This window comes from Euprymna scolopes, chromosome 43 (genome assembly GCF_053919585.1).
Source record: "Euprymna scolopes isolate OS-2025 chromosome 43, ASM5391958v1, whole genome shotgun sequence".
Lineage (NCBI taxonomy): Eukaryota > Metazoa > Mollusca > Cephalopoda > Sepiida > Sepiolidae > Euprymna > Euprymna scolopes.
In genome coordinates this window covers 13,733,775-13,877,953 of record NC_136524.1, presented here as the reverse complement: position 1 = coordinate 13,877,953, position 144,179 = coordinate 13,733,775, and the positions used below count along the sequence as shown (strand labels likewise).

At 34.4% G+C, this 144,179-nt stretch overlaps 1 protein-coding gene across 5 annotated transcripts; it reads left to right on the top strand.

Annotated features, from left to right (window-relative positions):
• The first annotated feature begins 28,247 nt into the window (after window positions 1–28,247).
• Window positions 28,248–137,221, top strand: LOC145268199 (putative tRNA(His) guanylyltransferase). Of its 5 annotated transcripts, none has more exons than XM_080123457.1 (7): window positions 28,248–28,554; window positions 47,087–47,316; window positions 67,268–67,444; window positions 70,450–70,619; window positions 97,515–97,603; window positions 112,820–112,927; window positions 136,981–137,221. In XM_080123457.1, the coding sequence occupies exons 2-7, from the start codon at window positions 47,126–47,128 to the stop codon at window positions 137,134–137,136; spliced, it is 891 nt and encodes a 296-aa protein (XP_079979583.1). In that variant the 5' UTR covers window positions 28,248–28,554; window positions 47,087–47,125; the 3' UTR covers window positions 137,137–137,221. The 5 variants fall into 5 exon arrangements, with proteins under 5 accessions (XP_079979583.1, XP_079979582.1, XP_079979586.1 ...); XM_080123460.1 differs by having other exon boundaries at window positions 28,522–28,981; XM_080123458.1 differs by lacking the exon at window positions 28,248–28,554 and adding an exon at window positions 44,364–45,810.
• Window positions 137,222–144,179: the final 6,958 nt, after the last annotated feature.

Genomic DNA, 144,179 nt, shown 5'->3' with positions numbered 1-144,179 from the left:
GCAGCAGCAACAGCCAGAACAGCAGCAGCAGCAACAAAAACGGCTGCAGCAACCAGAAAAGCAACAGCACCAACCGGAGAAACAACAACTAGAGGAGCAGCAACAACCAACGGTCCCCACACCAATTGAGACGGGGATCAAGCGAAGAAAATACTGCTCCTCTGAGGATGAATCTGCTAGTGAGAGGGAGAGGAACTCAACCTCACCACTCCCCGGTTCATTCAAAAGAATAAAAAAGAAAAGGAAAGGGGAAGAAAAGGCAGCCCCCACTCCCTGTGAGCATACACCACCTCTAACAACAACACAACCCACTTCCACCCCCATACCACATACTGCACCAACACTAGACACCGCACTAACACCAACACCAACATCAGACACCGCACCAACACCAGACACTGCACCAACACCAGAAACTGCACCAACACCAACACCAGACACCGCACCAACACCAACACCAGACACCACACCAACACCAGACACCGCACCAACACCAACACCAACACCAGACACCACACCAACACCAGACACCGCACCAACACCAACACCAGACACCACACAGACACTCGTCCCCACACCAATGCAAATTGAGCCGCCATCCTAGAAAGAAAAGAATGAACCCGGGAGGGGGAGAGACCCTTCAGATTCTCCCACTTACGGACTCACTCCAACAGGGACTCTCGCCCTCGAAACGAGAGAGGAACTTTGTTTTGTAGACCCCCTGTCTGTGGCAATGGGCTTACCACACCGGCAGAGAAAAAATTTAAAACCTCTGCTGGACTTCCAACAGATAGGGGGAAAAGACGTTAATGTCCCCTCTAATTTCCCGGACGCCCCACGGCTAACAACTTTCGTCAGGCTTCCTGAGGCCTGCAAAACCAACGTGTGGACAATGCTGGAAGCCGCTGAAGGGCCTGGTCCGGGAATTGAACTGATTAGGAAAAATGACCCTTCCCTTGAGGAACTCGCAAAACAATGCAAGGGAAGGGTCCCAGTGTTGGTCCATCCGTCACTCTATAGGGCCCTTAAATTGACTTACCCTTTGGATGTCGGCGGCATTGTGAGAGAAGGTCAGGACATGAAAAACCTGACCACCTTGAGCATTGCACACAACGTCGGTGTCCTTTCCCCGGCTGACTTCGGAGCTGAGTGTGACACACCTTAAGGTAGGTACCATGGCTTTGAATTTGGCTAGTCTGAATGCGAGGGGCTTGAGATCATCGGGCCGGGCGGCTCGCCTCCGGCACGACCTCTTGTCCCTGGGAGTGGATGTTGCTGCGATTCAGGAGACGCATTTCGTTTCCTCTGTGGACTGTCAGGTGCTGGCCCGAGACTTTGAGGTTTTCTCAGCATATGGCAGCCCGCGGGGGAAGGGAGTTTCCGTGTTGGTTAAACGTACCCTGTCGGCGACGGTCGACGTTGTCCATAGAGATGCGGTGGGTAGGCTGGTTGTGGCCGATGTTGCCGTAAAAGATTCTGTGTTTCGGGTGATTGCGGTTCATGCGCCCAGCACCGCTCGTGAGAGGGTCTCATTCTTCAGTCAGCTTGACGCGTTTGTAGATTGTCGGAAGCGGGTAGTGCTAATGGGGGATTGGAATTCCATCTTAGACCCTGACATAGATAAGGTAGGAGGCGGAGCTAGAGGATCGGAGAGGTGCGAGTCCAGCCTGGCTGATCTGATGGCTAGATGCGGTCTGGTCGACAGGTTTCGGTTCGAGCATCCAGGGCGGGAGATGTGGACGTGGACCAATAGTGTTTCCTCCTATCCAAATACTTATTTGGACAGGATGTTAGTTAGGAGAGGCGAAGTAGACTTCTTATCTTGTCCCACGTTCACTTGGCTAGGCCAGACGGACCATAAATTAGTTATGGCCCGGCTGAAGCTAGGAAATAGGCCTAAGTTAGCGGGGTACTGGAAGTTAAACACCTCCCTTCTGGAGATACAAGACTTCCAAGATCAGTTAAGAGAATTCATTAAAAAGGCACTAGTGGGGGCGGTTACCGGGAGTAAGTGGTGGTTAGGTCTCAAAGCCAAGATCAGAAGTTTCTCCGTCAAGTATGCCCAGCGCCTCGCACTAGATAAGGCCGAGACGAAGAAGAAGCTAGAGCAGAAACTAGCCCAGGCTACGGGGGAGGGTGATAGGGTTAGTCAGGAACTAGCTAAGCAGGACCTTCTACGCGAGACTAGCGAGCGTTACGAAGGCCAAGTAGTTAGAGCTAGGCTTAGAAAGATAGGCAACAAAACAGTCAATTCTGATGCAGACGTGCGCCGTGAGGTTTCTAGGCGTGGCTCGGACAAATACATTGCAAAAATCAAACATCCGAATGGACGCACCCTGGAATCGACTCGGGAGATCTGCGAGGGGTTTCGAGAACATTTCGAGGAGCGTTTTACGCAGCAGCCCGATCTTCCGGTCCTTGAGTTTAGCGACTATTTGGCCGACTCTCCCCGCCTCGAGGCGGCTAGAGCGGCTGGTTGCGAGGGCCGGGTGACGGAGCAGGAGGTCTTTACTGCGCTGAAGCAGGTCAGCTGTGACAGATCGCCAGGACTTGATGGTCTGCCATACGAACTGTACTTGAGGCTGTCGCCCATGTTTCTGCCTCTTCTGACGGATATGTTCAACCATTGGTTTGCTCAGGGATCCATCCCAGGGCAGGTGACCAAGGGAGTGATCACATTGCTGAAGAAAGGTGACAGGCATGGAGGGGAAGAGTTAGACGACTACAGGCCCATAACTCTGCTAAACACAGAGTTGAAGATTTTGGCCAAGGTCCTGTCGAATCGGCTGCAGGTTGTTATCGACGAGTTGGTTGAACCGGAACAGAACTACGCTGTGAAGGGGAGATCGATTCAGAACAACTTGCACCTGATCCGCATGATCCTAGAGGGGGGAATAGATGACGACACGGAAGCCGCGCTGATAAACTTAGATCAGTCCAAAGCTTTCGATAGGGTCGACCATCGTTTCCTGGCATCTGTCTTAGAGGCCGCCGGTTTTAAACCGGACTTTTGCAAGTGAATCTCCATAATGTATCGACAGCCCATGGCTGTCGTGCAAGTGAACGGAAAGCGCTCGAAACCCTTTGTTATCTCTCGGTCGGTTCGTCAGGGTTGTCCGCTGTCGCCCCTGCTTTATGTCCTGGCTTTGGAGCCTCTTCTCCGCAAGCTGAGACATGGGGAGGCAAATTCGGCCCTGCGCGGAATGGCTCTGCCTGGCGGCTCAGCTGCCAAGGTATCCGCGTTCGCCGATGATGTCACGATCTTCGTGTCGGGCTTCAGAGACATTGAGGTCGTGTCGGAGGCACTCACACAGTACGAAAGAATTACAGGGGCCAAGATAAACCGCAACAAGTCAGTAGGACTGCGGTTGGGCGCATGGAGTGGCAACGCAAACCTCCCTGCGCCCTTCAGCTGGACAGATGGCCCGGTCCGGATCCTCGGCGTGTGGTTCGGACCGGGTCTCCAGCTTGACAAGAATTGGTTGGAGGTACGGTCAAAGGTGGAGGCTGCAGTCAATTCGTGGCTTCCTAGGAAACTTTCCTTAAAGGGTAGAGCTGAGGCGTGCGCCACTTACGTCTTTCCTCTCATCCTTTACTGACTGGCCGTACTTCCCCTGCCTGCACAACACCTAAAAGCTCTAGTCGAACTCTTTGCCTCGCTCCTTTGGGACAGAGGAAGACACTGGGTGAGCAGACAGGTCTGTATTCAATGTCCGTGTGAGGGAGGCTTGGGAATGCCGGACTTGAAGTGTCATCGAGATGCTGAGAGGCTGGCCTTCCTGAGCCACTATATGCAGGATGACCAACCGTGGCACCCCGTGGTTACTGCCGCCTTCCCCGACCTCATTCTCGACCCTTCCATCGAGAGCCGTCGCAGGCCGCGGGGAGAATCTGCCTACATGAAAGAGTGCCGAGCCGCGCTAAAACGACTACCAAGGTCCAGTGACCTTGTGACTGCTACCCGTAGGGAACTCCACAGGGATCTAGTGAAGGGGGCCGCTGACGACCCGCTATGCGCGCGTTTGGGGTGGCAGCAGAGTGAGATCCGCTCCGCGTGGAGCTGGGCGCCAGGTTCGAGTCATCTGAACAATTCGGAGTTCTCTCTGACCTGGCGATTGGCCCGAAATGCACTTCCACTCAACAACATACAATGCAGTTCTGGGTTTCTGGAGTCGCCTGATTGTCCCCGTTGTGGGACAACGGCCGTGGAAACTACGGATCACGCTTTCTTCGATTGCCGCGAACTCCGCCAGTACTGGTCGTATGTCAGTGGGGTGACGGCTCGCATCGATCCTGAGCATCCTCGCCCAATTACTGTATCCAATGTTGTGGACAACGTGAGGCCGCCGTGGGACCGGGAAAGACAAATGGTCTACGTTATGATCCTGGCCGTGGCGAGAATGGTGATTTGGACGTCGCGTCTGCAAGGTTGCCGGGGTGTGTTGTCTTTTTCTGATCAAGATCTGATCGCGTTCTTTAAACACCAACTACGGGTGAAGATCAGATGTGATAGAAGAAGGCTGCATCGCACGGCATTTGACAGAAGATGGATACATGTGGCAAGTCTGTGTGTACGAAGAGGAGCCAAATTTGAATACGTGTTCCCCGCCTAGGTGTGGAACGCGCAGTTCTGTAAAGTTAAATTAAACAAGTAGTCTCTCAGCTAGCTGAGTGTGTGTTCCATCCCTCCCCGATTAGGAAGCCTCCAAGATCCCCATCCCCTCTTACCTGCAATTTTTGTTTTCACCCCTTCCTCTAAATTTTACCCATCTTGGAGAAAAAGAAATACAAACTAACCTCCATCCCTTACCCACAAAAATTTTCTTTTCTCCATTCACCCCCATCTAGAGGGCATCTCCACCTAGAGACTGACCCGCAGAAGCGAGGTTCCTTTTACAAACCTAGTGGAACGGGCAGTCTATCAACTAGACGGGGTTGGGAGGGTCCTACTAATCACCTTTTGTTTTTTCTTCCCCCTCCCTCGACACAAATGAATTATTGTTACCATTTTATTGTTATCTTTTTTGTTTTTACACGTCAATAAAAAATGTTTTAAAAATTGGGAGTTACTAGGACGTCCCCCAATATGAAAGGGTGAATGTGGTATTATGGTGAAAGAAGATACTAGCTGGGAGAAACTTTTGACTTTGTTTAGTTCTGGAGTGACAAGGATGACCAACGACCCCCAAAATCCCCCCTTTTGAGTTGGCCATGTGCCTAAGTTTTTTTTTCATCGTTGATTTTTTTTCTGTATTTTTTTTAACATGAATAAAAGATTTAATATCTCAAAGTGTAGTATCTGTTCCGGCAGATACTGCAAGCTATGACTAGCTATGACTAGCAAAGACCAGATGTGGGAGCAACCCCACATGCCTAACCATTAACCAGCTCCCATTTCCCACCTCTCGGGAGCTGGTCCCCTTTTTCCCTTCCCCCTCCCTTCACTCCTCACATTAAAAATCGGCCTTGTGCCTAATTTGCTCGGTGGGGGAGCAAATAAATACCATCTGTTCCGGCAGATACTGCAAGCTATGACTAGCTATGACTAGCAAAGACCAGATGTGGGGGCAACCCCACATACCTGACCATTAACCAGCTCCCATTTCCCACCTCTCGGGAGCTGGTCCCCTTTTTCCCTTCCCCCTCCCTTCACTCCTCACATTAAAAATCGGCCTTGTGCCTAATTTGCTCGGTGAGGGAGCAAATAAATACCATCTGTTCCAACAGATACTGCAAGCAAAGACCATATATCTACCTTGGTCAATGTAGGGGCAACCCTTCATACCAACAGTTCCTATCAAACTCCCATTTCCCACTCATCGGGAGCTGATCCCCATTCCCCCCTCTCTCTCTCTCCACATTAAAAAACGGCCTTGTGCCTAATTTACTCAGTTGGGAAGCAAATAAATACAAACTGGGGGATATGTATAATATATCCACCAGTCCACTACACTTTACCGTAAAATTCGGCTAAAACAATTGTTGACGAATTACCTCCTTTGAATCGATATTGTCTCCTTGTGACAATTGAAGCGAAAACCTTATTAGGTATTAAATGCTAAAACATTTTAATACAGCTGGCTAATTGGCTATAAAGTAAGTTATTCCGAACTTTGATCTAACATTTTAATAATAAAAAAAAAAAGCTTAACATTTTCTTGCATCTTTTTTTTTATATTAAGAAAAATGTAAGCATCACGCTGAAATAATAAAAATGCCATTCTTAATAAGGGGAGAGGGTTTGACTATTCTAAACCTTCACCTAAATAACCATTTAATGAAAAAAATGTTTAAAATGTTTTTTTTTTTTTTTGTTTTTTTTTACAAAGGCATCACCACATTATCAAGGCCCAGAGGCCACTCAAGGATAAGGGTTAAAGAGTGTACAGTAGAAATTGGTCAATATAGTAATCATTAGTAATGAAAATTTGGTAAATTTAATAACTTATATGGGACGGCTCATCAAGAACTTATTTACTTTAGACTTGAACACAACCATATTGTAGTCAGCCGGAAAGCAGGAAAACGGAAGACAATTCCACAGGCGTGCAGTTCTAAGAAAGAAGCTTTGTTCATGGAATCTACGTTTAGGTTTAGGCACAGATAAAGAGTGGGGGAAATTATTGATAGTGTTTACAGCTAGACGAGTGTTTCTTGTGAAAGTTTGGCGAGGGGGGACCATAGATTGAAGCTCAGTTGAACACTTTCCATGAAAATAACGATACATCAGAGACAAACTCGCAACATCTCTTCTGTGAGATAGAGGTTGCAAGGAGGAGAAAAGGACATCTCCTACGAGGCTACGAAGTCTATTTTGAACTCTATCAAGGCAGGACAAGTCCTTTCTAGCAGCTCCTGCCCAGATGTGGCAACAGTATTCCATCCTTGGACGTACCTGGCTCTTATATAGGTAGAGAATAGCATCAGCAGTGAGATATCTACTGGATCGATAGAAAGATCCCACCATTTTTCCAGCGGCCTTGGCAACAGATTTGATATACGTGTTCCATTTAAGATCAGGAGTAATGGTCAAGCCCAGAAGCTTGTCAAAACTTGAGGCCTCCTGAAGACGAGAGCCATTCATTTCAATTGATGACAAATGTGAATTAGAATGTTGATGATGTAAAGAGAGAAGCTTGGTTTTAGATGCATTAAAAGTAACCAGCCACTCCTTTCCCCATTGTACTACGTGCTCAAGATCAGAGGAGAGAGAATTGGAGAGAACTTGGTCGTTTACTGTCTTAGATGTTCTTGTATCTTTTTTATAATTTTTGTTAAATAAGAAAAATCAATAAACTTTGATAACACTATTGTAAGAATCATGCTGAAAGCCATTCTTAATATGGGGAGGGGGTTAACTATTCTGAAACTTTACCTAACAATGTAAAAAAAAAATAAGGGAAAATATATGTATGAACAATAAATATTTCTTTAGTTAAATAAATTATACTGTAAATCTTTAAATAAGGAATAAATATTTATTTAAACCATAATTATTGAAACAGTATTTTTTTACTGCATAAAAAAAACGGTTATGGGGAGAAGGGTTAACTATTTTGAACCTTCACCTAAATAGCGATTTAATGAAAAAAAATTTAATGGTCTTGTATCTTTTTTTTTTTATAATTTGTTTTAAAATAAAAAACAAACAAACTTTGATACCGCTATTGTAAGAATCATGCTGAAAGCCATTCTTAATATGGAGAGGGGCGTTAACTAATCTGAAACTTTACCTAACAATGTAATAAAAATAATGGAAAAATATATGTATGAAGAATAAATATTTCTTCAGTTAAATAAATTATACTGAAAATCTTTAAATAGGAAATAAATATTTCTTTAAATAAATTAAATCGTAAGTAATGAAACTAAGTGTTTTATTTCATATTTAAAAAAAAAATTGTTGTGTCCATCAAAATAAAACAGACAAAACATAAATAATAACTATGTAAACAACGTGAAGATGTATAAATGTTACAAAATTACTCGATTCGGCATTAAATAACACAAAAAAGGATTGATATGCCGTAAAACAAAAACAAAACAGAACAAGACGTAAAATATGTTTTGAGTTGACTCTGTATTTGCGAATGGTGACTTTGGTGATTTATTTTAAAAAGTCATTCTTGACTTTTGTAACATTTATTTCGAAACATATTTTTTGTTATGTAAGGCTCACTCAAAAGTAAATAAAAAAAAAAAAACAGATAAAGTGGCACAGTAAAAAAAAAAAAAAAAAAAAAACGAACTCGTAACGTTAAATGTAAAAAATATATTTATTACTGAATAAAATAGAATAATCGTTCCGTATTCACTACAATAATAAACAGAAGACATCGTTAAAAATGTAAGTAAAATCTAAAAATAAGCTTACACCAGGCTTAGGGTCAAACAAATTCAACTTGCCTCCTCCCTTGAGGCTTGCATTCACAAATATCCGTGGGCTTAGAACTAATTTAGCTGATGTTGAAGCATTTCTCCTAACAAATACCCCGGATATCTTAGCACTAAGTGAGACTAACCTACACTCCTCCATCCCCTCTAACTACTTTAACATGCCTGGATATCTCCCACTCTGCCGTAAGGACTCTGACAGACATATGCACGGACTTGGAGTTTACATTCGTAATACCCTTCCCCTGACTAGAGAGACAAACCTAGAAACGGATGATCAAGCCTTTATGTGCTTTAGACTAATCATGCAACACAACATTAGCTACTTTTACTTTCTCTACCGCTCTCCTTCGACCCAAGACTGCACCATAATAAACAAAGTATCTGACAGCATAGACACAGCACTCTCCTTCGACACTAGCGCCCAAGTACATGTATTTGGTGACTTTAATGTCCATCACAAAAACTGGCTTGGATTCTCTACTTATACAGATGCAGCAGGCAGCGCAACTCATAGCTTCTCTGTATCTCACTCCCTATCGCAAATTGTTACTTTTCCAACCCGCTTCCCTGATCAGGAAGAACAACACGCATCACTATTAGATCTGTTTTTGACCACAATTCCTGATGATTGTGTAACGAAATCCGACAGCCCACTTGGGAACGCTGATCATGCGGTAATAATGGTTGAAATCGCCCTAAACTCTAGACCCAAAACTGAAGAGCCAGTGCTCAAAACAACCAGATATTATAAAAAGGCTGACTGGGAAGCTATCAGAGATCTTATCAGAGACGCCCCATGGGGAAATATTTTTTCTCTTCCTGCTGAACAGTGTGCAACTGAGACCACTGAATGGTTCAAAACTGCAATCGAAGCGCATGTTCCCATGCGGAAATTCTATAGCAAGCCCCACTCTCCCCAATGGTTTACTTCGACTTGCGCAACTGCCATTGCTCAAAGGCAGCATGCATTCCGAAGGTTTAACCGACATAAGTCCAGTTCAAACAGACAAAAGTACATAGAAGCTAGAAGTAACGTTAAGAAAGAAATAGCGACAGCTAAGAGGGAATTTACGGAAACCACTAAAAAACGCATCGAAGCACAAAAATTAGGAACTCGTGACTTCTGGAAAATCTACAACAGTGTAGTAAATAATGGGCAATCAACGATTCCCCCACTAACCAACAATCACGAGGTTCTTTGCTCAGCAACCGAGAAGGCTAACATGCTTGCCAGTCGGTTTGCCTCCAACTCTACACTGGACCCTTTAAACCACCCCCTACCTGACTTTCCTATGCGGACAGACGCCAAGCTAGACGATCTGGAAATCACCTCTGCTCAGGTGCATGCTATCATAAAAAACCTTGACACTTCCAAAGCATGTGGACCCGACCTCATCCCTGCTGTGCTATTAAAAAAGTGCTCAGCCGAAGTAGCTCCAGTTCTCTCCAAACTCTACAACAAATGCCTTAATGAATCTTGCTTTCCGAGCTGCTGGAAAACTGCTTCTGTGGTACCAGTATTCAAGAATTCTGGCGAAAGAACTGACCCATTAAATTATCGCCCTATTAGCCTCCTCCCACTTTTTGCCAAAATATTTGAGACCTTAATTAACCATGCTCTAGTCCAGCACCTTACAGATGCTAAACTTCTGACCGACCATCAATATGGATTTAGACAAGCCCGTTCCACGGCAGACATCCTCACTGTAATCTCTGAATGCATATACCATTCACTGGACAAAGCGGGAGAGGGCAGAGCGGTAGCTCTAGATATATCTAAGGCTTTTGACAGGGTATGGCATGAGGGTCTCCTCAGGAAGATTAGATCTTACGGTATCACTGGTAGAATACTTAACATAATTAAATCCTTCTTAGATAAGAGAAAAATCCAGGTTGTCCTCGACGGTCGTACGTCTAAACAATATAATATAAATGCCGGAGTGCCCCAGGGATCTATCCTTGGTCCTCTGCTGTTCCTGATATTCATAAATGACCTCCCCGATAAAATTGCCTCTGAGATGGGTATATATGCTGATGACACCACACTCTATAGCAGGCACGACAGGAAAACAAATGAACATATATCTAAAGTAATGGCAGAAACACTAGAGGATGACTTCAAATCAGTAGTGGAATGGGGACAAAAATGAATGGTAACGTTCAATGCCACCAAGACAAAACTGGTTTCATTCAATAATTACAGGAAACCTTCTCTACCACCTATAGCAATGGCCAACAACTCTTTAGCTGAGAGTACGTCTTTCAAGCTCCTTGGCCTAACGTTCACAGGAAACATGAGCTGGAACAATTACATCGAGGGCATTGCCAGGGCCGCTGCGAGGAAGGTGGGCTCTCTCTACCGTGCTAGAAAACTTCTAACACCCGAAAGTATCCTGTACCTCTATAAGGCCACTATTCGCCCATGTATGGAGTATTGCTGTCATATTTGGGCCGGTGCATCGGCTACTAGTCTCTCTCTCCTTGACAGGGTTCAAAAGAGAGTCGCAAATCTGATAGGCCCTAAACTGGCATCAAAACTTCAGCCTCTGTCCCATCGTCGAAACGTTGCATCCCTCTGCCTGTTCTACAAGTATTATAATGGTGAATGCTCTGAAGAACTGCAAGCACTTGTGCCCCCACGACGTGAACACCCTCGACAGACCCGACAAGCTGCAAAATCCCACCCCCACACTGTAGAGATCCCTAGATGTAAAAGATCGTTCTACTCCAGTAGTTTCTTCCCCAGAACTGTTAGACTTTGGAATTCCATTCCAGGTCACTGCTTCCCCAACTGTACTGACATGCATAAGTTCAAGTGCAACGTGAACCAACATCTCGCTGCCCTAATCCCTACATAGTGCCCCAGTAGATGTTTCCCCTGATAGTAGCCCCCTACACCAAAGTGGCAATGTGCCTTGTTTGGGGTGAAAATATAATAAAAAAAAAAAAAAAAAAAAAACTATTTAAACTGTGGAACGATACCTTCTATGCATAATCGTCTTTAAAATAATCCGGAACCATAAATAGACAGTTCACATATATATATATTTTGTTGTTGTTGTTGTTGTTCGGAAAGTTTTGGAAAATAAAAGGGTTTAATGATTTTTTAACTAATAAAGAGTGAACAATAAAGGGAGATAATTCACATTAATTAATGTTTGCGATGATGATGACGCGTTTCATTAATTAATGTTTGCGATGATGATGACGTGACACCGTACGTACAAGCAAATTAATATGATGATGATGATGATGATGATGATGATGATGATGATGATGATGATAAAAAATAAAATAAAAAAAAGAAAACAATAAGTTTTATCTATATTCACGCACATATAAAAAAATAGACATTTTATTCTCTTTATATTTTTATAATGAAGTGTATCTTTGAACAACAATGCCCGTTAAAATTTCGACGATACCAACGGACTACTATTTTCACGAACATTTCGATTTTTCTCGCAAATAATGCATATTTCTGTTATAATCCAATCAAGAAAATAATTTTTAATGACATCCTGAATATAACACGCTCCCTGAAATATTCTTAGACGTTCTTTTCGCGTCATTTAACTCAAACTTTTTTTTATTCTGTTCTCCGTCATAATCGAAGCAAAGTATGACCTCGAGAACCTGAAAGGTCAAATTTTCCTGTTGCCTTCATTCTTAATAATCAGTTTGTTCAACAAAACTATTTTCCGAGGACCAGTTCTTGTTTACCTCAGCCGAGAAACACTTCGCACGAAGAGACATGATTACATGCATGTAACGAGCACCTGCAACGAACGAACGTCACACTATAGCACAGACGTAACTCCAGCGACATGCATCCACTGCTACAACGAACGAAAATTACTTCCTTATTTGAACGAGGTTCCTAACAACTTCAATAGCAATTTCAACGTGTTTTCCACGTATCTTCAACGCCAGAAATTATGTATGAATTTTGCTGTGGACGACGAAGTCTCAAAATATTCCGTCACACACGCGTTTTACCTACATATCAAAACTTTAAACTTTCTTCACTTTATCGAAATATTTTTTTGCCATGTGCTAATATAAAAAAAAATATTTCAGCTTTCGATTTCATCATGGAGAACGTGTGGCAACAAGCCCACTGCAAAACTCAAATAGCAACTCTCACGCTATTTCAACTCCAGTTTTCCACAATTATAGAAAGGAAAAAGCGACAACAAGCCTCTCCACGGCATATCATCCCAGCAACACTTCACAAGATATCAACCTTTTTTAGCAACAAACGCGACAACCAACACAAAGATGTTCATCAAACACTGTACACTCCTGGATTTCACAACGATTCACCTCACCTCACCGAAGTTCTCCAGCTAACATGAGTAAGCTGCATCATGCACACTGATACACTCATCCTGGACGTTCAGACCATACCGACCCACTGAGTACGCCCGAGCACTTGAACAACGTTGACACTGCTCTTTATGGACGGACAAATTTCATCGCAGACCCACTTGTGACCGTAAGCGCATAGTTGACACATTCGCGACCAATGCGAACCAACTTCAACCCATCGTGCTGACCCTTGCGCACGCTTCATAGACTCCATGGCAATACAAACTATGACCACAACACTTGCACTCAAACTCATAACGTCATTCCTATGACCATTCTACAGTTGTACAAGTTTGCACACATTTTTTCCTGATATTCTTTAACGTCGCAACTCTATCCTAACACCCTGCTACTTAATAAATAAAAAAATTCTTCCTCGTTCTCTATACAGTGGACACACACGCAAACATATATATGCATGCTTTTTCTCTAATTTTCTTTTCTCTAGCTTCCAGGAAGGGAGTATTGTGGGAGTTGAAAACTCTTGGCCTTACTCGATTGTCGCCCTTTAACTCAGGAGTGCGACCTAGCTATGTCACTTCCTGTTTCTCATATTTCACCCTCTTTTCCGCTGAACGCTCGACCAGTCAAGATGTGACAAACACCGCTCCGGTGGAGCCATGAGCCACCACCGCGTCCTGACTAGCCAGTCAACCGCAAGTAACGTTACTCATCTTCCTATCACTTTCTATCACTGTATATTTATGCAAATAAATTGCATTTGTTTTGTTGATATATAACGGCATATTTTCGTCTTCATTATGCAACCTTTAGTCTTTTCAATTCCTCTACCATTAAATGCATTCGCCATTATATACACATGGGGACGGGGTCGTCTATCACACAACAGACCATTCCATCCTGTCCCCAACAAACTAAAACCAAGATTCTTCAAATCCCCCTCAGGTCGTTTAATCCATTCTCAATCCCCCTTTGAGCGTCTCTCAATAGATTTTATGGGTCCAAAACCATTTACGAATAATTGCAAATACCTACTCGTGATCGTAGAATAATATTCACATTGAACTTTTGTCTATCCATGCCAGGATATATCAACAAAAACTATCAAAAAATGTCTCCAGAATTGATTTACCTTCTTTGGTTGGCCAGATTCCATCCATAGTGATCGAGGGAGTCAGTTCACTTCAGGTGAACTAAAATAGTTTCTTTGGCAACATGGAGTTGTGATTACCAATTCAACTCAACACTATCCAATCGGCAACGGGCAAGGCGAGAGAGTAAATTGTACAATTTGGAAAATGATCAGACTCGCCCTCAAGACCAGGCAACTGGATGATCATCATTGGCAAGAAGTACTTGACATTCCTTTGCACTTTATTCGATCTCTCCTTTGTACAGCAACTAACACAACTCCACATCAGAGAATGTTGCAAGGAGGCCCAGCTCTCCTTAGAAAGTTTGTATGTCAACACAAATCTGACCTCTTAGTAGGAATAATATCTACAACTCCAAATTTTTCCAGAATTCTTTTCTTTGACAGCCATCAGTCAACAATCTCAACAGACGACCTAGCTCCCATTCCTGCCACTGACTCATCCTTTAAAAATGTGGGATCTCCTGTCTTCACTGATCATTGTAAACCACCAGAGTCTACCCCATCAAATAGCTCTGAACCAGAGGCGACTGATCAACAGGAACCTTCTAAGAATAATGCTACACCAAATGGCGACTCTTTCTCTTCAGTTGACAAAATGAAGTGTCCAGAAACAGAAGATCAGCAACAGTCAGACTCAAAGAAAGACACTTAGATATTTCTTCCAGAATCAACAAAATGGGGAAGGGAGATCATCTGTAACCCGAAATTTAAATAAAAATGTGACAATGAGTGTTATGATGTGATGTGCATGCGCTGTATAGACTTAAAAATAACCCTAGAAATTGGCATATTCATTTGTTCGTTTGTTCTGCTTGCTGTTCATGCATAACAATGCATCCCTATTTGTTGTATTTTATGTTGAATAAAACCTTTTTGCTCATTTAAAAAGGTCTTCATTTTTATTACACACAAAGACCAAAGATGTATGTAACATTAGTAAAATAGAAAGAAAAATAATGATCCATATCACCAAAAACAAGCAGATATTCATTGAAAGAGAAAACATAGCCAACACAATAGCCAAAAACTTTATCCAAGTCTTTTCTTCAAAAAAACAACCAGAAAGATCCCAAAAGATTAAAATAATTGAAGAGATGAAAAACCTGGATCTCAAACCTCAAAATATGGAAAATTATGGCCAAAACTTCACTTTAACGGAATTAGAAGAATCCCTCTTTAAAGACAAAAATGTAGCAGAAGGATCTGACAAAATTCCATATAATCTCCTGAAAAACCTACGAAAATTATAAATGAAATATTTACTCACACTGACACATTGGAAATACCAATCCCTAGTCTGGAAGCAGACCACAATAATTCCAATTGCCAAACACAATACTCCAAACCAAAACGATACTAAATTATCAAACTTTAGACAACTAGCATTAACAAACTGTGTTGAGACACATTAGAGAGTATGATAAATACCAGACTAATGATGAGGGGAGGTTCTGTCATGATTTCGTTATTGCCTATGACCTCACTCAGATTGTTCACGAACCCACCCGTGTGCCCGATACTTCCGGTCAGTACGCTCGCCTTCTAGACCTTTTTCTCACAACTTCCCCTGAGCTATGTTCATGTTCTGTTCTATCTCCTCTGGGATCTTCCGACCACTTGGTTGTATCAGTTAAGGTAAAAATGAAATGCAATAAGTCCTCAGACGTACCTCTCCACCGTACTGTATATCAATACTCTATGGCTGACTGGGATAGCTTCTGTACATTTATATCTGATCTACCTCTGCATTCCATGTTTAAAAAGGATGTGTCCTCCATAGTATCAGACCTGACCAAATGGTTAATTGTAGGCATAGACCGATTCATACCATCCAAAAAATTCGAACAAAAGCCTAACAGTCAGCCATGGTTCTCCCCAGAATGTGCTGCTGCCATCGCGCACAGAAATCACTTTTTCCATAGCTACCAACGTAATAGATGCACTGAGACTAAAGCTGCTTTCAGGACTGCCAGCAACCACTGTAAAAGAGTAATAAAAATTCAAAAGAGCTATATGCTCAGTCCATTAAATCCAAAGTAGCTGAGCAGCGGCTTGATTCCCACAAGTTATGGCAAATAACAAACAGGATCCTGAACAGAAGTGTATGTTCTATCCCAACCATCATCAATGGATCTGAGGTCATCTCGTCAGCATTAGACAAGGCCAAACTATTTGCCAAGAACTTTGCAGTTAATTCTACCCTATACGATGAAGGCCATCAACTCCCCGTATTTCCTCCTATAACAGTCAACATGCTATGCAACATACAAATATCTGTGCATGAGGTCACCAAGTTAATCAAAAACCTTGATTCTAGTAAAGCAACTGGCCCTGATGGCATTCCAATTATAGTGCTGAAAAAACTTGCCCCCATACTTACGAAACTGTTTAAGTGTTGCCTTAAGGAAAAGTGCTTTCCAACACCCTTGAAAATCTCATCAGTATGCCCTGTATTTAAGAATTCAGGTGATAAGTGTTATAAAATAACACGAGCGTATGGAAGCAAGGAGAACAAACGAAGTAATTTGGTTTCAACCTTTATTGAGGGTCAAAGTGAATAAGCATATATATCCTCAATCAAAGCTGGAACGGTCAGCCGGGTGTCAGGAAGGCCGGAATATGGATTAGAGAGGTAGGGATCCTGGCCTGATCAGGTTCGGGCAGGTACAGGGGCCTAGATGCTGGTACGGTCTAGGGATGACGTCCGGGACTGGAACAAGCGGTGATATGGTGACTAGGCGCTTTGAATCAAACTGCTGTCGCTGAGCTGCCGCTGCTACTGCTGGATGGAGCTGAAGGGAACGGCTATTGCTGCTGCCGCTGCTGCTGCTAGAAAGTTGAGGGGAACGGCTGTCGCTACTGCTGCTGCTGCTAGAAGGTTGAGGGGAACGGCTGTCGCTGCTGCTGCTGCTAGAAGGTTGAGGGGAACGGCTGTTGCTGAGCTGCTGCTGCTGGATGGGGCTGAAGGAAACGGCTATTGCTGCTGCCGCTGCTGCTGCTAGAAGTTGAGGGGAACGGCTGTCGCTGAGCTGCTGCTGCTGGATGGAGCTGAAGGAACGGCTGTCGCTGGTATGGTGCAAAGGGTTGAGGGGGACAGCTATATCTGCTTCTACTGGTAGCGAGGCGACCTGCTCTGGCCAACGATCTGCTGGAAGACTGACTTTCTCTCCGACGGCCGGCTTATTTATACAGCACGTGCGGACGTAGTAAAAGGCACATCGGCTCCAGCGTCAAAATGGCCGTCCTGTTTTTTATTTGTGTTTGTTTTTTGTGCTTTAATGAATTGTAGAGAATTATCTGTTTGGTGTGTGTATGCATGTGTTACATCGATTTGAAGCTGAGAAAGTTGTGAATGTAACCTAGTCGGTGTCGTATTGTTGGGGTGTTTTGTGGAATCATTATTTGCGTTTTTATGCTATCTGAGTTGCGTTTACGGTAGTGTCTGTGATTTTTTATTTAGGTTTTTTCTTTTGCTGTGCAACTTTCTCTGGAGGTTTTCTATGTTGAAGTAAGGTGCGAGTTATTTTAATGATGTGTGTATCTAAAGAGATGGGATTTGAAATTGTCCTGTGTGTTTATTGTGTTTGACTACGTTGTAACGGCGAACAGATTTGTCTTAGGGTCCCATTGTTGCTGCCGTCATTGCCTTGCTGATTTCCGGTTTATTCATGGAAATGTGGAGAGATATGCGAATATAACATAAGTCATCTCCCTCTCAGTAGAGACCTATAAGTCTCTTGTGTGTCATTACTGGAATCCATATTAAATAGAGAAGTAGTCAACCACCTCAGCAGAAATAACCTTCTCAGTGACATGCAAGGCTTCCTTTCTAGGGCAATTGCTCTTGACATATCAAAGGCCTTCGATAAGGTATGGCATAAGGGCCTACTTCACAAGATTTCCAGCTATGGTATAACTGGAAATGTTTTCTCAATCATTAAATCATTTCTCTCTGATAGGTTCATAAGAGTAGTGGTTGATGGGCAGCAATCAGAGGCCCACAGTATTAATGCTGGAGTCCCCCAGGGGTCCATCCTGGGCCCAACTCTCTTCCTGATCTACATCAATGATCTCCTAAAACACATACTTAAATCATTCGTTGACATCTATGCTGATGACACGACCATCAAAGGCCGTAAATGACAAAGCTCTCTCTGATTCCCTATCCTCTGATCTTGAGCATGTGGTTCAGTGGGCAAAGAGATGGCTGGTTACTTTTAATGCATCTAAAACCAAGCTCCTAACTTTACATCATCAACGCTCTGTTCCTCATCTAGCATCAATTGAAATGGATGGCTCTCGTCTTGGGGAGGCTTCATGTTTTGACAAGCTCCTGGGTTTGACCTTCACTCCTGATCTGAAATGGAACACATATATAAAATCTGTTGCCCAGCCGCTGGGAAAATGGTAGGATCCTTCTACCACTCCAGAAGATATCTCACTACTGATGCAATTCTCTGTCTCTATAAAAGCCAACTATGTCCAAAGATGGAGTACTGCTGCCACATCTGGGCTGGAGCTTCAAAAACCAGCCTATCCTGCCTTGACAAAGTACAAAATAGACTTTGTGGCTTAGTGGCGGATGCTCTCTTCTCTTCCCTGCAACCTCTCTCCCACAGAAGAGACGTTGCAAGCCTGTCTTTGTTTTATCCTTATTTCCATGGCAAGTGCTCATCCAAGCTCCAATCTCTGGTCTCCCCTCGCCAATCCTTCATGCTAAACACCCGTCTAGCTAAAACCACTTTCAGTAATTTCCCCCACTCTTTATCTGTGCCTAAATCAAAACGTAGATTCCATGAACATAGCTTTTTTTCTGAGAAGTGCACGCCTGTGAAATTCTCTCCTGTTTGCCTGTTTCCTACCTGATTACAACTTGGACGTCTTCAAGTCCAAGATAAACAAATTCCTGATTAATCGCCCCTTAAGTAAAACACTTTATCAAATCTCCAATACCAACTATTACTCCGATATTATCCCATTGATTATTGTACACAAAATAACCCTTAGCCCCGAGTGGCTTATGGGCCTTGATAAGTGGTGATCCCCATGTAAAAAAAAAACAAACAAAACACTCTGTAACTTTCAAGAACAAGAAAACTGTTTGACATAAAAATAATATTGTTCAAACTCTAAATACTAGAACACATTGTGCAATCTACGTGGACGATTTTTTAATGTACTGTTGATCCAAATACATTGAATAAAAATCAAATACACGTAGTTGATGAATATAAATCTTTCAGTGATTATATTTGACTGAAAACTAACTTTGATCCCCCATATCACTTACTTAATGAAAAAATGCGAAAAATTTATGAATTTATTAAAAATAATGGTCACACTGACTGGGAAGCAAATAAGTAAATGCTATCAAAACTACACCAAACAATAGTGTGATCTAAGCTGGACTGTGGAGCAGTAAGATCTACATACTTGAAAAAAACTTGAAACAATCCACCACCAAGGATTGGGAATCGCACTCAGCATTTTTAGCATATCTTCAATAGAAAGCCACTACATAGAGGATAATGAAGCCCCACTAGCAATAAGAAAGGAAAAACTATCTCTCTAATATTTTACCAAAATAGTTTCAAATGCACTTATGGCCTCGTTATTTATAAAAAGGATTAGGGTGGGAAAGGACGCCATAGAGGTCACAACCAAGAATACATGAAATGAATAACGTTGGAAGTGTGTAGATTCTGACTCCATATAATTAAAGACAGACAAATATTGAAGATTGAGAACCGATTTTATTTACTACTAACAACTTGTATTAGAAGAGGCAAAGTGTTCGTAGGATGGAATGTGATTTAACGAAGAATGGATTGTCTGATGGAGATATTTGACAGTTTGTATTACGGTGAAATGTTCGTAGAATGTTTGCAGGTATGTATGAATTGACAAGGAATGAATGTTCGTAAAACGTTTGTAGGTATGTATGAATTGACAAGGAATGGAGGTTCGTAAAATGTTTGTAGGTATGTATGAATTGACAAGGAATGAATGTTCGTAAACGTAACTTATCTTTTGGACGATGGATGTAGTAGGGGTGGGCCAGTCATCCTGCTGTCGGTGATGCGTGTCCTGGCTTATAGCTGGAAAGCGAGTGACTTCTTTCATCAGCAGCTGGCAGCCCGGCGTCTTCATCTTCTTTTTCCTCCTCTCTTCTTTGGTTTGTATGAATTAGGCAGTTTTTAGAATTGAAGGCATTTGGCCCATAACATGAGAGCGTAGTCGGCTTCAGTTCACTGGTGCCTTATTTCTTTTTCTTCTTCATTATGTCTCTTCAGGTTTGATGACAGAATCCGTCCATACGTTCACTGACACAGTGGGGCGAATTCTCTTCTCTCCATCTCTTTAGGTCGGGTGGGAGAATCTGTCCGTGCGTTCACTGACGCAGCAGGGCGAATCTCCTCTCCCTCTTTTTGGTTCTCTCAAATCCCTCGTTTTTATAGTGGCCAACTGGTTCCCAGCGACTGTGATATTTGAGGTGTTTATTTTAGGCACGGAGCTCTGCCATTGGTCGATAATTATTTTGTGGTTATCTTATTTTTTTCTTCCCAAGCAGAAGCGATGCGTGGAGCCATGTGCAAAAGATGATTTTTCATTTTGTCTCTCATGCTGGATGCGTTAACATCTGGTTCGTTGCTAATTCTCATCATGTTCCCACACACTACACCCAGCCTATCACTGTATCGTCAGCTCTGAATGCAAAACCTTATTTGGGAAACACAACAGAGCAATCAACCCATAGAAAGACTTAAGAATTGACCCAAAACATAAACATAAATTCTATCCACAAATCAATCATCTCCAAATGCCATGACAATTAATAGAATATAAAATTCTACGACGTATGATTAAATACACTAAGGATAAAATAAACCCAATATTTTACAAAGAATTCCAAAACATAAAAATCAAACACCCTAATCACCTCCCTATATGCACTGATGGCTCCAAGAGTCAAAATAAAGTAGAGAGTGAGGAAAACTAAGCAAAAGATTAATAAACACAGCATCAATATATAGCACCAAAATTACTGCTATTGATTTGGCTCTCGACCTAATCACTAAAAGTAAACAAAAAAAGAATTATCATATTCACAAAATCTCTGCCTTAAAAGCATTAAAAAAACAAAAAATGAACCTAAATCTCTTCCTGCTCACTGTTTTCCTTCAACCTACAACCTTAGTCTTTTCAAGACTAAGGTCAGTAGGCATCTTCTGTCATTTCAGCTCCTTACATCAAGTTGCTTCATGCCTTGTCTCAAGCGATTTCCATAAAAAGATATCTCCAAGGTGAAAAAAGGAAGTTTTTGTAAACGACAAAACTTTGAAATGACAAACACAAGAACATTTAAAAAACAAAAACATTTTACTTCATACATCTTGATACAAGAAAAGATTTTTTTTTTTTTTCGAAATTCCTTTTGTTTTGAAGACTCTCTATTTATATGCTTCCCCCCCCCCCGGGGGAAGAGCAATAGACAAGGTAGATTTTTAAATGTGAGGAAAATCTATTTCTTCAAAAAGGGGCACTCTGGATTGGGTCAAAAATTGCTAAAATTTCACTCTAAAAGGATTTCTTCTTCATCGACCCAGAATAGAAAAGATGAAATGTATATCAGCTAAAAGTACTACACTTTGCTCTTAATCAAACTTGGGAGTTGTAGCATCTTTACAAATGATTCCAGTCAGATGCGCCACCAATTTTAGTTACCATTTTGTCAATGGTTTTAATTGCGATAGGACACCAAACATTGTGAGGAAATAATACACACATTAGTAAGTATTTAGAAAGTGTGTTACTAAATATACCCACTAGACCATCTGCAAAAGCTGAGTGTTTTTTTTTAATGGCAAAAACTGATCAGTGAAGTGGGATCATTTTTCACCTATGGTGGCCCATATTTACTAACTTTTGTTTACAGCACGCAATAGAAAGAGACATTAATTCTGGCGCTTAAAGCTACCAAGATGTCAACTCGAAGAAAAGCAGACATTTGTCTCCCTTTATTTCAACTGTGAAAAACATCTGATGTCGCTTTTTTTAATCCTTGCTTAAAAAAGTATTTTATTTAAAAAGGACATAGAATATAAAATATGAATATGGATAAATTCTTAACAATGAAGAATGGAAGTACCCATTGATTAGTATTTTTTATAGGTAAGTGATTTTTTGGAATATATATATATATATATATATATATATATATATATATATATATATATATATATATATATATTATCGAATTAAGCTAAAATTTGTTGATTTTCTTTAAATCTTTTTTAAAGAAAACCGATTTTAAAAAAAACAAATATTGCATAATTTACTATTAAACCTGTATATATTTTTTTAAATTTGGTCTTTGCTCCTTTAATTGAAAAAAACATTAGGGCTTGAATTACATTTTTCAAGTAGTTATAAGCTTCAAAAGATAGGAGGTCGAATTATTCAAGTTTTTATCACGCATTTTTAATGGCGATTTCTAACACTGCTAGTGAATGGTTGGCATCCAGCAGGATACCCCATCCCCAGCAAGAACAAAGTGATATGAAAATTAAAAAAATTAGGGGCAGAGGATTGTGGAAAAACGCAACAAGTTATCTACCTCCTTTCTATAGTCACAAAGAAAAGTGTGGTTTCAGAAAAGCATGCAGACTAGGATTTGGCCTACAAAAAAATGCCTGAGTAAACCTGCCTGCATTTTTCGGTAGGGGTGCCTCAGGGTATTAGCAATGAACTATTCCCTTATTTTGTCCTTTAGTTCTTTTTTTTTTTACAAAGTAGTCACCATTTATCAAGGCCTGGAAGCCATTTGGGGATAAGGGTTATTGCATGTACAGTACATTAGTATTGGAGATTTGATAAAGTGTCTTACTTAAGGGGGCGGTTCATCAGGAATTTGTTTATATTGGACTTGAAGACATCCAGGTTGCAGTCAGGTGGGAAACAGGAAAACGGAACAGAGTTCCACAAGCGTGCACTTCTAAGAAAGAAGCTTTTTTCATGGAATCTACGTTTTGATTTAGGCACAGATAAAGAGTGGGGGAAATTACTGAAAGTGGTTTTAGCTAGACGGGTGTTTAGCATGAAGGATTGGCGAGGGGGGACCGGAGATTGGAGCTTAGACGAGCACTTGCCATAGAAGTAACGATAAAACAAAGACCGGCTCGCAACGTCTTTCCTGTAGGAGAAAGGTTGCAGGGAAGAGAAAAGGGCATCCCCCACTAAGCCACAAAGTCTATTTTGTATTCTGTCAAGGAAGGATAGGCTGTTTTAGCAGCTCCTGCCCAGATGTGGCAGCAGTACTCCATCCTTAGATGTACTTGGCTTTTATATAGATAGAGAATTGCATCAACAGTGAGATATCTTCTGGAGTGGTAGAAGGATCCTACCATTTTTCCAGCGACCTTGCCAACTGACGATGTATGTGTTCCATTTCAGGTCAAGAGTAAAGGTCAAGCCCAGAAGCTTGTCAAAACATGGCGCTTCCCCAAGACGAGAGCCATCCATTTCAATTGATGCCAGGTGGGGATCAGAGCGTTAATGATGTTAAAATAAGTGCTTGGTTTTAGATGCATTAAAAGTAACCAGCCATCTCTTTGCCCACTGTACCACACGCTCAAGATCAGAGGACGGAAAATCAAAGAGAACTTTGTCATTTACAGCCTTTGATGTGTTGTCATAGATGGTCGTGTCATCAGCATAAATGTCAACGAATGATTTAAGTATGTGTTTTGGGAGATCATTGATGTAGATCAGGAAGAGAGTTGGGCCCAGGATGAACCCCTGAGGGACTCCAGTATTAATACTGAGGGTCTCTGATTTCTGCATCAACCACTACTCTTATGAACCTATCAGAGAGAAAAGATTTAATGATTGAGAAAACATTTCCAGTTATACCATAGCTGGAAATCTTGTGAAGTAGGCCCTTATGCCATACCTTATCGAAGGCCTTTGATATGTCAAGAGCAATTGCCCTAGAAAGGAAGCCTTGCATGTCACTGAGAAAGTTATTTCTGCTGAGGTGGTTGACTACTTCTCTATTTAATATGGATTCCAGTAATGACACACAAGAGATTTATAGGTCTCTACTGAGAGGGAGATGACTTATCACCTGAATTCTTAAATACAGGGCATACTGATGAGATTTTCAAGGGTGTTGGAAAGCACTTTTCCTTAAGGCAACACTTAAACAGTTTCGTAAGTATGAGGGCAAGTTTTTTCAGCACTATAATTGGAATGCCATCAGGGCCAGTTGCTTTACTAGAATCAAGGTTTTTGATTAACTTGGTGACCTCATGCACAGATATTTGTATGTTGCATAGCATGTTGACTGTTATAGGAGGAAATACGGGGAGTTGATGGCCTTCATCGTATAGGGTAGAATTAACTGCAAAGTTCTTGGCAAATAGTTTGGCCTTGTCTAATGCTGACGAGATGACCTCAGATCCATTGATGATGGTTGGGATAGAACACACACTTCTGTTCAGGATCCTGTTTGTTATTTGCCATAACTTGTGGGAATCAAGCCGCTGCTCAGCTACTTTGGATTTAATGGACTGAGCATATAGCTCTTTTGAATTTTTATTACTCTTTTACAGTGGTTGCTGGCAGTCCTGAAAGCAGCTTTAGTCTCAGTGCATCTATTACGTTGGTAGCTATGGAAAAAGTGATTTCTGTGCGCGATGGCAGCAGCACATTCTGGGGAGAACCATGGCTGACTGTTAGGATTTTGTTCGAATTTTTTGGATGGTATGAATCGGTCTATGCCTACAATTAACCATTTGGTCAGGTCTGATACTATGGAGGACACATCCTTTTTAAACATGGAATGCAGAGGTAGATCAGATATAAATGTACAGAAGCTATCCCAGTCAGCCATAGAGTATTGATATACAGTACGGTGGAGAGGTACGTCTGAGGACTTATTGCATTTCATTTTTACCTTAACTGATACAACCAAGTGGTCGGAAGATCCCAGAGGAGATAGAACAGAACATGAACATAGCTCAGGGGAAGTTGTGAGAAAAAGGTCTAGAAGGCGAGCGTACTGACCGGAAGTATCGGGCACACGGGTGGGTTCGTGAACAATCTGAGTGAGGTCATAGGCAATAACGAAATCATGACAGAACCTCCCCTCATCATCTGTCTTGTTTGAGTGGGTCAGTCATTCAACATTGTGGACATTGAAATCACCACAAATGTGGATGTTAGCCAAAGGATGAGCAGACATGATGTGGTCAATTTTCTCAAATATAATCTTAAAGATAGTAACTCCACTGTTGTTGGGGAGATAGAGGGAAAATATAAATGCAGTGGTGTAAGCAAGTGCAACCTGGAAGCATATATAAGGTAAATTAGGGTCTTCACTGGAGATATCCCTACCACATGGGAAGCCATCTTTAATGTAGGTGCATATTCCATGTCCATCGCGATCTTGGGGGTCAGATTTAGATGTTAAGTTAGAGTATCCTTTAATTATGAACTCGTCTAGGGAAGTGGTCGGCCCTAAGCCAGTTTTGCTCAGGAAGAATATGTCCGGTTTTATCTCCTATAATTGTGTTTCAACCTCTGGAAGGTTGGAACATAGACCCCTGATGTTGAAGAAGGAGACATGGTAGTAGGGGTCTACATTGGAGGATGGGGTTCTAGGTTTATTCGTGTTTTTTTCTGGAGATATTTCATGTTGAGGATTTGAGATTTGTGGAACAGGTCGACAGATTTGGTTAGAGCAAGACAGAAACGGAAAGCAAAAGAGGAAAAGACAGGAAATTAAAAAAAAATTTTTTGTGTAGCACATGATAAGGTAAAGCCGTAACAATTACCCACTAGTATGGCATCCGAGAGGCACCACCAGAAACTACTGCATGGTCCAGAATCCATTAACCAGATGGCAATACAGCAACCCCAGTACTTTGCACCTGCTGATAGGACAGCCTCCTTAGTGGTTAATCCAAAGTTCGGGCCCCTGACTATCAGCCCACATGAAACGTTTACTTCCAGCACCCTTACTAGTGACATGGCCACAAGGATAGACATAGAAACAGAAAATTTCCAACATCTCCGGCTACTGTTCACAAAGTACTGTCGTCCTGTAGAGCAGCTTTTTCTTCACTCTTTGTCAGAAACATCATTCATTGGAAATGAGGACTGAAGGACAAATAAGAAGTGAGAGTAACGAGAGCTGCCACCAATGCATCTACAGTGCGTTGTCTACTCTCCATTAAAAAAAAAGAAATTAAAGATGTTTCAAAGATAAATTCCCCTCCCATATTTACGAATGAAATGAAAATGGAATGCATAACTGTAATTTCCGTTAAAGCTATCAAACCTTTTTCTTCTTCTCCAAGAGACACCTCCAACAAAAGAATTATAATAAGGACAATTTAGCACCAAAATAATTTTTAAAATACTGGTGGAGAGTTATCACGTGTTGAGATATTCATTGAAATTATTTCTTCTCATCCAAAAGACACCTCCAGCGCATTTAAAGGCTTCCATTTATTGTCTCTTGCTTTCAGGTTTCGGTGCTTATGGCAGACGTGGTAGGAAAGGGTCGCAGTGGGAGGGATGGTTTCGTTTATATTTATAGAGAGAGTAAAGCAGTAATCCTAAAACAATTTTTTTTTTTTCTAGATAATTTTGCATTTAACGTTCTCACATTCCTTGAGAAATGTTTCTGGCAAAGAGAGATCAATTGCTGTTTTCTACCCATCTAGCATTTATTGTTTGTTAGCTTTTAACTTTGAAGAATAGGTATCCCCAAAACAATGTGAAAAACGGAGCGCATGTTCCCGTGACGCCAGACTTGTGTTAACTATACGAACTATGGAAAAGCAGAAGCGACTTAATGCTTTTTTTAAAACCTTTGTTTATCTTCTTCAAACTGCAATTAATAATTAATCTTTGTTATAATTTTGTTAGGTTTTAAGATTTACAGTTTAATGATTATTATAAACATTTGTATATTAAATATAAAATACGGTTTAACTGAATGTTCTTTTGGTTAACTACCGGCTTCCATATTTTGGTCAGTAAAAAGAGACAAACAAAATATGAGAGGGGGGGGGGCTACAAAATGCTTAATATTTGTGCAATAATATTTTCAAATCTGTTTTAATCTGGCGATAAAATAGCTGACAAGAGCCATGTTTATGTAAAAGCTTAATATTAAAAATAATTTAAACACAATTAATTAAAAATGTATGTTGTACCTATTTACTATGCCTCCCCACGGGACAGAGTTAGACACCAGGGTCGTTTTTTAACGTGGAGAAAAGGTACAAAAATAAAAATTGTCTCAGTCGTGAAGGATTTCTCTTCCACCGAAAGAAAACAAGAAATAGAAGTGCAGCATCTGAAGAACAGATACTACACTTTGATCTTGTCCCGAAGGCCAAATTTTTTTTAAAAATGTATGTTGTAGCAGACATTTTGAAATAATGGAATTTTAATCGTTTTAGTCTTTTAAAAATCAGTTAATTTTTAACAAGTTACTTTTTCTTGATAATTCAACTGATTATTAATTAGAAAGAAAACGCAATTAAAAAAAACATAATATTAAGTTTATATCAATTTTTTAATTACATGGTAAATTTTTGTTCAATATGTGTATTTAAATTAAAAAAAAATTTTTTTTTACTTATTTGAACTATGTTTCATAATAAATAGAAATTTCGATAGATTTAAATATATTTTGTTCAAATTTCGAAAAAATAAATGGGTGGGGGCACGTATTAAAAACATATTTCCCCTCGTATATTTTACGGAAACTGCATTTTATATGTAATTTCATTCTAAAATGGATAAGTATCGAAAATTTCACGAAAATCTGACCATTAGTTGATTTTTGCTAGATTTATTAAACACGGGTATGTTTTCACGTTCGGAATGTCTACTACATGGGAACGTTATTTTAAAGTATTATTATTTTCGTTTGATGAAAAAGTTTTTTTTTTTTTTAATTATTACTGGTTTATTTTGTCCTTCTTCTTTTAAATGGTACAAAAGTTATACTGATAATATTTATAATAAAGTTACATCGTGTAATTCTGTGGTGAATTTTGGCAGTCCCTAGTGAAGAAGTATTTTTTTTAACAAACAAAAAAAAAAACAAATACTTTTTGCATCAAGTGACTTGTCTGGGACGATTTCCTTTAAAAAAAAAAAATAAATTAACCAGAGAAATAGTAAAGGTGGGAGGCCTCCTGAGATTGAACGGAACCATACTTCGGCCAAGCAACAGTAAAGCCATTGTCACAAGATGTATTTCCATGTAGTAGGAATAGTGTGGAAGAGTAGAGATATTGACGTTATAAGGGAAGTAATTCCGTTAATTTTTTTCTTTTCTAATATTAATATTAGAACAAAAAAATCACGGAGTTGCTGAAACAGAAGAAATGAAACGAAAATAAATAAAATGAAACAAATTGAACAACAAAAAAAAAAAGAAACAAAAGTGAAAAATATGAAACATAAGTGAAAACAAAAAATGAAACAAAAGTGAAAAGAAAAACAGATAAAAAAAAAAAAAAAATGAAAAGCAAAAAATCCGGCTGGCTCGGATCTTATTTTAGGGAGGACATTATTTACAATGACACTGAGTTACTTCCCCTTTGGCTTACGTTACGTGATCCAATATATATTCCATCCAGCGTGTAAGTCCTTATCGGAACTATTTTTCATAAATAATTATTTTTTTACTGTATCGTTTTCCGTAAATTTTAGATATGTTACTGTTTGCAACACGACAATCATGTAGATACCATTTGTTTTATTTGAAATTCAATATTTTTTTGTTATTATAACATAGAAGCACCGTGATTTGTAAAGAAAATATCAAAACTTAAAAACACGTGTAACTGTTGTGCAATTTTTTTTTCTTGTATTTAAATTAAGTTTGTTTTAAAAATTGACTTATTTGCCCAATCGAAGTGGCCATTTTGAAATCACTATAACTTTTTAGCCTCATTTTCATGGTTGCAGTGAATAACAAAACACAGAAAAGATTCCATCAATTGCTTCACAACGAACATTGCACAACAAAACAAATCGTGACTCTTTTCGTTTCAGACTACCCGAATTGTTCGTATATTGTTTCTTTTCATATTTTTAATTAATTTATATGTGTTAGTATTTCGCACTATTTCGCTAGGATTTTGCACAAATTTTGTATGAAATTGATAATATTGTTGACCTGATAAGTTTACTTTTTAACGTTTATAAATTTGGATTTTTCAACAATTGATAAGTTCCGAACATAATGCTATCCCGGACACCCTTATCATAATCAATATTTACCCCCCCCACACACACACACACCACTACTATATACAAACACGGCGAGATGATGCGATACAAGAGTCAGAAAGTGGGATTTAAAGAGCTAGTGCCCTAGAGCACTCTGCCCTGCAAGAAAATACCTGGGCATTTCCCGATACGGGCAATTAGTAATTAAGACCTTTTCATAGTGAGAAGGTAAGGTCTGGATGACTGGACCACCTAGAACTGCAGAAAACCAACGGCATTATTTTACTTTAAGGCCCGTCTCACGTCCGTATATAACAAAATGTTTTTTTTTGTAGATTTCGGTGTGCTAAAAACGAATCTGAAAACCGTTTCCGTCGCAAAAAAATATTTTTCATGATATGAAGAAATTACTTTTTCGAAAAGTGGGTGATCACATTTCCATCTAAATTTAACTTAAAATGAGCACCCACTTTCTGGCCAAATGAAAGAGGGAGCATTTTTTGTGTGGCTAAAAAGTTTTTTTGATTTCTTTTGCATCTCTGTGACTATTTTCCATTTAACCACAGCCTATCCTTTGTTTACGCTATGCGCGAGCATAAACGAAGGCTGTTAAATGTGCACTCGTGTACCAAATTGCCTTGTCACAGTGTAGTATTGGCGAAAAATTATATTAGACGAAAAACAAGTAGTTTTCCAAATATTAAACCATGTAATTCTATGTTATCACGGGTGGCCATTTTGTACGCGCAAGCGCGCACATGGCCTACACTGAACTGCAGGGTCCACGTTTCCCATGAAGTACTCAGTTTTTTTTGTTTTGTTTTTTAAATAGTCAACACCTTTTATTTATTTTAGACAATATACTGGACTTTTTTCTTTTTTTTTTTTTTAAATTTAAAACAGTATAATCACATCTTAATTATTAATAATTGAATTATAATTTACTTATTTATTTGAAGAATGATACTTAAAAAACAAAATGTATTCATTTATTAAATTAATATATTAAAAAAAAAAAGTCCTTGGAACGCTGATGTTCTAAAGCTAATTTCTCTGCAACAGTTTGCATTTTGGAGACGGAACTCTTTTCGAGATAAGTCGCTGTTATATTAATTTTAATTTTTATCTTTTTAGATTCAAATGTTAATAACTACATTTTATTTCAATATTTAATTTATATTTTTATTTTCTGATTGTTTTATTTAATAATAGCTTTTCTCATCCATAAATGTTGTTTATTTTAACTACCTAGTTGATTGCATAAATAGATTAGGCAATTGTATTCATTTTCAGTTTGTGAGAGGGGAATTTATCATCATACTTTCCCTTAAACACAATTGTATTATGGATGTATTATCGGCAGCTCCCATTACTCTTGCTTCTCTTTATTTGTCCCTCAGTCCTCATTTTTTAATGAGTGATTTTTCTGACAAAGGGAGAAGAAAAAGCTGTGTTCTAGGTTGGCAGTATTTTGTGCGCAAAATACTGCCAACCTAGAATATGGCTTACAGTCGCCAGAGCTGTCAGAAATTTTCTGTTTCTATGTCTATCCTTGTAGCCATGTCACTAGTAAGGGTGCTGGAGGTAAATGTTTTATCTGGGCTGACGTTATCCGCCTGATAGTCAGGGACCCGAATCTTAGATTAATCACTAAGGAGGCTGTCCTATCAGCAGCTGCAAAGTACTGGGGCTGCTGTATTGCCATTTGGTGAATGGATTCTAGACCATGCAGTAACGTCTGGTGGGGCCTCTTGATGCCATATTAGTGGGTAATTGTTATGGCTTTACCTTATCATGTGCTACAAAAATAAAAAATAAAATAAATTTCTTTGTTTCTTTTTCTCTCTTAGTTTCCCTCTCTGTCCTGCTCTAAGCAAGTCTGACAACCTAGTCCACAAATTCCAAAACTCTATCATTACAAGTTTCAAGAAAAAATACACGATTAAACCTAGATCTCCAACTTCCAACGTAGACCCCCACTACCATGTCTCCTTCTCCAACATTAGGGGTCTACGTTCTAACCTTCCAGAGGTTGAAACGCAATTACAAGAGACTAAACCAGACCTATTATTTCTAAGCCAAACTAGCATTGGACAGGCGATTTCCCTAGATGAGTTTGTAATTAAAGGATACTCTAATTTAACTTCCAAATCTGACCTCCAAGATCGCCATGGGCATGGAATATGTGCCTATATTAAAGATGGCTTTCCATGTAGTACGGACATCTCCAGAGAAGATCCTAACTTACCCTACATGTGCTTCCGGGTTGCACTTGCTCACACTACTGCGTTTATATTTACTCTCTATCGCCCCCACAACAACGGAGTTACTATCTTTAAAAGCATATCTAAGAAAATTGACCACGTCCTATCTGCTTATCTTTCAGCTAACATTCACGTATGTGGAGACTTCAATGTTCACAATGTGGAATGGTTAACCCACTCAAACAAGACTGATGATGAGGGGAGGTTCTGACATGATTTCTCCATTGCTTATGACCTCACTCAGATTGTTCATGAACCCACCTGTGTGCCCAACACTGACAGCCAGTATGCGAGTCTCCTAGACTTTGTTTTTTTTTTCACAACTTGCCCTGAACTATGTTCAGTTTCTGTTTTGTCTCCTCTTGAATCTTCCAACCACTCTGTTGTATCAATTAAGATAAAAATGAAATGTAATAAGTCCTCAGATGTATCTCTCCATTGTACAGTATATTGATACACTATGGCTGACTGGGATAGCTTCCATACATTTATATCAGATCTACATCTGCGTTTCATATTTAAAAAGGATGTGTCCTCTATAGTATCAGACCTGACCGAATGGTTAATACCCTCAAAAAGTTGCAACAAAAGCCTAACAGCCAGCCGTGGTTCTCCCTTGAATGTGCTGCTACCATTGCGCACAGAAATCACTTTTTCTATTACTTCCAACGTAATAGATGTATGGAAACTAAAGTTGCTTTCAGGACTGCCAGCAACCACTGTAAGAAAGTAATAAAGAACGCAAGAGAGTTATATGCTCAGTCCGTCAAGTCCAAAGTAGCTGAGCAGTGGCTTGGTTCCCACCAGTTTTGGAAAATAGCAAACAGAATCCTGAACAGAAGCGTGTGCTCTATCCCAACTATCATCAATGAACCTGAGGTAATCTCGTCAGCATCAGACAAAGCCAAACTCTTTGCCAAGAACTTTGCAGCTAATTCTACCCTTTGCGACCAAGGCCGCCAACCCCCAATATTTCCTCCTGTATCAGAAAACACGCTATGTGGTATACAAATATCTGTATCTGATGTTGCCAAGTTAATCAAGAACCTTGATTCCAGTAAAGCAACAGGCCCTGACGGTATTTCAATTATAGTACTCAAAAAACTTCAACCAGAACTAGCACCCATACTTACAAAACTGTTTAAACGTTGTCTTAAGAAGAATTGCTTCCCATCACCCTGGAAAATTTCATCAGTATGCCCTGTATTTAAGAATTCAGGTGATCGCTCATCCCCCTCTCAGTACAGGCCAATAAGTCACCTGTGGGTCATGAGTAAGTTGCTGGAATCTGTTAAATAGAAAAGTAATCAACCATCTCAGCAAAAATAACCTTAGTGACACGCAATATGGTTTCCATTCTGCTAGATCTACAGCAGATGTGCTTACAGTTATATCTCATAGGATTAACGAATCTCTCGACGGAGGCTACCTTTCTAGCGCAATTGCTTTTGACATATCAAAGGCCTTTGGTAGGGTATCGCATAAAGGTTTACTTCACAAGATCTCCAGTTATGGTATAGCTGGAAATGTCTTCTCAATTATTAAATCATTTCTCTCTGATAGGTTCATAAGAGTAGTAATTGATGGGCAAAAATCAGAAGCTCACAGTATTAATGCCGGTGTCCCTCAGGGATCCATCCTGGGCCCAACTCTTTTCCTGATCTACATTAATGATCTTCCAAATCACATCCTTACATCATTCGTAGATATTTATGCTGATGACACTACCAGTAGGATCCTTCTATCGATCCTGTAGATATCTCCCTGTTGATGCAATTCTCTATCTATATAAGAGCCAGGTACATCCAAGGATGGAGTACTGTTGCCACATCTGGGCAGGAGCTGCTAGAAAGGACGTCCTGCCTTGATAGAGTTAAAAATAAACTTTGTAGCCTCATAGGAGATGTCCTTTTCTCTTCCCTGCAACCTCTTTCTCACAGAATAGATGTTGCAAGTTTTTCTCGGCTTTATCATTATTTGCATGGCAAGTGCTCGACTGAGCTCCAATCTATGGTCCCCCCTTGCCAAACTTTCACAATAAACACTCGTCTAGCTGGTTCCCTTTATGTGATATGGGGTTAGAGATTATTTTGCCAATGTTGTATCTAGGAATATGCCAGGTTACCAAAGACACATGCAGTTAAACAATTCTGAATATGTGCTTTTCATTTTCTGTTTTTTATAATAATGTCCTTTTCATTTTCTGTTTTTTATAATAATGTCCTTTTCATTTTCTGTTTTTTTATAAGAATGTCCTTTTCATTTTCTGTTTTTTATAATAATGTCCTTTTCATTTTCTGTTTTTTATAAGAATGTCCTTTTCATTTTCTGTTTTTTATAAGAATGTCCTTTTCAGTTTCTGTTTTTTATAAGAATGTCCTTTTCAGTTTCTGTTTTTTATAATAATGTGCTTTTCAGTTTCTGTTTTTTATAAGAATGTCCTTTTCAGTTTCTGTTTTTAATAAGAATATATATACATGTTTTATTAAATTGAAACAATTACAGATGTTTTGGTACTTTTTAACGACCTGCCCCAGCTTAGTATAAACACCCCCAACCTCCCCATGTTAAGAATGGCTTTTGAAGTTGGGGGAAGGGGGTTATTCCGAAAGCCGTTCTTAACATGGGGGGGGGGATGTTCATAATAAGCTGGGGCATGTCATAAAAATTTAACATGTTTTCTAGGCACTAACATTTTTATGTGAACTTTTCCAAAATGTATACATGATCTGGTGACGTCATCAATTGATGTGCTTAATGCGAGCCATAGCGAATGATTTTTTTTTTTTTAACTATTATTTACTACTGTAATTTAATTTAATAGGAATTTATTTTACATTCAAATACTTTACTTAAAGATTAAATTATCGAAATGTAAAAAAAGATTATTATTGTTAAGAAATAATTAAGTAAAATTTTTTTTTTATTTTCAGTGGGGGTAGAAAACCTAACACAAAAATAAAATGTTACATGACTTTTTTAACATCTACGGAAGAGCAAAAGTGACAATAAAATAGTTTGTTAGTTCCCTACACATGTTATTTGTTTATTTAAGTTTTCGATACTTTGGAATGATTTAAATCATTCATATGAAAGCCCATTATTCCCCCCCCCCCCGAATGCTGCTTGGGAATAATTTTCCCTTTTACCAGTTTGGTGCCTCTGACCACTTCATTACTACTAAAATTAAAAACAAACGTTAACGAAAGAAGTTTTTAAAGTATCTAAAATTGAAAAAAAAAGTTTAATAAACTTTAAAATTAAATGTAAAACATAAGAAAAATATTTATAAAAATAATTTAACATATTTAATAGATAATTTGGTTACTTTTTAGTAAACACTAACAGAATAATCGAGTTAAGCTGTGACGTTGTAGAATGGCGAACGCAACTGCAGAAGTGAATGTTTTCAATCAACCAGTCCATTTTTCTTCAGTCTATGCTTCTGTATTTTATTTCATAAAACAAGACATACACGAATATCGCAGTGCATGTAAAAAAAATGGGTTTAACGCAATATTAATTTTGAATCGGTTTTAATCTGGCCATAAAATAGGTGGCAAGAGTCATGTTTATATTATAACTTTATATTTTAAAGATTCACACAATTAAAAATCTATGTTGTAGCGGACATTTTGAAATAATGGAATTTTAATCTTTTAAAAATCAGTTAATTTTTAAGAAGTTACTTTTTCTTGATAATTCAACTGATTATATTATATATTAATTAGAAAAAACGCTATTAAAAAAACATAATATTAACTTTATATCAATTTTTTAATTGCAACTTCAAGGTAAATTTTTTTTCAATACGTGTATTTAAATTTTTAGAAAATAAATATTTTTTACTTATTTGTACTCTTATGTTTCATAATAAATAGAAATTTCGATAGATCTAAATATATTTTGTTCAAATTTCGAAAAAATAAATAGGGGAGGGCACGCACTAAAAAAATATTTCCCTTCATATATTTTACAAAAACTGCATTTTATATGTAATTTCATTCTAAAATGGATAAGTATCGAAAATTTCACGAAAATCTGACCATTAGTTGATTTTTGCTAGATTTATTAAACACGGGTATGTTTTCATGTTCGGAATGTCTACTACATGGGAACGTTATTTTAAAGCATCAATTATGTAAACACGGTTTTCGTCTCACAATTTCATTATTTTCGTTCGATGAAAAACCTTTTAAAAAATTATTACTCGTTTATTTTGCCCTTCTTTTAAATGGTACAAAAGTTGTACTGATAATATTAATTTATAATAAAGTTACAGCATTTTACATATAGGGTGGGGTAATTCTGTGGTGAATTTTGGCAGTCCCTATTGTTTTCTTTCACTTTCTTTATTTACTTTTTTTCATAGTTCTTCCCGAAAGTTTAATTTTTTATTTCATACTTAAGTCATAGTTGCAAATACTGATATCTCCCTCTGATTCTAATGATAGTATGGCGTTTCCATTTACTGCAATAAACTGTAGTAGTACCAGTATTTTTATTTATTTATTTTATTTTATTTATTTATTTATTTATTTATTTTTTGGTGCTTCTACACTTTATCGCCGAAACTGGAGATGCCATTTTGTTTTGCACGCATGTCATTAAAATCCAAGGGAGAAATCAGTATTTTAAACTATGGCCAAAGTTAGAAATAAATAACAAAAACATTAAACTAGATAAACTTCCGGAAAGAACTATGAAAAAAGTAAATAAAGTGAAAGAAAACATATATCCATAATTGTTTAATTGGAAATGTTTCTATTTAATTAATGAAAACGGGAAAGTTTTTCATTTAATTTTAGGTTAATTCTTTCCGGAAGCAACCATTCTCCAGTTTAATTTTTTTGGTACTTATTTCATGCTTCGGCCATAGTTTAAAATAACTGATTTCTCTGTTGGATTTTAATGACAAGCGCGCAAAACAAAGTGGCGTCTCCAGTTTTGGCAGGCGCGCGGAATAAAGTGGCGTCTCCAGTTTCGGTGATAAAGTACCTTTTATTTTATTTATTTTATTTTTTTTTAACCTAAGTCCAACTCACCGTTGACATTGGAAATGTCGACTATTATAGGTTTTCGGGTATGCTTACACCCCAACCTTCTCATGTCAAGAACGGTTTTTGGAATAGACACCCCTAGCCTTGTCAACATACCCAAAAATCTATAAATGTTTACATATCAAATTTGAATGATGAGTTGGATGTAATGTAGAACTGTACCGAATTTAAAACGGAATGAAATTTACATTTCTGTTCCATTTTTACAACAACCATAAAACAGAGCGTTCTCCATAAGTTTTACCAAAAACATTTTTTCCCAAAAAAAGGGACGATTTTTCAGCATATGTTTTGATTAAATAATTTTAAAAAAATTTATTATAAAAGATCTATAAAATCTTTTTTTTATGTATGTAAAAGTTTGTTAAAAAGTTCTGCAGATGTACACAAGACCCCCGTTGCGAAATATGCACTGCCTACAATGTTGTACGCAGCGCATTGCTAGCAGTGTCAGATGTCGCCATTAAAAATGAGTGATAAAAATTTGAATAATTAGACTCACTGTCTTTCGAAACTTATAACTATTTGAAAAATGTAATTTAAAACCTAATTTTTTTTTTTTCAATAAAAGGAGCAAAGACCAGATTTTAAAATAATAAAAGGTTTAATAGCAAAATATGCAATTTTTGTTTTTTTAAATTGGTTTTCTTTAAAAAAGATTTCAAGAAAATCAACGAATTTTAACTTACTTCCAATATAAAAATATATATAAATTCCAAAAAACCACTTACCTATAAAAAATAATAATCAATGAGTGCTTCCATTCTTCATTGTTAAGAATTTATCCATATTTATATTTTATATTCCATGTACTTTTTAAATGAAAGAATTTTTTAAGCAAGGATTCAAAAATACTGCGAGTTTTACATGTCATGTGAGCGGTTCACAAACGGAGTTGTCTCTTTCTTCCAGTTGAGAAATACGGAGGTGGAAAAGTGCCATAATTATTTCAAAAACGTAAAAACAACACATTAGACCAAATATATTTCCCGGTAGTAACTATGTAAAGAAACAAACATTTGAAGTGCTGATATGTGACTTGGAATTTCTCACATGTGTTTGCTGTCAACGATCAAATTAGTCATATGGGTCACCGTATTTGAAAAATGATCACATTTCACTCATGGAAGTTTACTTTAAAAAAAAAAACGCTGACAAATTTTCCATTTTTTTTTTTGTTTTTTTAATTCTCTTAAAGAATTACATGAGTTTTTGATTTAAAATATTTTATTTCTTCCTTATGCAATGAATTTTTTTTTTTTTTCAAAAATCTAAAAAACAACAACATTGAATGAAAGAGAAAAAATTGGTGTACATGTCCAATTTTTACAAGACGATATTTTCAAAATGGGAGGTTTCACTTAAAAAAAAAATTGTGTTTTTTTTAAAAAAAAGGTTTTAAACTTTTGACTTTACAGGTAAATTTAAACATAACTATTCTTTTGTTTTTGTTTTAAATTAGATTATTTTATTTGTTGATCTTTTCTCTTCAATTTGTGATGTACAGGGTGGGCCATAAGTCACGCACCAAAGAATTAAGTGATGTGAAACTGTAAAATCTGCAGGGCAAAATATATTTTCTTTTCTTCAGGTATAAGATACATCTTTTATGATTGTATCAGCGTGTACAACATGTTTTTCAGTTTATTGGTTAAGTTTGGTTTTAATAAATAACGTTTATTACGATCAGAATTATTTAAAATACTTTGGTGCGCAACTTATGGCTCACCCTGCATAAACCTTAATGGGGTGGGGGTGAATTTAAAAAAAAAAGTTTGTCGAGAATATTATATTTGGTTTATTGGAAAGAGCATAAAATTAAACATTCAACCTGAAAATATCTTAAAAATCGAACCAATACAAAAATTTTGATTGATTTTTAAATTGAAAAAATTGAAAAAAATTTAACTCGTAAAATTCAATTCATTTCATTACGTAGAAGAAATAGCGGCATGAGCATGTGCATGCACTTTGTAAACAATTTTTTTTTAATATAAAAAATATTTCTATTATTTTTTAAACAACTTTAATAGTTTATTTTGGAAGTATATTCCATAAAGAAATTAAACAACCCACTTTAAAAAAAGAAATTACAAGTTTTGTATATTTTATTCGTAGTTTTGTGTTAAGGGTGTCAAAAATTCCCCAAAAAATTCTGACACACCTAGTGCCTTGCAGGGTGCTTTCCATTTTTCTCTGAAAAAAAAAAAAAAAAAATAGAAAAAAATTTTGGCCTGTGTGACTTTTTCTTTTTTTTAACTTTGGGCTTTTTGGATTATTTTGTTATGTTTTTTTTTTTTTTTTTGTTTCTTTTTTTTTTGGGGGGGGGGGCTGCTTTTTTTCTCATATCAAAAAACTGAAATTTTATTTTCTTGAATAAAAAAAAGCCTATTCGACGAGAACACAACTGTTTTTGTTTTAATAATCATTTTTTATTCAAAAATGAAAAAATAAAAATTTCAATTTGGCTTGAACTTCGCGATTTTCAAATTATTTATTTATTTTTTTGTTTTTTGCCGGATTTAACATACAAGTTAAAAAAAAAATGGTGCTTATGCACTTATGTTACTATGATTTTCTTTTTTTGTGGTTCAATATTTGAAGTGTTTCTTATTGTTTTTAAATGTTTGGAACTAATGCCCATAACCCCCCCCCCACACACACACACACACTCACCTGGTCACATACATATTAGGGATACTTTAAGTAGATACCCCCCACCCCCCGCGTGCTAATAAATACAGTAGATAATACGGGTTTCACATGTATTGTACATGTGAAATCACAGAACCAACGAGATGTGAGAAATTCTGCAGAAATAAGCAGGCTCCTCATTGGTTGGTTTGTCCACCAACGATTTTGTTTGAACTATTCAGATTGCTTATTATTACTAACTGCCAACAGTGTTCTTGGCGTCAAATTTATCCTTTCAGATCACCAGTTTCAACACACACGGGTTGAAAAAAACTCACTTGAGGCTTGCAGAGCCAAAATGTTACGATGTGTGTATGAATAGGTTTTAATACAACGTACATGTTGAATAGCTGGGTTTATATTTTATCTGTATATTTATGTATGTGTAAATGCGTGTATGTATATACGTCATATTATTTAGTTGATCGTCTAGTGTGTATATTTTAACATTTATGCAACAGTTCTAACAGGAAATGATTGACGTGGACGTATTGAAACAGTTGTAGACAAACAGCTTTTTTCAACATGTAAATTACACAACACATACCTGAATTATTTACGTACATTTATTTTCATGATCCGGCTGGCATTTTCAGAGATTACATCTCATCTTTACATCTTGGCTGCCTGAGATGACTCTGCTCCCTGCGTCATGGAGACCAATTCTTGAGTTGTCCGTTCCCTCTGATATCCAGCTAACGACTGCTAGAATCTCCCCAAATCTACATTTCATCACGTGTTTCATTATGTCTCAAACCAACAGCTGATGTAACCCCAATCTAGTTATTTGTTTATGCGAACCAAAAATCATGTTTACATCTATTTTCTATTTTCACATCCCTCTGTGAATCAATTGATATTCATCGTTACAATATAAGGTCTGTCAGAGACAGAATTAAGGTCTACAGTTTGACCTGTCATTTGTCCGTCATTTGGACAGTTATCTATAGTGGACTCCACGAGGCTACCGGGCTTGCAGTATCCATCTAGGAAAATGTCACTCAACTCTTCGACCTGTTGCAGCGTTCTTCGTCAGCAGAGTTTTGTACCCAGCATTTCTCAAAGATGAACTATTACTCCTTTGGGGTGTTACCGGCCTATTACATAGATAGCTGAAGATGATGCATCTTTGCAATATGGATCTTTTTGCTTTAATAAAATTTACGTTGAAGTTTAAAAGGTGAGCCTGTTGTAATTCTGTTTGGTTTTCTTTCATTCTGCCAGGGCAAAACCAATGTGAGAGAATTTCTCACAGACAATGGTTTGCACTTATTGACCATGCTGAAATAACATTATTTATAAAGCCATTCTTAACATGGAATGGAACCATGTTGTGTACCTATTCTGTACTTTCACCTAACAATTTAATAAAAACATATCATAAAACTTTAATTAAACTTTAAAATGCTATTTTAAAAATAGCGTGTGACGAACATGTGCAAAAGCGCACAAAAAGTATGAGTTGTGCGTGCCTGCGTCGGGGAGCGAACCTGGGACCGTTAGAGCTAGCAGTCCTGTTTGGCGGCGTATCGACTCAATGCCTGCAATGTGCATTTATTGTTGGTTTGCTGGAACATGCGGAAAACTTGTTGCGGGCATCATCCCAGATGGATAACTTGGATCCATCTCATGTGCTGGCGCGCGCTCTTGCTATTTTAATGACTAACCCGACAGTTCCAGAGCAAGCTGCATGATCGACACCAGTTAACCGCAAGGAGACAGATACTTCACGGAGGTGTTACAAGTGTAATGGACTGAATCATAGGGCAAGCAATTGCTTATTGGATAGTGCATAGGAGGAGATGTCGGGGTCAGACCTCAAAACCCTGTCATGTGTTATCAATGTCGGCAGAGAGGGCACATTGCTCGGTTTTGTCCGGGAAACGAGTGAGGGGGCGAGAAGTGAGTGCCAATTTCATCCTCCAAACTGGTGTAAATGGCGCCTTGCCAATTGTCATGGTTCTCATCAATGGACTACCACGCACAGTAGGGTAGGTCGATTTTCAACTTTTTTGGAAAAATGTAAAAGGTTGAAGCAGAGAAAGTTGCACAAACATATGGAGAGTACAAATATAAAACTAGGTTTCTAACATCAGGCATCGGATGCTAATTTGATTTTAAAGATTGTCTATTTTGAGACACGGAAAAACCCTTATCTGTGAAAGATTTGTATGAAATTATTTAGCATTTTGCAGTTTCAATCATAACAAGTTATTTTATATATTTAAATAAACTATATTATGACGGATGTGCTAAATATTAAACAAAATTATAATTGCCCCCCCCCCCCGCTTTGAGGTGGCGGCAATTACAAAATTATATAAATGCTGCATTTTACTTTGTTATATAACTGCAAAATTCAATTCTTTTTACTATCAATGAAAAAAAGAAGTTTTTATTCTGTCTGAAAAAAGTCTTAATAAAACCTAAAACAAATTATTTACCTATCTCTAGGCAGTTATCTATGCTTGTATAAAAACACAAAACAATTGGCAAGTAAAAAGCTATTTTTTTACCATGATATCAAAATTCTCCCTATAGGATCCTTTTGAAGCAAAAAATGGCCTCATTTCATGGCATAAAATCTTAGCAATTATATGTCTGTCTTGCTTCAAGTCCATAGACTGATTGGCAGGCTTCTGATGTCAATTTTACAGTCCTTTCCACACTTTGTGAATGTGCAGGCAAATCAGGTAACTCTGGCTTTCTGCCGCTCATCAATAATTCCTGAAGGTCATCATCTGATAATTCTTCAGTTAGTGCTGGCTCTGAAACTCCACTTTGAAAAAGGTCTATCAAATTTGACCAATGTAAAGCGTCAAAATTTATTGTTGATATTTTTTTAAACGCTTTTTCAATGGTTCCTCACTCCTGAAAAAGAAAAGAGAAGTCAAATAATTTTGACTTGAACAAATGACCACAACTTTTATTTCAATTAATTTTTTTTTTAATTTAATAATTGAAAATGAATGTATAAATCGAAATAAACAATTTGATCAGTTTTATACGAATGTTTACTTACCTAATGGTTAAAATTCTTCTTATAGCTTCTTCCCTCACTTCTATTTCATCTGATTTTAACATAGAGAACAGAATATTCTCTGGCAAAAGGGCAAAAGCATTAAACTGAAGATTGCTTAAAGCAATTTCCTGAATTTCTTGAGGCTGCTTTTTTATTTGCCCAATCATTTTAAAAATATACATTTGCTGGTTATGAAATTTATTATCCAGTTTAATTTCAAACCAGTTAACTGCATAAACTTCTACAATAAAACTAATCAGCTGGTGCATTTTTCTGGTCAATTCAGATGGATAAATTTTACGGGTCCACATACACATTAATCGGATTGCCAGAGTAAGCCATCTTGCCTGATTTAAAGGTCCGATCCTCCATGCTGCATACTGAGGGTCTACTTTACCCCTTGAAATACCAACAGCATACTCTAAAAGTAGTCTTTGGTCACCAGTGAGATCATTTTCTGTTAGTTCAGAATACCTGCCCTCTAGAGGACTACTCACAGGTAAAAAGTCAACTTGGGGTAAATGATGGTAATTGTTGGCACATAATTTTCCGAGTTGACCCGTAAATGATGTTGGGCTTCGTGCACTTCCATCAAGGGATTTAAATAATGGCCTAAAAGGAAGCTCATTCTGGTGTAGAGAACAGCCAATGGTATGTATTTTTCTATGAAGCTTGTTTTCTAGTGAGGAAACTAGTCCGGATTTGCATCCAGTATTGGTGCTTGTGTTGTCTAAAAGGACAGCCTTTAAAGTATTGACACTCTCATACTGTTCTAGAACTTTGTGAACTTCATCCGCCAGAACAGCACCAGTTGCTCCAACAGTAGGGATCACTCTATGTGTAAGATACTCCCCCTTACTTCCACATCCCATCTCCTTTGTAAATGTCAAGTGATGCTCTTGTCCTTTAGCTTTTCTTCGATTTTTGTTTCCTTTTTCATCGACAGTTTCCATGTAAAATAAAGTGTCTTTGTCGTGCTTCCCATCAACACCAATGCAGACAAGATTTCTAATTTTTTGATTATGTTTTTGATAGGCATTGTTTTTTGATCTTTCTTTTTCTCTGTCAATTTTGGACTTATCAAGAAAAAAAATTTTTAAATCAATATTTGATTTTAGAAGGTCTGCAGCCTGTAGATCCAAAAGAAAAGCATTTGCAAGACTTGCACCTAGGTTTGATGAGACATCACCTCTGATGAGTTCAATGGCAAACGAGGAATTTTTATCAGGCTTTAAATACTCTTACACTCTTCCTCTGGTTCAAAACTTTCATCTGTTCCATCACTATTTTCTGATGTCAGAATGATATTCTGGTCATGAGATGTTGAAGCAATAGGCTGGGGGGATAAATCAACTTGCTTTTCTCCTAACACAGTTAACTTTTTACATTTTGCTACTGCAGCTTTATCAACAGGTCCGAGTTGAAAATTGCCTTTGGGTCCTATTTTATTTCTTTGGTCCTTCAAATACTCTCTCTCCTTCACAGGAACCTGAATTAGAAAATTTGACAAACTTTTATTCTAATCTACGCTGATCTTAGAAATAAATTCTATTTCACGTCAAAATTTGTAATTTCTTATCTCATTGGTTTACATAAAATACAAGTATAGAAATTCATTTAATTTATGATGTCTATGATTTTCATTAAAAATATTTTTTTCAAACAAACAAGAGAAATTAAAAAAAAATAGAATAAACTTACCTTTTTTTTATAGGACAGGTACAGACTATATGCTTTGACTGACAATTTTCTTTTTTGCATTTAATATTTTTGTCATGACAACTTGCAATTGGCAGGTCACACGAACAAGATGAAATGTCAAATAATTTGTCAAGTTTATTGACCAGCAGACTTTTGGCATATGCGGATAAAACGTTTCTATTTATTTGCTTAGCTTTTTTGAAGCAGGTGTCCTGCAATTTATGCAGAATCCATTTGTCAGTTAATAGTGGCAAACTGGGATTTACTGCCTTCCAAATATTTTTAACATCAGTTGCCATTAATTTTGAAAGGGCAAATTTATTTAACTTTGGGTGAGAATTCTCCATGTAATAGCCATATTTAATAACCTGACGGAAAGTAGGGGGTTCTGTTGTATTTAATGGAGAAGGTGGGCCCGCAAATTTTGTAGAATCAGTACTACGTGTAGAAATAGTTCGTTTCCGACTCATGGTTAGAAAAATATCTGCAAAATAATATTTTATGATATTGTAAGAAATTAAACAATGGAAATCATGAATTAAAAATAAAATTTGGAAAAATTGGTAAATATCAAAAAATAAAGAATAATGGTTTTACTAACCGAATAGTATGAAAACAAGTCAAATCACACCGAAATAGCCTTGCGAAGAAAAATGTTTTGTTTGGTTTTTTTTTTTTAAATAAAGAATTATTAAATTAAATAACACAACGGTTTAAAATAAATTAATAAATAATTAAGGTTTGATAAGATATAAAATGCAAATGTAATAATTTCTAAATTTGAATTAAGCTCCGATTAACAAAGTAAACAAACGTGTGAACACGAAAATGAAACCGATTACTTGGCGGTGTAGACGTAAATATTAACCGGATGAAATAAAGCCCTGGTTTATTAGTTGTTTATTTCATTTTAAATGAAATATTTTGCAGGGTGTCTTTTTATATCGACACTCAATTAGTTTTCTAAAAATAAAATAGATATTACAAAAAAAAAAACAACGTATTGTTTATACTCCCTTCATATTTTTTCTTCAAAACCGGCATGAATATGACATGTTTATTCTTTGATTTAACACCGGCACCAGGCGACATAGACGCAACATATTGAGTTTTTCAATGTTTAAATTCATTTTAGCAAAAAACGATGGAGTTTTAGAAAAAAATATTTTGTGTTGTTATTCTCAATGTTATTTAACATCTTTCTCCGCATAGACCTAGTCATAATGCCAAAATCGACCTACCCTAACGCACAGCTCTGGTGGATGCCGGATGCACACAGTCACTGGTCTGCAAGTCATGTTGCAAGGAGTGGACGAAGAAAGTAACCCCAGTCCTCACAGCAGATGAAAGCACACTTAGCTGCTGTGGAGTAGGAATGGTTCAGGTTGACTTTGATGCAACACAGAGCATTTGCATAGAAGTCCTAGTTGTGGATGGATACTTACTGGGATTTGATTTATTGCTTGGACTGGACGCAATCAAGCGACTGGGAGGAGTAGCTGTGTCTAGCGCAGGAGAGGTGACCTTTCCACATTTTAGTAAGGCCAATTTTGCTGCTCTCGCTATTACCGAGCCTGACTTCTCTACCAAATATGACCAAGATGCTCAGAAGTGGACTACATCGTGGAAGTGGGCTGGCGACCAACCCTCACTTACATTGAGAAATAGACTTGCAGAGTATCCAGCGCCAACACCGATTCGTGATGAATACGATCGGGAATTGCAGGTATGTATTGATAATGGTTGGTTACTGCCATATCCCGAAGACGAACTTGGCCCTCCATGGCTGTTGTTCTGAGACCAAATCTCGAAGCGTGGAGAGGTGACGCCTGATTAACATTTCTGAGGTTGCTTTGGTGTGTACTCATCTGTCCAGTTATCCACCGATAGACACAGGCAGAAACCATCTTCATTCTGTGACAGGTAGGTACACAATAAAGGTTTTCCTTTATTTTGGCTTATTTTTTTTATCACTATAAGTGCTGACCTGACTGTTTTTGGTGCACTTAAACCATTAAAAAAATATCATGGTAACATAAGTGCATTAGCACCAAATTTGTTTTGTTTTTGTTTTAATATTGTTTGTTTGTAAAATCCAGCAAAAAAAAAAATACATAACAAAATAATCCGAACATCGCCAAGTTCAAGCCAAATTTTTATTTTTTATTTTGGAATATAAAAAAAAAATAATTAAAACAAAAGCAGTTGTGTTCTTGTCGAGTGGGTTCTTTTTTATTCAAAAAAATAAAATTTCACTTTTTTATTTCTATGAGAAAAACAGTGATGACAACGTAAGTAAAATGGGACTGTGTACACACGCATTTTCTGGTTAAAGGAATGCTCCCTGCAACGTGCTGCGTACAATATTGTAGTCGGTGCATATTTCGTAATGGGGGCCTCACTCGTGTACATCAGCCAAAATTCTTTTTGCTATAAATCTCCAAAGTTTACCAAATAAAACATTTTTTAAATAAGTCTTTTCTTATTAAGCAAAAAAAAAAAAAAAAAAGAATCTGCAAAGTGTGCATGTAATGTTTTTATAGTTTAAATGAAAGTAAATAAAAATAAAAACGGTGTCAAATGTGTTCCTTTTGATATTTGCTTATTTTGGGATGCCTGAAGTTTAATTGATCAAAAAATACATTATAATAATTGTAAAATAATAACATTGTTTTAATGTGGATTAAGTTCATGAAGGTAATTAAAAATGCAAATGTATTAACCAACCATGTAAAATGAAATGCATATTTTAAAAATTCATTTTTCACTATTTTATAGTCATTTTTATAATAATCTCATCTCTGCCAGACCAAGCCAACCAGCATCTGTTTATTGGAAAAGCTAAGGTCTCAGCACTGATTCACTAACGGAGTAGGATTTGGGTTCCTTACCTTAAAACAAATCCTAAACCTTTTTCATTGCTAGTGTTCTCCAGCCCACAAGTGATTAGTCATTGGCAGTTAGGGTGAACGTTAGGGTTAGTGAGTTGTGCATCTTCTTCTCCCAGGACAACCATAATTAAGAGATGTGCTGCACAATGCACACCAATTATGAAGCTATTTCAACACGACCGCAGTAAATGACACTACTTGCAAATAATCTACTAATTGAACAGCAGAATAGCACCCAGTTTGATGTTTCTATTAAGTTTTTTTTTTTTTTTATTAATTATGTGTAAATTTACATTTTTTTTTTCCAGGTTCCACTTAAATTTTGGTAAAAAAATGTTTACTATAAAATGCTTTTATTGAATCCTACTTCAATCCAAAAGGTTTTTCATCATCTTCTTCAATTAAAAACTTTGAATAATTTCTGTGCACGAACTATGGCGAAAAGTAGGTTTGAATATGTGAAATCGTTTGAACTTGATGACTCCTGTCTTCCCAACTGTTGGTTAGTTGTACGCATTGATGGAAAGGGATTCCACAGGTATTTATATCTTACTTATTTATATATTAGATTTTAGACATACCAGTGAATGTTGAAAATATGTGTTGCATGAAGAGAAACGATACGATGAATGCATAATGTGAGTCATAAAGATAGGCTTAGATTTGATGACCCCAAGAAGATTAAATCTGGAAAGTATAGACAAATTTATACAGAAGAGTATACTTGGTTAAGTTGAAAGAATAGATAAGATTTATTGGGTTAGATGGAGAACAGTTGAGGTAGTAGGTTCACTTCACAAGAGGGGGTTAATGAAAACATGGGAGGAAGTGATAAAGATAGACTTGAGAGGAAGATGGATAAATAAAGACCTGGTCAAAAATAGGTTAGATTCAAAGTTAGTTTTTTTTAAGCTACTCAAAATTTCTTTTGTTTCACCTTATGCTTTCAATTTATAAAAAATAATGTTTACTTGTTCGTTAGTTTTGTCTTTTTTAAACCCTCCGTTCTCCGTGTTCCTGGTCAATAACAGGTAGCTTTGTTATATATATAATATATATATATATATATATATATATATATTTACGACAAAGGAATACAAAAATTAAAAATTTGTTTTCCTTAATCCATGGATTTTCAATGAATGGCTCATCTCATAAAAGGAAATGTTTTTAGCAAAATAATGTTTATAGGCAGTCATAAATTTTGCTATAGATTAAATAAAAACTAAAAAAGCTTGCATGAAAAATCTAAAACAAGGGAAGATTAAAACGGATATCCCACTGTGAAGTTAGGTTCGATGAAGGGGAGAAAAAAAGGCACAATCATAAAATCCAGGACAATGAAGAAAAGTATTGTCATATTAGCACTGTTAGTTTGTGTAAAATCTTAGCAATTTTTCATTCTTCTATTTCAAAATGCAAACCTATGATTCTAGATAAATAAAGCCTTATTAACTGGTTATTATTCATTGTCAGTGTTCCGAATCAATAAAATTTATTCATCTCACATCTAATTCAAATTGGACCAATTTCTGAAGCCACAGTGTTTCAATCAGTGCCTGATTCCATAGACTATTGGACACATTGGCTGTGTGCATTAAACAACTTCCTGATGTCAATCGACTGCCCACCAACTAGCAAACTAGACTTTCTTACCAACTAATGGGGTTACCCGGCATTGCCCAGGTGTTGAGAAGTTTTATGGTAAGGTTATTGAAAACCGGAGCCCTGAAAAAAATTACACCATTAACCAACCCTCTAAAAAAAAAAAAAAAAAATGAAAATAGTGAGTACCTGTGCGAGCGCAAAAAAAAACAATTAGCTGCAGTAACCAAGCTCAAACCTGTAACGTGAAGAAGGAAAAGGTGAAAAAAAAAGCCAACCTTCATGCCCACTACGACAAATGATGTTGCCAGATTTTGAAATAAGACTAGTCAATGCAAGGCATGTGATGACTTTGCAAAAAATGGCGACGAAAAAAGTGACCTCCTCCTTGTGTAAAAACAACCCAGTTGATGGTGAAAGAATGATTGGCCAATTTTTGGATGTTTTTTGGCCGAGAGACTGAGTTTTTAAACAATACCAACTAATTCTGTCAGTGTTGGTCACATGTGTCGAAAGTTTTAGCGAGACATACAAACATACACACTAACAGACGTTTGAGATTTATATTACAGATTAGTGGGGGTGTCCCGCGTTGCCCGAGTGTTTGGAGGTGTGTAGGGTAGGGTAAACTAAAGAATAAGCGAAGTAATAACCCTATTTAAATATTATATATATATATATATATATATATATATAAAAAACAATGTTTTAATTAAAAAGTCAGAAAAACCAAAACAAAAAAGGGGGGAAGGAAACGAATATGTTCGGAAAAACAAAAACTCCCAAAAAAACAGCAAAAAAAAAAAAAAAAAAAAAACGGTATAAATAACCCTGTTTCAATATTAAAAGTTTAAAAATCGAAAAAGAAAATTATTTGATACCTTGGATCGAACCTGCAAACTTAAGATAACGACGCTGCCACTTTGACCATTGTGCTATGACTACGTTGTTGAATGTAGGTTGGTTTTTATAATGTTTAAACAAATTCAAGGGACAACATCTTTTGCGCGTGTTTACGCATGCGTGTAAGCTAGATTGTTATGAAGGAACAATTTTTTGCTACCCCTCCCTGTAGAAAAGTGTCAGGTTGAGTGTGAAGGAATTAATGTTTTTAGCCAATTTTTCGATATTTGTCGTCCGAAGGTTCAAGCTTCAAAATGATACCTATCTGGTGAAAATCTTTCGCCTGTGTGAAATTTTTGCGAGACATGCAAACACACACGCATACATTTTGCCTTTTATATATATAGATAGATTACATCTCCTATCCAGTGCACAAATTAAGAGCAAATTGTGACTCCTATGAATCGGCGATTGTTAACTCTGTTCTCTTTTCATAAAGCCTTCTAGCATTGTTCATTCTAGACATCTTTTGGCCACCTCTAGGCAAGAGCCTGGTGAATTGATGATTTGCAGAAGCTAGATTCACTTACTGTGGATGTGAATTGGTGCTTTGAGGCAGTAACGTCTGAAAAACATTGTGACTAAGTATAACAGGTATTTGCTCTCATACAATTTGACAACGACTCTTAGAAACGACACTCAATTTGAAAGACGCTTCCGACAGCTCGTTCTCTAGAAACAACCCAGGAACAAGCCAAATCACAACCTCACACCATGTGACACCATCGCTGAACAATCAGTGATTCCATGAGATTTCTTATACTTCCAATAATGTTTCTTCTGCGGTAATCGATGACATCAATGAATTAAATGCTCTGCCTGTGTTGCGGTCTGTAGAAGCTGCGGCTGATCAAATCGCTTCCCAAAAATCATCATTTGCACCCTTTATAACTGCTGCATCATCTGATTGTCTGTTGAAAGCCATAATTCAACTTTCAGTGAATGAAATAATCCTAAAGGCTCTGGTCGCTCAGAAAGCTATATATACCATCAAACATCATCCATTAGTACGATTGGCCGACACAAACTTCTCGCAGGAAGATATCAATGTAGCATTACAAATTGATTTTTTCTATTTAGATAATTGTATTTTTTCAACTTGCATGAAAGGAGCTATGTAAAAGATGCTTAAAACCGTTTGAATTATGCAAATACCATCAGTAGTTCAGAAGTTATGAGAATTTTAAGTGCTAAAATTTATGCTTTTCCGGGGACATTTTTCTTTAGAAAAAGTGGGTTAAATTACGAACCTCAACATTTCAAGAAATTCAGTAATTTCGCCACCTTTTATTTATTTTTCAAGCTATTCTCATGAAATTTGGCAGTCTTATGTAAAATTGTGTGCTCTTTCTGATTATGCAGTTAAATCTAATGTATCTCTTTACCATAAGCCATGAATTATAAATTAAAATGTACAAATTTCAATTTTTTTTAAACTGGCACATGGTATCATACAGTGGATGTCTATTCATGAACAAAACTAAGTATTATAGTGGTATTTAAATATAGCTTTATTGAGAATAGGCATTTTCCTGCCTCCTCGCCAAAGGAGAGCTTAATCTTGAATGTAGCCATTGAATGCCTAAAGAATATTCATGGCCGGTATTTACTACTCCCCTCAACAAAAAAAAATTGAGTAGATATGAATTAATCTCAGAAATAAACCGAAGAAAATTTTTCATATAGATTTTGTATTTCTGTAAAAGATGGAAATTCTCATAGTTGACCAGAACTTATGCATTTTGGGACTAATCCAATTTTCAATTTTGTAAATCCTCTCTATCTGGCCAAAAATATACTATTTTCTGAGATGCAACCATAAATTGTACTTTACATGAATCTTCGATGTAGCTTTCACAGTACCAGGATACCAGGAATCCTGATAAGCAATAACTATACATTCACCAGTTGATGGTAATTTTTTTTTCATTTCTATTCTGTTGTTTTACCGAAAATTCAACTATGTAAACAAAGAAATAAAACAGTATTTTTTACCTTGTTTCCACCTTAACATTTAAAATGATTACTTTTATAGGTTATAGGGTATGCTGAAAACGAATATCGCATTTAAATTTTCTGCAAATAAGTAGTTTTCCGGATATTAAGCAATGTTATATCTCATGTTATTGCTGGTGGCCATATTGGTATGCGCGAGCGTGCAAACGTAACCCCGAGAAACTATGTGCAAATGCACGTACCAAGATGGCCACCAGTAATAACATAAGAATTGACATTGTTTAATATCCGGAAAGCTACTTATTTGCAGAAAATTTAAATGCAATATTCGTTTTCAGCATACCCGAAAACCTTTAAACGGTAGTCATTTTAAAGAAAAATGTTAAGGTGGAAACAAGGTAAAAATTTACAAAATGCATCACAATGAAATTCTTTATCGAACCGCCTAATTATTATTATTTAGATATCCTCAAAATAAACGGGTTTGTTTTACAGATTCGAAAAAATGGTCTTGACAATAAATAAATTCAAGTTTCACAATATCTTTTTTAGTTAATTGTTAGGTGAAAGTACAGAATAGTTAACAAAACACTCTTCCTTCTCCATGTTAAGAATACGTTTCTAAATAATGTTATTATTTCAGCATGGTAGCATAAGCGCACAAGTACCTTATTTGTTATATACTTGTTTTTTTTTGTTGTTTTTTTACCACTAAAAAACACAATTTTACCTAAAGTACAAGTAAGACGTTATAAATACAATGATAACAGAAACGCATGTACTTCGTACATTTTGTTGTTTTTTAACGTTTTTAGTGCATGTGTACTAAAAGCGTTAAAAAACAACAAAATAGTATTGTTTGGAAATCAAATTTGAAAAGCTTGAAAATAATTTTTTTTAATTGACAAACTCAGAATAAAAAATGAAACTGATTTTTCTGCTTTCGTTTTGAAAGCAGAAAAAACAGGTTTTTTTATTTTTAAAAGAATACAAATGAAACTCGTTAATGTGCTGACTTTAGTCAGATGAGTGCTGGTCAGCGCATAGCGAGCCGTTTTCCCCGTTAAGTGGATTTGAATTTCTATAAACGATAACATTTTAAAGAAATTTCCACACAATTATAATTATCAAATATTTACGTATACATGAAAATAATTCTGAAACTATTATCTATATGAAAATGGATGAAATATACCGATTTATCTTATCAATTTTGAAATATTCTTTGTCAACTGTGCTCAGTCGTAACTTTGTTTCCTGTGGTCATAAAAATATAAATCAAAGTCCAGTAGAGATGGACTTCTATGTTGATATAGCCTGTAAAATTTCAGCCATATCCAATCAAATTTAACCCCATGCATATGTATCCAAACATAGCGTATTAAATGTAAACATTGAAAAAACAGTTTCCCTTTTTGCTGTCATTTTTTACTTTTTTTTCATTTTTAACTTGGAGCATAAAAGTATTGAATGCATAAAAGAAAAATAAATTAATATCATTGGAATGCTTATTTTAGTCTCTTTCCATCAATGTAATTCTTTTAAAAATTGACCCACCAATAAAAAAGATATGACTTGTTGAAGCACATTAGGTATGTAATATTGCCGATGTTCATGAAAATACAGCATACGATTGTAATGCTAATCAATGGCGTCTACAGTCTTATTAGGTCACTGCTATGCGACATTAGCATATAAAGGGTTTACCTACCTGCGTTTCAAACTTTCAGTTCTTTCTTCTCTTTGCTCATATGCTCAGATGTCTTACTTGGCCACGACTTTCTCAAACTACACTTAAAGGTAGAAATACCCTTTGGGGGTCACAAAGATACCTTCCCGTCTTGTTTCTCCACCACTATTCGAACATTTATTGCCTGGTTGCAAGCCTATTGCTGTAAAATCCAGAAGACATTCACTGATCCATCAGCAGTTTATGCAATTCAAAATTCATGACCTTCTAAAAGACAGTGTTATTGGACCCTCTTGCTCTCTCTGGAGAGCACAGATTCTAGTAACCACTAACAATAAACACAAGAAGCATCTTGTCATTGACTTTAGTCAGACCATCAACCGGTTCACATACCTTGATGCTTATCCTTTACCAAGAATTGATGAACTAGTCCAAAAAATCGCTTGTTATTCTGTTTTTACTACCCTTGACTTGCAGAATACGTATCAACTACCAATACAAGAAGAGAAGAAATTCACAGCTTTTGAAGCCTGCGGAAATCTATATCAATTCTGCCAGGTTCCATTTGGCAGTGTATCATGTTTCTGATGATCGATAGACACTAATAAAACGCGAGAAAGTTGCTGACACTTTCGCATATGTTGATAACATCACTATATGCGGCATAATATAATGAAACTTGATAAAAACCTTAATCGTTTTTTAGATGTCAGGAAGTACGGCATAAGTTTCAATGAGAACAAGAATATTATATGAACTGAAAAAGTTACACTTTTAGGGTGTGAATTGTCATTTAGAGTTGTAAAACCAGATCCTGAATGCTTCCATGCTTTGAGATATCTACCTCCACTACAAGATGCTGAATCACAACAGCGAGTTGTCAGAATGTTTTCATATTATGCTCAATGGATTCCTCATTTCACAGATTAAATTTAACAGCTAGCACAGAATAAAGTCTTCCCTTTACCTGAATCCTGCTTAGCGGATGTCATCAACCTCAAAGAACTTGAGCATGCTTCACTTACGAAAATTGATTCCGACATATCCCTTACTGGAGAAACTGACGCCTCGGACGTTGCCTTGGCTGCCACTCTCAATTAGAATGACTGCTCACTTGCTTTCTTTTCCCGATCTCTTTCAGTCAGCAAGCAACAGAACTAACAGATTTTTTGCATAGAAAGGGAATAGCAAGGAAATGGCCAGGTAGAAACGACTAAATTCCACGTTATGGAAAGCGATATTGCTAGCATTGAAGTCGCGAAAACTACCGATTTCTCATTGGGAATCAGTTTTGCATTCCATTCATTCATACTGCCATTAACGCTATACCTCACAAGCGAATATTCCAGTATAATCGAAAATTAACATCTGGTATCTCTTTACCCAGTTGGCTTTAGAATTCATGTCTGGTCCTGATGAAACGTAACGTGCGGTCATCTAAGTAAGAACCCTTTGTCAACAAAGTTGAATTACTAGAATGCAACCCTCACAAACCCACCCGTGTTCCCGACACTGAGGGTCAGTATGCAAATCTAGACCTTTTTCTCACAACTTGCCCTGAGCTATGTTCATCTTTTGTTCTGTCTCCACTGGAATCTTCCAACCACTCTGTTGTATCAGTTAAGATAAAAATGAAATGTAATAAGTTCTCTCCATCATACAGTATATCGATACTCTATAGCTGACTGGGATAGCTTCTGTACATTTATATCAGATCTACCTCTGCGTTCAATATTTAAAAAGAATGTGTCTTCTATAGTATCAGAACTGACGGAATGGTTAATTGTAAGTATAGACAGCTTCATATTCTCAAAAAAATTCCAGCAAAAACCTAACAGCCAGCCGTGGTTCTCTCCAGAATGTGCTGCTGCCATTGTGCACAGAAATCACTTTTCCCATTGCTTCCAAGCCACTTTTAGGACTGCCAACAACCACTGTAAAAGCGTAATAAAAAATGCAAGAGAGTTGTATGCTCAGTCCATTAAATCCAAAGTAGTTGAGCAGCGGCTTGGTTCTCACCAGTTTTGGCAAATAGCAAACCGGGTCCTGAACAGAAGCGTGTGTTCTATCCTAACCATCATCAATGGACCTGAGATCTCATCAGCATCAAACAAAGCCAAAGTCTTTGCCAAAAACTTTGCAACTAATTCTACCCTATATGATCAAGGCCATCAACCCTCATATTTCCTCCTGTAACAGAAAACACACTATGTGATGTACAAATATCTGTGCATGATGTTGCCAAGCTAATCAAGAACTTTGATTCCAGTAAAGCAACTGGCCCTGACGGCATTCCAATTATAGTGTTATAGCTTCAAGCAGAACTAGCTCCCATACTTACAAAGTTGTTTAAGCGTTGTCTTAAGGAGAATTGCTTCCCAACACCCTGGAAAACTTCATCAGTATGCCCTGTATTTAAGAATTCTGGTGATCAGTCCTCTCCCTCTCAGTACAGACCACTAAGTCTCCTGTGCATCATGAGTAAGTTGCTGGAATCTGTTAAATTGAGAAGTAGTCAACCACATCAGAAGAAATAACCTTCTTAGTGACCTGTGATATTGCTTCCGTTTTTCTAGATCTACAGCAGATGTGCTTCTGGTTATATCTCATAGGATTAGCAAATTTCTTGATGGAAGCTTCTTTTCTAAAGCAATTGCTCTTGACATATCAAAGGCCTTTGATAGGGTATGGCATAAAGGCCTACTTCACAAGATTTCCAGCTAAAGAAAGGGATTGATCATTGGACCTTTATTATTTCTGATATTCATAAATGACTTACCTGATAAAATTGTCTCTGAGATGAGTATATTCACTGACGACACCACACTATATAGCAGGCACATAGGGAAAACTAATGAGCACATATCTAAGGTAATGGCACAAACCCTAGAGGAAAACATTCAGCCTGTAGCGAAATGGGGTAAAAAAAAAAATGGATAGTAACTTTTAACGCTGCCAAGACAAAGCTCGTTTCCTTTAATTACATAAAACCTTACCAACCACCAATAGCTATGGCTTAATATACACTACCTGAAAGTACTTAGTTCAAACTCTTCAGCTTAACTTTCACAGGAAACATGAGTTGGAATAGATACATCGAGATCATTGCCAAGGCTGCTGCAAAGAAGGTGGGCTCTCTCTATCGTGCTAGAAAGTTGCTTATGCCTGAAAGTATCCTGTACCTCTACAAAGCCACTATTCGCCCATGTATGGAGTACTGCTGTCACATTTGGGCATCTGCATCTGCTACTAGTTTCTTGCTCCTGGACAGAGTCCGAAAGAGTCGCCAACTGTCATGTAAGCTTCAGCTCCTGTCCCATCAACAAAATGTTGCATCTCTCTGCTTGTTTTACAAGTATTTTAATGGTAAATGCTCTTTTACCCCCTCAACGAAAATGCCCCCAACAAACCTGACAAGCGGCGAAGTCCCACCCCTACACAGTAGATGTAGGAAGGCTTCTTCCCCAGAACTGTTAGAATTTGCAATTCTCTTCTGGTTTCCTGCTTCCCCAACTGTACTGACATGCAGAAGTTCAAGTGTAATGTGAACAGACATCTTGCTGCTGAACTCTCTACACAGTATCCCTGCAACTTGGGTCCCTGATAGTAACCCCTACATCAAAGTGGCTATATGCCTTGTTTTGGGTGAAAATGTAATTAAAAAATTTTTTTTTTAAATGGTATAGCTGGAAATGTCTGCTCAATTTATAAATTATTTCTCTCTGATAGGTTCATAAGAGTAGTGTGGTTGATGGGAAGAAATTGGAATCTCACAGTATTAATGCTGGAATCCCTCAAAAGTCCATCCTGGACTCGACTCTCTTCCTGATATACATCAATGATCTCCCAAAACACATCTTTAGATCATTTGTAGACATTTATACTCACAACACTACCATTTATGGCAACACATCAAAGGCCGTAAATGACCAAGTTGTCTCTGATCTTGAGCATGTGGTACAATGGGGAAACAGGTGGCTGGTTACTTGTAATGCATCTAAAACCAAGCTCCTATCTTTACATCATTTTTTTATTTATTTATTTTTTTTTTTTACATAGGCGTAACCACTTATCAAGGATAAGGGTTAAAGAGTGTAGAGTAGTCAAAAGGACAATATAGTAATCGATAGTAATGGAATTTCGGTAAATTCAATGCTCTGATCCCCATTTGGCATCAATTGAAATGAATGGCTCTTGTCTTTAGTAGGCTCCATGTTTTGACAAGCTTCTGGGCTTGACCTTTACTCCTGATCTGAAATGGAACACGTACATCATCTGTTGCCAAGATCACTGGGAAAATGGTGGGATCCTTTTACCACTCCAGAAGATATCTCACTGCTGATGCAATTCTTTATCTATATAAAAGCCAAGTATGCCCAAGGATGGCGTACTGTTGCTACATCTGGGGAGGAGCTGCTAGAAGCAGCTTATCCTGCCTTGACAGAGTTTAAAATAGACTTTGCAGCTTAGTAGCGGATGCCCTTTTCACTTTCCTGTAACCTCTTTCCCACAGAAGAAACATTGCGAGCTTGTCTCTGCTTTGTCGTTATTTTCATGGCAAGTGCTTGTCTGAGATCCAATCTATGTTCCCCCCTCACCAAACTGTCATGAAAAACACTCATCTAGCTGAAACCACTGTCAATAATTTCCCCCACTCTTTATCTGTGCTTAAGCCAAAACATAGATTCCAATACTAACAATTACTACAATACTATCCCATTGATTACTGTACACGCAGTAACCCTTATCCCCGAGTGGCTTCCGGGCCTTGATAAGTGGTGACTGTCATGTAAAAAAAAAAAAAAAAAAAAAAGTTGAGGAAATTAAAGACATACCCAAAAGAAAGAGCAGAGGCAGAAATTTTCTTGCTAAATTCACAAAAGACTAGAGAAAGAATAAATAAGAAATACTTCAATATAACAATTTGGGGATTATTACTTACTTTTTATAATTTTGTTACATACTATTTGTTCATTTCATAACCTGTTTATTTTCTTTAATGGTTCTTATGCGGAAAAAGGGCTTTTACACTATGTGAACTAAATGATATTTCTGATGCCACATAACATGCTCATCTCAAAATGACATCATTTTCTCTCATCTCTTGTGGCCATGTGTCATCAAACTGCTTGCATCTGTCAGCCTTTGCTCTGTAAACAAGTCTTTCATAACACCAATAAATGGATGCAACTCTCTTGTGCTTTTTTGGGATAAAGTGAGTTTATTTCTGCATTCCACCAGGCTAAACGTGTCACCAATTTCTTCCTAGTTGTTCATCTTGGTGGTGGTGGGGGGGGGGGGCCTGAGTTCCTGCTATATTTCAACCACCATGTGCATCTCCTTTCTCCTTGCTTTCAGGAAAAAAATGCCTGATCTGTTCTCATCACTACCCTGAGATTAGCTGTCTTACTCTCTTTCAAATCTCATTTTCTTTCGATTATACCTATTGCAGTTATAAAATGTACTAAAATCCACAGACTGCAAGGTATGGATTTATTAAAAATCAATGCTGCAAATTAATTCTATGGAGTCAGAAAAACAATAAATCGCATGACTAAAAAAGTTAACATTTAGTTGAAAGAAAACAATCATTCAAGCACGACAATTACTCCTACATACATTGTAGTGCCAAAACTAAATTTTAGAAAAGGTCATCCAGGAGAAGCAATTAGGTATCACTAATAGTTGCCATTAAAAAGCCACATGTGGGTGTAAGAATATGCTGTCAAAAATTGGCATCAAGCTTCAGATTTTTGTTTGGATTTGTTCCCCATAATTAGTATTGAAATAGCCAATCACAAATTAGCAGATATGAAACACTTTGCGGAAATTGATTTCAAGTTGGTCTACAATAAAATTGAAATAGATGGCAAATATTAAGAAATTACAACACTGAACTCCTTCATGGGATTATTGAGATAGTTTCCCTTGCTGTTCAGAATTAAAACTGCAAACCATTTTTTCTTTGTTTATGAAGAGCTGTTGAGAAAACATTAAGAAAAGTGGACACCATGATAATAATATGAAGACCTGGTATAAAAGAAATAAGTAGGCAGAGCCAGAGAGAGTAAAATTCATTGCACAAAATAGGACAGAACATGATTATATTAGAAAAAAAAATAGCAGCCAATATTAGGTCATGCTGACCAATTTAAAACCAAGGTTGAACCTGAACATATCAAAATGCCTGAGAAGGAACAAGAAGAAAACTGAGAAAGAGTAACACAAAATCGAACAAAACATGGGGGAAAGTGAGAATAATGTAATCGATGTAGAGGATGAAGATAGAGCAAGGTGTCCATTAAAAAGGAGAGAACAAATGTGAGAGTGGCACAGACCTTGCAGAATAATCAGGAGTTGAGGTCAAATTAGGGCATCAAATATTGCAGGCCCATGAAGGTGTTGTGTGGCATGCAAATTACATATCTGAATAAATAGAGAAAGCATTGAGCATTGTGGTATTGCTGTAATTCTGAGACTTGATACGAAATTAACGAATTTAGGAAAACTCGTCCCCTTTCGCTAGGTAGGAAAACTGGTCCCTTATTGAATAAATATCGATTGAAAACACATTTTATGATCGTTCTTGAAGGAGATATTGTTTTTTTAAAATAAACTATAGCCCCCCCCCTAATATTTTTTAAAAAATATTTTTACTTGTTTAATGTTTTTTTGTTTTTGTTTTTTTTTAAATAAAATCGATTTTCTAAGTGTCCGTTTTTTACCTAACTGGCTAAGTTCTTAGTGGGTTAACTTATTTTAAAGCGTTTATTATGTTCATACAAAGTTTATTACAAATTTTTTTTTTGTTCTTATTTTAACGATGTTTTTTGGAGTCATAAAAACAATAAAAAAAACAAAACAAAAAAATTAAAAAACAGGGAGCGATTCGATTCTTCGTTACGCTTTTGGTTTTGTTTTTTAATTATGATAGTTTTTTGTTATGTTTTTGTTTTCTGTCATACCAAATGCACTCATGCGTTATTTAAAATTATGATTTTATCAATTATCAACATTTATTGTCGTCCTGTCAAATTTTGCAAAAATTAACTAATAAATTAAAAGCGAAATATTTTTTTGGCGCGAGAGATGCCATGTGCTAACAATCTCTCGTTAACTCATTTTTAATTTTTTTAATTTTTACTTCAAAATTCTAAAATCAATAAGAAAGAGAGAAAGTAATCACTAAATAAATTTATTAATCAATTTTATTGAAAACTCCGCTATCGTTTATCAAGAATCTTTTTAATTTCATTTTTTGTTGGTTGCTTTTCGAAGGGCGATATAGGTTTTATCCCCCCCCTCTCTCTCTAAATTATATTTTAAAAAATATTAAAATTTATTATTTTCTTTTTAAAACCAAATCTCCCTCAGTAATTTCTATTTTTTAGCGATTATCAAGACCCCCTAAGATGTGATATACCGGGCATTATTTCTCGTTCTCACGTAACACTCGACATGTTTTTTGTTTGTTTTCTGTTTTTTTTTCTTTACCAAATAAACGATTCCAAATAAATTAAATAAACAACATAGTCGGCGAGGTAGAAAAATCGATTTTACCTTTTTATAAACAACAGTATATAAGTAAATTCTTTTTATATTAATATAAAAAAAATATGCGGTCTCGTTTATGAACATAATAAACGCTTTTATTAAAAACACAAAAAAAACATTAAACAAGTAAAAATATTTTTTTAAAAATATTAGGGGGGGGGCTATAGTTTATTTTAAAAAACAATATCTCCTTCAAGAACGATCATAAAATGTGTTTTCAATCGATATTTATTCAATAAGGGACCAGTTTTCCTACCTAGCGAAAGGGGACAAGTTTTCCCGAGAAGAGTTTTCCCGGGACGAGTTTTCCCGGCACCGAAATTAACATGGCATAACAATATATCAAATTTAAATTATTATAACAGTTTTTTCAATAGTGTAGGACTAGAGCTATAAATTTCTGTATCATACTAGCGGGAGTGCCTGGGTGGTGTAGTAAGGACCCCCCCCCCCCAGTGGTAGTAGTGGCAGGGGGGTCAAAACAGCAGTAGGCAGCCCGGGTGGAAAGAGGTGTTGTTAAAAAAAAAAAAAAAAAAAAAAAAAGTGGTAGTGGGCAGGCAGGCCCAAACCCGTAACACGAAGGAGGTGTCATGAAATTAAGCATAGTCAATTCAACCGAGACAATGACTTTGCAAAAATGTCAACACAAAAACCTTACCCTTCCTTGTAGAAAAGTGTCCAGTTGAGAGTGAAGGAATGAATGTTTTTGCCCAATTTTTCAATATTTGTCGTCCGAAAGATCAAGCTTGAAAACGATACCAATCTGGTCAGGATCTGTCACGTGTGTTGAAAGTTTTTAGCAGACATACAAACACACAAATTTTGTCTTTTATATATGAGACTAGCGGGGGTACCCGGCGTTGCCCCAGTGTTTGGAGGTGTGTGTGCTCTTAAATAAAAAAGAAACGAGGGGGGGGGTAGGATTGAACCTGAAGCCCTGAGGCGAAGTTTGAAAATAAAATGTGAAAAAAACATGAACCGTTAAGCCAGCCAGAATGAGTTACTGAAAGATGTTTGAATTTATTTAAGTAAAAACCAAACTGACAGATGCCCGCACAGAAGTCGTAGAGCATTACGACGACGACGTAAGCAATAGCAAATGAGGTCTGTTTGAATTGAAATAATCGGCCCAGACAATATATCAAAGTTATTGTTTTCGTAAAGGGAAGGGGGTGGGTTAAAATTTTGAAAATGATTGTCGAAATTAGTAACATATCCAAGAATTATAAAAAAATGATGAAAAGTGAATGAATTGATTGGTATGTTTTTAATAAAATAAACAACCTAGAGAATATATCAAAGTTATTATTTTCGTAAAGGAGGAGGGGTAATGTGGGTTAAAATTATGAAAAATGATTGTCGAAATTAGTAACATATCAAAGAATTATGAAACATGATTAAATATGAGTTAATTTATTGGTGTTTTTCAATGAAATCATCAAACCAAACAATATATCAAAGTTATTTTCGTAAGGGCAGTGGACAATAATGTGGGTTACAATTATGAAAAATGATTGTCGAAATTAGAAACATATCCAAAAATTATGAAAAATGATGAAATGTGAGTTAATTGATAGGTGCGTTTTAATGAAATAAACCCAGATAATATATCAAAATTATTATTTTTGGTAAGAGTAGGGGTGATAATGTGGGTTAAAATTATGAAAATTTGTTGTCGAAATGAGTAACATATCCAAGAATTATGAAAAATGATAAAATGTAAGTTAAATCATTGGTGCGTTTTTAATGTAATAATTAACCTAGACAATATATCAAAGTTATTATTTTAGTAAGGAAGTAGGCAATAACATGGGTTACAAATATCAAAAATGATTGTCGAAATTAGTAACATATCCAAGAATTATGAAAAATAATGAAAAGTGAATTAATTGATTACTGTGTTTGTAATCAAATAATTAACCCAGACAATATATCAAAGTTATTTTCGTAAGGTAGGGGTGAAAATGTAGGTACAAATTATGAAACATGATTGTTGGAATTAGTAACATATCCAGGAATTATGAAAAATGATGAAATGTGAATAAATCGATTGATGTATTTGTAATGAAATAAACAACCCAGACAATATACCAGAGTTATTACTTTTGTAAGGGGCGTGATAATGTGGGTTGAAATTATAAAAAATGGTTGTCGAAATTAGAGAATTATGAAAAATGATGATATGTGAGTTAATTGATTATTGTGTTTGTAATGAAATAATCGGCCCAGACAATATATCAAAGTTATTATTTTTGTAAGAGAGTAGGCGATAACGTGGGTTGCAAATATCAAAAATGATTGTCAAAATTAGTAACATATCCAAGAATTATGAAAAATGATGAAATGTGAATAAATCGATTAGTGTGTCTGTAACGAAATAAACAACCTAGACAATATGCCAAAGTTATTATTTTCATAATGGATCGGGCGTGATAATGTGGGTTAAAATTATGAAATGATAGTCGAAATTAGTAATATATTCAAGAATTATAAAAAATGATGAGATGTGAGTTAATAGATTGGTGTGTTGGTAATGAAAAAATTAACCCGGACAATATATCTATTATTATTTTCGTAAGGGGGCAGGGCGATAATGTGGGTTTAAATTATGAAAAATGATTGTCGAGATTAGTAACATAATCAAGAATTGTGAAAAATTATGAAATGTGAGTTAATTGATTTATGTGTTTAATGAAATAATAAACCCAGATAATATATCAAAGTTATTATTTTGGTAAGAGGGTGTGATAATGTAGATTAAAATTATAAAAAATGATTATTGAAATTAGTAACATATCCAAGAATTATGAAAAATGATGAAATGTGAGTTAATTTATTGGTGTTTTTTTTTTTTTTTTTTTTTAATTAAATCATCAAACCAAACGATATATCAAAGTTATTATTTTTGTAAGGGCAGCGTGGGTTACAATTATGAAAAATGATTGTCAAAATTAGTAACATATCCAAGTATTATGAAAAATAATGAAATGCAAGTTAATTGATTGGTGTGTTTTAATGAAATAAGCCCAGACAATTTATCAGTTTCTATCTTTACATCATCAACGTTCTGATCCCCATCTGGCATCAATTAAAATGAATGGGTCTCGTCTTGGGGAGGCCTCAAGTTTTGACAGGCTTCTGGGCTTGACCTTTACTCCTGATCTTAAATGGAATACGTACATCAAATCTGTTGCCAAGGCTGCTGGAAAAATGGTTGGATCCTTCTATCGATCCAATAGATATCTCACTGCTGATGCAATTCTCTATCTATATAAGAGCCAGATACGTCCAAGAATGGAATACTGTTGCCACATCTGGGCAGGAGCGGCTAGAAAAGACTTGTCCTGCCTTGATAGAGTTCAAAATAGACTTTGTGGCCTGGTGGGAGATGTCCTTTTCTCTTCGCTGCAACCTCTATCTCACAGAAGAGATGTTGCGAGTTTGTCTCTGCTTTATCGTTATTTTCATGGAAAGTGTTCGACTGAGCTTCAATCTATGGTCCCCCCTCGCCAAACTTTCACAAGAAACACTCGTCTAGCTGAAAACATTATCAATAATTTTCCCCACTCTTTATCTGTGCCTAAACCTAAACATAGATTCCATGATCAAAGCTTCTTTCTTAGAACTTAATGCCTGTGGAATTGTCTTCCGTTTTCCTGCTTTCCAGCTGTCTATAATATGGTTGTCTTCAAGTCCAACGTGAACAAGTTTCTGATGAGCCGTTCCACTTAAGTTAACAAATTTACCGAACTTCCATTACTATTGATGACTATATTGTCCTTTTGACTACTCTACACTCTTTAACACTTATCCTTGAGTGGCTGATCGGCCTTGATAAGTGGTGACGCTTATGTAAAAAAAAAAAAAAAAAGAAAAGGTGATTAACAATATTTTTCTCAATTTTCAATGTTAACTTTGGTGAATGACGTCACAGTTGTAGTGGTGAGTGGAAAGGCATGATTATGTTGCTTTTTAACTTGCTCTGGAATTCTCTATGAATTAACAAACCTTCACTTTTGGGGTGGGGCTGAAGAGAGTAATATCCATTTTGGGATCATTATGAAATCTCCCACAATGTCATATTCCAAAAATATGGAATAACTATGGAATCATATTCTGGAAATGACATCGTTTCTCTTACTAATATGTTGTTGTTGGTGGTTGTGGTAGTAAGAGGGGAGAACTATATTAATATTGAAAATTGTGGTAAAGTAAAAGTTGCCTAACCATCATTCACGTCAGTGCATTTATGTAATTATTTGGAAAACCTGCTCTGTTATGGTCAAAAAATTTTATCATTTCACTTAAAATGATGGTGTCAGTAGCAGGGAGGGAAAGGACACAGTAATGTGGAATTTTGTAGTGAAGCAAGGGTTGCCTAATCACAAATTTTCTCAAACTATTTGTTTATTTGTTTGTAAAGCCTGCTGAGTAATCTTCTGAAAATGATGGTAGTGGGGAAAAATAAAACAGAGTAATGTGGAATTTGATAATGAAGCAAGGGTTGACTAATCACTTAACTGTGTCAATGTATTTATGCATTAATTTTCAAATCCTGCTGAGACATCTTCCAAAAATGACATAATATTTCTTACAATAATAGTGGCATCAGTGAAGAAGGAAAGAAATGCAGTAATGTTGAAATTTATGGTGAAGCAGGGGTTGTGAACTCATAAACCAACACAATGTATTTATGTATTAATTTGGAAATCCTAATGATCCATCTTCTAAAAATGATCTAGTTTTCTAAAATTATGGTAGCCTTGGTGGGAATAGAAATTATTTCATATATGTTGTACAATACCTGGCGAGAGTATGTTAAATTGTTTCATATATGTATATAAATTACCCGCCCAAAAGTAGGTAAACATTTTAAATATGTGTTGTAAATTACCTGTCCAAGAAAGGTAAAATTATTTCATATACATTCTATAAAATACCTGTTCTAGGGAAGGTACAATTATTTCATCTGTATAATAGCCATCCTAGCGTAGGTAAAATATTCTTTTGCTCGAAATAGCAAATGATGCATAGACATTAAAAATTCCTCTCTCCAAAGAATAACAATTATATTCAAAATTAACTTCAATTTTCTCATTGTTTATACGGTCCCGAGCAACGCCAGGTAGCCCCGCTAGTAAATAAATGAAAAAAGTGGTAATAGGCAAGCAGACTGAAACCCGTACCATGAAGAAGGAAAAGAACGTGAAAAAAGTAAAAAGAAGAGAGAGAGAGGTGGGATTGAACTCAAAAACGTGAGGTGACTGGTCTTTCTCGCTAACCATTACACCATAGCAGATAGTTAAATGAATGAGTTGGTAATTAAGTTAAGAATCATGCAGGCGCAAAAATGAACGTTGCTTTTTAAATCTGGCTGATGGCCAGTTAAGCTTTCAGCTTTCTGCCGTATTTGTTTCCCCACAATGTTGGGGAAAAAAGAACTCTGGCAGCATCCAAATGAATAGCAATTGTCTGATATGAAGGGTTTCTCCCACATTAATCAAAACTAACTGCCTGCCTTCAAGACATCTCGGCCAGGAAGGCCAGTGAATGCCTCTACTTCGATCGGTTTGGTTTTATTTATGAGAAAGATAAACAAACACTGGAAACGAGGGATTTTTTTAAAAGTTGATCAAAATAAAGATAGAGACAATGTCCATCTGCAATATACATGCCAACATACACATACATAAATTCATACATACATACATATATGCATGTACACATACATGTAGAATATGCATGAAGGAGCGTTCATGACAACGATGATGATGGTTGGTACGAATAAGTGAATTTAACATGAATAAAAAAGAAACAGTCCAATACACACAGTGTAGAAGAGACAGTCATTTGCTGCACCACTTGTACAACTTTTTTTTTTCTTTTGCATACATACATACATTTAAACAGACACGTGAAATTTATATTATAGATAACTCTTGCAACTTGATAAATTATACGCTTTGCAATGTTTTTTTTTTTTCATGTATTCTTTTATCTTTTACATGCTAATCATATCACTTTAGTTCACTCCTCTGATCTTTCTATATTATTCCTTGTAGTATGTTACATTGATTCACTATTTGTTTATCTATAAATTACTATTGTATACTGTTTAACAATTTTTTGTAGTGATCAACTTGTGTTATTCATTTAGTTGTTCAAGGTTTAATTATAATTAATTCTTACTATTATATTTATTTTCGATGTTCAATGTTGCCCATAGTTATTTATTTGCTGTTCTTCAAATATTTATTATACTGTATGATGAATCATACTTCCACATCCTATTATCCTTTTATTTATGATTTTATTTTATGAATTTGTTTTTAGATATTAGACACATTATATGTATGCTAATTTTTATGGATTTCGATCAATGATTCTATTATATCATTGTGTTATGTAATTCTTTAATTTATTAATTTTCTCATTATTATATCTTTATCTTTATATCATCTTTATGTAAGCAATAGCCTATGATCTCATTTCACTTATAATATTTCATTTATATCTTAGTATTTCTACCAATTCAGTAATGCATAAATTGTATCTTTTTTTTAATGTGAATTGTCCATTCCATGGTAAACTTAATATTTTGGTCTTGCTTTTTTATATAATTTTGCTTGTACTGCCCTCCAGGATATTAAAATTGTTGACTTGTGCTATGGACTGATTTTAATTAACAGCTATTCTTTAACCTTTTCTTTCACATTTATGTATGTATATTTGAAAAATATTTTATTTTATTCAGTTTAATTTAAATAAAATCTTTTTGCAGATTCTGTAATGTTCATCATTTTGTAAAACCGAATGATGACCGAGCTTTGCAGCTGATGTCTCGTGCTGCACAGTGCGTCATGGAAGAATTCAAGGACATAATTTTGTGTTATGGTCAAAGTGATGAATATAGTTTTGTTTTTAAAAAGAATACACAACTTTATAACAGACGTGCAAGGTAAGTATTTCTTTATACACTCGTTTTATATAGTTTCTAGCAGAAAGATGCAGGATTGAATGAGTAAACCTATATTCTCCTGGTCTCAACTCATAACCCTATATATGTCCTATTCTATAACAATCAATTTTTCACATTCTATAACATTCAATTTTTCAAATAGAACTCAAGAATTATTGGATTTTTAAGGGGATGGAAGTATAGTGACATTTTTTTTTCTAATAATTTGCAGTAAATTTACAGTTTGAAGCACACTTGGCATTTTCCTAGAAATGAATAAGAACCCTAAATCCCTGTGTATCAATTCTCCTAGTTCTGAAACTCACATTACCATTAGAAATAATATTTCTAAAATTTCTAAATAAAATTAAAGAAAAACCGTCATATCTCCTTTTTAGTGTATGTCAAACTCAAACATAAAAAACATTCTAATGATTAGAATGAAATATATTTATCCAACTACCCTCAATAATTTAGTTTCAGAATATGTATATAGTTATAGGAGGTCTGTTTCTAAGACACTGACATATTTTTGTAAACAAACAGACAAAATGCCCAACTTTATACATAGACAAAAGTATTTATGTGATTTTGATAAAGTTGCTTGATTAAAAATTAAAAAAAATGGTAACTCTAATATATAAAATCAAAAAGACTTGATAGATGAGTAGAATTTTAATAAAAAATAAATTTAATTTAATATTTGTAGTCTACAAATTTTGTACATTTCAGCTTTAGAAGGGAGGTAATCTTCTACAACATGCTGGCTTGACTTGAGTGTCATTGGAAATTTGTAGATTCCAAAGAGTAAATTAATTTTATTTCTTATTTAAATTCTACTCAATGATTTTCCATAATTTTTGGTAAACTGATATTTTTACTAATAAGTATATTCATAATTTTTTCCTGTTATTTTATTTTGAACTGCCATATTTCATTTGAATGTCAATAAAAATAAATACCAAATCATTGTTAATCAATATTACTTGTCTACAATGTTATTTTTTCATATAATTTTTATTGTTTCTAGCTGTAGATATATAAAAACTACTATGACTGCTACATCAGGTTTATGTGTACTTTGAACACACAAAACAAGCCACACACATGTGTGCAGCACACAAACCATATTGCCATGTTTATCTGATATTTGACACAAAAAGGCATTAAGGTCATCTCAGAAAATAGGGGTATATTTTTGGCCAGATAGAGAGGATTTACAGAATTGAAAATTGGACTGGTCCCATAATGCTCTGGTCGACTATGGGAATTTCCATCTTTTACAGAAATACAAAATCTATATGAAAAATTTTCTTTGATTTATTTCTGAGATTAATTCATATCTACTCAATTTTTTTTTGTTGAGGGGAGTAGTAAATACCGGCCATGAATATTCTTTAGGCATTCAATGGCTACATTCAAGATTAAGCTCTCCTTTGGCGAGGAGGCAGGAAAATGCCTATTCTCAATAAAGCTATATTTAAATACCACTATAATACTTAGTTTTGTTCATGAATAGACATCCACTGTATGATACCATGCGCCAGTTTAAAAAAAAATTGAAATTTGTACATCTGAATTTATAATTAACACAAATGCGGTACAAGCGTTTACAAATCGGGGTGAGGGTGGGGGTTACAAAATCTTACCGAAAATGTTGTTTTATGATGCTCACATTTTTATCACTTTATTTACTTAAAACTCTAAAAATATATAAACCACCTTAAATCATTAAAAATTACTCATTAGTAAAAATAGATTTTTTTTTTTTTTTTTTTTTTTTTTTTAATAAATTAAGTTAAACCAATTACCGCCCTTAGACTCGTAAATCAAATAATAAATAAAGCCATGACAATTATCTCCCCTTAAAAACTTGCAAAAAAAAAAAAAAAAAAAAACTCTCTCTCTATAGATATTAACTGTAGCGTCTTTAAATCAAAATACGCTAACGGAAACAATTTACTGCACGAGCGTCGCCCTTTTAAAATTCATTATTCAATAAAATAAAAAGCTATAGCAAACATCTAAATGACTACTTTAAATAGTTCCTGATTTCAAAAAAGAAAAACCAAAAGGTAATTATATATCTATATATTTTTAAATCAAATTTATTATGTAAATTCAAAAAAAATATATATTTTTTCTACTCATTTCTATCTCTAACCTATACCAATTTTCTTATTAATTTTCTTATAAATTTTAAATCCAAACCTTTTACTTCAATTTTTCAGATTCATCTGCCTTACTTTTAATGCTAGGTTTATTTTTGGTGTCTTTTCAATTCAATAGAAATCCTCCTAAATTTGCTGATGAGGAGACCGTGCTTAACAAAAAAACTATGTATAATTGTTCTACGTGACTTCATGTATACCACAAATAAAAAGCACGGATTTCCGAAACGATCGTACAGATAATTGACTTTGTTGTTGTTCCTTCTTATGAAACTGATTTTTAATTTAATTAAATTTTGATTTTTAAATTTTAAAAATTTTTTAAATTATAAATCACATTACTTAATATTGAATTAGCTCTAGGACATTTAACTATCGAGCTTATTATATATCTAAATTACAACGAGCATTTCCTGTATTTTAATTAAACTAGTAATTTCACTATTACATTAAAATACACTTAGCTCTTTAGACTATTATTCTAATCTCCTTTAAATTATATATATATATATGTATATGGCAGTATCTTGTACATATTTCAATTCATGTTGCCTGTGAATGTTAGATACTCGGAAAGGATGTTCTCATCCATAATGATGTCTGGAAAGTGGGTTTGAGGTTTTGATAATAATTATGAAATTTTGACCCTTAGTTTAAAATGCTAATATATAATATATATATATATATATATATATATATAATCAAGGGAATCAGGAAATCCGTATTACACTTGTATTAAGAAAATTTACCTTTTTAAGACAAAATACCATTGTCCATTTTTAAATTGCATTGTCCATGTTTTTACTTTCTCTTTTTTTTTTTTTTTTTTTCCAGTAAACTGATGACAAATGTTGTAAGCCTATTTGCATCTTCATTTGTGTTTGTTTGGCCTCGGTATTTTAGTACCCAAGAACTTCAATACCCACCCTCTTTTGATGCACGCGTTATCAGCTATCCTTCAGACCAAAATCTTAAAGATTACCTCAGCTGGCGCCAAGCAGATTGTAAGTATAGCCTCCAAAATAAAAAAAATATATATTGTGATTAAGTAACACATTGGAATTAAGTACTTTTTTGGAGGAGGAGGGGTAAGGCAGAATTAAATGATAAAAGCAAAACACAATATCAGATTTATTAAATTGTTAATGTAACTTTACTGTGGAGAAAGTAATGCAAAATATGACTTACACCAGGAATCAAGAAAGGGAAGAGACAAGAAAATCTTTGGTCTATAGATGGCTTATTAATATAAATATAACATTGATGTGTCTATAGATGGCTTATTAATATAAATATAACATTGATGTGTCTATTGATGGCTTATTAATATAAATATAACATTGATGTGTCTATAGATGGCTTATTAATATACATATAACATTGATTTGTCTATAGATGGCTTATTAATATACATATAACATTGATTTGTCTATAGATGGCTTATTAATATACATATAACATTGATGTGTCTATAGATGGCTTATTAATATACATATAACATTGATGTGTCTATAGATGGCTTATTAATATACATATAACATTTATTTGTCTATAGATGGCTTATTAATATAAATATAACATTGATTTGTCTATAGATGGCTTATTAATATAAATATAACATTGATTTGTCTATAGATGGCTTATTAATATACATATAACATTGATGTGTCTATAGATGGCTTATTAATATAAATCAGAGAGGCGGTAGCACTCTCTATATAGGGATGGCCCGTACACGCCTATATACGCCTACAAAACAAAACTATCCAAATCTCAACTAAAATCAACTTATAAGTTTCAAAAGGCACATATTCTTACAGAGAAGCGTCTTACGAATTCAGCGAGTGTCAGAACGTCGGTTAAAATGTCAAAAGATAGCAAAAATGAAAAGGGTACAAAAATGGCCAATTGTTCTTTCTTTCTTTTGAGACGATGTATCTCTGTGTACGAACGGTCTCTGACAACAATTCAAGCATCAATCGACTGCTCTTTATACGGAGAAGTGCAGTGACCCATCGCTTTTTAGCTAACTCCATAATTAAATAAGATTACGTGTAATAACAAGTTTTAAACACTATATACCCAATGTAGACAGACCACTTCGAACATGGAACTTCTCTCAAAAGGGACAGCTCCAAATAATACACCGGATGCTCACAGACGTTCCAGTTTGCCAGTGGCCTATATTTCTTGGACGCTGAATATTTGAGGTGAACGTTAAGGTTTTTTCTTTAAACAGTAACCCACCAGCGTTAATGAAACCACGAAATCTTTATCTCAGTTGATCAAAATTGTTATAAGAATAACCTATCAGCAAGTACGACGTCAAAAAACAATGTTATAAAAACAAATAATTCTTCAGATTTTTTACTGTAAAATATGTACAAAATGTCAATGCTGTGACCAGGATTCGAACCTAGGTTAGCACGGCCACAACGTGGGGTCCTAACCTCTAGACGATCACGGCTAACACTGACGTCTGTCGCTCTTGGCAGAAAGACACATGACTACTGTCAAACTATTGAAAAATAAGGAGGAAACTTGAAATTCTCACGCATGCGCAAAAATACACTATAGCAACCATTGTTAAATGCAGCTGAATCTCTTCGCTCGCTAAGAAAAGTAGATCAGACCAGTTCTTCTAAGAACTCACCAAACGCCAAAGGAAATAAGTTAAATTAACCGCAAAAGAAACTGCAAGAAAGTCATCTTCTAAGAACTCACTGGAAGCTGACCAAAAAGAATCAAAATCCAAGCCCTAGCCACAAAAATAACTAGATATTGTGGCTACTATACACAATCTACTAATAAAAACAAGTAAGTTTTCTAAAATAAACTACAATAAATTAACCAAGTAACCTCACACTCTCACTGATTAGGACTTCATATAAAGATAACAACTACACTGTTGGTGTATATACCGTTCCACACTTTAACTATTGGTGACGGGGCAGTATCTAGCAATACACATGAAAAAATTGAAGTAGCTTGAAATATTTCAATATTGGTATGCTTGATAAGCTAAGAAAGAATCTTTTAAATTTTTTAAATCTGATTGAAATTAAGGAAGTTATGGCTATTTTTGTGCCTCACACGTTTGGATATTTTTCCCTCTTTACGACCATATGCGTTTCGTCACATTTTTTACACTACTTTTTCAGTAAAAATGTCATATCTTTGTTAAAACACAAGACTAAGAAATGAAATTTACCATATAAGTGTATTTTTGTACAAGGAATCAGAATATGCAACTAAAAATCTCCCAAAGTTTATGGTTTCCAAATAATCTGCAGTAAATGTGCATAAATATGCAGCAATTCCTTAAAAATGCCATGTATCCATAAACAGAAAAGAAGTTGAATTGTAATGTGCTTTATGTACAAAAAACTTAAATCTAAACATAAGACCATTTAAAAATGAATATATTGCAATATTTCTTTGGTATTATTGTAGATTAACACCTTCTGTTTAACCCCACTCAACTCCTTCTGACCACCCCTCCAAAATGTGATTCTACCTTTTTAGGGAATTATGTATAAAATGCCATGAAAAACTTTAATGAAAGATAAACAAATTATTTTAGAATTGAATGTAAAATAATTTCCTATTACAGGTCATTCTAGCATTTTAGGGCAGTTAACTGTTTTTTTTTTTTCTATGGGAAAATATGCATGCTTTTTTTTTTTTTAAGATGATTATGTGTAGTTTTAAGAGGGTTTCTATGCAATGAGAATATGGGGAGGGTTGCCATTCGGACTTTGAATTAATTGTAGGGCTAAGGAAAATTATGTGTGAACATACTGAAAACTTGACAGAGACAAAGCTAACAAAAACAATATTAGAGGGGGGAGCGGTTAGTTTCTCAAAAATTTAATGTAAAATAATTCACCATTTCCTGGCCATTCTAGCATTTTAGGACACTTAACCAATTTATTTTTATGTGTATTTTTCTTTAAGGAAAGATCTATTTTTTGTTTGTTTGTTTTAGATGCTTGTATGTGGCTTACAGAGGTATTTTGTTGGGGGGGGCTTGCCACTCGAACTTAGTGTTATTGTTAGGGTTAAAGAGTGTTTTAGGAGGAGACTTGCCACACATAATTTGGATTAGAGGTGAAGTTAAGAGAGCTTTTTTTCAAAGAGAGCGTTCAAAAATTTGTTGATTTCTATTTTCGAGGTTGAAGGTGTTAATTCCATAGGCCGTTTATACTACGCTGGAGCAGGTTGTAAAAATATCTTTCGCTTAATAAGTAGAATGAAAAAATAACGAAATAAAAAGCTTCCTAATTGTAGTTTGATGTGTCTCCTAACTGCTTTTAAAATTTCAAGAATATTGATATAGATTTTGAGGGTTTGTATTACTATACACATAGATTCGAAAAAGTTGTCAAAAAAACAAATATATAACAAATAAATGTTATCAAAAGCAAGTTACTTTTCTACCTAACTGGATAATTTTTTAGTGTTTTTATTTAATATAACATGTTTATTCAGCTTGAAAACAGTGTTTACCGATGTTTTGGAAAATTTAAAATGGCGCCCGACTCTCTTGAAACGGTAAGTTTGGGGAGAAGAGTTAAAAATAAAAAAGTAGACAACATACTGCTAGAAACTCGCTCAATATATGTTACCGTGACATAGACTGACATATATTCGGTGAGTTTTTAACAGTATTTTGTATAGTTTCTTTTTTTTTTAACTCCTTTTCTCAAACTTACCGTGTCAAAGAAAGTCGGGCCGGGCACCATTTTTAATTTTCCAATACATCGGTAAACACTGTACGTTTTTCGAGCTGAATAAACATGTTACATTAAATAAAAACACTAGAAAATTATCCAGTTAGGTAGAAAAGTAACTTATCTTGCCTTTGATAAAATTTATTTGTTATATATTTGTTTTTTGACAAATTTTTCGAATCTATGTATAAACGAGATTTTGATACTTATATTGATTTTGAAAAAAAACATTTGTGGCTGTTCGCAGTAAAACATTGTTTTAATTCGTTGTTCAAAACTAATTTAAAGAATAAAAGTGCATGCAAGCTATATATCTACAAAAGTTTATTTTGTTTTTTTAACCATGTTTTTAAATTTGACGAGCAATGTGAGAAATTGCAACAGATTCATAATGCTGAATTGGTTGGGATTGTTGTTATTATACATTCTGAAAACCGAATAGTTCTAAACTAATGTTATTCTGATAACAAAATAGCTCTCATTAAACATATAAGAACATTTATATTCATATTTTCATGTTTTTCTTAATTCGTTCTGGAATAAAAATTAAAGAACGCGTGTTTATACTGTGCTATCGCTGATTCTACAGGCTGGAGCTGCTGCTGCTTCTAGTAATACTAACTTCATTTGACCAAATTCGAGAAATAGAAACAATTTTTTTTCGGGTAGGTCCTTTTAAATTATCAATTACCGCGGTCCTACTCAACATAAAATAATACTTTTAATTGATAAAGATAGTAAAAAGATTGATTTACTTACTACTGGATGTCCGAAGAATTTTTTTTTCAAAATGTTCGATACTCGCCATATTAAAGTTTTATTTTTAACACGACAAAAAAAGAAATGGTCAAAAATATTTCGGACACTTGACAGTATTAAGATTAACACCTCTTCTAATTGGTTCCCAAATCTCATGACGAAATTCTTCATACAATCATGGTACGGACCTTTAGAAAACAGGGGGGGTCATTACAAAACGTTACCAAAAACACTATTTTATGATGTTCACATTTTTATCACTTTATTTTCTTAAAACTCTTAAAATATATAATGTACATTCATATTTATTAATTCATTTGAAAGTATATTCATTTCCGAACAAAACAGTAGTAATTTGAAGACTTGAAGTGCTTTGGTTTAAAAAATATGGCTATTTTAGTAGAACTACCTTGAAATCTGTGATTATCCAAAGCGTTTTTTCGTCCGTGTATATTACTACAGTATCTCAATTCTCCGAGAGTTGTCTTGCTATAAGATAAGTGATATTATAGTAAGATACACGTAAGTGTTATATGTTTACATTTAATAAAAAATGCCAAAGTCAGCACGTAGTAAAAAAGCTCAGAGAAATATAGACTATGAAAAAAACAAAGTCAAGGTATTATCTGAGCAAAAAGAATACTATCAGAAAAATGCTGAAATAATATAAATTAAGTATCATGCAAATCCTGAGGCAAAGAAGGCTGCCTCACGTGCTGACTCAAAAGCATGGTATAACAGGGATTCTGAGGAGAAAAAAGCTGCCTCACGTGCTCTTTATAACAAAGAACCAGAAAAAAAGAAGGCTGCCTCACGTGCTCTTTATAACAAAGAACCAGAAAAAAAGAAGGCTGCCTCATGTGCTGACTCAAAAGCACGGTATAACAGGGATTCTGAGGAGAAAAAAGCTGCCTCACGTGCTCTTTATAACAAAGAACCAGAAAAAAAGAAGGCTGCCTCACATGCTCTTTATAACAAAGAACCAGAAAAAAAGAAGGCTGCCTCACGTGCTCTTTATAACAAAGAACCAGAAAAAAAGAAGGCTGCCTCATGTGCTGACTCAAAAGCACGGTATAACAGGGATTCCGAGGGGGAAAAAAGCTGCCTCATGCACAAACTATTATAAAAAGACCTAAAACCCAGCAGGAAGCGACCTGCTACTAATGGAGGCGGCAATGAGCCGCCTCCTAAAAAAGACAATACTATCATGAATGTAAATTTAAAAATAAGACTGTAAGTAAAAATACTAATTAACAAGAATAAAAAAGCATTGGAAATGCAAAAGGATATAGGGATGGTATGCCAAAAAGTATACAAAAAAGATAGCTATGAATAGCTAGGCACATGGAAATAGAATTGAATCCAAAGTATAGCCCTATAGCTTTGTACAACCGTAATGATGGCACGGAATGAAGATTGGAGAAAAGCTGTAGGGCTATACTTTGGATGCAATTCTATTTCCATGTGCCTAGCCATTCATAGCTATCTTGTTTGTATACTTTTTGGCATACCATCCCTATATCCTTTTGCATTTCCAATGCTTTTTTATTCTTTATAACATTGATTTGTCTATAGATGGCTTATAAATATAACATATATATATAAATATAACATTGATGTGTCTATAGATGGCTTATTAATATACATATAACATTGATGTGTCTATAAATGGCTTATTAATATAAATATAACATTGATGTGTCTATAGATGGTTTATTAATATACATATAACATTGATGTGTCTATTGATGGCTTATTAATATACATATAACATTGATGTGTCTATAGATGGCTTATTAATATACATATAACATTGATTTGTCTATAGATGGCTTATTAATATACATATAACATTGATTTGTCTATAGATGGCTTATTAATATAAATATAACATTGATGTGTCTATAGATGGCTTATTAATATACATATAACATTGATGTGTCTATTGATGGCTTATTAATATACATATAACATTGATTTGTATATAGATGGCTTATTAATATACATATAACATTGATTTGTCTATAGATGGCTTATTAATATACATATAACATTGATTTGTCTATAGATGGCTTATTAATATACATATAACATTGATTTGTCTATAGATGGCTTATTAATATACATATAACATTGATTTGTCTATAGATGGCTTATTAATATACATATAACATTGATTTGTCTATAGATGGCTTATTAATATACATATAACATTGATTTGTCTATTGATGGCTTATTAATATACATATAACATTGATTTGTCTATAGATGACTTATTAATATACATATAACATTGATTTGTCTATAGATGGCTTATTAATATACATATAACATTGATTTGTCTATAGATGGCTTATTAATATACATATAACATTGATTTGTCTATAGATGGCTTATTAATATAAATATAACATTGATGTGTCTATAGATGGCTTATTAATATACATATAACATTGATGTGTCTATTGATGGCTTATTAATATACATATAACATTGATTTGTATATAGATGGCTTATTAATATACATATAACATTGATTTGTCTATAGATGGCTTATTAATATACATATAACATTGATTTGTCTATAGATGGCTTATTAATATACATATAACATTGATTTGTCTATAGATGGCTTATTAATATACATATAACATTGATTTGTCTATAGATGGCTTATTAATATACATATAACATTGATTTGTCTATAGATGGCTTATTAATATACATATAACATTGATTTGTCTATTGATGGCTTATTAATATACATATAACATTGATTTGTCTATAGATGACTTATTAATATACATATAACATTGATTTGTCTATAGATGGCTTATTAATATACATATAACATTGATTTGTCTATAGATGGCTTATTAATATACATATAACATTGATGTGTCTATAGATGGCTTATTAATATACATATAACATTGATGTGTCTATAGATGGCTTATTAATATACATATAACATTGATTTGTCTATAGATGGCTTATTAATATACATATAACATTGATTTGTCTATAGATGGCTTATTAATATACATATAACATTGATGTGTCTATAGATGGCTTATTAATATACATATAACATTGATGTGTCTATAGATGGCTTATTAATATACATATAACATTGATTTGTCTATAGATGGCTTATTAATATAAATATAACATTGATGTGTCTATAGATGGCTTATTAATATACATATAACATTGATGTGTCTATTGATGGCTTATTAATATACATATAACATTGATTTGTCTATAGATGGCTTATTAATATAAATATAACATTGATGTCTCTATGGATGGCTTATTAATATACATAAAACATTGATTTTCATATGAAGATAGTGATAGTTGTGAAAAGGTCGAATGGCCGAGATAGAGAATAAACAGCGAAGATTACGATTGAAGTCAGGAGGTTGAACAGATATTTTTAAAAATCTTATTTTCAGTCTTTTCATTTATCAAAATATAAGGAATGTTATATTCATAAGATTCCTTATAATTTGAACTTAAAAAAGGGGAACTCATTTTTAAACTTCTTTTAAAATAAATCTTTAATCCACTGAAATAATTTTGAAAACTTCTATTGTAGTAAGATCTTGGGAATGTGGTGTTGCATAATTTTGCAGACAATGTTATTTTAGCTTTTTCATTTTGTATGCAGTGTGACATCTAGAATTATAATGACTACGGATGAGATTATGTGATACTGTTTTCATGTAAACTAATTATATATATAGAACATAGTTTGTTTGTTTGTTTTTTTTACTTTTTTATGAAAATCATTCCAGATAAGGCATGGAGCCACATAATGTAAGGAGCTAAAAAAATTACTGCAAGATAAAAAAAACTAGTCAGCAGAAACTGTATTAGATAAATAGATTCTGACATAGAAAACCATAATTTACTAATAATCAACCCTTTATCACTCCAGGAATGTGAGGACTAAAGTACACAATAAGGAGAGAGAGTTACAAGACTGACAAAAGGAAACCTAAAACATGAAATAAATACAAAGAAATAAAATGCTAAACAATAATGTTTAAAATACAAATCAAACGTACAAATAATAAATATTGCTGAATTTATGAAAGTCCCATGCTAAAAAAAAAATCTAATTATATTGAAATAAAATAAATACTTAATAACACGTTCCAGGCCATTGGTTGTTGCGAGACTGTTAGTGTTTACAGAGGCACGTTTGAACCAAAATCAAACACATATCTGATGAAGAGCTCTTTCTTGAAGTATTATAGAACACAGATATTCCATTAGACCATCTGATGCAGATAATCACAATGCAAATATAAATGTGTGTATGAAATGTATAAATATATACACATGTATTTGTAGTTGTATTAATAAAACTATTCTTCATCTGCTTCAGTTTGTGTCTTTCGATTACCTTTGCATTCTATTGCCTTCTACATATTACATTTTTTTTTTTTCATTTTTTTGTTAATATTATTGGAAAGGAATTATCTTATCTGCTTAATGACAAAAAGATCTTATTTGAAGAAAACTTTTGTCTTGAAGTAGAAATGATAGCAGTATTGTTTGGGTTTTGATCGAAAATAGCCAGCCTACTGAGCGAAATAAGAGGTTTCTTAATTGGTTGGAGTTATTAATTCATTTTGTCAATGAGGATAATGAATTTGTGGGTTATTTGTTGATAGTTGATTCTCGATTGTTGAGTGCTGAAGAAATATTTCTTGATAGGTTGGGTTATACCTGCGGATTGTCTTTGATTGTTGAGAACCCTTGATGATAGATGATACATAATTTCTCAGGCATATTATTCTATGATGTGTTTGGTGTTTTGTGCAATGCGAAGTCATTGTCATAAAGGATCAGAGAGATCATGTGATATCCATTTACAAAACTATTCAACAAATTGTGTTATGTTTTATGCGAAACCTGTGATTAGTTGTCGGATTGTATTAGGCATGTTTGCATCAACAGCAGTTTCCGACACGCTAGAAACTAACCCTTTTCGTCATTTCTTTTTGTTTATCTTACGGACTGTAGTGTCCATTTCTGAATCATGAACGCCATCACTTGGTGCATGTGGCCCTGTCGGTGGGGCATTAGAATATACTGACTGCCTCCCTGCAGAGGGTAAAAGTCCATCAATAGAGCCACTTGTTGGCTGTGAGTGGCGACCCATGACACCTTGGAATGAAATCCTGGTGATTGAAGGTCTTGGAGGACGAGTTCATGAGCCTCCTCTCTCAACACATCACTTTGGCCCTTACCTTGGTTGGATAGGCAGTCAGAGAGCCCAATCCGATCAATCGGCTGGTCAGGACAAGCGCTATGTCTACTATTAATGGTTTAAACTAAATAAACTGAGGATTTTAAAACTATTAAAAGAAATCCTCTCACAAATAAAAACACAGAAACTAACAAACTTTCACCCCCAAAGCAGACGTTTGAAGGCGCTGGCTAGGGGTCAATCAGCAATTCTGACATGGCTGTGAACACAACTTTTTTCACTCTAGATTTGGGTAGTGAAACAAATTTAACGACAGATGCTCGGTATTTTCCACTTGACTGAGTATACTGCCTGTGTAGCTCTGACTCTGTCAAGGCAAATGGGTTTCCCCCTTGACAAGTCCCAATATGGGGCTCTAAGGTGGGTGGGGAATACAGGCAAAGATAGTCTTATCCATATTTATGTCAAAACAAAACAAACAAAAAAATGCTCCTTATCAGACTCTGAAAGCGAAGAAAATTCAGATTTCCCCAAGTACAGTCATTGGATGAAACTCCGGTCAAAATTGGTAAAAAAAAACAACATAGGATGGCAACCTATTAATGGAAATTGAAACAATAAGCCAAAGCCTAAACTTAGAAAATATGAAAACTTTTCATAACATTAGCATTAAAGTCACCCCACACAAAATCAATCCAAAGGAATCAACCGAAGCCGGGAACTATCACTTGCTTCACCAGAAGAAATCCAGAACGAACTGAGCAAACAAGGAGTCATTAACGATAAAAGAATCTATATAAAGAGAAACTCAGAGAAAATACCAACCAATACTTACATTATCACATTTAACACTCCCCAAAATTCCACCTAAAATTAAAATTGGTTATACCATAGAACCAGTTGAAATATACATCCCAGATCCTCCGAGATGTTTCAGCTGTCAAAAATTCGGTCACCATAGAGATGCCTGCAGAGGTCATCCCACGTGCGCTAAATGTGGCTCTAAAGAAGTAAGTCACAATGAACAAGAATGTCGCGAATCCAAATGTACAAACTTCCAAGGCGAGCATCCTGCCTATTCTAAAAACTGTGAATGATGGAAAATTGAAAAAGAAATCTTAGCCATAAAACATAACGAAATATATCTTACTTAGAAGCGAAGACAATAGTGGAAGGACTCATAAGAAATAAAACATATGTGAAAATGACAGAAAAAACAAATCCCACCAATCAGCCTGATAAATACAACAAACTTATTGAAAAATTGGTACATTTAGAACCAAATGAATTGCTTAACTTCCAAAAAAAAACTAAAAATACAACACTTTCAAAAACTAAAAAATCGAAACTAGTAAAGAACCCAATAAAGTATTTGTCTCCTCCCAAACCCAAATCTCACATCTTAAATGCCAATGTTCTCGAGAACAAATTTTCTTAATATTAAATAATAAACCAGCAAAGCAAAAAATAAAAATACTCCCTAAAAATTTAACAGAACCTGATGAAATGGAGACTGAATATCCAAGTCAACAAACAGAAACCCCAAAACAAGAAACTTATCGAACACCATCAAAACAAAAGAAAAAACAAAACAGATATAAGATCCCGTTCAAACTCCAGATCTCATACTAATTCCAGTTCCAGATCCACCCCCCCAAAAAACAAAAAAACAAAAGACCAAACAGAAGACAAGCCAAAAACAGAAGAAAAAAAACAAAGCTAATTGAAAACCCTCAACAACTTACACTTAATCCATAGCTTATATCAACATCAATACTATAATCCCATAATCTAATCGAATATCTAATAAAAAAATTTTTTTTAAATGACCACAAAGGATCATAACCTCACCACCAATGACCTATAAACCAGTATTTCTTCAGTGGAACATCAGGCAAATTTCAATGAATTGAACCTTCTCATTGCCTCTTTTCACCCAGCAGTCATATACCTACAAGAAACTTACAGGAAAATTCAGAACACATTATATATCAAACAATACACAACCTATGACTACATACACAAACAAGGAATCCATCCTAATTAACAATAATATTATTCAACGTGAAACCAAACTGAATACAACACTACAATCTGTTGCAGTAATCATCAGCCTAAGAAAACTGCTAACAATCTGCTCCCTATACCTGCCACCTAATGAAAACTTCAATAAAACAGACAAACTTATTGATTCAACAACTTCCTAAACCTTTTATTCTCATGAGTGACTAATAGCCACAATGAACTATGGGGAAACAAACAAACAAGCAAAAGAGGTAAAATTATCTAAAATTTTCTAGATGAAAACCAATTATGTCTATTTAACAACGGAACAAACATCTATCGTCACCCTAGCTCCTGAACACTCTCAGCTACTGACCTCACTATATCCGAACATAGCATCTTTACAGAATATGAATGGAAAGTATATCACAAGACCTGTGGAAGTGATCACTTCCCGATCATCCTAGAAGCTCAAGAACCAGAGAATGATACTAAAACACCCCGATGGAACTTGCATAAGGCCAACTGGGAAGATTTTTAAAAAATGTGCCAAACAAACCTAGTGCAAGAAGCTAATTCAAGAAAAGATGACATCATCCACTTCACCAACACTCTAAATATTATAACTGAGAAAACTATTCCTAAAAGCCTCCCATCAACAAGATACAACAAGCCTTGGTATAATAAAGATTGCAAAGAAGCGCTCAGAGCCAGACTCAAAAATTTAATAGCCAACCAACTAAAGAAAATTTAGAAAATTACAAAAAAAATAGAGCCAAAGCTCGCAGTACCATTAAGCAAGCTAAGCAATCAACATGGTGAACTTATGTCAGCCAACTAAATTGAAACGCCAAACCTCAGGAAATATGGGACAAAACAAAATTACTGGGAAATACACTAAACAAGCTAATAAACATCTCCATAACAATATCAAAATCACTAACAAAGAAAAAATAGCCGAACTCTTATCAGAAAACTTTGCCAAAAGTTCCTCACCAATTAATAGGAACAAAGAATTCAAAGTCATCAAAAACTAAGCAGAACAACAAAAAATCCGTTTTTACTCAGACAACACTGAATACTACAATCAAATCCTTACTATGTACAAATTAGAAGAATCTCTCAAAAACACCCATAATTCAACAGCCAGACTCTATGAACTCCCTCATGTTTTCCTAAAAGAATTGCCAATGAAATCAAAAGAATACCTACTCAAAATTTTCAATGATATATGGATCCATGAAAACCTCCCTGACACTTGGAGACACACCATTATAATTCCCATACCTAAACCTTCAAAAGACCCCTCAGATGTAATAAACTACCATCCCATTGCACTTACAAGCTGCATCTGCAAAGCCCTCGAGCGAATGATCAATAGGAGACTAACCTGGTATCTAGAAAGAAATCTCTGAACACCAAGAAGGCTTCCAAAAGGGCAGAAGCCCTATTGACCACATCATAAATCTGGAAACCTATATTAGAAAAGCCTTCATCCACCCTTAAAGAACATGTGGTAACAGTTTTCTTCAACATAGAAAAAGTCTTTGATACTACTTAGAAGTACGGAATATTAAAAGACCTGAATGAACTAGGTCTAAAAGTTTATCAAAAACTATTTGAGTGACAGAACTTTCCAAATAAGACTAGGAAACATTCTATTAAAGTCCCAAAAACAGGAATTTGGAGTTCCCCAAGGTGGAATTCTTTCAGTCACACTTTTTAATGTGAAAATAAACAATATAACTAATAACACTTCTGCCAACATAGAAAAATGCATCCTGACCCTGGGCTAAAAATTAACAACAATAAACTGAGTTACAAATCACTACAAATATCTTGGAATCACCTTTGACAAAAAATTCATCTTCATACTCCACATAAAATACTTAAGAAAAAAATGCAACTAGAGGATACAATTTGTGAGAACTATAGCTCATACAAACTGGGGAGCTGATCGCAAAACAATTCTAAAACTCTACCAAACACTGATAAGATCTAAGTTGGACTATGGCTGCTTTATCTACGGCTCAACAAGAAAATCCTATATCAGAACTCAACACAATTCACCACCAAGGACTCCAACTAGCACTTGGAACATTTTCCACTACACTAGTCGAGAGTCTCTATGCAGAAACGAATGAACCTGCACTTGAAATGAGACAGACAAAATTAGCCCTACAATACTATACAAAACTTGCATCTAACATCTCAAGCCCTATATACCAGAGTCTCTCACCCCCAACACCAAACCCTATACCCCAAAAAAAATCAAACCTTATGGTCTCCACATGAAAGAAATAAAAAAACAAAGCCAAAATTAACATCTCACAAATCCACAAAGCTTCTACACTCAAACATCCACCCTGGCTTTCCAACAATTCTGTAAACCCACCCGAACATCCAAACATACTACTATACTATTAAATCTGTCTAAACACCTCAAATCCAACACAATTAAACCCATCTTTATGGAAAAAATACACAACATCCTTCATGACTATCCAGATTATGAACACATTTATACTGACGGAGCTAAAACCAAAGAAAAAGTCAGAAGCTCTGCTATTTATCGACAAAGAAAAATCCAAAAACGCCTACCTGATAGGTCTTCTATCTTTAGTGCTGAAGCCTCAGGAATAAACCTGGCCCTTAATATTATAGGTGCTGATCAAGCAAACAAGTTTAGAATATTTTTGGACTCTTTATCAGTTCTAACTTCGTTAAAAGAAAAGAACACTTACAATCCGCTTATAACAAACTTATTAAACAAACTTGATTTTTTTAATACTCAAAAACAAATCATCCTATGCCATATTGGCATCCTAGGAAACACAAAAGCTGACCTAGCTGCTAAAAAGTCACTAAATCTGGAAATACTCAACATAAAAATCCCCTACACTGACTTAAAACCAACCCTAACCCTATACTTCTAAACAAAATGGCAACAACAATGGAACACGTATACAAAAAACAAGCTACAAGAAATCGAACCCACACTTGGAGAATGGAGTCCCAAACCAAACTAAACAGAAAAGAAGAGGTGATCATTACAACAGGGCACACAAATATCACCCATTCATTCCTATTAAAAGGAGAAAACCCACCTGAATGCTTACCTTGCCAAGAAAACTACACCATTAAACATTTTCTAGTAAACTGCATCGACCTAGCTCCCTTACACCAAAATCACTACAGCACTAACAACATTAAAGATCTCTTTGAGAATATAAATGAAAAAAAAATCTATATTACTTGAAAGCGGTAAATCTCTTCTCCAAAATATAAATCTACCTTATGAAAAAAAAAAAATTTTTTTTTCAACCCAAAATCCTTTACTAAACTTCCTAATATCACCTTGACATATTGGAAAATAAAGAATACCTACTCTACTAAGACAAACCCCAATAAAAAAAAAAAAAATAAATAAAAAAAAACATTTCTGTATGACCAATAAACCGAACAACCAACCAACCGGAATGATGTTGCAGCTATATTATTCTACTTTTCAAATTCTTAAAGAATAATATGATGCCTTCTTGTTGTTTTGGTTAGAAGAAAACTGATATCTGTTCTGATACTACACTTCATCTTTTTTGTCCTCAATTATTGACAAAGAGGTATTTCTAGACTGGATTGATTTTTATTTTATTTTTTTTCCCAACCCAGAATACATCTTTTTGAGAAACTAGATATTATTAAAATATATTAAAAAACAACAATTAGCTTACATTAAGATAACATATACCAAACCTGGAAGAAAATTTAGAGTTTATATCATTTATTTTAGCATATCTATATAAATAAACATGAGACAATTTTACATGTGTAATTCTCGCATCAATGTAATTTTGATAATTGTACATGGAATCATTTTTATTGTTAATTATTTATTATTGAAATAAAAGTGCAATATATAAAAAAATTTATTCTAATGTAAAAAATAATTTAATTACAAAATTCACAAAGTGTATTGCGATTTCTCCATAAACAAGTTAGGCATTTAAATAATTGAAAAAATTAAAAAAAAAAAAGAATGAATTAGCTCATAAGCCTTCAAAATTTCAAAGGAATTTGAAATCAATTCAAACTGTTCAACAGAAAGTCAGTTAAAGTAGCTTTAGATGTAGAACAGTTGAGGTAGCAAGGTCAGTTCAAGTAAAACATGAAAGGAAGTGATAAGGATGCACTTAAGGGATAAATAAATACCTGGCCAGAAGTAAGTTAGTTTAATTTCTCTAAAGTACATGCAACATGTAAAACCGAGTACTTAAGCGAGTATGCCCCCCCTCCCCCGCCGCTACTATTACAATAAAATTAACAAATCTATTCCACAACTGCATTTTCAATCTCAAATACCATAAACTATTTGATCAGAATTAAAAATCATAAAACCTTTTGGCCTCTGTATGAAACCACTAGTGGAAAACACAGGTATCCCAATTTTCAACACCCGTGATATCATTCAACTAAGTCTTCCACTTTAGCTACTGAAGCAGCTTGTGGTTATCCTTGAACTAAACCAGTTCCTAAAAAAACAAAACTCATCCATTAACTTATCAATAAAAACTCTTCAATATTCAGGAAAAATATCCAAACCATTTACACATTTGGCTCCAAAGACAGCAATAGAACTGGATGTGGAGCAGTATCCAATAATATTACTTTACAGAAACAACTATCAGACTAGGCTTCAAATTTTAGTGCCAAAGCTACAACCATAGACTTGTCTCTAGATTTCATTTCTAACATTACTCATGGAAAATATATATTTTCAGACTCTCTATTAGTACCTGAATCCTTAAAGAATTCAAACTTAAATGATGCATTACTCATCAATCTGTTACAAAGAATAAATACTCTCTCTCAAAACAAAAACTTCAGATTCTGCTGAAATTTGAATTTCAAGGAAATGAAACGGCTGACATAACCACCAAAAACTTGCTAAAACTTAATATAAGTAATATGAAAATTCTACACACCGACTACAAACCACTAATAAATAATATCATTATGAAAAAATGGCAAGATGATCGAAACACATATCAAAACAACAAACTGTAAAATTGAACCCATACTTAAAGAATAGATACCAAGGTTCAGAAAATCACACAAGAAGGAAATGGTTTTATCCTGTTTTTGCATAGGATACCCCCCCCCCACACACACACACACACGCGCGCGTAACCCATTCCCACCTTCTGGAAAATGAAGATTTTTAGAATGCTTTTACAAATTTCAACATGAAAGAATTATTTGAAAAAATGAACACTAACATAATTTTAGCTTTCCTGAATGAAAGTAAACCTGTACAAGAAACTATAACTTGATTCAATAAATGATCCAAAGAACATTTTTTTTTTTCTGGCATTACTCAAGAAGAACTGCTACACTCTGGAATTCCATTCCAGATTCCTGCTTCCCTAACAGTATTGACGTGCAGAAGTTCAAGTGCAACGTGAACCGACATCTTGCTGCCCAAATCCCTACATAGTGCCCCAGTAGTTGCTGTCCCTGATAGTAGCCCCTACACCAAAGTGGCAATGTGCCTTGTTTGGGGTGAAAATGTAATTAAAAAAAAAAGATAAGGCATGAAGCCACTTCATTTAAGGAGATACAAACATGAAAGCTGATTACTGCAAAAATAGGAGATGCCTATTAATCTTAATCTTAAAAAGACCAAGGTTGTAGGTAGAAAGAAAATAGTGAGTAGGAAGAGAGGTCCACAGCTTAGCAGTCCTTGGAAAGAAGTTACTGGAATAGGAAGCTGTATTACAATGAGGTATTAAAACAACAAATTGGTGGAAATCTTCAGACCAATAAGTCAAACGAGCTGGAACAAAGGAAGCAGGGAATAAACCAGACAATTCTAAGGAACACATTCCATGATAGTATTTGTAGAAAAGACTGAGACTAGCAACATCATGTCCGTCAAGAAAGAGGTTGTAATGAATAAGAAAGTGTCGGCCAATCAAATTACAGATACATTTCTGCAATTTATCAAGAACTTTCAAACACAGTTTCACTAATCGGAATATGACAACAGCACTCCATACATGGTCTGATAGCAGATTTAATGGATTTGATATATGAACTCCAAGAAAGATTTGATGAGAAAGAAAAACCAGAAAGTTTTAGTCAATTTTTCATCAAGAGTCATCAAGTCATTTATAAAAATCTCAGGAAGAAAAAGGACATGCCTGCAATTGAAGAACAATTGCTGAGTCTTAACAGGATTAAACAAAACAAGTCATTTCTTACCCCAATCTATAACTGAACCTAGATCAACTTGTAGATCAACTGCATATTTCAACTGATCTGAGAAAGATGATTGAGAAGCAATACCAGAATACAGGGTGGTGTTATCAGCATAAATATTAATTTTCTAAACAATATTCTCTGGAAAGTCATTTATATATACAGTGTTATAAAGAACCCTGAGGAACACCAGCATTGATTAGAAAAGAAAATAGAGACACAATCCAGTTCCACAAAAGCTTCAATCAGAAAGAAAATACTTAATAATGTCAAGAACTTCATCACAAATACCATAACCTTGGTGTTTATGAAGAAGACCAGAATGCCACATTCTGTCAAATGCTTTCAAAATGTCAAGCACAATGGCCTTATCCTCTCTTGAATTATTCATAAACTAACAGATGCTCAGTTACAACAGTTAATAGATCAGCTGTTGAATGAAAACCATACTGAACATCACAAAAGAGGCCCAGACTTTCCAGAAAATGATCAAGCCTACTGTTGACCAACTTCTTAAAAATATTCAGGATGATATTTAGTTGGCTCAGACCAATGATCAGTATTTTTAAAGATAGGGACAACAAGCAAGGAAAACAGGACTGAGACAGATTGAATAATTTCAAGAGGATAGAAGAAAGTTCAGGTGCACAAGGTTTGAGACAACAACAGGAATCAAATCAGGATGGAAGCCTTAGATTGGTCAAGATGTGCAAGATTTCTAGCAACCATCTTTGGAGTAATAATTACAGAATCAAGAATCTGATCAATTTTCAAATGAAAATCAGGAAGAACAACACCAGAATCATCAACATCAATTGTCAGCAAAAAAGACAAGCGAAAAGATCAGTCTTATCCTTAGAAGATGAAATGATTTGGAGACAATTAAAAAAAAAAAAAAGGAGGAATAGCAGACTTGGTATTATTAATAACACTATTATAGATTCTTGAAAAATTATGAGAACTGACCTTTTATGATAAGATATGAATCCTTTTAGAATAGCTAGACTTAGTCTCAGAAATTGCTCTTTTGCAGGTATTGCTAGCTCTTATATAGGATTGTCTAAAAGCCTTAGAACCACCCTGATGATATTGATTGATGCAATGATTATAATGGACAATGGCAGAAGCACAAACAGATGAAAATTTGGGAGGAGAATGAGGTTTGGATTAAAACTGACGATGAGGAAGGAAGGTGTCAATTCCAACAAGAAGCCAGTCAGTAACCTCCTTTGCAGCAGTATTTGAAGACATACAAAAATAGGATCCCATGGGACATCACATAGAACACTGTAAAGTTCATCCCAATTGAGCCTCATGTAGTTAAACACCTTTTCATGGAAAGGACAATCAATTGAAGACTCAACAACAGCATGATCAGAAGAACCCAATGGAGGAGAAGAGAAAATAGAACATGATTCAGGAATAGAAGTGAGAAAAAAATCAAGTAAAGATGGTTGATGAAGGTCATTATCAGGAAAATGTGTAGGGAAGGTGACAATTTGAACAAGTCATGAGACACAGAAAAGTTAAAACAGAACTCACCAGCAAGAGCTGTGTGATTAGAGTGGGGAAGTCAGTCAGAATGGTGAGCATTAAAGTCACAAAGACGAAGATATAGTTTGACAGATGAACATGTAATGCATTAATAATATTGTTGGATGTAATAGCATCAACAACAGAGCAGTCATTGTCAGAAGGGAAAAAGGACAAATAGGAAGTGAAGTGCAGTAAAAACAACCTCAAACAGATAAAAAGAAATCCATGAGATTCACGGGACACATACAATGAAATATAGTAAGACCATGCAAATGTGTGTGGAAAAGTTTAAATGGACAAAAGGCAAATAACTTGCTTTAACGAATAATTACAGAAAAGAAAACCTATTTCAGTAAATGATTTGGCATCAAATGATCCACAGTAATTAGTATGCGTCACCAACCAACCAGCATGTAAAACATGTTAAATTACTAATGCCCACCAAGCATAAAAATACTTTGGCTATATTGAGATTTCAAGGTAGTTCTACTGAAATATTTATAATAAAGTCTCCCCAGAATAATTCTGCTTCTTCTGATTGGATGATCTCTGGCTATTCCTATATTCCGGAATAACGTTATTAGCATGTTAAACGACTGGTAATGTACCATTCAAACATGGCGTCTCAATGATACCTACTTTTGCCCTATGAGTAAATTGCTCACTTGCTCAATTTGTACATTTGTTTCAGTAATTAATTATACTTTTTACACACATAGTTACTGAGTTTGTTTTTTTTTGTTTTGTTTTTTTTTTAGGTAATTAATTTGGAGAAAAATATATTAAATCAATTAAACATTTTTAAATCAAGAAAAAGGCTTCTCAATCCCACATAGTGTGCAGTAAACAAGTCCGTTTATTTTTCTCTGAATTAGAATAAAAAATAATCGCTTGAATAACTCATACATTGAAGAAGAAATTTATAATAAAAAGACCTTGCATGGAGACAATAATGAAAGGACAATAATAATAAGGGACATATTTAACACAAAAAAAAACTCAGTTTTGAGTTTTTTACAGAAAAAAATAATTCTGTATACAATCTTTATGATTGAAAATTAAAAATAGTCTTTGAAAGATCGAGAAAACTGACAGGGAAAAAAGCTTGCCAAATTCTATGCAGTGTCCTTTTTTCTTCTTAGGTGGCAAACCATATTGATTCTTCCATCATCTGAATGCAGGTTAAAAAATGAGTGCAATCATCCCAACCCCCTGTACTCCAACTCTTTCATCATTTACATCAAGTAATAATAAAATAATAACATGTGAGGAACAGAAAAAATTTTATTTTCTTATTTTTAAAATTGAAAAAGCACAAAAATACCTTAAATAATTGAAATTTGATATAAAATGACATCAACAAAAATCATACTTCATAAATACATATTATAACTAAAATAGTACATATTATAACTATTAAGTATATATTATAAGTAAATGTAAATGGATTCAGAAGATTTTAAATTGAAAAAATGCTACAAAAGAAAAGCAAAGGGAAAATTACTTCCAAAAAAAAAGAAGAGAACAAGTTAACATAAACAAAAGAAATCTCTTTAAGCAAAGCAACCATGAAAAATAAAATAAGCCATTTCTTTCAGTCAAATTCAATATGAATATGCATCTTTGTGTGATTGGAAGTGTCATCATTCTGTGTGAGTAAGATGATTGATGCTGTCAACAGGCATATTTGTCATTATAAATGTAAACTAAAAAATTTACCTTCTAGACAAATGGTAAGAATGTCTGAAGCACACTTTTTAATCAAAATCGTTTGAATTTTGATTTGAAGTAAAAAAATATGGAACTACATGAAAAAGGCGGAAAATACTGGAATACAGTATCACATACAGTATTCCAACAAGGCTTTACTCTTAGAATTCAGGTGTACAGCATGCATCTTTTATTATGAAAAACACTGTCAGAGAATTTGAGGAACTGGCTGCTTGTATTATCAATGATAGGCAAAACTATAATTAGAAACTGAACTATTCCATGAGTGACTGTGCAGCAAATGAAAAGAAATGTCAAGTCAACTTCAATAATGTGTAGAAAAAGAAAACACCAGCTGAAACTTTACCATTTACTGCATGGTTTATGTACTTTTAGGATTTCATCAGTATGGTCATGAAAGATCGTTTGAACTGTAGGAGGTACTTTTTTAAGATAGTGTTCCTCTTGGTCGAGATGCTCATCCCCTTTTCAAATTTTGGAAAAAAAGAAAATATGACAAGAATAGTAAGGATGACATCAAAGCTACTTGGACCAAATGTGGATGAAAGGAATAGCATTGACTACAGATCAAGAAATCGAATATCAGTTATTGGTGCCTATTGAGATAATCGCTTTAATGGAATATTGTTTGGTGCATGTTGAACAACAATAATCCAAATGTAAAAAGTATGCTTTCGACCTCAAGGATTCCAGAATTATTACCATATTTCAAGCTGTCTCATAAAAATCATGGAACTATATTGATGCCTTACAATAAGCCACAAAATAAATTATATGGAATTATTTTTATATATACAATCAATTTTTTTTTTATTACTGTGCCATTAAAATGCTTTGGATAATCACAGATTTCAAGGGATTTCTGCTAAAATAGTCATATTTTAAAAGCCAAAGCACTTTAATTCTTCAAAATACCACCATTTTGTTCAGAAATGAATATACTTTCAAATGAATTAGTAAATAACATACATTATATATTTTAAGAGTTTTAAGCAAATAAAGTGATAAAAATGTGAACATCATAAAACGGCATTTTCGGTAAGATTTTGTAACGACCCCCCCCCCCCCGATTTGTAAACACGCATACTGTGATTCTGTAAAGAACTTTTTAATGAAATTTGGAAATTATCCAAAAGAGATGTCATTTTTAATAATTTCGAGTGTCCGAAATTCATTTGACCACTCGTTTTTTGTTGTGTTAAAAAAAGATTTCAAAATGGTGAGTATTGAAAATTTTGAAAAAAATTTCTTCAGACACTCACTATTAAATAAAACAATCTTTTTACTATATTTATTCGTTAAAAAGATGATTGAACAGTGTTTTCTCTAGTGATACGTAGCAATTTAAAAACATACCATCCGAAAAAATTGTTATGAATTCTGTAGTATTAGTGATATCAGCAGCAGCGATAACATTGGCGTAAACAGATTTTTGTTTTTGTTGTTCATTTTTATTCCAGATCGATTTTTTTTCTTTTTAATTGAAAATCTGGTTATAAAAAAAATTTCTTACATGTTTAGTTAGAGCTATTTTGTTATCAACCATACAAATATTTTAAAAAATTGGGTAGTAGTAAATTTTAAAATATTTGAACAAGAATTATTATCGAATGGAAACTAATCTACCCGAAAAATAAAATTTAAAAAAAAAAAAATCAATATTTGAATATTTGTAGGAGTTGCTCAGTAAAAAAATAAAAACGGTAGAAAAAAACATGAAATGTAATTAAAAATCAAAATAACATTAATTCAAAATTTTTAACAATTTGTCAGCTTTAACAAAAACTTGTTTCTTTTTTTATATTTAAATAGAATTTAAATACTTGATAAGCAAGCATCATGTTTTCTGTTAGAGGGCATTACTTTTTTAAATAACATTTATTTTTGTCTGTTTGTCATAATTCTTGTAAAGTTTGACAATGGGTATCAAACACCCTCTTAAAAAAACAAAAAAAACTTGTTTAATTCTATGTCTAATCCTAGGTATGAGTGGCAAGCCTCCTCCTAAAATCTTTAGCCTTAACAATAATGCTAAGTACAAGTGGCAGAGCTCCCCACTAAACAAACTTCTTCTGTGAGCTCATATAAGTGTAAAAAAAAAAAATTAATTAATGATTAATCTCCCATAAAAAAATAAATTGGTCAACTGTCCTAAAATGCTAGGATGGTCTGGTGAATTATTTTACATTTATGTGAAACCAACCCCCACTCTAAATTCTAAAATTCTTTTTGTTTTGTTTCTATCAAGTCTTCAGGATATTCACACAATTTTCCTTAGCCCTATCATTAACCCAAAGTCAGAGTGGCAACCTCCCCACCTTCTCATAATTGCACAGACCCTCTTAAAACCACGCATAATTGCCTTTTAGAAAACAAACAAACAAACACCCAGGATCTATCTATCATAAGAAAAGGGGGGGGGGGTAACTCCCCTAAAACACTCAAATGATTCAAAATGGGAAATCATTTTACATTAAATTCTAAAATAATTTTTGCTTATCTTTTATTAAAGTTTTTCAAGTTGTTCACATGCAAATGTCTATAAAGGTAGAATCACATATTTTGGAGAGGTGGTCAGATGGGGAGGGGTAACAGAAGGTATTAATCTACAATAATACCAAAGAAATAGTGCAATATATTCATTTTTAACCAATCCTAGATTTCGATTTCAGTTTTTGGCACATGAAATGCATTACAATTCAAGTTCTCTAACTTCTTTTCTTTTAATGAATACATGGCATTTTTAAGCAATTGTAGCATATTTATGTGCATTTACTGCAGATTATTTGGAAACCATTAATTTCTAGAGATTTTCAGTAGCATATTCAGATTCCTTGCACAAAAATACACTTATATGGCAAATTTCATTGCTTAGTCTTGTGTTTTAACAAAGATATAACATTTTTACTGAAAAAGTAGTGTAAAAAATGTGACGAAACGCATATGGTCTTAAAGAGGGGAAAATATCCAAACATGCAGGGCATAAAAATAGTCATGACTTCCTTGATTTTAATTGGATTTTAAAAATTTAAATATATTCTTTCTTAGCTCATCAAGCTCTTTCTATATATACCAGTATTGAAATATTTTAAGCCATTTAACTTTTTTCATGTGTATTGCTAATTACTGTGTGTCAGTAAAATTGCTTTTGAAAGAAAATTGACCCTTTGAAATCCATCAATCAGATCATCACCTTCTCCAGGTAGTTTAGCCAATAATGAACCTGATTGAACAAGCAACAATAACAGTTCTTCATCCATTTGTTTCTCCAGGGTTTTTTTTATTTTTTTTTATTCAATTTTCACCCCAAACAAGGCACAGTGCCACTTTGAAGCAGGGGGCTACTATTAGGGAATTAATTAGCGGGGTCATTATGAAGGGAGATAAGTAGAAAGATGTTTGTTAACATTACACTTGAACTTCTGCATATCATTGCAGTTGGGAAAGCAGAATCCTGGAAGGGAGTTCCAAAGACCCGCAGTTCTGGGGAAGAAACTATTGGAGTAAAAGGCTTTCTTGCACCTAGGGATCTCTACTGTAAAGGGATGAGACTTAGTAGCTTGTCGGGTTTGTCGGGGGTAGTTACGTCGGGGAGGTACAAGTGTTTGCAGTTCGTCAGAGCATTCACCATTAAAGTATTTGTAGAACAGGCAGAGGGATGCAACATCTCGTCGATGGGACAGAGGTTGAAGCCTAGATGACAGTTCAGGACCTATCAGGTTGGCGACTCTTTTTTGAACCCTGTCCAGGAGCGAGAGACAAGCAGCAGATGCACCAGCCCAGATGTGACAACAGTACTCCATACATGGGCGAATGGTTGCCTTATAGAGGTATAGGATACTGGCAGGCGTAAGTAGTTTTCTAGCACGGTAGAGGGAGCCAACCTTCCTTGCAGCAGCCTTGGCAATGCTCTCAATGTATCTATTCCAGTTCATATTCCCTGTAAACGTTAGGCCGAGGAGTTTAAAAGAAGTACTTTCAGGCAATGTGTTCTTGGCCATTGCTATTGGTGGTAGAGAAGGTTTCTTGTAGTTATTGAAGGAAACAAGCTTAGTCTTAGCAGCATTGAATGAGACCAACCATTTTTGTCCCCATTCCACTACTAGTGTTTCTGCCATTTTCTTGGATATGTGTTCATTTGTTTTCCCCTCATATCTGTTATAGAGAGTGGTGTCATCGGCAAATATACCCATCTCCGAAACAATATTATCAGGGAGGTCGTTTATGAATATCAGGAACAATAGAGGTCCAAGGATAGACCCCTGAGGCACTCCCGCATTTATGTCATATTGTTTGGATGTACGTCCGTCAAGGACAACTTTGATTTTTCTATTACTTAAGAAGGATTTAATTATGTTATGAATTCTTCCAGTGATTCCATATGATCTAATTTTCCTTAGAAGACCATCATGCCATACCCTGTCAAAAGCCTTAGATATATCAAGGGCCACCGCTCTACCCTCCCCTGTTTTATCCAATGAACGGTATATACGTTCAGAAACTACAGTTAAGATATCTGCTGTTGAACGGGCTTGCCTGAATCCATATTGTTTGTCAGTCAGGAGTTTAGCAGCTGTTAGGTGCTGGACTAGGACTTGATTAACTAAGGACTCAAATATTTTGGCGAAAAGCGGGAGGAGGCTAATGGGGCGATAATTTAGTGGGTCAGTTCTTTCACCAGAATTCTTGAAGACTGGTACCACAGAGGCGGTTTTCCAGCAGTTTTAAATGGTTTTCTCAGTTGGATATTACAGAGATTGAAATAAAATTTATTTTATCTGTTGGTGATGCACCAACACCTGTGTTAGGTTGTACATTGTATATTTTAAAATAATATATGGAAGTTGAAGAAAAGTTTGTTAGCTTTGGCAATAAAGGTTTTTTCATATCAGTCGGGGGAAAATACTTGGTAAATGCAAAGGTTGCATTTTTTGTGAAAGTGATGTCACTTGTTTTAAATAAAATTTATTTTTGTCTGTTTGTCTTCTTGTAAAGTTTCATACCGTCATTTACTAATTTAAAAATAATTTGATGTTCAAAATTTAATCTATAATATTTTCACAAGCCAATAATTATTAAAATTAAGCCTATTTTTTTAAATCTTGAAATAAAAACAGCATTTTGCATTATGCAAAATATTTGGGAAATCTTGAACATCCTATTATTAGATTTCAGTTTCTTGTACATAAAACATGTTACAATTCCACTTTGAGTTCTCTAACTTTTTTTAAAGATGCACAGTATTTTTAAGATTTGCAGCTAATTTGTGTTTATTTATTGCAGATTACTTGTAAACAATTAATTTCAAGAGATTTTTGGTGTTATATGGGGAATTTTGTTTTTTTATCTTGTGTTTTAACAAAGATATAACATTTTTACTGAAAAAATAGTATAAAAAATGTGACAAAACGCATATGGTCTTAATGGTTAATGATAAAAAGTATCCAAATGTGTGAGCCACAAAAATAGACATAACTTGTTTAATTTTAGTCAGATTTAAGATTCTTTCTCATATCATCAAGTTTTTATATATGCTATTATTGAGATATTTTAAGCAATTTTAATTTTTTCATGTGTATTGCTAGTTAACTTGATGATGATGATTTTACTGTAATATTTCCTTTTGCTTTAGTTTCTTTTTCACATTCATTTAGGCCACATCAATAATTTGTATAATACTTGTTTCTGGAAATTGGTTCAAGAAAAAGGATTAACTCCCGCACAAGCCCAAGACAAACTCAAGGTAACAAAAATTGAAAACATGCATTTTATAAAAAAAATATGTAGATAGTAGGTACCAATAACAGCCTTAAAATTGAGTGGAATTCATAAAAATGGCCAACTCAGCATGTATCTCATTTGTTTGAATTTGCATTTGGATAAAAAGTATATTTTGCATAAAACAGTAAATCTTACTTTTTTGTGTTTGTTTTGTATTTGTCGAATAAAATTCTATTTTATTGATTTATTTTCATGACACCAACAAAGATGATAAAATTGTCACACAGAACGCTAGCTTCTAATTTTTATGTTGTCAAGAAAATCATACACCTTATTTAAAACTCTCATGCATTTCTGCCATTCAATCAATAAAAAAAACTAAAAATAGCACCAAATTAAGCAAAGAATAATCCTTATTTTTATATAAAAATTGTTACAAATATCCAAAAAGAAATGTGTGTAATTCGTTTTCAGAATTTATTTTTCATTTAATTTGCTACTGGTGAATTAACTATTCATAATAACCATGGCAAATGTGATTTCAAACTAAAGTTTATTCAATTTCCTATCAAATGGTGCTAAAAAATTGTATCTAGCTTTATTCGCGTAAATGCACAGAGCAAAAGAATATACGCATACCCACAGCGTTTTGAACAAAGCTACGTGAAACATGAATAAGGAGATTAGCAAGTCAATGGATGAAAGTTGTTTGGTGTTAGTTTTTCTGCCAAATAGCTAACTATAATGCTTCAGTTTCAATATAAGTGATAAGAAACCATTTTTTGTATATTGATTTGTGAAAGTTTAGTTCAAATATTCAGAAATATTGTGCAATATGTGATTAGCACATGTTCAGAGTGCGATTGTAAAGAAATGAGCAATGTTCTGAATTTTTTTTTTTTTGTTATAAAGTAAAAAAAAAATTCCTGAGAGTTTATAAATCAAACCACTTATTTATAAGATTTAAGTGCTGAAAATTTAACATTGCGAGTGGAGGGTGTTTTTATTTTAATATAGTCTGTACTTTCATCTAACAATTTAATAAACAATACAAAAAATAAATGTTAGAACAATAAAAAAAAAAATAGTACTTATGTAGCAAATGTTAGTATTTAGAAACCCATTCTTGACACATGGAAATGTTTTGTTTTTTTAATTGTTTCTGTACTTTCATCTAACAATTTAATAAATAATACAAAAACTAAATGCTAGAACAATAAAAATTAGTACTTATGTAGTGAACGTTAATATTTAGAAACGCATTCTTAACACATGGAGGAGAGTTTTTTTTGTTTTTGTTTTACTAGTCTGTAGTTTCATCTAACAATTTAAGGTCAGTATGCACTGGTTGTCCAACCTACAAAGGATGTTTATTCTGAAAGCCGTTCTTAACTTGGGGAGGTTGAAAATAAAATGCCTTTTGAAATTAACACCCCCCCCCAACTTCCTCATGTTAAGAATGGCTTTCAGAGTAAATGCCCTTTGCTAGTTGGACAATTAGTGCACATTGACCCAATTTAATGAACAATACAAAAATAAAGGTTAGAACAATAAAAAAAAAACAATAGTACTTATTTAGCGAATGTTAGTATTTCGAAAGCCATTCTTAACATGCAGAGGAGAGGGGGGGTTCTTTTTACTAGTCTGTACTTTCACCTAACAATTTAATAAACAATTCAAAAAATAAATGTTAGAACGAAAAAAACAAAGCAATACTTATGTAGTGAACGTTAGTATGTGGAGTTTTTTTTTTTTTTTTTTTTTTTTTAAACTAGTCTGTATTTTCACCTAACAATTTAATAAACAATACAAAGGTAAAATAATTGTTAATTTCCACTAGAGTGGCACTTGTGCACTTTTGATACCATGCTGAAATAATATTATTTTGAAAACCATTCTTAAGATGGGAAGGGGAGGTTGATTTGTAACTATTCTGTGCTTCACCTAGCAATTATAAAAAAGATATTGTGAAACTTAAATTTAATCTGAAAAAACGATTTAAAAATAGTATGGTATCAAAAATGAATTTAGGAAAACTCGTACCCAGAAAACTCAACCCCTTTTGCTAGACAGGAAAACTGGTCCCTTATTGAATAAATATCGATTGAAAACACATTTTATGACCGTTCTTCAAGAAGATATTGTCTTTAAAAGAGAATACACATCCCATAATATTTTTTTTTAAATATTCTTACTTGTTTTACTGTTGTTTAAAAAAAATTAAATTGATTTTTCTAAGTTTTAGTTTTCTACCTAGCTTTGAAAATTTTTTTTTTTTAATTTTAAAGAGTTTATTTATTAAAAAAAATTTTTTTAAAAGGTAATGTTGTGTGTTACTTTTGAACAAAAAATGTCCGACATGAGATAATCACGTCTTAGGAGTTTCGATAATCGCTCAAAAATAGAAAATTAAAGAAAATAATGAGGTAGATATAGTTTTAAAATGAGCCCTCCCCACCCCTCAAAAAGAAAATAAATTTGTATGTTTTTAGGTAATGTCCAAGATCACTGTTTGGAAAAAAAATCAAGGTATCAGAAGTGGATACGGTTGATTATTTTACGAAACCGAACGGGCAGAAAAAAACGAAACCATATATTCATAAAAAATATTTCAGTTTTTAACATTTCTTGTGTTATTATGAAACAAACAAAAAAAAACAGAAAGCACTTCTTGTATTATCAAATAATAAAACATTTTATTTAGAAAATTTGGTACTTCCTGGGAAACGTGGACCCTGCGTAAATGGTGTTTTTTATTTAATGATTGCTCCCTTAAAGCGCATGTACAAAAGGTTTTCTTTGGTTTATTTAATCACAAAAACTTTTTGAAGGTACTATTTGAGGCTAAAAAGGGGTGGGGCAAAAGCATTATTTGAATATGCATAAAAAAATAATTTAACCAAAAAAAATAATATTTAGTGGAGAAAATAATAAAAAAATAAAATAAAATAAAATGAAAACAAGCACAAAATAAAAGTATGAATCAAATTTACCCAAAGAAAAAAATTTGTTAAAAAATAAATAAATACACACGCGATTAAAAATAAAATCTGAGATATATCCAAAGAAAGTGAAAGAAAACCTTTTGAAGGAGCAATCATTAAATAAAAACACCGTTTACACAGGGTCCATGTTTTTTTTTTGTTTTTTGTTTTTTTACATGGTAGTCACCACTTATCAAGGCCCAGAAGCCACTTGGGGATAAGGGTTATTGTGTGTGCAGTAATCAATGGGACAATTTTGTTAAGGAACAGTCGCCTGTTCTTGTAAGTGAGCAAATATGAGATAGGATAGCTGAGGATTCAAACTTGGGAAGCTAGAGTGGAATTGAGAATTCCGATCATAAGTTAAAATAAATAATACAGAATGTTTAGTTCACATAAAATAGTTAGATATCTGTTTATTGAAAAAGGAATGTGATGATGAATTTTGTTTCTGTTAAAGAAATGAAATAAAAATGAACAATGGAAAATGTTATACTTATTTGTAAAGTGGGTTAAAGAAATCGGTCTTTGTAACAAGGCATGTTTTAGGGAACGTGAGGCATGTCAGGCCACAAGTTCGATATGCACGTTGTTTGGTCATGCAATGACGTCATAAGTTCTCAATATAGTTAGAGCTTGGCAGAGAGAAAGAAGTCAGTAAGTCAAGGGAGTCAGAGAGAGTCAGTCAGAGGCCAGGACAGGGTTGGATAGAGAGAGCTGACATCCGCCTTGGGAAGCGAAGGTAAGAAGAAGGAAATCATGTAGAAACTTTGAATTCCTTGATGTGAAGCCACTGACCGGTCAAATGGAATAAACGAACATCACCAAATTTTTGTAACTGTCGTCTTCGTGTTATGTCATTCAACAACAAAGGTATTGTGAATTTGTATTACAGACTTGTGTTCCACTCATCTGTATTTATAAGACCTTGTGTATAAACTCATCTAAGAATGTGTCTCTATCATTTTAAGAATACGTCTCCCCCTCAGCTATAATATAAATGTCTATCTCAATCTATCTCTTCTATAAATCCCCCTCTCAATGTCTATAACATGTTACCGACCCTGTATTAAAATGTACTCTGTCTCTCTTCATATATACGTGATATATCTCACACTAATATGGATACTCAAGAACACCTACAACATAACAATATCGTAGTAGTCGTTAATAATGGAGATTCGATAAAGTGTCTTACTTAAGGGGGCGGTTTATCACGAATTTGTTTATGTTGGACTTGAAGACATCCAAGTTGTAGTCAGGTGGGAAACAGGCAAACGGAAGAGAGTTCCATAGGCGTGCACTTCTAAGAAAGAAGCTTTGTTCATGGAATCTACGTTTTGATTTACGCACAGATAAAGAGTGGGGAAAATTACTGACAGTGGTTTCAGCTAGATGGGTGTTTATCGTGAAAGATTGGTGGGGGGGGCAGAGATTGGAGCTCAGACGAGCACTTGCCATGGAAGTAACGATAAAATAAAGACAGGCTCGCAACGTCTCTTCTGTGAGAGAGAGGTTGCAGGGAAGAGAAAAGGATATCCCCCACTAAGCCACAAAGTTTATTTTGTAGTCTGTCAAGGCAGGATAGGCTGTTTTTAGCAGCTCCTGCCCAGATGTGGTAGCAGTACTCCATCCTTGGATGTACTTGGCTTTTATATAGATAAAGAATTGCATCAGCAGTGAGATATCTTCTGAAGCGGTAGAAGGATCCTACCATTTTTCCAGCGACCTTGGCAACAGACGATGTACGTGTTCCATTTCAGATCAAGAGTAAAGGTCAATCCCAGAAGCTTATCAAAACATGGAGCCTCCCCTAGATGAGAGCCATCTATTGATGCCAGATGTGGATCAGAGCATTGATGATGTAAAGATAGGAGCTTGGTTTTAGATGCATTAAAAGTAACCAGTCACCTCTTCCCCCACTGTACCATGCACTCAAGATCAGAGGAGAGAGAATCAGAGAGAACTTTGTCATTTACGGCCTTTGATGTGTTGCCATAGATGTGAAGTACCAAAAAATTAATTTAGTTTTAATACTTTATGTTCACAAAACAACAAAAGTCAATGAGGAAGCTGCCATCTTTTTTTTGTCGCATTTCACTAAACTGTCGCTAGGTGGCGCTTCTCAGTCAAAAAACATTTAAATTATTAATTTGTTGTTGACCTTCAAAGTCGCTTTAACTAAAAAAATGTTTCATTTAAGTTATTTATTTGTTCAAAAAAAAAAAAAAGCTATTTTATTTTACAAAATCCAATGTTGTTTTTATTACAAAATTGTTTTAAAAATATATTTTCTTATGCAGACTTTTAAATAAATGTTTTTACAATTATATATTCATACATTTTTATACAATAAATGTTTTCAAATATTTTTCTGTTCAGAAAAAAATCTTCTTTGTTACTTATTTGCTGCGTTATTTGACCAAGAAGAAATTGGAGTTATCGCCCTCTAACAATAGCCGCCTCCTGCATACTGCAGAAGTGGCCCCAAAATGACTTTTAAACGATACCCTCCCCTCCCCATGTTAAGAATGGCTTTCGAAATAATGTTATTATTTCAGCGTAGTACCAAAAATACATAAGTACTGTGTTTTCTTTTTTGTTGTTATGTAATAGCACAAGAATTGTTTAGACTAAATTAATTCTTCTAAATAAAATAATTGGTTTCTTTGATAATACGTTTTCTTTCTTTATTTTTGTTTCGTAATGACACAAAAAGTGTTAAAACTAGAGTATTTTTTTAATAAATATTTGGTTTCGTTTTTCGTATCTTGACTCCGTGATCAAGTTTATTTTTTTTAAGCAAGAGTTAAAAATATTTTTTTTTAAATATTACGGGGGTGCATAGTCTCTTTTTAAAACAATATCTCCTTCAAGAAAGGTAATAAAATGTGTTTTCAATTGATATTTATTCAATAAGAGACCAGTTTTCCTACCTAGCAAAAAGGGACAAGTTTTCTGGGGATGAGTTTTCCGGGTATCTTTTAAACAGTTTTTCTATTAGATATTATACTTTGAAAAATGTTATTAAAGTTTTACATTTGAAATTTTCATTGGGGATTTTTTTTATTTTAGAAGATTGTAATTTCAAGAAATTAAAGGATATTTTTAATTTCACTGGAAAAGGCAGAAGACCATCACTTCCAAAAGTTGACATAAGCAAAAAATTCCTTCAACAACTTTTCTATAGATGAAATAAAAAAATTTGGTATGATGTCAAATTTGCATCCAATTTTATCACCATCAATCAGTCACTTAATTGACATTTAATTGAGAAAACTCATACTGATGCATATTTAAACTTACTCTAATAGATTCCAGTCATTTTTATTTGAAAATGTACAATTTGTTGGAGAGCATTTGTCATGTGCTGGTATTACAAGAGATGAACTGATTAATACAAGTTTGTTAAGGCGACTAGAAGTAATTGTGCTTACAAATGGCATCATTCTGGACATAGTTTCTTTACAAAAGAAAGAGGTACTTCCATCATCCTGGATATGTAAGGCTGCAGAGTATCTATCTAGATATTCCATTGATAAGCAATCATTTGGGAAACAAATAAAGAAAATTCAGACAACATCTAGAAATCTTTGTAAATCTCGGCATTATAATCAAAGTTATGAAAACTTTCTGAAAGCAGATTATTGATATCAACCAATCAGTGAGGATGTTACCATTGTAGAATCTAGTCCAGTTACACCCAAGACAGTTATGCCAGCTTGTAGAAAGAGATGAGTATTAAAAATATACGGCTAATGATGATGAAAGCAACCTAGAAAATTCACCATTGTTCTCAGGGTTAAAAGCCATTCAGATTAAAAAAATGAAGGGGAGAAATAGAAGATTATGTAGAAAAACTGGAAGAAAAAGATAAAGTCCACACCATGAGAAACATACTGACAGAAGATACAGTCGTTTCATGACCATTTGGATCAGAAAGTTGAAAAGCCGAGAAAGAATAAAGATTTGTTATCATCATTACAACAGCAATATGAGGAAAATAAAATTAAACTTGAAAGTATCTTTTGTCTGCTCTGCAGCAGAGAAATCAGAAGCTTTAAAAAATTAGACACTCAGCATTTCAAAAGCATTTGAAAAGATGGAAAAAACATCTGAATAAGAAAGAAAAGATAGAAAGAGGAGGCAATCAAATAATATTGTCAAAACAAATTTTGAAGTTGAAGCTGCAACTGAAAAAATCCAAACCCTCCTTTTGAATTCAAAAAAACTTCACAAGAAAAGCAAAGATGAAAAAAAAGAATGAGTTGAAAATCGAACAGATGAAAGTTAATTTTCTTAATCAGAGATGGAAGAAAAATGTTGCTATGAAGGAACATAATAGTAACCGATATACCAAAGATGTCATCAAGTGCGTCATTGAACTGATATGGCAAGCGGGAAGTATCTGGCAAGAATTATGGAAAGGTAATTGACATTGAAGCAAGATAGATATTTCACACAACTATAAATCCAAAAGACCATCAGAGATCATATCTTAGGTATGCTGACAAAGGGCATGTCCTGGCCAAACAACAAATATCTGAAGCATTACTACAGTCAAGCAATGTAGATTTGCATTCTGATGGCACAACTAGGAATCACCAAAAGATTGTAGGACACCAACTTTCAACAGATAGTGGTCAGTTGCTTTCATGTAGATTCACGTCTGTATTCAAAGACAAATTCAGATACTTTTGTTAATATGGCCTTTAATCTGCTCCAAGAGTTAGCTTATCTGTATACAAATAATGAAATGGACACTGTATTTCAGTCAACGTTATAGAATCTGACTGACCTTATGAGTGTCAGAGCAAGTGTCATAAAGTCATTTGACAAAGCCTTTAATTTACAGAGGATGAGTACACTTGGCACTGGTGAAAATATGGAGTTTTTTGCATTGTAATGCTCACTTTCTTCTTGGCCTCAGTTCTTAATCTGATAATGTCTTTGGAAAATGGGAACAACATCTGAATGAGAAAATGGGTAGAGATGATCTGGACAAATTCAAAAATTCTTTTAAATTCAAAAAATGCAGAAAGAGGGATGAAAAAAATAGATGCAGAGCCTCCTGGGAAGCCTGCTGTTACCTTCAATCACAAAATTCTACAATTAAAAGTTTTAGAGGAAAAAAGATTCAACAACTTTTTTCAGGCTGCTGCTTCAGTCCACTATCATCGAAATGATATTGTGAAGTTTTTGCAAGATTTCATGGGAACAAAATGCTGAAGAATTGACAGATGTCAACTTTCCACCACTGTCTGACATTGATTTTAACAACCCAGTCATTTCTGCCCTCTATGAAATAGATTCACAAAAGAAGATTATGGTTTGGTTTACTGCATAAACTTTGTTCAGCATACAAAGATGTTCTTCAACATCAGCTGATAGACTTCCTGCCAGGTGGGAGATACCATCACATTAAAGATGAAAAGAAATATCAGCGAATGCAGCACAAAAGGCTTTATTTCTCCAGAGGAGGAGGAGGTCTGGGACTTTCAGACATTAATCATCAACATAGGGCAACTATTGTGAGCACCGGTCAGTATCTGAGAAGCTCCTAGAATCACACCCTCTCAATAGTATGCGAACATCAAGAGACAAGAGCCAGCAGAACAACATCAGTCACCCAGCTGGCCAAGCATTTTGGCCAGGGCTGTCTCTCAGATGAGGACGAAACATCAAACAAGTGTGCCACAGAAATAGCATGAAAGAGCTGGCAGAAATATACCGAGACCTTCCAAAGGATGAACCTTAAAGAATGGGACCAACGTCAGCATGCAATGTATTTTTGTGGGGAAATTCTCTCAGGAATACATTGACAAAGAAGGTTCCTTAGACTGGCTCAAAAGGGGAGCCCTACACCACGATCAGGAAAGGGTCATAATGGCTGCACAAGACCAGGGATTGATGACCAATGCGTTTAAGAAGATGGCAGGGATCAGTAATGACAATAAATACAGGTTCTGCCATACAGAATTGGAAAGTGTTGGTCATCTGATATCAAGTTGCAAAGTTCTTCTAGGGGACAGCAACTATATAGCGAGTACTTCCACTGGACCATCTGTAAAAAATTAAACATCCAGTCTAGCAGCAAGTCCTGGGAATATCAACCTGAAAGAACAGTTGGAAATGACTTATATACCATACATTACGACGATGTAATCCCTACAGCCACCTACCTTGAAAATGCTGCTGTGAAACCTGACAGTTATATGGAATAAGTCAGAGAGAGTTGCAACCGTGATTGAAGTGAGTGTTCCTAATGATGGCGGTCTGAATAGCGCTGAAAGAGAGAAACAGACTAAATATCAAGGTCTCATGTATGATATGAAAAGAAACTGGAATATCAATCATACCAGTTATTATAGGTGCCACAGGGCTTATGAAGAAGAACCTGAAGTCCTACCTAACTAATATTCCTGGTGAACCAAGTGCAAAAGAGATTCAGACAATTGCACTTAAGGGAATAGCGAGGATACTAAAAAGAGCTCTCGGTTGGTTTCAATAAAAAGCCGGGCAATTTTGGCAGCTGGTTTGGCTGCCCCATACCCAGCGTTACAATATTTAAAGGAAGAAAAATAAAAATAAAAAAACAAATAACTAATATGATAGAGGAATGCTTTGGTGACTTGGATTTTAGCATTTTCAAGAGACGGCATCTTTACACCATCATAGCATCATTAATATGCTGAAGAAAGAAACTTCAATTTGATTTTATAGTAAAGAATAGTAAAGGATTTTTATAGAAAAGGAACAAGTCAAGTTGCTTAGATTGTGGGAGTCCAAATTCAACAAAATCAGAATGAAATACCGGGCATTACAGAAGGCAAAAGGGAAAAGAAAGCAACAACTGGAAATGAGAAAATGAATAAAATGCCAGAAAACTAACCAAGAGAAAAAATCTCATTATTAAGAGGGTGAAGAAACATAGTGGGTTGTATTTCAGTGAGGAGAATGTCACACAAATGCTACATGTGCTACAAAGCAGGAATAGTAAACTTGAAGCCCTGAAAGATGAAATTAGGTTTCAGAAAATAGTTTTTGACAATAAATGGGAACCTTTAAAACTTAACCACCTCTTAGAGTCATTGGCAAACCACTTGAAAACATTTTTGAATGTAACAGACCTAATAAATGCCCATGAAACCTTGTCAGACAATGAATCAGAAAACAGTGAAACAGATGAAGAAAGTACTTTAGTTGATCAAGCACTATTTGGAAATTACAGCTTCAGTAAACAAGGACAGTTTGTGGCAGTATATTATGATGATAACTTTTATTTAAGCCAAGTGATTTGTGCTACAAGCAGTGAAGAAAAATAGGTGAAATTTTTAGATAAGTGTAAGGTAAAAGTAAATGACTTTAGATTGGCTAGTTCGGAAGTAGAAAAAGTTTTTTCTCTGTATGTGTTTGACTGGGGCTTTGAGGTAACCACCTCAAATGAATGAATGTGGTCAGTTCCCAGCAAAGAATTTAACAGAATTACAGAGAAATAATAATTGTATAAAAAACTATATTGTTGATCACATGCAGCTTTTTTTCTATTAAAGTTAAATTGTTCTTGAACATGTATGCTTACTTATATACGTTGATAAACAAAGTGAAAAATACTACATAAAATTATTACATTTTCTTGAGGATATTATTTAAGAACTACATAATGTAAAAAGCTGACATTTGGATATAGCATTCTATAATATGTATTGATTAGACATGCAAAATTCTAGATCTGTATCTTGAATAGTTTTTGTGATGTGTGATTTTTAAATTAGTATATGTTTATGACATTTGGGACTTTATTTCCACCACCAAAATTGAACATATCAGCATTTTTATCAACTTATAAGTGGCAGCTGGAATTGTTTTTAAAAAATGGGTATAATAATCATTATGTATACAATTATATTGAATGTTCATATTTACTATTATTTTATTCAGTTTTATTTGATGATACTTTAAAAATTGTCCATCAGCGCAATTTTGCTATTATAAATGATGCAATGTTCACTTTTCACACCTCACAAATGAAGACCGAAATTGAATTAGAAATAATTGGATTTTTACTTCCTAATATTTTCTTATACTAGGAGTGATGAAAGCATCTTTTGTGACATTTTTACTCGTTACTTTTTTGTCAGTTGCTTTCAAAGTTGTCATATTGTATTAGGTTGGTGCAAAAATAATGTTGTTTTATGACGTTCAACTTCAAAAGATCATTCATTTCGCCTGGATTCAAGAAATTGTGATAGATGAGACCGGCTGCAGACCACCAAGCAACCGCCATAACCTTATGTTGGTGCAATTTCAGCTTCAGGAAGTGTTGTGGAGCTTCTCCAGCATTCAATCACACTGCTGAATGTCGCTGGTTATCATAGAAGATCCACATTCTCATCTGCTCGCCGAGAAATAGGTTGTTTTTGTTGTGCAAAAAGAGTGTAGAAGACACCTCAAAACAATCTTTTTTTTTTTTGATTATCGTTCAATTTATGTGGCACCCATTTTCCAACTGTTTTGACTTCTATATTTGCTTGGAATTGCAAACGACTGTTGAGTGGTTGACTTTGAGTTCAAGAGCAACTTCTCATGTGATTTTGCGCAAATCAGCTTCAATTAAGGCTTTCAAATGTTTGTTATCAACCGTAGTCAGCCAACAACGACTGTCTTCATCTTCGAGGCTCTCATCAGCATTGCGAAATTTCTTGAATCACTGCTGTGCCACACATTTGTTAGTGGTTCCTGGGCCAAACGCATCATTAGTATCACAAGCTGTCTTGGCATTTTTTTTTTTTGCCTATTTTGAACTGGAACAAGAAAATCGTGTGGATTTGAATTTTGTCCATTCTGTTGAAAAGCCTGCAAAAAAAATAAATGAAGGGATTGAGCACGGTAACAAATAATACAATTCGATAAAACGAAAAACGGGCTTCAAAATGATATATAACATGGCTATATATATATCAATGAATTCAGAAATCATATATAAAAGTACATATGTGAGAAAATATTGTTTTTGCACCAACCTAATAATTTAAATATGTTTGTGCCATGTTTGCGACTATTAAAATGGTTGTAACTAGAAAACTAAACAAGATATCTTCATGATTTTTGTTTTGTTTTTCTTATATTGTTGTGTACTCTTGTATAAGATGATTGAATTTAGTCATAATTGTTTGTAAAATTTTGGCTGTCGGTACCTATAGATACACTTGTGAGATGTTTGTGGAGGTGGAGGGATGGTCCATAATATCACACACATGTGCACATATATATATATATGCACACACTCTTTAGTTGTTTTTACATAAGCAGTAATATGTTGCTACACAGTCATGAACATGTTTCGGTCAGCTAGTTATCAAGAACTAGAGACCTCTTCAGACGATACAGCTTATACGAAAGCATAATTTGCAATGAAAATATCAGGTCTTCCTCGTCAGGAGGCTCCGTCAAATGTTGTGAAAAATAAGATTTGGTTGTATGTAAATAAGGCGTGGATTGGCTTCAACTAAGGCTGTTAATTGATCCTTGTCAACATCCGATGGCTGACCACTTGCTCATCATCTTTTAGACTCTCATCACCGCAAAAAAAATTTTTAAACCACCATTGTGCTGTGTGTTCAGTAGTGATTCCTGGGCCAAACTTTCTTTAAAATGATATATAAAGTAAAAATATTATAACAAAAACTTATTTGAAAATACATCATTTGAAATCAAAATGAAAAATTTTGCAGAACTTTTTTTCCAACCTATATTTACCTGTCTTATGTCCACATATGCTTCTAAAATAGTAATTTCATGTTATGAGGATTTTTTTGAAGCACAAAAACAATGTTTTTTATATAATATTTTATTTTTTATTTCAAGTGGTCCTCCATTCTTGATCGCAAAAAAGTAGTGAAATAAAAATGAAAGACCTTGAAAAAAAATTGCAAATTTGTATTTTGGGCTGCATTCATTCCTAGCAACAATGTTAAGAGTTCATGTGAACTATTTTAACATTTGTGGAAGAAGAATGTTGTACTTTTTTATTTTTTAAAATTTGCATTCATTTCAGCTGGCAATAAACAAGACGCAATTGATTTTAATATGTATAATAAATGTTTAGAAAATGAAAAAATGTGTTGAACAGTAAAAATTATATTAATAGTTCTTGATAATGATAATAATAGTTGAAACAAAAATAATAGTAAATAAATATAGTAAAGTAATAATAACAATGGTGATGGTTATAATAATAATAATAATAATAATAATAATAATGATAAGATAAGATTAATGATAATAATGTTAATGTGTATTTTAACCACAGTCAAGTAATATACTAACATGCATATACATACATACATATATACACATACGCATACATATATGCACATAAATACATATATAATAATTGAAACGAATGTGTTGAACAGTAAAAAAAAAAATATTTTTAATAGTTATCATAATAATAGTAGCAGTTGAAACAAAAATAATAAATCAATATAGTAAAATAATATTGATGATGGCTATAATAGTAATAAGATTAATAATAATAATAATAATAATAATAATAATAATAAACCCTTTTATGCACTGTACTCAGCTACACATTGTTGTGGCTCAGTTTGGTTCAATAGAAAAAAAAAAAAAAGGATATATGTTTCAAATAAACTCACATTCCTAATGCTTGTAGATACACACTATTTTTAGTTGTTACAGATATAGGGATTGTCTCACTCTAGAACATGAAATATATAGTTGTCCATGTGAGAAAAGGTCACTATGTAGATGTAAGCCACACAATTCTAAAGATTGTCTCAGAGCTTTGTTGATGGTGGTTGCAAGTGCCAATTGAATTAGGAATTGAAATCCTTAAATTGAAATGGCATATCTGTGGAAGTCATAGGAATGTGTGGAATGATGACATCTTCACCTTTGAAAAACCCTGTCAAGATTGGAACTCAACATTGTTATTCATTAATTTTTTTTACTGCAAGCCATGTGCAAAGCTTAGGTTGGTTGATGATATTAATTGAATGCCTGCCAAAATCAATTTAATGGCGCATTTAAGAAAAAGTTTGCTTCAACCCCGTTATTGCCATGTGTGCATTATTTGTAAATGTCTTTTTACTCTAGTGTTAGCTTATCTATATTTGATAGCATGTACAACAAAAGATCACCTGCAGTTTTGTTCATGACCCAATTCTACATAAAATAAAGTAGCAGCAGATTGATTCGATGATGTCATTCCAAATTGATTGAGAACTTTACTTACAATTTCTAAGCACATATTTATTTTTAAATAAAAATATTAAATTTTATAGCCAAACAAGAAGCGACTGACTCATAACAGCATTTTGAAAATAGTTTCCAGTAACACGGGATATAAATTCCAAATAATTCAAACTTGCAAGGTTTTTATTACGTTTTTTTTTTCTTCCCAGCCTTGTTATGCTAACAAATTTTTATTAATTGCTAAAAAATTATTTCCTTTAAAAAAATATTTAAAAAAATACTTGATCAATTTATGTAATTTTTGGAGTATAATATATATTGTTTTTCCATCAGGTACATCATATAGATTAAATTCTTTTGTCTTTTAATATAGGGGAAAATCTATGCAAGCACCTGTATATGTATTTTATCATATAGATTTTTATATATTTTATCATATAGATTTTTATATATTTTATCATATAGATTTTTATATATTTTATCATGTCTAACACATACCAACAAGTAAAGCAGATGTTAAACCAAATTTATATGTACTAATGTACAATATAAATTTGGTAAAACATCTGCTTTTATTTTTATTTTTTTTTTAAGGAAACAATTATATAAGCAAACACAATAGAATTTTTCTGGTTAACTATACTTTTTTTTTAAATTTTACTTCTAAGCTTTTTAGTTTTAAAAATCAAACAGATTAATAAATGTCTCATGTGTATCTTTTTTTACACAGAAATCACCACTTATCAAGGCCTGGGCCACTCGAGGATAGGGGGTTAATGAGTATACAGTAGTCAATGGGACAATATTGTAGTAATCGTTAGTAGTGAAAATTTGGTTAATCACAAGTACTTTTGATTTTGCATAAAAAACTTTGAATAACAGATGAAACTGATTGCAGTTAAATTAGTTAAATTTTAATATTTAATCTATAAAATTTTGTTTATAAATAATTTTTGTTTGCCGTTATTTATTGTTTTGTATTTCTATTTTTGTTTACAGATTTTTTAAAATAATTCTTTCTTTTTTTTATTTAGGGTACACTTTCCAGTGATAAAAATGAAATCCTATACCAAGAATTCAATATCAATTATAACAATTTACCAGAAATTCATAGAAAAGGGACAATTTTAATGAGACAAAAGGTAAATATTTTTTTTAATTAATATTAATTATTAAATTACATTAAATTAATTATTGTTTGTTGTAATAAAATTATATTTATTGTTCTATTTAGAAATGTCATTTAAATTTGATTTATTTAATTTATTTTCAATTATTTTTAACCTACAATAGTTGCATTTAAAAATGGAAGTAACTAGAGACCTTTTCGACCGATATTGCTTATATAAAAGTTCAGTCAGTAGTGAAAATTTTACAAGAGTTTCAAGCACAAAATCTGTTGGTACCTTACATCACAGGGTATTCAAAATAAAAAGTAATGGTATTTAATATATGAAAAAGAAAGAAAAAAATGTGAGCGAATAAAAAGTGTATCTCAAAATAAAGAAAAGACAGGAAAAAGAAGAAAAAGAGTACAAATAATAATAATAATAATATCATTAATAAAATATATGGATCTAATCCATGTTGTTAAAAATGTGAACTAATAAGGAGGATTGCTATTCATGCCTGGCAATTGTTTTTGGTGTTCATTAGAGTCGAAGTTATATATACATATGTAATGATGAGTTAAATAATTTTTTTAAAGCAAATGTGTTTACAGAATGAAACATTGCCTGTATTTGTATAAAGTTATTGTATACGCAATAGTTGATGTTTTAGCTTCTGCTGCTAATATATATATATATATATATATATATATTGTCTGTAACATATGTATGACCATCATCCATGAAACTACCCATGAGTAAAGCAAGGGGAAGCTAAGCTGAGATCAACCACTGCTAAGGATAGTTCTTTGGACTTGTGTATTGTCGTGAACTCGAAAATCTGCACAGAATTTTGGTCGGAGGTTACATCGATCGAAACGTTAACAAAATGTAGTATTTGTTCTGGTGTTATACTTCACCTATTCTTTCCTTGTCCAATGAAGGAGAAATCCTTCTAGACTGAAGCTATTTTTATTCTGACCCAGAGTGCCTTTTTTTTGGCGGGGGGGAGCTGGATATTCCCCACATTACAAAAGAACAACCTGGAGCCTAGCCTTACTCTCTAGGGGAGGCAAGTAAATAGGAACACTCAACATGAGAACAATAGTCCGAAACTTGTTTCAAAATCGATTTTATTTGGTTTTAAAGAACCTTAACATTTTAAGATATTTTTTAAAATATAATTTTTGGGGAAAGGGTAGCCGCCTTTTAATAAGACTCTTGAACAACAATCTATTTTCAATCGATATTTATTCAATAATTGCCCTAAATTTATATGCGCTACTAACCATCCATCCTAAATGCTAAAATAATTTTGTTTTTTATGAATTTACAAATATCACCCCAAAAGTAGATTATCAATGGGGGGGGGGGGTTAAATGTAGATATAATTCATTTTTTAATTTGACAAACTTGTAAATGTTTTCCCTTTATATATTTTAACTGTTAACTCTCTGAGAAGTGTCATCTAGACATTTGGTAAATAGATTCCAAAAAATACTTGAACATTTGATCAGGCTTCAGACGGCATCTGGTGCCTAGAAATCCCTAAGTCCAAGCATAAGTAAATGATAACTGCAGTATCAAAGAAAATTTGATGCTAAAAGTTTTTCACACGGAACTATGAAAATTCACAAATTCATTTCAAATTCAATTCAAAGCTAAGCTTTTTTCACAACCTTTTTTTCCCCATTCCTTGTCATATTTGTCAATGCTGAGTGAGGGAGCAGACAAAAACCTACCGGACAAAACCAAACTGGACAAAAGCATAAACTCATAAAATAAATAAATTAAATATTACAAACACAACACGTTTTTTATTCTATTTTTATTTTATTAGCAATAATGACAAAATATTTCTTTAATTTTAAACAATTTTTTCGATACCTTGTAAATAAACTACATTCTTGTAGAGTGAAGTTTAGCAAAGTTTCAAGTTTTGTTTTGTTTATTTTATGAAAATAAAGAAATTACATTTTATTTGGATGTTTTTTGATCTATAGAGTTTAGTTTTACTAAAAGTTTAAAAACAATAAAGATTTATTATCAGTGAAAGCAATGAAAAATTAAGTTTGAAAAATATTAAAAGAATCGATTTTGGAATCGGGAATTAGGCACACATTTTTCTTATTCTGATGCCCCCAAAGTTCTGATTTTTCCGATCCCCGATTCCGATTAATCGTCCCAACACTAGTATAAACCTTATGACACATCTTGGCCATAAAAAATTCACAAAACTATCAGGAAATCAACCAATGTTATTAATTAAATAATGATCACAGAATATAATGGACTCATGCTATATTTATGGGAAAACGCACTGTAGATGTTAACAGTAAAAATAAAAATAATTTATTCAGGAACAATTAATATCTTAAAGTAACTATATTATTGATTCAAGCAACGTATATGCATAATTTCTAACCCCCCTCCCCCAATATAAATGCCAAAAGTCATGGTATTTCAAAAGTAACATTTTTCGACTAAACATTAAATTAAGATTCTAATATTTTCTTTGTACACGTGAATGCTTAAGCACCAGCATAAGAAGTGTTTTATATAATGCTAGAAAAAAAGTTTGTAAAATGCAAGAAACACTGAATTCTAATAGTTATGGATGCACAGTGTTGCAATAAAAAAATAAAACAACAGCTTTAGTTTTTCTTGCTTTGGTTAAGTTCTATGTTATCTTTTAGGATTTTATTATTGTGTTTTTTATTATTTTTTTTCTAAGTCATTAATTTAATAGTATTTTTATTAAAAAAATGTTGTAGAGAATATTGCTGGGGGAAATGTAACTTAATAAGATTTAGAATTTTTTTACTTAGATTAGTTTTAACCATTTGGTTGAATAATTTTTCTTTTACATTCTTTTCTAGATCTTAATGTAGGTTCAATGTATTCTACTTGAACCTTTTTATAGACGCTGTTTTTAAGGTCCATATAAAAGTTCTTATGGTTATTAGAAATTTCTTCGGTTGAAAAGTTAAAACTAATTCTTCTGCAGATAGATTTGGGAATGTGTTTGATGATCAATTTTGGCTGGTTTGAGAGTGGGTGGACATAGATAGGGTTCATATTCTCGTTTTTATGTTTTTATAAGGTTCATATGTGCCTTTTAATATTAAGGTTACATAAAAAAAGTTAATTATTTTAATGTTTGAGGTTATATCTACCTTAAGACTAATTCTTTTCATTTCCTTTATATTACTTTTTTATTTTATTACATTTAGGGCCATACAGCGTTTTTGACTACAAGGAGTCTATCATCCCAATACAGACTGGTAGTTTCTACTATATCATTAGTGAGATTATATAGTACTAGCATTTCAGCCCGGCGTTGCCTGGGTGTTTGGATGTTTATGCTTTTTTTTACAAGATAGTCACCACTTATCAAGGCCCGGAAGCGACTCGGGGATAAGGGTTAGTGTGTGTAGAGTACGTTAATGTTGGAGATTTGATAAAGTGTCTTACTTAAGGAGGCGGTTCATCAGGAATTTGTTCAAATTGGACTTTAAGATATCCAGTTGTAGTCAGGTGGGAAACAGGCAACCGGAACAGAGTTCCACAGGTGTGCACTTCTAAGAAAGAAGCTTTGTTCATGGAATCTACGTTTTGATTTTGGCACAGATAAGGAGTGGGGAAAATGTTTGACAGTGGTTTCAGCTAGGCGGGTGTTTATCGTGAAAGATTGGCGAGGGGGGACCAGAGATTGGAGTTCAGACGAGCACCTGCCATGGTAGTAACAATAAAACAGAGACAGGCTCACAACGTCTCTCTTGTGGAAGAGAGGTTGCAGGGAAGAGAAAAGAGCATCACCCACTAGGCCACAAAGCCTACTTTGCACTCTGTCAAGGCAGGATAGGCTGTTTTTAGCAGCTCCTGCCCAGATGTGGCAGCAGTACTCCATCCTTGGACGTATTTGGCTTTTATATAGATAGAGAATTGCATCAATAGTGAGATATCTTCTGGAGTGGTAGAAGGATCCCACCATCTTTCCAGCGACCTTGGAAACTGACTTGATGTACATATTCCATTTCAGATCAGGAGTAAAGGTCAATCCCAGAAGCTTATTAAAACATGGAGCTTCCCCTAGACGAAAGCCACCCATATCAATTGATGCCAGATGAGGATCAGAGCGTTGATGATGTAAAGATAGGAGCTTGATTTTAGATGCATTAAAAGTAACCAGCCATCTCTTCCCCCACTGTACCACGCGCTCAAAATCAGAGGAGAGAGAATCAGAGAGAACTTTGTCATTTACGGCCTTTGATGTGTTGCCGTAGAGAGTCGTGTCATCAGCATAGATATCAACAAATGGTTTAAGTATGTGTTTTGGGAGATCATTGATGTATATCAGGAAGAGAGTTGGTCTCAGGATGGACCCCTGAGGGATTCCAGCATTAATATTGATGGCCTCTGATTTCTACCCATCAACTACTACTTTTATGGGCCTATCGGAGGGAAATGATTTTATGATCGAGAAAACATTTCCAGTTATACCGTAGTTGGAAATCTTGTGAAGTAGGACCTTATGCCATACTTTATCAAAGGCCTTTGATATGTCAAGAGCAATTGCCCTATAGAGGAAGCCTTTATCAAGAGATTCGCTAATCCTATGAGATATAACAGCACATCTGCTGTAGATCTGGCAGAACAGAAACCATATTGCATGTCACTTATTGGTCTGTACTGAGAGGGAGAGGACTTATCACCTGAATTCTTAAATACAGGGCATACTGATGAGGTTTTCCAGCGTGTTGGGAAGCACTTCTCTTTAAGGCAACACTTAAACAGTTTTGTAAGTATGGGGTCAAGTTCTAGTTAAAGCTTTTTCAGCACAATGATTGGAATGCCGTCAGGGCCAGTTGCTTTACTGAAATCAAGGTTCTTGATTAGCTTGGCGACCTCATGCACAGATATTTGTATGTTACAGAGCGTGTTGTCCATTATAGGAGGAAATACGGGGAGTTAATGGCCTTCGTCGCATAGGGTAGAATTAGCTGCAGTTCTTTGCAAATAGTTTGGCCTTGTCTGATGCTGATGAGATGACCTCTGGTCCATTGATGATGGTTGGGATAGAACGCACGCTTCTGTTCAGGATCCTGTTTGCTATTTGCCAAAACTGGTCGGAACCAAGCCGCTGCTCAGCTACTTTGGATTGAACGGACTGAGCATATAGCTCTCTTGCATTTTTTATTACTCTTTTGCAGTGGTTGCTGGCATCTATTACGTTGGTAGCTATAGAAAAAGTGATTTCTGTGCGCAATGGTAGCAGCACATTCTGGGGAGAACCATGGCTGGCTGTTAGGTTTTTGTTGGAATTTTTTGGATGTTATGAATTGGTCTATGCCTACAATTAGCCATTCGGTCAAGTCTGATACTATGGAGGACATATCTTTTTTAAACATGGAATGCAGTGGTAGATCAGATATAAGTGTACGGAAGCTATCCCAGTCAGCGGTAGAGTATCGATATGCAGTACGGTGGAGAGGTACATCTCCAAACTTATTGCATTTCGTTTTTATCTTAACTGATACAACTGCGTAGTCGGAAGATCCCAGAGGAGACAGAACGGAACTTGAACATAGCTCAGGAGAAGTTGTGAGAAAAAGGTATTGAAGGCTAGCATACTGACCGGAAGTATCGGCCACTCGGGTGGGTTCATGGACAATCTGGGTGAGGTCATAGGCAATGGCAAAATCATGACAGAACCTCCCCTCATCATCTGTCTTGTTCGAGTGGGTCAGCCATTCTGCATTGTGGACATTGAAGTCACCACAAATGGGGATGTTAGCTGAAGGGTGAGCAAACAAGATGTGGTCAATTTTTTCAGATATGTTCTTAAGGATAGTAACCCTTTCAGATATGCTCTTAAGGATAGTAACTCCGCTGTTGAGCAAAAAAAAAAGTAGGAAGGTAGGAGGAAAAGAACGAGAAAAAAACCTGATGTCTTTACTGTTACGACCACTGCCAAACTGGAAGTGACATAGGTTTAAATTAAGGCTAGACAAACCGATTAAAAAGCTTGCCCTATCTCTGAATATTCTTTATGTAAAATTTCAAATGTTTAGAGCAGAAATTGTCAAATTTATGACCCCTTAACATTTATTGTTTGGGGTTCAAATCAAGTTATTAAGTTAGGTCCATGTCCAAGGAACCTATATCTAAAATTTCAGGTGTTTAGACCCAAAATTGTCGGAGGAGTTTGGTAGAGTTCTCAAAGGTCAAATTGTTGAACTTTGACCCCTTAACAGCCAAATTTCTGGTCGAAAACCGATCAAAGATTTTTCCCAAATCTCAGTATCCTGTATATCAAATTTTGAGTCTGTAGACTTAAAATTGAGAGAGTTAATGCGTAGGAAAATATACAGAAACACACAGACACACAAACACATTCACTTTTATAGATATATAGATATACAGGACTGCTAAATCAGTAATTTCTACTGAATCAAGAGAGCCCATGGAAACATGAAATGATTCAGTTTGATTATTTTTTTAATCCATTGTTCATTTTTACTAATTAGTACAGTATTTCTACATTTTCGGATAATATCTATTTCATCATTAGAGACATCAGAAAGAAAAGAGGCAGTCAATGACGTCATTGTTCCTTGATAATAAAGCGATAGTAATTTATAATGTCAAATTGAATGGAAGAACATTCATCCTTATTTTTTATACTAGAAAATCAGCTTTGTTGATCCATTGTTTATATGTGTTCTTAATCCTGGGCCCAACTCTCTTCCTGATCTACATCAATGACCTCCCTAAACACATACTTAAATCATTCGTTGACATCTATGCTGATGACACGACCATCTACGGCAACACATCAAAGGCCGTAAATGACAAAGTTCTCTCTGATTCTCTTTCCTCTGATCTCGAGCGCGTGGTTCAGTGGGGGAAGACGTGGCTGGTTACCTTTAATGCATCCAAAACCAAACTCCTATCCTTACATCATCAACGCTCTGATCCCCATCTGGCATCAATTGGGATGGATGGCTCTCGTCTGGGAGAGGCCCCGTGTTTTGACAAGCTTCTGGGTTTGACCTTTACTCCTAATCTGAAATGGAACATATACATCAAGTCTGTTGCCAAGGTCGCTGGAAAGATGGTGGGATCCTTCTACTGCTCCAGAAGATATCTCACTATTGATGCAATTCTCTATCTATATAAAAGCCAAGTACGTCCAAGGATGGAGTACTGCTGCCATATCTGGGCAGGAGCTGCTAAAAACAGCCTATCCTGTCTTGACAGAGTACAAAATAGACTTCGTGGCTTAGTGGGTGATGCCCTTTTCTCTACTCTGCAACCTCTCTCCCACAGAAGAGACATTGCGAGCCTATCCTTGTTTTATCGTTATTTCCATGGCAAGTGCACGTCTGAATTCCAATCTCTGGTCCCCCTTCGCCAATCTTTCATGAAAAACACCCGTCTAGCTGAATCCACTGTGAAAAATTTCCCCCCACTCTATATCTGTGCCTAAATCAAAACATGGATTCCATGAACAAAGCTTCTTTCTTAGAACTGCACGCCTGTAGAACTCTGTTCTGTCTGCCTGCTTCCCACCTGACTACAACTTGGATGTCTTCAAGTCCAACGTTAACAAATTCCTAATGAACCGCCCCCTTAAGTAAACACTTCATCAAATCTCCACACTAACGTACTGTACTTGCAATAACCCTTATCCCTGAGTGGCTTCCGGCCTTGATAAGTGGTGACCACCGTGTAAAAAAAAAAAAATAATCTGAGAATTAATTCTTTCTAAAAAATTTTTACTAATTTTTCCAATTTCTGATCAATTTTAGGATTAGTAGCCTGTTTATTGGTGAAATACAATTTGTGGTCCTTTAAGAGAATATAAGTTTCCTTATTTTCTAATTTGTTAATCCTATTACTGATGTCAAGCTTTTCAGTTGTAGCCTTACTAACAAGGTTAGTTTTTTCCACTAAGTCAACATTTGATTTTTTTGTAATAACTTTTAACATTTTGTTCTAATAGTTTAAAATGTTCCAGCATAGTTAATTTATAAAACCTTTATGAACCTTACAAAAATGTTTGTATTTTGTATTTCTTTGACAATTCTGTCTAATCCTTTTTAGAAATTATTTTTTTCTGTGATAGAAGAAACATATTCATTAAATCCGTTTCAAAGTAATTCAATTGCTTGACACATGGTGTAGATTTCTGGCATTTAAAACTGTAATAATCCTTCTCTTCATCCTTTGAGTTATCCAAGGAAAAGTGTGCCTTCCATTTCATTCTCCTGTGGAGATCTTCCATGAAGACTAGGAGATAATTCCACTTGCTTGTAATTGGAATGTTTTTTAGGGAAGTTTTGAAGTTGATTTTTTCCATTTCTTATAAGTGAAAATCCTGCATTTTATAATGCTCAACAGAAGAAGAGGAGCTAAAATAATTCCAGGTTGATATTTTTCAGAGGTGAAGCAACTAATAAAGTTGTAATGAGGTTCATGTAAGAGTGCTCAATACCAAAGTAGGGCAAGATATACTTTTTATTTGTTTTACAGAAGCATTAATATAACAATACCAGACACCATAACGTTCAGCACTGGACAAAGCACACTGCTACTTAATTTGACACTCATAGTCTTTAAATCAGTAATAAGTACATTTCTTCTACCTCCATCAAAATATAATTTATATAACTGGATTTACAACAAAATTTACTTTAAAATGATATTTTACTATTTTTTTTGTGATTTGTTTATTCGATGAAATTGCTATTTAAATCTGACTATTAATGATGAAACATGTCAGCATAGCATGCTTGCTGGCGGTAGATCACTTTTTCCAAATCAGCGGTTGAAGCGTGTTCGCATAAATACTTGAAGCGGAAGTTGTACCCGTCGACAACATTTCAAGTTGTTTTAGCTAATCAAGGAAAAGAATTGTCTTTGCTATGGAATTTGGACACAACACTTACGCATTTCCAATCAAAAGTTTGAGTACCTCAAAATTGATGCTTTGTAGTACGAAGATAAGTAAACTGGTAGAAACTGTGTTCAAACGCTATTTAATATTGAATATATTAATTTTTTTTGTCCTAAAATTAGAAAAGAATTGGATAAAAACTTTTTGTGCACGCATCAATAAAAATGGTGACAAATGCATGTTACATGAGAATTTTTGTGTGTCGTGACGTGCACAAAAAATCTCATGCAAACAAAACGTTTGTCAACTAACTAAAGTATTCATTTTTTTATTTTTGTTATTTTAGAAAACATTTTTTGTTTTACGAGTTCTTGACTGTTAACTATTCTGAACTTCATCCCATGTTTTCCATAGTTAAATTCAAATTTTACAATAACTTTTTGTTTTATTAAATTGTTAAGTGAAAATACAGAATGATTACAAAACACCATCCTCTCCCATTTTATGAATGGATTTCTAAACATTATTTCAGCATGGTAACATAAGTACATAAGTACCAAAAGTTTCTCTTTATAAAAATAAATGAAAAACCTGTTTAAACAGGATAAGAATGTTTAATACAACAAATAAGACGTTCAAAAATGTTATAATATAAATATGTATAAAAATTATATTCTGTTACTGTTAATTAATAAATACTGAAAATTTTATTAAAATTGGCTGATTTCCTGATTTGTGGTAAATTTTTAAGTAGTGGTGATGGAGCAGTTTCGATTCTAAAACAGCCCCCCAAACTTCTGAAACAATTTATTTAGAAACCCATCCTTAGCATTGGGATAAAGTGTTTTGTAACTATTCTGTACTTTCACCTAACATTTTAATAAAAAATTATAATTATATTGTACTAATGTTACTTTAGAAATCTATTTTTAACATGGGAAGGGGAGAGGGTTTTGTAACTATTCTGTACTTTCACCTAACAATGTAATATAAAAAAGATATAAAACTTGAACTGAACTTGAAAATAGTATTGCAAAAATAGTGCTGTAATTTTGTTTTATTTCGTTAAAAATTGTTTTTGGTTAATTTTAATTCAAACGGCTTCACTCAACACCATTTTTTTATCAAAGTAAAAAATGCTTTTAAATAAATTAAAAAAAAACATAAACTACTTATCCAGTAAAGTAAAAAAATAACTTTTATTGGATTTGTTTTACAATCTACAGAGGTACGAAAAATGCTCAAAAAAATAAATATATAACAAATAAATATTACCAAAGGAAAGATAAGTAACTCTTCTACCTACTGTCCTAAATTTTTGGTGTTGTAAATGTTCGAAAAACAAGTAGTGTCAAGCGTTACATGAGAACAAAAAAAAATGGCCACTATGTCTCTTGAAATCTGTCCCACACAGAATTCTAACTACTGAATACCTATCGCCGTCACGTCAATCAAAAACGCGCACCTGTTTTATTTTTTCACACTTTACTATTTTCCAACTGCGCGTCGTAAAAGCTTTGTTTTTTTTTTTCACTGTGTTTTTTTTCACACACACCTGCAAACACCCGGGCAACGCCGGGTACCCCTCGCTAGTCTATATAAATAAAAGCGAAAATGTATGTATGTATGTATGTATGTACGCTTTTCCTCGATGTCCACAAAAGGCTTCTTTCAGAGAAGCGCTTGCTTGGTTCACAACTTCTTAAAACTTTTTATATCATCTATAAGTTGTAATATCTCGCCCTTAACCACGGAGCTCGCCTGTCTATTTAATTTTATTGACTTTCAAACGTTAATTATTCCACATTTCCCGCATCGGCACGCGTTACATTCGGTTTTCGGTATAAACAAAAAGCGAAACTCGATTCTAATCACAGGCCGAAAGCCAGTTGTCTCAAGAGAGCTAAGTAACGTTTGTTCAATGTCAACTTCATCATATCAGACTGTAGCTTTCATTTCGCTCTTCCTAATAAACAGGGAGCGGGTTTTTAAAAACAAACAAACCGATTTATTCACCTCATTCAAAACTGTCCCGCACAAAATGCTGACTGCTGAATACCTATCGCCGTCACGTCAATCAAAAACGCACACCTGTTTTTTTTTTAACACTTTACTATTTTCCAACTGCGTGTCGTGAAGGCTTCGTTTTTTTTTCACGGCACCTGTTTTTTTTTCACATTTTCGGGGTCTTTTCACATACCCCGAAAAACACCCGGGCAACGCCGGGTACCCCTCGCTAGTCTATATATATAAAAGCGAAAATGTATGTATGTTTGTTTGTGTGTATGTATGTGTGCATGTTTGTGTGTCTGCTAAAAACTTTCGACACACGCGACGAAAATTCACAAACTCGGTATTTATATATCTTTTTTTTTTTCGATTTTTTAAATTTAAATATTGAAGCAGTGTTATTTAAGCCATCCTTCGCTTGAAAAATATTGAAAAATTGGCCAAAAACGTTAACTTTTTCACCCCGAAATCAACAATTTTCCACGGGGGGGGGGGGGGGGGGGGGTCAACAAAAACGGGTTTCTTGTAACGATGCCCGATTCTACGCATGCCTCAGATGACGTCATGAGGTCGTGACCTGATTTACTTTAAATAGTTGAAAAACCGAGTAAATTTCATCTCCGTCGCTTTAGCGCAGTTGGTTAACGCGTTTGTTCATTATCTAAACGTTTTGGGTTCGAATCGTGGTGTGAGATGTTTTTTGTTTTTTTTTCGATTTTTTAAATTTAAATATTGAACCCTGTATTATTTAAGCCATTTTTCACGTAAGGTTCGTTTTCCTGGTCTTTTCTTTTTTTTTTTTTTTTTGCTTAGCGACACCCGGGTATTCACCGATTTTTTAAATTTTAATATCGAAACAGGCTCATTTAAGCCATTTTTCATGTGTTCGTTTTTCTGTTTTCAACGTTCGTTTGCCTTACGTTAGATTTTTTTGTGTTTTTTTTTTATGTTTTGATTTCGTTCTTTAAGCCTTGATGCAAGAAGTTCACTTTTGTCTTTGGTTAAATAAAGATCTCTGCATAAGTCATTTAGAGCATCTTGAGAAAATAGTATTGGTTTATTATTGCTTTCTGAATTAGAAAATTCTACTGTTTCATCCCCACTGCTTGAACTCCACATTTCCTGATCAGGGGGTTTTGGTACAGGTAATTCTTTTGAGTGCTCAACTGGGCGCATTGCTGATTGCAAATTTGGGTAAACAATGTGTTTCTTTTTTTTTTTGCTGTTGTACAGCCTGTATAGTCTTGCTGACAAAAATAGCAATCATTAGAATGATCTTTCTGCTCTCACCAAATCATTGGCACACCAAACTTCATGTGAACATTCTTTTTTGCATATCATGCGCTCAATGTTTTCACACATGTAAGGCAACAGGCATGAGGAGCCCATGACTTGTCTTGGTCTCCTATATCAAAATGAAAGTACGCCTTGTACAATTTCTTGATATGGCTGGTAATGCTGCGCCTTTCTTTAGCAAATGTTAATTCGCCACATATGTAGCAGAATTTGCTTGGATCATTTTTGCACTGTCTTGAAGTCATCGTCAAAGCCTATACTGCATCTAAAGAATAAAGACAAGAAAAAAAGTAAATTTTTTTATAAAGAAAAATAAGTATTCCATAATGTGAACATGTTAAGCCATTATAAACGCCCACTAGCAAGTTATTAGATTCTTTCGTACATAAAGTAAGGGGTTGATAAAATTTCATTTCTATTTTTTGCATTTAATTTAGTAAATTTTCAGAAAAGAATGTATAAAATGCCCCTTTATGTTTAAAACATTAAAATACACAATAATCCGGTCTTTATTGTAGTTTTTAGTTAAAAAATACCTTATTAAATGGATATCTATTTTTAACCCTCAGATTTTTTCCCGTGCCCTACAAATAAGGTTCTGAGGCAGGTTTTAGCTTCTTTTCCTTGATTTTTTTTAGCCTACATTAAAAAATGCCTTTCTTGACGAATACCATGGCTTTTTGGAAGGTGGTGAACACCAAACCATGTGCTACAGCATTATGTTTTTACTTTTGAAAAAATTAGCCCTTGGTCTAGAAAATATTATGCTAACCAAGCTAGCTCTGTCATCTAGCTCTCTTAAATCTGGAAAAATAGCTCATTTCGGCTGACTTTAGCAAATAAATGATTTAAATAATGTACATAATATGTGTATATTAAACTGTGTTTTTCTCTTAAGATTTATAATTTAATACACATAATATGCGACTGCAAAGTCGTCAGTAACCCATTTTTGACGTTTTTACTGAAATTTACGACTGTGGCAATTTTGCACAAATTATACCTAATTCAACAAAAAGAAAGCCAGAAATAAAATTTCCACGTTACTAGGTATACAAAAATTGCTGCAGATATCCTGTACTTTTTTTAGTGTTGCACAGTGTTATTAGAACAAAAACAGTAGTTTCTCGTCGAGTAGTTTTTATTTTATTCAAGAAAATAAAAGGTACTCATGCACTTATTGAACCATGCTAAAATAATGACATTATTTAGAAAGCCAGTCTTAACATGGGGATGAGAGAGTGTTGTGTACCTATTCTGTACTTTCTGTACAATTTAATAAAAACAGGTATCGTAAAACTTTAATTAAACTTGAAAATACTTTTTAAAAATAGCGCGGATCAATAAGTGCACTAGCACCAAATAAAATTTCACTGTGTTTCGATCTACGACATTCCATGAGAAGTACGTACACGCTAAAGCTTTTTGTTTATTTTTGTTTATCGCCACAAGTGCTTATTTTAACTTTCACCAATTTTCCTTTAAAAAACAATTAGAAACTCTTCAAACATTGGACGAGACACTTAAACCATTAAAAAAAAAATAACAATAACATAAGTGCATAAGCACCAAATTTTTTTTTTTTGTTTTGTTTTGCTTTGCTTTCATTTTGTTTGTTTGTTAAAGCTGGAAAAAGAAATAAAAATAACAAAAGAACACAAAAACAATAAGAAATTAATTAAACTTGAAAATAATATTTAAAAATAGTGCGGATTCCATTTTGACTTTCACCAACTTTCCTGTTAATAATTACATTTTCGGCGAAAAAAAACAAAAAAGAAATAGATAAAATCATAACAACAAAATTTGGTGAAGCTTAGATAAGTAGGTCCGGCAGACGAGCCTCGTTCGGACATTCGGAAAATTTAGGTTAACAACCGGTGGAGCTACCGAAAAGTAACCCTTTTGAACAAAAAAGCGTGTTTTTACTATTTTAAAGGTTTTTTTTTTTAAAGTTTGAAACACAAGTAGTGCGCTAGTTACTACCACTGGGCAATGCCGGTTAATGGGTCCTGCTAGTGTTATATATGTATACATCATATATGTGTTATATATATGTCTACATTATATATGTGTGTGTTATATGTATATGTATACCTTATATATATAAATATATTTTACATGGGCGTCACCACTTGAAGGCCACTCGAGGACAATGATTAATGAGTATATGGTGGTCACTGGGATAACAGCGCATTAAAAGTTAATGGTGGAAATGGGGAGAAATGGATTATTAGGTGGGTCAATCAGAATTTGTTTACATTGGACTTGAAAACGACCATATAGTAGTCAGCTGGAAAGCATGCCAGTGGAACAATTTCACAGGTGAACAGATTCAAGGAAAGAATCTTTGTTCATGAAATTTGCATTTAAATTTAGACACAGATAATTTAATTATTTGAGAAATTTGCATTTAAATTTAGACACAGATAATTTAATTATTTGAGAAATTTGCATTTAAATTTAGACACAGATAATTTAATTATTTGAGAAATTTGCATTTAAATTTAGACACAGATAATTTAATTATCTGAGAAATTTGCATTTAAATTTAGACACAGATAATTTAATTATTTGAGAAATTTGCATTTAAATTTAGACACAGATAATTTAATTATTTGAGAAATTTGCATTTAAATTTAGACACAGATAATTTAATTATTTGAGAAATTTGCATTTAAATTTAGACACAGATAATTTAATTATTTGAGAAATGTGCATTTAAATTTAGACACAGATAATTTGATTATTTGAGAAATTTGCATTTAAATTTAGACACAGATAATTTAATTATTTGAGAAATTTGCATTTAAATTTAGACACAGATAGAGATTGAGGGAAATTGTTGACAGATGTTGTAGCTAGACGAGTGTTTTTTGTGAAAGTTTTGCAGAGGGGGAGGGGCATAGATTGAAGCACAGATGAGCACTTGCTATTAAAATAATGGTAGGGAAGAGAAAGGCTTGTTCTGCTCTGTTCTGTGGGAAAGAGACCGCAGGGAAGGGAGAAAAGGGTACCACTTACTGCTGTTCAAAGTCGGTTTTGAACTTTGTTAAGACAATATAGGGTGCTCAGAGCATGCACTGCCCAGATATGGCAACAGTACTCCGTTTTTGGACATATCTGGATCTTATACAGGTATTGAGGATTGCATTGGGAGTTAGATACCTTCTGAAGCGGTAAAATGATGCAACCATTTTTCCGACAACCTTGGCAATTGATTTAATGGAAATCTTCCATTTCAGGTCAGAAGTAAAGATAGACCCAAAAGTTTATCAAAACAAGGAGCCTCTTTTAATGGTAGCCATTCATATGAATTAGGACAAGTGAGGATCAGAGCGTTTATGGTGAAAAGATAAAAACTTTGTTTTGGATGCATTAAAATAGAATGGAAAGAGAATTCAGTAATCTCTAGCTACTGCTCGCACAAACCTTCCAACCGAGTATTATATTAGGTTGGTGCAAAAAATGTCATTTTTTACATTCAACTCCAGTTTTATGGTGAAAAGATAAAAACTTGGTTTTGGATGGATTAAAATTAACCAGCCACTTTTTACCCCATTGCACCACATACTCAAGGTCTGAAGAGAGAAATAGAGATCTTGGTCATTGTTCACCTTTGAAGTGTTGCCATAAATTGTAATGTCATTTGCGTATATGTTACCAGATGAACTGAAAATGTGATTAGGAAGATCATTGATGAAGATAAGGAAGAGTTTGGCCCAGGATGCATCCCTAAATCATGCCAGCATTGATAATTTGAGCGTCAGACTTTTGCCCATTGACAACTACTTGTACAAACCTATCAGAAAGAGAAGATTCGATGGTTGACAAGATATTTGTAGATATTCCATAGCTGGAAGTCTTGTGGAGTAGACTTTTATGCCAAAACCTATCAAATGCCTTTGATATGTCAACGACATTTGATAGAGTTTGGTATACTGTTTGTTTTAAGAGCAAACCCCTGTTGATAGATTCACTGATCCTATGTGAAATTACAATCAGTACATCAGCTGTAGATCTTGCTGGAAAGAAACCATATTTTTTGTTGTTGAGTAGTTGACAATTTCCCCATTTAACAGAGATTCAAGCAATTTACTCATCTATTAAATCTCTGGCACAATACAGGTCTGGAACTGGGAGCATGCTTTTTTCACAAGTGCTGGCGGGAGCTCACCAAATACTCACCAGATAGCGGCGATCAGACTGGCTTTGGTGTTATGGAGGTCATGTTGGTGATGTTCTCGACGTATGATCAAACCAATTAGTTCAACGGGTTCAGGTCAGTGAGAGAAGGGTAGAAAGTCATAGCACTCCTTGTGAAGCCAAGCCTGGGTCTCTTTGGACTTGTGGGCCAATGCTGAGTACTGCGCCCAGAGTCTGCCAGCAGCCACCTGATTGTAACAGGAGATCAGCACACTTTTCAGCAGATCCAGGTACACTTTGGTGTTGACTTTCAAGCCAATTTCGAAGATGTGACCCTCACTTGAAATCACACCAAAGACTATAACAGTGGAAACTTGTCCTCAAGCATTGAACTGTCCAGATTTGCATTTGCATTCAGTGGTCCTGTTGTCATAACTTGGATCAGTAGAGAGCATGAGTTGTACAGTGGCACATCTCTGATCTCACTTATTGAACATTGTGTCACTTTCAAACATGATAGAAGGCTCCTATTGCTCTTGGGATTTGTACATATATGGCCTGCAGCAAAAAAAAAAACTGTTTTTTATGAAACGGAAATGGAATCATATATTTTTAGAGTGACAATTTTATCGTTCCACCCTGTAGAAGAGAAGGGTAATAAGAGATGAAGGAGAAAGTGAACAAAGACTATGCAAAGAGGAAAAGCCATAACATTTATCACTAATATAGTATCGAAGGGGCCCACCAGAACTTACTGCATAGTCTAAACCATTCACCAAATGGCAATAAAGCAGCCTTATTATTTTGCACCTGCTGATAGGATTGGAAGTAAATCTATCAGATAAATAATGTGAGCCCATCAGCCTTCCAAAGCCTTATTAGTGACATTCTAACAAAAATAGAATAGAAATAGAATTTAGTTATTTCTAGCTAATTCTCATATACACCTTCCAAAGCCTTATTAGTGACATCAATTTAGTTATTTCTAGCTACTGCTCATATACACCTTCCAAAGCCTTATTAGTGACATCCTAATAAAAATAGAATAGAAATAGAATTTAGTTATTTCTAGCTAATTCTCATATACACCTTCCAAAGCCTTATTAGTGACATCAATTTAGTTATTTCTAGCTACTGCTCATATACACCTTCCAAAGCCTTATTAGTGACATCCTAATAAAAATAGAATAGAAATAGAATTTAGTTATTTCTAGCTAATTCTCATATACACCTTCCAAAGCCTTATTAGTGACATCAATTTAGTTATTTCTAGCTACTGCTCATATACACCTTCCAAAGCCTTATTAGTGACATCCTAATAAAAATAGAATAGAAATAGAATTTAGTTATTTCTAGCTAATTCTCATATACACCTTCCAAAGCCTTATTAGTGACATCAATTTAGTTATTTCTAGCTACTGCTCATATACACCTTCCAAAGCCTTATTAGTGACATCCTAATAAAAATAGAATAGAAATAGAATTTAGTTATTTCTAGCTAATTCTCATATACACCTTCCAAAGCCTTATTAGTGACATTCTAACAAAAATAGAATAGAAATAGAATTTAGTTATTTCTAGCTAATTCTCATATACACCTTCCAAAGCCTTATTAGTGACATCAATTTAGTTATTTCTAGCTACTGCTCATATACACCTTCCAAAGCCTTATTAGTGACATCCTAATAAAAATAGAATAGAAATAGAATTTAGTTATTTCTAGCTAATTCTCATATACACCTTCCAAAGCCTTATTAGTGACATTCTAACAAAAATAGAATAGAAATAGAATTTAGTTATTTCTAGCTAATTCTCATATACACCTTCCAAAGCCTTATTAGTGACATTTTAACAAAAATAGAATAGAAATAGAATTTAGTTATTTCTAGCTACTGCTCATATACACCTTCCAAAGCCTTATTAGTGATATCCTAACAAAAATAGAATAGAAATAGAATTTAGTTATTTCTAGCTACTGCTCATATACACCTTCCAAAGCCTTATTAGTGATATCCTAACAAAAATACAATAGAAATAGAATTTAGTTATTTCTAGCTACTGCTCATATACACCTTCCAAAGCCTTATTAGTGACATCCTAATAAAAATAGAATAGAAATAGAATTTAGTTATTTCTAGCTAATTCGCATATACACCTTCCAAAGCCTTATTAGTGACATCAATTTAGTTATTTCTAGCTACTGCTCATATACACCTTCCAAAGCCTTATTAGTGATATCCTAACAAAAATAGAATAGAAATAGAATTTAGTTATTTCTAGCTACTGCTCACATACACCTTCCAAAGCCTTATTAGTGACATTCTAACAAAAATACAATAGAAATAGAATTTAGTTATTTCTAGCTACTGCTCATATACACCTTCCAAAGCCTTATTAGTGACATCAATTTAGTTATTTCTAGCTACTGCTCATATACACCTTCCAAAGCCTTATTAGTGACATTCTAACAAAAATACAATAGAAATAGAATTTAGTTATTTCTAGCTACTGCTCATATACACCTTCCAAAGCCTTATTAGTGACATTCTAATAAAAATACAATAGAAATAGAATTTAGTTTTTTTCTAGCTACTGCTCATATACACCTTCCAAAGCCTTATTAGTGACATTCTAACAAAAATACAATAGAAATAGAATTTAGTTATTTCTAGCTACTGCTCATATACACCTTCCAAAGCCTTATTAGTGACATCCTAATAAAAATACAATAGAAATAGAATTTAGTTATTTCTAGCTACTGCTCATATACACATTCCAAAGCCTTATTAGTGACATCCTAATAAAAATACAATAGAAATAGAATTTAGTTTTTTTCTAGCTACTGCTCATATACACCTTCCAAAGCCTTATTAGTGACATTCTAACAAAAATAGAATAGAAATAGAATTTAGTTATTTCTAGCTACTGCTCATATACACCTTCCAAAGCCTTATTAGTGACATCCTAACAAAAATACAATAGAAATAGAATTTAGTTATTTCTAGCTACTGCTCATATACACCTTCCAAAGCCTTATTAGTGACATCCTAATAAAAATAGAATAGAAATAGAATTTAGTTATTTCTAGCTACTGCTCATATACACCTTCCAAAGCCTTGTTAGTGATATCCTAATAAAAATACAATAGAAATAGAATTTAGTTATTTCTAGCTACTGCTCATATACACCTTCCAAAGCCTTATTAGTGATATCCTAACAAAAATACAATAGAAATAGAATTTAGTTATTTCTAGCTACTGCTCATATACACCTTCCAAAGCCTTATTAGTGACATCCTAACAAAAATACAATAGAAATAGAATTTAGTTATTTCTAGCTACTTCTCATATACACCTTCCAAAGCCTTATTAGTGACATCCTAACAAAAATACAATAGAAATAGAATTTAGTTATTTCTAGCTAATTCTCATATACACCTTCCAAAGCCTTATTAGTGACATCCTAATAAAAATACAATAGAAATAGAATTTAGTTATTTCTAGCTACTTCTCATATACACCTTCCAAAGCCTTATTAGTGATATCCTAACAAAAATACAATAGAAATAGAATTTAGTTATTTCTAGCTACTGCTCATATACACCTTCCAAAGCCTTATTAGTGATATCCTAACAAAAATACAATAGAAATAGAATTTAGTTATTCCTAGCTACTGCTCATATACACCTTCCAAAGCCTTATTAGTGACATCCTAATAAAAATACAATAGAAATAGAATTTAGTTATTTCTAGCTACTGCTCATATACACCTTCCAAAGCCTTATTAGTGACATTCTAATAAAAATACAATAGAAATAGAATTTAGTTATTTCTAGCTACTGCTCATATACACCTTCCAAAGCCTTATTAGTGACATTCTAATAAAAATACAATAGAAATAGAATTTAGTTATTTCTAGCTACTGCTCATATACACCGTCCAAAGCCTTATTAGTGATATCCTAACAAAAATGCAATAGAAATAGAATTTAGTTATTTCTAGCTACTGCTCATATACACCTTCCAAAGCCTTATTAGTGATATCCTAATAAAAATACAATAGAAATAGAATTTAGTTATTTCTAGCTAATTCTCATATACACCTTCCAAAGCCTTATTAGTGACATCCTAATAAAAATACAATAGAAATAGAATTTAGTTATTTCTAGCTACTGCTCATATACACCTTCCAAAGCCTTATTAGTGACATCCTAATAAAAATACAATAGAAATAGAATTTAGTTATTTCTAGCTACTGCTCATATACACCTTCCAAAGCCTTATTAGTGACATCCTAATAAAAATAGAATAGAAATAGAATTTAGTTATTTCTAGCTACTGCTCATATACACCTTCCAAAGCCTTATTAGTGATATCCTAATAAAAATACAATAGAAATAGAATTTAGTTATTTCTAGCTACTGCTCATATACACCTTCCAAAGCCTTATTAGTGATATCCTAACAAAAATACAATAGAAATAGAATTTAGTTATTTCTAGCTACTGCTCATATACACCTTCCAAAGCCTTATTAGTGACATCCTAACAAAAATACAATAGAAATAGAATTTAGTTATTTCTAGCTACTTCTCATATACACCTTCCAAAGCCTTATTAGTGACATCCTAACAAAAATACAATAGAAATAGAATTTAGTTATTTCTAGCTAATTCTCATATACACCTTCCAAAGCCTTATTAGTGACATCCTAATAAAAATACAATAGAAATAGAATTTAGTTATTTCTAGCTACTTCTCATATACACCTTCCAAAGCCTTATTAGTGATATCCTAACAAAAATACAATAGAAATAGAATTTAGTTATTTCTAGCTACTGCTCATATACACCTTCCAAAGCCTTATTAGTGATATCCTAACAAAAATACAATAGAAATAGAATTTAGTTATTCCTAGCTACTGCTCATATACACCTTCCAAAGCCTTATTAGTGACATCCTAATAAAAATACAATAGAAATAGAATTTAGTTATTTCTAGCTACTGCTCATATACACCTTCCAAAGCCTTATTAGTGACATTCTAATAAAAATACAATAGAAATAGAATTTAGTTATTTCTAGCTACTGCTCATATACACCTTCCAAAGCCTTATTAGTGACATTCTAATAAAAATACAATAGAAATAGAATTTAGTTATTTCTAGCTACTGCTCATATACACCTTCCAAAGCCTTATTAGTGATATCCTAACAAAAATGCAATAGAAATAGAATTTAGTTATTTCTAGCTACTGCTCATATACACCTTCCAAAGCCTTATTAGTGATATCCTAATAAAAATGCAATAGAAATAGAATTTAGTTATTTCTAGCTACTGCTCATATACACCTTCCAAAGCCTTATTAGTGACATTCTAACAAAAATACAATAGAAATAGAATTTAGTTATTTCTAGCTACTGCTCATATACACCTTCCAAAGCCTTATTAGTGATATCCTAATAAAAATACAATAGAAATAGAATTTAGTTATTTCTAGCTACTGCTCATATACACCTTCCAAAGCCTTATTAGTGACATCCTAACAAAAATACAATAGAAATAGAATTTAGTTATTTCTAGCTACTGCTCATATACACCTTCCAAAGCCTTATTAGTGACATCCTAACAAAAATACAATAGAAATAGAATTTAGTTATTTCTAGCTACTGCTCATATACACCTTCCAAAGCCTTATTAGTGACATCCTAACAAAAATACAATAGAAATAGAATTTAGTTATTTCTAGCTACTGCTCATATACACCTTCCAAAGCCTTATTAGTGACATCCTAATAAAAATACAATAGAAATAGAATTTAGTTATTTCTAGCTACTGCTCATATACACCTTCCAAAGCCTTATTAGTGACATCCTAATAAAAATAGAATAGAAATAGAATTTAGTTATTTCTAGCTACTGCTCATATACACCTTCCAAAGCCTTATTAGTGATATCCTAACAAAAATACAATAGAAATAGAATTTAGTTATTTCGAGCTAATTCTCATATACACCTTCCAAAGCCTTATTAGTGACATCAATTTAGTTATTTCTAGCTACTGCTCATATACACCTTCCAAAGCCTTATTAGTGACATTCTAACAAAAATACAATAGAAATAGAATTTAGTTATTTCTAGCTACTGCTCATATACACCTTCCAAAGCCTTATTAGTGACATCAATTTAGTTATTTCTAGCTACTGCTCATATACACCTTCCAAAGCCTTATTAGTGACATTCTAACAAAAATACAATAGAAATAGAATTTAGTTATTTCTAGCTACTGCTCATATACAACTTCCAAAGCCTTATTAGTGCCATTCTAACAAAAATAGAATAGAAATAGAATTTAGTTATTTCTAGCTACTGCTCATATACACCTTCCAAAGCCTTATTAGTGACATCCTAATAAAAATACAATAGAAATAGAATTTAGTTTTTTTCTAGCTACTGCTCATATACACCTTCCAAAGCCTTATTAGTGCCATTCTAACAAAAATAGAATAGAAATAGAATTTAGTTATTCATAGCTACTTCTCATATACACCTTCCAAAGCCTTATTAGTGCCATTCTAACAAAAATAGAATAGAAATAGAATTTAGTTATTTCTAGCTACTGCTCATATACACCTTCCAAAGCCTTATTAGTGACATCAATTTAGTTATTTCTAGCTACTGCTCATATACAACTTCCAAGCCTTATTAGTGCCATTCTTACAAAAATAGAATAGAAATAGAATTTAGTCATTTCTAACTACTGGTCAGACAAACTGCCAACTGAGTAGATATTACCCCTTTGTTGGAAACATCACTCATTTTCTAAAGATGAGGACTGAAAGACAAAATAGGAAAAGCAAATGTTTCACCTAGCTACCTTTAATAAAAACTTTTTTTAAAAAATATGGCAAATTTTGTAATAACCATGAATTAAAATAAATTTGATATAACTTACAAAACCATTCTGTTTCAAACTAATCCATGTCCATGGCTAATTCTTAGATGCCTGGACACATTATATATAGGTTTCTTGATGGTATTTAGTTGTTGGTAGGAGGAGGAGTGTGGTTCTGAATCTCAACTGATTTTTTTTTCTTGAATATTGTATCAAAACATAAGTATGTTTAAAAACTTCTTTTTTTTTTATATTCTAGCATTGCAAAAAGAAAAACTTATGTTTTAATAAAAAAATTACAATTAAAACATAAATTAAAGGAAATAGATAAAACTGAGTGAGAAAAAGTTCAAGAATTTTTGGGAAGATATTTACAACAGCTAAAAAAAGAGTGGATCAATGAAAAAGAAAAATTAGTTATTCACTAATATCACCTTAAGCCGAACAAACCTCTCAACACATTATCTTAGGATCTATGTCATACAAATAATTTCACAAACTAATAATAAACTCCTAACCCTAACACCTTGCCTACTCCACACATGCAACAAGAATGAAATTGTTAAACCCCAATATACATGGTACACAAAAATGATAATCAAACTTAATGGAGATTAAAACACTTAATTTGCCCGTATGACTGATTTCCATCACGTCTTTGGATAAGCAAACATATTTACAGCAAAACCTCTACCAGCTCACAAAACAACAGACATTGGCCATTCTAAACATACCATTAGACAATGCATTAAATCTTTTCAAATTATGCCAATTCTACCTTTAGTCATTTATAATTTAATACTTTTTAACATTTATTTAAATATTTATTTATTTATTTTACAGAAAGGGGAAGAAGAACCTGCACGCACTCCCAGCTGTTCTAGTTCTTCATATTATTATCAACCCAGTAAAAAGACACGACCCAAGATATCAACACTGCATGTGGACATTATTGGAAGCAGTTTTTGGAAAGAACACTCTAATTTACTACAATGTTAACTTGGAGAAACTCCATGTTAACTCTGAAGAAAGAAAAAAACAAAGACAAAAAAATAAAATAAAGAGAATGAATACATTCCTATGATATTTTTTACTAAGTGCTTTTTTTTCTTAACACACACACACACACACACACATATATATATGAAAAATGAAAATTGTTTCATCAACATTTCGTTTTTGTTCCAAGATTTTTCTCAAAATGATGATTTGAAAGGAAAACATAGAAATTAAAATTTGCATATATCTGGTGTGTCTATTACCTGGTAAGAATTTTTTCTCTTTTTCTCCCAGAGGATTTTCTTTTACTTTTAAAAAAAAATTTGGTGTAAAATAGCTTGGATCTAAATTTACATTCTGTTTGGTTAGCCCATATTCTTCCCATGATGCACCGCATATTTAAAAATTTTGATTACTATGTTTTTTTTTGTTTTTTTTTTTTTAATCAATCATCTTGAGGAAGTCTTGTAATGAGGATTAAATGTTGATGATCATTTAAGCAGTTGTATAACTCTAAATTAATAATGAATCACAGAATTAATTACATTTTGCTATTTCTGTTGGGTGGAAAGAAATGCAATAGAGTGTGCATCATTATTATAGCATAATGTTTATTTATGAATTTTTACACAAGTTTTAATCACATAGTGCCAATGATTTTGTGAACAACAGCAGTCTGATGAAAGAACTGTGGCCTTAAATCTGATTCATCGTTCTTCAGTTATATTTTTTAATTGACAGGTGTAAGAAGATGCTGGAAGTAGAAAAGCAATAAAATTTCCAGTCTGTGTATGTGCATATATATATATATATTACAACCAGGCAATGCTTACTATTATACTACTATATTACATACATATATACATATACTAATAAGCATTGCCTAGTTGTAAAATATGCATAAATATTATATTTTAATTAATGCAGATTTCTTATTTATTATAAGCAGAAATACTGTAGGTATTAAACGTAACGTTATATTCTTTTTAAAAAAATGAAGTAAAAAAATGGAAAGAAACTGAGATACGTGCATGCGAATTTTATGCTTTTTTCTAAACTGTTTACTTCTCGTAAGTAAAGAAAAAAAAATACTTGAGCTGAAATCAAAACCAAAACCTAAAGACAGTGAGTCAAGTACAATAACTATGAGACCAGAATGACGTGATCTTTAAAAAGTGTAAATTAAATAAACTAGTTAATTAGCAAACTACAAAAATTATATATCACATTGATAGGGAGAATTAAATGAGAGAATACTTCTCCATTTTATGTTTTTATTTATCATGTTTTTCACCTTTTAAAAATAATTACCATGTCTCCTTCTCTAACATCAGGAGTCTACGTTCTAACCTTCCAGAGGTTGAAACCCAATTACAGGAGACTAAACCAGACATATTATTTCTAAGCAAAACTGGCATTGGACAGACTATTTCCCTAGATGAGTTCGTAATTAAAAGATACTCTAATTTAACTACCAAATCTGACTCCCAAGATCGCCATGGGCATGGAATATGTGCCTATATTAAAGATGGCTTTCCATGTGGTAGGGACATCTCCAGAGAAGATCCTAATTTACCCTATATGTGCTTCCGGGTTGCACTTGCTCAAACTACTGCATTTATATTTGCTCTCTATCGCCTCCACAACAGCGGAGTTACTATCTTTAAAAGCATATCTGAGAAAATTGACAAAGTCCTATCTGCTTATCCTTCAGCTAATATTCATGTCTGTGGAGACTTTAATGCTCACAATGTGGAATGGTTAACTCACTCAAACAAGATCGATGATGAGGGGAGGTTCTGTCATGATTTCTCCATTGCTTATGACCTCACTCAGATTGTTCACGATCCCACCAGTATGCAAGTAGTCTCCTAGACCTTTTTCTTACAACTTGCCCCAAACTGTGTTCAGCTTCTGTTCTGTCTCCACTTGGATCTTCCGATTACTCTGTTGTATCAGTTAAGATAAAAATGAAATGTAATAAATCCTCAGATGTACCTCTCCATCGTACAGTATATTGATACGCTATGGCTGACTGGGATAGCTTCCGTACATTTATATCAGATCTACCTCTGCGTTCCATGTTTAAAAAGGATGTGTCCTCTATAGTATCAGACCTGACAGAATGGTTAATTGTAGGTATAGACCGTTTCATACCCTTGAAAAAATTCCAGCAAAAACCTAACAGCCAGCTGTGGCAGCCGTGGTTCTCTCCAGAATGTGCTGCTGCCATTGCGCACAGAAATCACCTTTTTCATTGCTTCCAATGTAATAGATGTACTGAGACTAAAGCCGCTATCAGGACTGCCAGCAACCATTGTAAGAAAGTAATAAAGAATGCAAGAGAGTTGTATGCTCAGTCCGTCAAGTCCAAAGTAGCTGAGCAGCGGCTTGGTTCCCACCAGTTTTGGCAAATAGCAAACAGAATCCTGAACAGAAGCGTGTGCTCTATCCCAACTCTCATAAATGGACCTGGGGTCATCTCGTCAACATCAGACAAAGCCAAGAACTTTGCAGCTAATTCTACCCTTTGTGACCAAGGCCGCCAACCTCCAATATTTCCTCCTGTATCAGAAAACATGCTATGTGATATACAAATATGTGTACGTGATGTTGCCAAGCTAATCAAAAACCTTGATTCCAGTAAAGCAATCGGCCCTGACAGTATTCCAATTATAGTACTCAAAAGACTTCAACCAGAACTAGCGCCCATACTTACAAAACTGTTTAAACGTTGTCTTAAGAAGAATTGCTTTCCATCAACTGGGAAAATCTCATCAGTATGCCCTGTATTAAAGAATTCAGGTAATAAGTCATCTCCCTCTCAGTACAGGCCAATAAGTCTGTGCGTCATGAGTAAGTTGCTGGAATCTGTGTTAAATAGAGAAGTAATCAACCATCTCAACAAAAATAATCTTCTTAGTAATACACAATATGGTTTCCATTCTGCTAGATCTACAGTAGATGTGCTTACAGTTATATCTCATAGGATTAGTGAATCTCTCAATGGAGGTAACCTTTCTAGGGCAATTGCTCTTGACATATCAAAGGCCTTTGATAGAGTATGGCATAAAGGTTTACTTCGCAAGATCTCCAGCTACGGTAAATTCATCTTTTTAAAGTAAAATTAAAAACTTATATAATAAAAAATAATAAATAATTAAAAATAAATAAAATACATAATATAATACTAAAAATATTACTTTACAATTAGAATATAAAAATGTTCTTTTTTAGCCTAGCTGAAGACTTCTAAAAAATTGAACAGAAAATATTCTTTTCTGTTCGCTTCGAGATTTTAATGTCAAGATCTCCAGCTGGAAATGTCTTCTCAATTATTAAATCTTTTCTCTCTAATAGGTTCATAAGAGTAGTGATGGGCAGAAATCAGAAGCTCTCAGTATTAATGCTGGAGTCTCTCATAGGTCCATCCTGGGGCCAACTCTCTTCCTGATCTACATTAATGATCTTCCAAATCACATCCTTACATCATTCGTAGGCATTTATGCTGATGACACTACTATCTATGTTAGCACATCTAAGACCGTAAACGACCAAGTTCTCTCTGATTCTCTCTCCTCTGATCTTGAGCAAGTGGTTCAATGAGGAAAGAGGTGGCTTGTTACTTTTAATGTATTTAAAACCATTCTTTACATCATCAACACTCTGATCCCCATCTGCCATCAGTTTAAAATATAATTAGAATTTATATTTTTAAAGTAAAATTACAAATTTATATTTTAAATTAAAATAAAAATTTATATTTCAAAATAAAATAAAAATTTATATTTTTTTAAAATATAAATTTTATAAATAAAAAATTATATTTTGAAGTAATAATTTATATTTTGAAGTAAAATAAAAATTTATATTTTTAAAGTAAAATAAAAAAATTCATGTTTTTAAAGTAAAATAAAAAAGAATTCATCTTTTTAAAGTAAAATTAAAAACTTATATAATAAAATAAAATATAATAAAAAATAATAAATAATTAAAAATAAATAAAATACATAATATAATACTAAAAATATTACTTTACAATTAGAATATAAAAATGTTCTTTTTTAGCCTAGCTGAAGACTTCTAAAAAATTGAACAGAAAATATTCTTTTCTGTTCGCTTCGAGAAGATTTTAAACTAAAAGTGTTCTATTTTAGTTGATTCTACTATAAATAGTTGTTGAATGCGATTGTTATTTTCTTTTTTTTTACAAAGAGTTACCACTTATCAAGGCCTAGAGGTCATTCGAGGTTAAGGGTTAATGAATGGTCGAGGGGGAACATGTAGTTATGATTAATGACCTGCTCTAAGAAGGGATACATCTGGGTCACCTCTCTAATCGTAACTGACCAAGACACAAGGAATGAAAAAATTCCGGTCGTAAAGAGAAAACTGAACATAGCCTATGACCTCACCCAGATTGTTCACGAACCCAACCGTGTGCCCGATACTTCCGGTCAGTACGCTAGCCTTCTAGACCGTTTTCTCACAACTTCCCCTGAGCTATGTTCATGTTCTGTTTTGTCTCCTCAAGGATCTTCCGACCACTCTGTTGTATCAGTTAAGATAAAAACGAAATGCAATGTCTTCAGATGTACCTCTTCCGTACATTTATATCTGATCTACCACTGCATTCCACATTTAAAAAGGATGTGTTCTCCATAGTATTGGACCTGACCGAATGGTTAATTGTAGGCATACCATCAAAAAATTCCAACAAAACTCTAACAGCCAGCCATGGTTCTCCTCAGAATGCGCTGCTGCCATCGCATACAGAAATCATTTTTTCCATAGCTCCCAACGTAATAGATGCACTGAGACTAAAGCTGCTTTCAGGCTTGCCAGCAACCACTGTAAAAGAGTAATAAAAAATGCAAGAGAGCTATATGCTCAGTCTGTTAAAATCCAAAGTAGCTAAACAGAAGCGTGTGTTCTATCCCAACCATCATCAATGGACCTGAGGTCATCTCGTCAGCATCAGACAAAGCCAAACTCTTTACCAAGAACTTTACAGCTAATTCTACCCTTTGCGATCAAGGCCGCCAACCCCCAATATTACCTCCTGTATCAGAAACCATGCTATGTGATATACAAATATCTGTACGTGATGTTGCCAAGCTAATCAAAAACCTTGATTCCATTAAAGCAACTGGCCCAGACGGCATTCCAATTATAGTGCTGAAAAAGCTTCAACCAGAACTTGCCCCCATACTTACAAAACTGTTTAAATTTTTTAAGGAGAAGTGCTTCCCAACACCCTGGAAAATCTCATCTGTATGCCCTGTATTTAAGAATTCAGGTGATAAGTCGTCTCCCTCTCAGTACAAACCAATAAGTCTTCTGTGTGTCATGAGTAAGATGCTGGAATCCATATTAAATAGAAAAGTAGTCAACCACCTCAACAGAAACAACTTTTTTAGTGACATGCAATATGGTTTCTGTTCTGCCAGATCTACAACAGATGTGCTAACAGTTATATCTCATAGGATTAGCGAATCTCTTGACAAATGCTTTCTGACTAGGGCAATTGCTCTTGACATATCAAAGGCCTTCGATAAGGTATGGCATAAGGGCCTACTTCACAAGATTTCCAGCTATGATATAACTGGAAATCTTTTCTCAATCATTAAATCTTTTCTCTCTGATAAGCTCATAAGAGTAGTAGTTGATGGGCAGAAATCAGAGGCCCACAGTATTAATGCTGGAGTCCCTCAAGGGTCCATCCTGGGCCCAACTCTCTTCCTGATCTACGTCAATGATCTCCCAAAACACATACTTAAATCATTTGTTGACATCTATGCTGATAACACAACCATCTATGGCAACACATCAAAGGCTGTAAATGACAATGTTCTCACTGATTCTCTCTCCTCTGATCTTGAGCACTTAAGATCAGAGGAGAGAGAATCAGAGAGAACTTTGTCATTTACAGCCTTTGATGTGTTGCCATAGATGAGGTTTTCCAGGGTGTTGGAAAGCACTTCTCCTTAAGGCAACGCTTAAACAGTTTTGTAAGTATGGCAGCAAGTTCTGGTTGAAGCTTTTTTAACACTATAATTGGAATGCTGTCAGGGCCGGTTGCTTTACTGGAATCAAGGTTCTTGATTAGCTTGGTGACCTCACGCACAGATATTTGTATGTTACCTAGTGTGTTGTGTGTTATAGGACGAAATACGGGAAGTTGATGGCCTTCGTTACAAAGGATAGAATTAGCTGCAAAGTTCTTGGCAAATAGTTTGGCCTTGTCTGATGCTGACTAGATGACCTCAGGTCCATGGATAATGGTTGGGATAGAACGCACGCTTCTGTTCAGGATCCTATTTGTTATTTGTCAAAACTGGCGGGAACCAAGCCACTGCTCAGCTACTTTGGATTTTAACAGACTGAGCATATAGCTCTCTTGCATTTTTTATTACTATTTACAGTGGTTGCTGGCAGTCCTGAAAGCTGCTTTAGTCTCAGTACATCTATTACGTTGGTAGCTATGGAAAAAATGATTTCTGTGCGCAATGGGAGCAGCACATTCTGGGGAGAACCATGGCTGGCTGTTAGGTTTTTGTTGGAATTTTTGGGATGTTATGAATCGGTCTCTGCCTAAAATTAACCATTCAGTGAGGTCTGATACTATAGAGGACACATCCTTTTTAAACATGAAATACAGGTGTAGATCAGATATAAATGTACAGAAGCTATCCCAGTCAGCCATAGATTATCGGTATACAATACGGTGGAGAGGTACATCTGAAGACTTATTACATTTCATTTTTATCTTAACTGATATAACGGAGTGGTCGGAGGATCCCAGAGGAGATAGAACGGAACATGAACATAGCTCAGAGGAAGTTGTGAGAAAAAGGTCTAGAAGGCTTGCATACTGACTGGTAGCATCGGGCACACGGTTGGGTTCGTGAACAATCTGGGTGAGGTCATAGGCAATGGCAAAATCATGACAGAGCCTCCCCTCATCATCTGTCTTATTTGAGTGGGTCAGCCATTCCACATTGTGGACATTGAAGTTACCGCAAATGGGAATGTTAGCCGAG

What these genes read in the sequence shown, in the direction of transcription:
- LOC145268199 (XM_080123457.1), top strand. Translation starts at nt 47,126, where the DNA reads ATGCTTTTATTGAATCCTACTTCAATCCAAAAGGTTTTTCATCATCTT. An exon ending in AAGCCCAAGACAAACTCAAG is followed by an intron (nt 97,604 to 112,819) that starts GTAACAAAAATT and finishes TTTTTTATTTAG; the next exon opens with GGTACACTTTCCAGTGATAA. An exon ending in CAATTTTAATGAGACAAAAG is followed by an intron (nt 112,928 to 136,980) that starts GTAAATATTTTT and finishes TTTATTTTACAG; the next exon opens with AAAGGGGAAGAAGAACCTGC.